This window comes from Fundulus heteroclitus, unplaced genomic scaffold (assembly GCF_011125445.2).
Source record: "Fundulus heteroclitus isolate FHET01 unplaced genomic scaffold, MU-UCD_Fhet_4.1 scaffold_70, whole genome shotgun sequence".
Lineage (NCBI taxonomy): Eukaryota > Metazoa > Chordata > Actinopteri > Cyprinodontiformes > Fundulidae > Fundulus > Fundulus heteroclitus.
This window is the reverse complement of record NW_023397143.1, coordinates 1,375,837-1,520,015: the sequence shown is the minus strand read 5'-3', so window position 1 is coordinate 1,520,015 and position 144,179 is coordinate 1,375,837. Positions and strand designations below refer to the sequence as shown.

The 144,179-nt window shown below is 39.2% G+C and overlaps 7 protein-coding genes across 12 annotated transcripts in view; 4 read left to right on the top strand and 3 right to left on the bottom strand.

The window, feature by feature from the left end:
• Window positions 1-2,544, bottom strand: part of plgrkt (plasminogen receptor, C-terminal lysine transmembrane protein) — a 21,914-nt gene extending 19,370 nt beyond the window's left edge. Inside the window, exons 1-2 of the mRNA XM_012871152.3 lie at window positions 2,428-2,544; window positions 1,943-2,031 (exon numbers count right to left, since the gene is read on the bottom strand). Of these exons, the coding sequence (XP_012726606.2) occupies window positions 1,943-2,023 (81 nt within the window). The 5' untranslated portion in view covers window positions 2,024-2,031; window positions 2,428-2,544. The remainder of the gene's footprint in view (window positions 1-1,942; window positions 2,032-2,427) is intronic.
• A 7,035-nt stretch (window positions 2,545-9,579) lies between these two features.
• On the top strand, window positions 9,580-20,201 carry LOC105932087 (programmed cell death 1 ligand 1). Of its 3 annotated transcripts, none has more exons than XM_012871077.3 (10): window positions 9,580-9,861; window positions 11,481-11,553; window positions 11,732-11,988; window positions 12,260-12,356; window positions 13,541-13,807; window positions 14,677-14,787; window positions 17,725-17,793; window positions 18,035-18,085; window positions 18,401-18,518; window positions 19,561-20,201. In XM_012871077.3, the coding sequence occupies exons 2-10, from the start codon at window positions 11,487-11,489 to the stop codon at window positions 20,033-20,035; spliced, it is 1,512 nt and encodes a 503-aa protein (XP_012726531.2). In that variant the 5' UTR covers window positions 9,580-9,861; window positions 11,481-11,486; the 3' UTR covers window positions 20,036-20,201. The 3 variants fall into 3 exon arrangements, with proteins under 3 accessions (XP_012726531.2, XP_012726532.2, XP_021176430.2); XM_012871078.3 differs by lacking the exon at window positions 9,580-9,861 and adding an exon at window positions 9,988-10,214; XM_021320755.2 differs by lacking the exons at window positions 9,580-9,861; window positions 18,401-18,518 and adding an exon at window positions 9,988-10,214 and having other exon boundaries at window positions 19,561-19,703.
• Window positions 20,202-42,441: 22,240 nt separating this feature from the next.
• On the bottom strand, window positions 42,442-66,734 carry mrrf (mitochondrial ribosome recycling factor). The gene is made up of 7 exons (XM_012871142.3): window positions 66,597-66,734; window positions 61,632-61,811; window positions 61,352-61,504; window positions 54,677-54,795; window positions 47,464-47,555; window positions 42,977-43,136; window positions 42,442-42,890 (listed from the first exon to the last, which is right to left on the bottom strand). Exons 1-7 carry the CDS (start codon window positions 66,598-66,600, stop codon window positions 42,813-42,815), a joined length of 786 nt encoding a protein of 261 aa, XP_012726596.2. The 5' UTR covers window positions 66,601-66,734; the 3' UTR covers window positions 42,442-42,812.
• Window positions 66,735-66,830: 96 nt separating this feature from the next.
• rbm18 (RNA binding motif protein 18) lies at window positions 66,831-88,593 on the top strand. Of its 2 annotated transcripts, none has more exons than XM_012871128.3 (6): window positions 66,831-67,043; window positions 69,481-69,591; window positions 81,812-81,938; window positions 82,750-82,836; window positions 85,674-85,774; window positions 88,169-88,593. In XM_012871128.3, exons 2-6 carry the CDS (start codon window positions 69,488-69,490, stop codon window positions 88,350-88,352), a joined length of 603 nt encoding a protein of 200 aa, XP_012726582.1. In that variant the 5' UTR covers window positions 66,831-67,043; window positions 69,481-69,487; the 3' UTR covers window positions 88,353-88,593. The 2 variants fall into 2 exon arrangements, with proteins under 2 accessions (XP_012726582.1, XP_012726583.1); XM_012871129.3 differs by having other exon boundaries at window positions 66,832-67,043; window positions 82,750-82,830.
• Window positions 88,594-90,513: 1,920 nt separating this feature from the next.
• lhx6 (LIM homeobox 6) lies at window positions 90,514-105,157 on the top strand. 3 transcript variants are annotated; one of them, XM_036133934.1, is made up of 9 exons: window positions 90,514-91,046; window positions 91,920-91,991; window positions 92,119-92,301; window positions 94,168-94,289; window positions 100,681-100,898; window positions 103,057-103,157; window positions 103,259-103,354; window positions 103,544-103,718; window positions 103,816-105,157. In XM_036133934.1, the coding sequence occupies exons 1-9, from the start codon at window positions 90,969-90,971 to the stop codon at window positions 103,902-103,904; spliced, it is 1,134 nt and encodes a 377-aa protein (XP_035989827.1). In that variant the 5' UTR covers window positions 90,514-90,968; the 3' UTR covers window positions 103,905-105,157. The 3 variants fall into 3 exon arrangements, with proteins under 3 accessions (XP_035989827.1, XP_035989826.1, XP_035989828.1); XM_036133933.1 differs by having other exon boundaries at window positions 90,515-91,046; window positions 100,678-100,898; XM_036133935.1 differs by having other exon boundaries at window positions 90,516-91,046; window positions 100,678-100,898; window positions 103,825-105,157.
• Window positions 105,158-106,067: 910 nt separating this feature from the next.
• morn5 (MORN repeat containing 5) lies at window positions 106,068-127,203 on the bottom strand. The gene is made up of 6 exons (XM_036133936.1): window positions 127,166-127,203; window positions 126,957-127,032; window positions 126,689-126,836; window positions 124,061-124,172; window positions 121,855-121,986; window positions 106,068-106,281 (listed from the first exon to the last, which is right to left on the bottom strand). Exons 2-6 carry the CDS (start codon window positions 127,001-127,003, stop codon window positions 106,235-106,237), a joined length of 486 nt encoding a protein of 161 aa, XP_035989829.1. The 5' UTR covers window positions 127,004-127,032; window positions 127,166-127,203; the 3' UTR covers window positions 106,068-106,234.
• A 361-nt stretch (window positions 127,204-127,564) lies between these two features.
• ndufa8 (NADH:ubiquinone oxidoreductase subunit A8) lies at window positions 127,565-133,819 on the top strand. Its single transcript, XM_012871147.3, has 4 exons — window positions 127,565-127,753; window positions 129,976-130,139; window positions 131,503-131,668; window positions 133,308-133,819. The coding sequence occupies exons 1-4, from the start codon at window positions 127,703-127,705 to the stop codon at window positions 133,443-133,445; spliced, it is 519 nt and encodes a 172-aa protein (XP_012726601.2). The 5' UTR covers window positions 127,565-127,702; the 3' UTR covers window positions 133,446-133,819.
• Window positions 133,820-144,179: the final 10,360 nt, after the last annotated feature.

Below are 144,179 nucleotides of genomic sequence, written 5' to 3'. Positions count from 1 at the left end.
TATTTCATAATCCCAATTAAGTGCACTAAAGTCTGCGTTTGCAACAGGTTTCTGACTGACTGCAGGGAGCCTTCACACCCCTGCTGTTTCTTGCAGATTTTTCCATTTCCTGTAAATTGCCTATTGTTTGTTTTGTTTGTTTTGTTTTTTGTTGTTTTTTTGCACAAATATACATGCACATGTTTTACGTGTTTTAAAGTATTTCTTAATTTTGTTTCCATTCTTTTACCTTTGTGTGAATGCGTCCATTCACTTTGCTGCTGGTACTCTTGAATTTCACCACCGATAGACGACAAGGGATATTTCTATTATACTCTATTTCTATATCCACCAATAAGTCATACTCTCAGAATGACATGATAGACAGATGGCAAAGTTGATTCAAACGCCTTGAGCAGTTTGGCAAAAATATAAGTCAGAGGTTTAAAATAAAACTCCATGACTTTCATGGATCATGTCTTGTCACAGCCTTGAAAAGAAACTTACATAGCAGTAGGGCTGGGCAAAATGGCTTAAAAATAAAATCTCAGATTTTAGCGATTTTTCCTCCCCCTTTTATTTCACACAAATAAATTAAAGATATTTTTTTTAAACTGCTTTTATTTCCAGCACTTCATCTGGGAGTTGATCTGAATTCAAAGTGCAACTAAACACAAAGTTTGAAACATGCTTGTAAAACATGCCATCGTAAGCAATGAAAACGTAACTAAATGTTTGCTGCTAGTGGTATTACACAATTAGAACAGGCTCCACTTCACTTGTGTAAGTAACTTTTTTTTCAAAAGTGAATAAATTAAAGTGCCTCGTCATACGGTAAGAAAAAAAAAAAAACATTTCCTCCTTACAGTATTTTGACAATATATTTTCCTAAAAAATATTCAGCATTGCATGCTGTTCTCTTCATGGAAGCTCAATGAGTGCATTTTGCAAAATAAAAGCACGATTTTCAAAAAAATTTAATCTTAAAAAATTGTATACTCAAATCGATTAAATCGATTTATCACTCAGCCCTACATGGCAGCGACAGATCTGATTATGCCTGGGGTCCTGTACTGCCACACTATTAAAGTGCTCCACTCAATGATAAATCTGCTTCCTTGTGATTAAAATACATTTTTTACAGGTTTGATTATTTGTCTTCCTTCAGCGCAGGATCAATGTGACACATCCTGCTCAGCAGCAACTGGCACAAGAAGAACTGGAGGAAAAGTCCCAACATTCCTGGTTAGGAGGTAGCAGGTTATAAACGTATTAGCTCGTTAAAAGGTCTTAATATTTTCTGCCCCTCCAGTTTGTATTTCTTTGTTTTTTTTTTTTTTTTTTTACTATTGTTCATCTCCCTTCTGGGGTGGGTGAGGGTAGGGTTTTGTTTTGTGTCATTTGAGAACATAACATAATATAATATACAAACATAATTTTATGATTTTCACACAGAAGAATTGCAGCCTTTGAAAAATATAACCTCTGGGATTGCAGGCCTTTTGTTTTCTTAAATCGGTTAATTCTCCGGTGGATTTTTGAAACATGCGCCACTAGACTTTCACACAAGAGTGAAAATAGCACAGTGGAAAAGCAGGACACAAATGTGCCATTGGATCCGACTCAAGATACTTACATGCACTTTTCCGTAAACCTTTCAACGGTAATATAGAAAAGAGTTAAGTCTTTTTGTGGCCAACTGTCCTTTTAGTCAAACACTGCAAATATTTGCCATCTCTTACGCCTACTATCAAATACCTATCAGACAGACTGTTTCGTTTCTCAATGTTTAATCAAAGAAAATATAAGATGCAAAGCACTTCATAGATAATCAATTGAACTCATCACTAACCTGAAGCAGTGCACAGTGTTTTTAATGAATGAATGGATGCATTAAAACAACACGACTGTCCCTTCAGATGCAGTGCCAGCTCTTAATAGTGTTGTTGTCACCTTGACTTACCTGCAGCCTTGAATTGTGCAGCATGAATTCTTGCTGCTTCTGTAAGCTTGCATCCATGGATTTAGACATGAGAAAGCCCATGTTGGCAACTGGCAAAGAAAGCACACACACAGAGCGACAAAGTTATTCTGCAACTGAAACAAAATAAACACATATAACATCTTACACACAGGACTAACAGTTGTATTTGCACATGTTATAGTGACCTTGTCTGTGCTGCAGAGTAAATAAGTCTCTGCTTAGCATGTGGCTGAATAAATACACCTCTTTGTTTAAAAGAGGTGTATTTATTAAAAATAGTGGTTAACCTGCAACGTGTACTGTTACTTGCACACATTTTGTTGTTTTCAGTTAAAATAGCAAACAATTGAGAAGGCTAATATGGCTACCCTAATTAAACAGCTTCTTCAGCTCCTCCTGAGAAGATTTAGTTTGAAACTATCATGTGCAAATCTTGGCTAACTATAAAAGAAAGTTTTACATACCAGAAATTCCTTTGAGACGTGAAACTTAAGAGGAAACAGATAAACAGAGGGACATTTAAGGTCGTTTATCAAAATAAAAGCTAGGTGAGCTGCAGTAGCTAGTAACGGAAGTCCATTAGTGTCATACTTCCGGGGCAGACCTTCAAAATAAGGTACATGAACTGATTTTATTTTTTTATTCATTTAATTTAATTTAATTTATTTAGACTTTAATTTAGATGATTAAGCCTGTTTAGAGGCAGCAGAAAATAAACTTCTTAGTAGAATAACTCTGATTTGTTTGTCAATTGCTGTTCATATTTTGTTTTCCATGCTGAAAGCTCTGCTGCACTGAGCTAACAGAGAAATGGCTCCCCCTGTTGAGAAAAAAGATCAACGTCTATTTTTTTTTTTTTTAAAAAAGACAATTTAATTATAAGAGCAGAAATGAGAGAAAAATAAAATAATATATATTTTTAAAAAGAATAACACTTTCTTCCAAGTCTACAGAGGAACAAATGTAAGACAGAGAGTACACCCTCTGTTAGTTGTCTTTCAGTTCTAAGGATTTATGTATCAGGACATAGTAAAATTGTTCTCAGATGATCTCATCAAGAGTAGAAAAGCACACAAATGCTTCCACACTGTCAACATGTATTAAATAAAGATTAAGTCAAAAGTGTTGCGTAAAAGAAAAGAGGTGTTCTCCTTCAACCCTTCCAAACAAACTATAGTCTTCTTCTTGGTACATCTGTCTTCTCATGAGGTTTAAAACTTACCATGTTAAAGTGAGACATACAGGTGAGATAGACTTTTAGCCCTTTTTTACCATCGTTTTCTCTCACAATTTACTTACGAGGTAAACTTGTTGAAACATCTACCCCTAGGAAACATTTTGATTGTCTTGTTGTTTTTTCCACTTGTGAATAACCTTTTTCCACAGGGGCTTGCAAAAGTATTTGCCCCCCTCTGCATTTTTCATGTCTTGTCGTCTCACAACCGGGGAGTAAAATGGATTGTTTGCACATTCTCATTCGCAGAACATGCCTACAACTTTGATGTATGCCACCACCACGTTTCACTGTGGGACGGTGTTCCGGGGGTGATGGGATGTATTGAGTCTGTGCCAGACATAGCATTTTCTTTCATGGTCAAATAAAATTTCAGAGCACCAGAGACCAGAGCACCTATATATATATATATATATATATATATATATATATATATATATATATATATATATATATATATATATATATATATATATATATATATATAGATAGATAGATAGATAGATAGATAGATAGATAGATGTATTCTCATTTCCCTTGAACATATTAGATTATTTGGAGCAGATCACATCAAATAAAATCAAAACACTTTTAAATCACAGGATGGAATAGGGAAAAGGCCAGGCGGGTGAATACTTTTGCATGATAGACTTGATGTTGTTTCTAAATGCCATAATAACCCCTCTCTAAAGTCATTTCTGAAGTCTTTTTATCTTGACATTGTGTTTACACTAACCTCTGTTTTGTAAAAATGGCCTTATCTTTTGACAATCACTTAATTAGGTTCACTCAGCTGTTACCTTCCCACTTACATCCTGTGGAAACAGTCGAGGTAGACTTTGTTTTCCGACAAACATTCACAATTTTATGTTTCATTTTTGCTTAATGCAAACAGGCACATTAAAATATGCTATGTTTTATCTTTCCCAGTGTTCTGAGGTTCAAATACATTTCTAGAACCTGCTGAAGATCAGATATTTTTATTACATTTTGAGAGGGGTTGCATTTAAATTAAAATATCTAATTAGACTTTCATTGTATAACTTTAATACAATAACAGAAACTTGCCAGGACTTGTTAAAGGAAACGTGTTTACTGACTTCTTTGACTGGATTAGTCAACATGTTAGTCATTGCGATTCCTGCAGTTTTGCAGTGACTCATTTCTTTTTTCCTTGTTCACATTTTTTTCCCGGCAAGATAACTCTATGATTTTCCAATTTCTTAGTGACACAGTCTTAACATAAATCAATCACAGAATAAATAAGCCTACTAATAAGTCATGAAGAGTTCCATGTTTCTCACAACCTAATTTTTGTCTACCTTGCTTACACAGCCTTGGACAGGGTTGACTTTCCCTCTATCCAGGGCAGGAAAAGGGTCGCTAACATATCTCTGCAGACCCTGCAAATCCTGCACAAAAAAATTGGTTAGACTTTTACTTTCTGTTCAGCACCACAGAGCGCTGTGTCCAAAAAAAAAACAGACGGTTTCTTTCCACAGGCTGTCTCTCTGAGGAACACTACACAACTAAAGTGCCCAGATTGAAACATGCTTATTTGCATCAATATACAAGTTTAAATCCAATCATCTTGCTGGAGACAGGTACCAGCCCCCCTGTGACCCTGCATGAACTCAAGGGACATCCCAATCTTGATCCACGGGATTCACCTTTGCAGCTATTAAAAAGCCTCAACTCTTCTTGAAAGGCTGACAGCAAGGTCTGGAGTGTGTTTATGGGAAGTTTTGACCATTCTTCCAGAAGTGCATTTGTGAATTTACTGATTATGGACAAGGTCTAGCTCTCAGTCGCCGTTAAAATCCATCCCATAGGTGTTCTATTGGGTTAAGGTCAGGACTCTGGATATAGGCACCAGCCTATCCTTAACCTAAGTATCTTTAACTGTCTACGTTATGTATGTCTGTGGTAAAGTAGGCCCCCCAAATGTCCAGTGCCGGCCCTGGGAGCATGATGTTATCCAAAGATCTCTTGGTATGCTGTAGAATTACGAGCGTGAACCAAGGGGCTAAGCAGAGCTACTGAATAACAACCCCACACCAGAATCGCTCCTCTACTCAGCTTGGCAATTGGGACAATGCAGTCAGGCAAGTACTGTTCCTTTGGCAACCCTAGACTCATCCACAAGCTCAATTTGTCACTCCAGAGAACATCGCCTCCAGCTTTAGAGGCCACTCTCGTCGTACTTTACACCACAGCTTCCAACACTTTACATTTCACTTGGATGCAGGTCTGAACCCGAGCTCTCTCTCTACGCATTGTTCTTGAGCTAATCCGAAGGCCTCATGAAGTTCGGAGATCCGAAGCGCTGGACACTGCAGATATTTGGACTGTTCTCTTCAGCGCCCGACGGCCCAGTTAGTGTCGTTCCCAATCGCTTCCGCTTTGTTGTAACACCACTGATAGCTGACTGTGGAATATTTAGGAAAAAGGAAATCTCACCACTGGACTTGTAGCACAGGTAGCATCACTTTCACAGAACCACACTGGATTCCACTGAGCTCGTGCGAGCGACCCATTCTTTCACAAATGTTTGAAGGAACAGTCTGCATGCCTGATTTTATACTCCTGTGGCCATGGAAGTGAGCCAAATACCTGATTTTGATTATTATTATCAACTATTATCGCAAACTAAGGCTAAATTCCTTATTTTTTGTCAAAAACTTGCCAATTAAAGCTGATTTCGATTTATTTATTTATTTATTTATTTGGCTAGATAAAGGCTCCATAAACAACAAGAACATCTGGATTTTGCAAACTGAAAAAAGCAGTATTGAAGCGAAACAAATCTCACAAACCATTTCTGTTGTGACAGGTAATTTTGCTTTCAGTCACATGCGAGGTGAAATTCACAAGGGCTTTACCGTTAATAAGGAAGCACAAACAGTAATTATTTTTTTAAATTCTGAGCCAAACATCAGAACTGACAAGATCAGACATCGAGTACTAATAGCCCCAGATGGAAAGGAAGATTGCTGTGTCCCAGCATGCACAGGGAGATAAAGAAATCACTGGCAAGCCCACAAAATCTTTCCCAGTCACAATGTTAATATATTACGGTTACATGTGCCAGAAAAAATTGTTAAATTCTTACATGTCCTCCTTACAGTATGTGTGGGAATTCCACTTGGCTGGTACCAAGGGTGGGGATGGAAACTCAGAGTTTATTTTAGACGACATGTTGTAAATTTATCTCTGTCTCGTGTCGGGAATGTTGTTGTTATTTTGGACTGTACTTTTAAAAGGCATTTGCATACAGTGCCTGAAAAACTACAGTATTGTTAGTGATATGGCACAAAAACACAAACATGGAACAGCAAACGTGAATTCTTTATTCAAACGGTAGCCTGCAGTTTCCCTTTTATTTCTATAAACCATGGACCCTTATTATAACACATATCAAATATGCTTTGTCTCATTTCTCATTTATTTGAGGGTTCTGGTCATTTGGCCCATTTGCCTGTTTTTATTTTTGCAGTTCTTGTGACTTCATACCCAAGATTCTTACAGTCAGTGACTGTAGGAAAAAAAAAAAAAGATGGTTACTGGTTTTAAACGTAAACAAAGGTTTCACACCAATTCTATGGTTTCAAATTATTTTTTTGAGATGCCAGCATGACCAATTTGTTTGGACCACAACCCTGTGCCTCACATTGCTACTCTCTGCCGATAAACTGGCTGACCCTCGCTTATAAGAAAGACAATGGTGAACTGTTCAGAGACATTTCACACGGCAAAAAACAACAACAAAAAACAGAGGGCATCATGGAGTGAAAACAAAGGGACCACTGTGCATCCATACTTTTATTAAGTTAACAGTATTTAGAAACTACAATAGCAGTGTGTCTCTCAATGGCTGGCTGCCAGAGCAGATAGCTTCACTAATTAGCCAGACAACTTTTTAATGCTCCCTGCTTTACTCTATGAAGAGCAAAATAGTTAAAAAGGCCAAGAGGTAATGTTTTCTGCTCAAAAAAGGCATGTAAATATAAAGGCATGTGAGAATGACAACTAAAATCATCTGGTGTTGTTGGAATTTGTTATCAACTTTATGTATCAAAATCATCAAGATAAATGGAGGTTATCCATGGATAGCAACCTTTCTCATACATTTGAATTCAATTTTATTTTTAGTCAGGGCTGACATACAAGAGCCTCATATCCAGTGGTGATTTTCAAAATGGATCAGGAAGCTGATCCAAGCATTCTTTCTTTCTTTCTTTCCTTTTTTGTTTCTTTTTTTCTATGGTTGGGGAGTGGGAGGGGGGGTATTTTGTGTCAATAATTGCGGAAGCAGGAGAATGAGTAAGAGCTTCTGATTCCTTAGAATTCAGGGGATGCTGGACTGCCTTTAGGGATCTAGACTGCTTTGTTGAAGATCTATGAAGGCAAAATAATTTTGACTAGAACTAAGGTTCCTTAGACACAGGTTGGGACTGGCTGAGCCTTTACTCTGCTTTACAGTTTATTCTATTTCTTTGATGATGCAGAGAGAGGGGGGTTGCTGAGGTATGCGTCACAGGTTGGTGTTTTTGTTGCTGTTGTCTCTATACCTTTATCTATCTATCTATACCTTTATCAAGACTCCCAAATGTTATGTTTAACATTTTAAATTAAACCTAGCATCTAAACTGCAGAGTTTTACCACCTTTTTAATATCCAGTTTACTGTAAAGTGTAGTTTGTGTATTTATGTGTTTGATCTAATGAGGACTCGTTTCCAGTGAGAGTTGGACTACGCCAAGGTTGCCCTTTGTCGCCGATTCTGTTCAGAACTTTTATGGACAGGATTTCTAGGTGCAGCTAAGGTGTTGAGGGGATCAGTTTTGGTGGCCTTAGGATTGCGTCTCTGCTATTCACGTGGTTCTATTGGCTTCATCAGGTCGTGATCTACAGCTCTCACTGGAGCGGTTTGCAGCTGAGTGTGAAGTGGCCGGGATGAGGGTCTTGTTCGCGAATGAGGGGAAGATGGAGCGGGAGATCGACAGACGGATTAATGCGGCGTCTGCTGTGAAGCGGGCGCTGTACCGATCCGTTGTGGTGAAGAGAGAGCTGAGCCAAAAGGCGAAGCTCTCGATTTACCGGTCGATCTACGTTCCTGCCCTCATCTATGGTCATGAGCTTTGGGTCGTGACCAAAAGAACGAGATCCTGGATACAAGCGGCTGAAATGAGTTTTCTTCACAGCACTGCAAAAACTGATCTAAAAATAAGTAAAATGTTCTTAAAGTTAGTGTATTTGTCCTTGATTTGAGCAGGTAAATAAGATTATTTGCCAATGGAATGAGTATTTTGACCCCTAAAATAAGATAATTAGACATCCTGTACTTGGAATAAGATGATGAAGACGAGTTATTCCTATTTTAAGTGCAAAAATCTTGTTCCATTGGCAAATTATCTTATTTACCTGCTCAAATCAAGGACAAATACACAATTTTTAAGAACATTTTACTTATTTTAAGTTCTGTTTTTGCAGTGAGTGTGCCTGGGCTCTACCTTAGAGATAGGGTGAGGAGCTCAGTCATCCGGGGAGGACTCAGAGTAGAGCCGCTGCTCCTCCACGTCGAGAGGAACCAGTTGAGGTGGCTCGGGTAAATGGTTAGGATGCCTCCTGGACGCCTCCCTGGTGAGGTGTTCCAGGGACGTTCCACTGGGAGGAGACCCAGAGGGAGATCCAGAACACGCTGGATTTAGGCTTTGTTTCTAGGCTGGCCTGGGAACGCCTTGGGATTCCCTCAGAGGAGCTGGGCCAAGTGGCCGGGGAGAGGGACGTCTGGGTCTCCCTACTGAAGCTGCTACCCCCGCCACCCGACCCCGGATAAGAGGAAGAAGATGGATGGAATGTATATTGTTTTAATATTGGTGTTTCCTTTTGTTTTAATGTTTATACCAGGTTTTAAAATTGTATTGTTTTATTTCTTGTTTTACTATTTTTATCACCTAATGTTCACCACTTTGAATGAAAGCGCTTTATAGATAGTTAAATTATTATTATTATTCCTATTACAATATAGTAATTGGAATTTTTTTTAAATAATACTACCGTTTTTACTGTATAGTTATAGTATATTACCACTACCTTAATCCACATTGAAATGAATGTTAGTTTCTGCTTTGGTTTCGTGGATTCTTCGACATGCACGTTTATTGCCAAGTGTTTTCTGTTCTGTTGTGTCGGGAGTTATTACAGAGCCTCGTAGCTTCTGTGTTCTCAGGGAAATTATGTCAGACTATATTGTCTCGTCAAAAAAACAAAACAAAAAAAAAGAACGCTTTGTCACTTTTACGGTAATAAAATAGTGAAAAGATGCAACGATGACGTCACGTGAATCAGAAGAAAAAGCGGTAGGAGGAGAATCCCGAGTGTGATGTGAGCGACCAATTGAGAGTGCTGGAAAGCACAGAACATGTTCCGTTTCTTTTTGGATATAAAACCCGTAGCCAGTCAGCTGGGCTTCATTTACTCGAACCTTAACGACCCCCGGACATACAGGCGTTTACGCTGTTGCTGCCGTTCGCCTTGACGCACACAAACAGCGGACGGACGTCGTACGTCAAACGGATTGAGAGCTCGCGACCCCTGATTTTTTTTTTAGGGGTGGCTGTTGGCAGTTGCCGTGGAAACTGCGCACCCACTCTTTGTTTACGGTAAGTTTTCCGACGTCGAGAATACTCCGTTGGCTGTAAAGAAGTAGAAATATTTGTTTTAACAATCTACTTACAGCTCTAGCGTTTATATCAGAGTGAAAAACACACAGTTTGTGAGGCATCCCTGTGAAATAAGCTGTCGTTGTTTGTTTTGAGGTTGTTTAATTTTTGTTATTGCGAGTTAAGTTACCAAAAGCCATATGTTTAAGGGGCGGGGGCTTATTAGGAGGAAGGACTAAAACAGTTCTCAAAGCGCTCTACACAGCATTTAGCGTAAGGAAGAAGGAAACAGCAGATGAAAATTAAAAAAGGGGTTTTGTAGTGTCTGAATGTAGGACAGCATCTATCGACTTGTAAGTACAAACCTGTTTGCAGCGTTCACCAGCTGTGATAAATTGTTGGAATATCTACTATTGGTGACCACTCATAAATTAGTCATGCTATACAATAATACAAGAAGTAGATTTAGGGGAATATTTTTTTAAAGTTTTATAAACATTTTACCTGTCTGTTGTAATATTTCAGAATGTACATGTTGATGTGCCATTAAATGCCTCATGTCTTACAAAACAACAGTATTTTTAAAGCTCGGATTATGTGACTGATCTTTGTACCATAAACACCTTTTTAAAAATCCCCTTTTATTGAAACTAAAAGCATGTAAATCACTCTCTTCCAGTGTATCTGGATTTCTATCATGCCGTCTTAAAACATCTGTTAAAGGGTAGTATTTTATTTAACCAATTCACAGATTTGGATAGCTATGGGGAGAAATTGGAAAACTGCATATGGAGTGTAATGTGTGATCAGCTACATCCAAGCTTGAGTTTACTATTGCAGTATATATGTATAGAAAAAGGATATTTTATTGTTTGCATCTTATGGTAAAAATATACCAAAGTTTACAAGCTGTAGCCTACTTGAAAAAGTCAGCATGTTGTCTGATACTCCAGTTTTTATTTGACAAGTCACAGTTAGTAGTGAAATGACTCTATGCCTTAGTCCAGTAACCCAAAGCCAATTTCAGCCGTGTTTTTTTTTTCTCATGATTTGTAGAACCATTCATAATAAGACCTGAAAACTAGTCAAACGGTTTCGCTGTTAATGTATTGCACATGTTAATGCAAATATTCATAAAACTGATGTTTGCCAAAATCAGATATTATATCTTATAGCTTATTTGCATAACTGTTTTCACTGTTGCGCAGTTGCCACAGAAACAAAAACCTCCTTTTCGCAGTGGGCCATTTGACACGACTTTATAAGGAGATAAACAGATGTTTTTGGTTCTGAAACGTTCCTGTGGAGGTCCGGTGTCCAGACAGAGTTCCAGTGTTGAACACATTTTTTTTTTGTGTGTGTGTGTGTGTGCGTCTCCTGATGTTTGTCTATTAAAAACCTGCTGAGCCTAGTTTCTATTTTGTGACAGTAAGCGCTTAGTCATGCTTTGATCAGAATTCAAAATGTATCACTCAGCATCATGTGTTGTTGATGATCTCAGTGTCATGCTGTTCCCCAGAATCTTTTTTAGCTCACCGGTATTTTACAAAATGACTTGTGATCATCCATGTGCAAGAGATTTTAACATTTTGTTTACACCCTCCCCCCCCTTCCTTTAGATTTCAATGGACTGGGTCATTGCTGTAGTTGTTGTTGTAGTTCTGCAATCTTTCCTGCAGCCGTCTGTCGCAGGTGAGCGGTCCCTTTATACTTGCAAAACGTTAGCAAGGCTTTCTATTTTCAGTTTGACACGCAAGCTAACTTAAATCTGCAAAGCAAACCCGCATGCATGAGAGGCGAGGTTTAATGTATGTCGTCTGTGCAAGTTGAAGCAGGCTTAAAACTTCTACCGCATGTTGTTTTCTTGCAGCCTTGTTTACAGTGGAGGCAGAGCAAGCTACGTATATGTCGGAGTTTGGAGGAAACGTCGTGATGGGCTGCAAGTTTTCTTCCAACCCAGCAAATCCTCATCGTGACCTGAAGGTTAACTGGCACCGGAAGACCAACGGCATATACGAAGAAGTGATACGACTAGAAGACAACTTGGAGAACTCTGCGTCTCCAAAGTACCAGGGTCGAGTGGAGCTTCTCACCGGTGAACTGAAAAATGGCTGGGCGAAGTTAAAGGTACTTGATGGCGACGAATAAACACACTCAGACGCCGTTTACATAATTGTCAGTTGACTGTTTTCTAACGTGACAGAAGTGTCAGAGTCTCCCATCTGAGGGTGTTAGAGTTTATTGCTCAGTCATATTAGGGCAAACTGTATACAAAATATGCATCAAAACTTTGTGTTATTGTCTTGTTGCACTGCACTGATCCAATTGTGATTTGAGCTCATTTAATGCAGTTAAGCTTTAGGGCATAAAATCATTTATTCTCCCTCTCACTTCACAGATATCACATCTAAAGATGAATGACTCCGGGACGTATCAGTGTTTGGTTCAAACAGCCGAAGGGAACGACTATAAAGAAATAGCTTTGTCAGTTGAAGGTAAGTTCTTTGAATCTGTAACAGCGTTCTGCTTTTTTTTTTTTTTTCTTAGAATACCACAGGATTTTTGTTCTGGGAGCGGTCTTGCTCAACAGCCACTGCACATGGTCATTTCTGGGCAGTTAAAAGAAAAACTCATTTTGAAAATGAAACCAGTTTCACGCAGTTTGGAGAATAAAAACCTTAAGCCGTACATATACAGATACAGCTCCTTGCAGAAGTATTCACACCCCTTCGGACGTTTATGTCGCAGTTCTAAGGCGTTTTATTGTTTACATTTCAAGACAAAAGAGTACAAAATTAAAGTGAAAGAAAAAGCAGAGATGCATTTCTAATACTTTTACAAACAAAACACGCACGTTTGCACTCAGTGCTTCCTGAACCAGACAAGTTGAGCCGCCTTTAGCTGCAATTACTATTGCAGGTTATTAGGGGTATGTCCCTACCAGCTTTGTACGTCTACAGACCGGCATATTCGCCAAAGTTTCTGCAGTTCAGTCCAACTAGATTGAGAGCATCTGTTAACATTGATTTTAAACCCCTTTTTAGATTGATGTGCGGTATTAGGTTTATGCCACACAGCAACCAAGTTTAATTTTTGGTCTAATCTTATTGAGTTTCATGAGATTGAAGGAATGAAGTTATACTTTATTTCAGTTAGGGTGTTTCAGAGTAACGGGTACTGAGCACAGATTATACAGCAGATAGGTTTCACATTTGAATCTGTTAAAATAAAGGAATACAGTCCATACTTTTCCTTTCATTTCACAATTATGCACTCCCAATAATTATGCACTTCCTGTTTTGGAAAATGAAATTGCTCCTAATCCCAAACTGTGATTCCAAGGATCTGCATTTAATCCAGGATAATCCAGTCCAGAGTTCTCTAATCATCATATAGATTGACTAAAGTAAGTTTGTCCAGAAGCAAAAATGTTTGTGAAGGCCTTTTTAACAACACTGCTAAATCAGAAGCCAGTTACCCCATTGTGTTGTCTCATGATTTGTGGAAAAGACAAATCGCTAAAACTCAACTACACAAAGGGTTTGGATCCATGTGTCCATATTATCACAAGAAACTGCCAGAGAAATCTATTAAAAAATATTGAATTGTAAAATATTATTGTAATCAGAAATTTACTCTCATAACATTTTACTAATCCTAATTTGTTATTCTCTTCTAGCACCATATAAGTCAGTCTCAAAACGGATTGAGAGGCGAGCCGAGGGGGATAAGGTGGTGTTAACCTGCCATTCTCAGGGATACCCTAAGTCTTCAGTTGTGTGGCATGATGGGCATCTGCAGAAGCACAACTCCAGCACCACAGCTACAGCAACACCAGACGGTCTTTATAATGTCACCAGTCGGATAGAAGTCAGCTCTTCAGCGAAAAACAATTACACATGCAACTTTACACACGATGGCTACTCTGCAACGTTTCACATTCCAGGTACTTTTTCGGCATCTGTCTTCTTTTCAGATTGCGCTCAAAGTTTATAGTTAGATAGATGCACGGGGTCTCGTAGCCTTTCTTACTATCTGATTTCCTTCAGTAAAGTACTAAATGACAAAAATAATCTGAGCTCTGATAGGCTTAGAGGACATTTACTGGCTCTGAAAAGCTGGCAGGAAATCTAGAGTCACCTCCTCTGTGGTTCCCCATCTACTGCAGCTTCCTGTTATGTTCATACTTATGCGTTTATTCGCATTTTAATTGAAGTCTCAATGGCAAGTAAAAGCTAAGCGATTTCTTCACCTGCCTACAGTTTTTCCAGCGATGCATGCCTCCCCCCACCCCATCCACACCCCCACCTGTTTTCACTGAAACTGAAGGTGTTCCAAGTGCATCTAAAATGCACTCAGAAAAACTAATTTGAAGTTTAACTCTAGATTCATTTTTTTTTTTTTTGCTTTGATATGACCTATTGTTTTTATATCCTAAACGATTAAAGAATAAATCTTGTCCATAAGGGTGCAGAGCCTTATCAGCTTAAAGTACAAAGGGTCCAGTAGATGCTTACGAAAACAATGAAAACATCAACCAAAAACAGTAAAAGTAATCAGAAAAGTTGTTTCGATGCGCAGCAAAAAAGACTGTTGTTGCTTAAGACTCAACTGTTTCTTCTTTATGGCCACAATTAGTTTTGGACTTGACCACCACAGGGAAGTCTGCTGCACTTTGTCTAGATTTGGTTCTTTCCAAAGTGGTTGAAAACACGAGTGGACATAAACAAAAATGTTTGCAGCCCGTGGCTGTCTCAGCTGAATTTAGTGTATGATATTAAAAGCTATTCCTGTCTGTTTTTCTTCTTACTACAGATGATATAACCCTCCCCAAAGGAAAAAATGATGCTCTGATCACTGTGTTGTGTATAGGATTAATATTGACTGCCATTGGTCTTGGAGTGGTAACTTACAGACGTCGAAAAGGTAACTAATTCATTTTTCTTTTTTTTTAGGACACAATAAACACAGAACCAAAATTTCCATAAGTCGCATAGAACTTCAGTTATTTCCTGATGGATTTCCCTGCATTTAGAAAACAAGTATACTTAGAAATTGCCGCCAGTAAGACTTTCGAAATATCTTTAGCAACTGGTAAAGAGAGAATAGAGCCAGGTAGGGGCCCAGTCAAAGTTTTCTGTCCCTAATACCAACCCAAGTTCTTTAGGAAAGGACATTTCCTCACACTGAGCCCTGCTCAGATACTTCATTTAAGACAATGCAAGGTTTGAAAACTGGTGTGTGATCAGGGTTGTGCATTTAAATCACATCCAACAATGGGTTGGTCTTTTTAGCCAACAATGATCCATCCATCCATCCATCCATCCATCCATCCATCCATCCATCCATCCATCCATCCATCCATCCATCCATCCATCCATCCATCTGTACTCGATCTTGTTTTGGCCTCGGATTTGTTGCACTCTGGGGCTTTTTTTCAAGGTTGCAAAAAAAAAACCAAGCTTTTTATGTACTGCATATTTGTGGGAAATTCCCGGTTACCTTCACATAAAAGCTCTAAAGCTTCTTAAATTATTGGTTTGCATTGCTACCTCCTTTGCCTCAATGTTCTGAGGAGAAAAAGATCCCATTTTCTGCCTCTTGTTACTTACACTCACTCTGCCTGCAGCTAACGCGATGTCAGATAACGTATGCACTCTTCAGAGTTGTCTGGTCTGTTTAACTTATTAGAAGCTCATCAGATTAATTAGACAAGCGGTGTGAAGTTGAGGGTGTGGTTATATTAAAGTTTCATCAGTGCACCCAGTTGGTCTGGAGCCCTGTTTTAGGTTAGCCTGCTAATGAGCTGCAACAGGCAGATTTTCTTTGAATGTTTTCAGCAACAGTGACATTATTGTGATTGCAGCGATATTTTCTAAAACAGTTTTAGTCTCAGTCTCACCTCTGTCAAAGTCTTGGCTTTGGTACACTTTGGTCTTGACCCGGTCTCGGGTCCGGTGTTCTCGACTTCAACAGTAGTTGAATCAAAGGCATTTAAAGTGCAAACAAAGATACTCCCTTCAGGCAAGCATTGGGTCTCCTTCAAGTGGTACTTTATTTTCTTTTTACCAAACAAAAGAAAATCATTCCATTTGTACTTGTATTAAACATCTTATCACTTCTAAGTGTTAAATAAATGTTCAATTGCTGAATTATACTGTTTTAGATAATCTGAATATTCTCATGTTCAGTAACATCTATTTTTTTTAAAGTAATATCAGGATGCAAGAAAACCCTAGCCTTACAAATAGCATGTTATTCTTCCACAAATGGGTATTTTAAAATGACTTTGCAAACCTACATAGCTTGTGTAGGAAAGTAAAACAGAAAGTGATAGACAGGTAGATCTACACCTGTAAATACCCATAACATGTGAGTTTGAAAGGGAAGTATAACTAGAGTCAGACTTTCACTTTGTTTCTCCTGTATTTCCTTATTTCGGCCTTAATTTAGCTTCGTAACCTGCTGCATTGTCAAAGGAAATTCTAGATAATCTGAATCGTGTTTTTAGTACTTGGCCTATAATTGGACTTCAGTTTGAGCTCAGCCTCCTATTAATGTCAGTTCATCGCTCCGTGTTTTTTTTATGCCCTTCCTGTTTCAGAACCGTATCAACTAACTTTAGATTTTTCACCAAAGGGGAAGCAAAAGATGTCTGGTAAAAAAATAAAAAATAAAAAATAAAACATTATTTGAATGAGAAAGACAATGTAGAGCGTTCTATATGTCGTGATGCAAGCAAAGTCCCATTTCCTCCAGAAAGAGGAAGCTGCTCAAATGTTTTTACCATCCACATGTTTGATTTAGTGCTGTACCTTTTGTGGAGTTTCACCAGCATGTGACCTATTTGTTGGTTCTCATGTGAGAATGACTTAGCTTTTTTTTTTTTTTTTTTTTGTTGAAGTTGAGAACCTCATGAATCTGTCTGGAATCACCCAGCCTGGTCTGTGTTATACGTTGGGGAATTCACAGCTATTTGTGAATGCATGGGTGCTTTCTTGGTTCAGCCCAACCAAATAACCCCCCCCCCCCCCCCCATTTCACTTGTAAACTTATTACACAGACTTTCAGATAAATGAACGGGCAACTGTGATAAGCAATATTATGTCAATTACGGGTACGAAAATCTCTGGGTGACTGTGTTCAGGAAATGTCAGCCTACTTACGAGAGCATTTTTTTAAACAGTTTACCAAGAAAAGAGTGTAGAGAAAATGAATAATGATACATCATAACATCCTAACATTATATAATCTTACATTACCCTCCACATTTATTGGCAACCCTGTTAAAATATGTATAAATTCATATAAGTTAATGCTTTACAGTAGAATAAACTCACACATGAACATTTATAGAAAAATTCAACCTTTAATCTGATTACAACTATCGAGTGGGGGGGGGAAATCCCACTTTCTGATTTTTTATTTATTTTTTTATCAACATCACAGGTTCCACATGTATTGGTGTTCCTAAAAACTCCCATAAAATCAATGACCAACTGTGCTTATATTAAAGTTTTTAATATCAGGTTTATTACATCGCAACAAAAGCTGATAAAAAATATTTATAATTTGTAAACATATTTTCATGGCGGTGCCACTGAACTGTTGAAATGTGCTGCATTTTACCCCTAAACTCCAATGTGATTAAATGTGTTACTAGAGAAATAAATGGAAAGCAGACTGAAAAATATCGTTTTAAAACTAACATGTTTTATTTCAATGTAAATGACCTATTATACTCTCATTTAGTGGCAGACACGCCATCCACTGATTGTTATTTTTTTCTTTGTATTCATGCTGACATGGTTTATCTAACGTGTTGTGCCAACACACTAACTCAAAGGTTCCCTTGTTTCATAGGTGCCAGAACTCCCAGCACCAGGAACTGTCTGGTTAATGATGAAGAAAGGTCCCTGTCTGCAGCTGCCTGTAAGTCTGAACAGCTCCATTCTTCTTTGAGAGTACAGAACAATACCAGCACTCTTTCTGAAAGCACAGAGCAGCTACTACAAGAAAGTCCGTTGAAATCAAATCACTCATAAAGCTTCTCTCTTATACGTACACACTCGTAATGATTGAATTAATTGGTAATCATTAACTCTGGAACTGATTGGCTGTGTAGCAAAATAAGAACCTTCATTTTCTGATAATGTTGTTCCCTTTCCCTCAGGCCTAGGAATGGATAAAGAAAGTGCGGTTGAGGAAAAAGTTATTACCGAAGGTAAGAAATGCTATATTGCAAGATTGTGTATTATCATTATTGCCTTTGTGTTCCTCTAAAACCTTTAGCAGAGAAAACAGCTAACTTTAAAAAACAGATTTTAAAAAAGGTTAATTATCTATCATAAAATAAAGCAAACATATAAATCCAGGCAAAAATTTCAAAACTGTCTGGGGCAAATTTGACCATCATAGACACAGTTGTATGAAGTTATCTGTTCAAGAGGGAAGTAAAGCGAGACCAATACCCATTTCTTTTCACACTATGTCAATTCTCTTTCAACAAGGAGTTTGTTGTTCTCTCCGTGTCCCGCAGAGGAAAATCTGAGGTCGCATCTAAAAGCCCATTATTCCGAATTCTCCCTCACTACAAAGACGAAACACCACTGCGATAGTTTCGCTGCGGAGGAGCTGCCTCACAGGCTGCAAAACAAGTGAGTCATAGAGACAATTTTCCAAAGCCATCGACAGATTTGCGCGCTGCTCTGCATTTTTGATCTGACTTCCAAGAAGTCCAGCATTTTGATAGCGGCAAACATTTCCGAGGCCAATTCGTCCCTTTGCCGTTTTCTAATCCATATATTGCACCGACGCAATTACGCTTTAATGTCTTCCCCATAGACAGCGCCTCCCACCTCGTGCATGAAGCTCTTGCAGAGCTGAAGAGCCCCCCTCGGTGACAGATTACTGCATCTGAAATGCACAAAGGAGCGTTATCACAGATCCTTCCTCCCCGCAGCTGTTAGTCTTTATAAGCATCACTGCTTCTGACAAACTCAATAAATTGTTGTCCTCCCTCGAGTTATCTGCACAAATAAACTGCACAAAAAATATTTTATTGAGTCATAGAGATAAATAGTTATTAAAATCCAAAATTTTTGCTCATAAATTAAATGTTATTTTCTAAAAACTTTACATTACATCTTATCGCTATGGAATACGACAGATTATGACCGGGTTTAGATAACCTCACACAACCTGTTGTTGATAGATAATATTTGTGGAGCAGTAGATTAAGAGTAAATAAAAAAAATAAAAAAACAATGAAAAAAAACAACCTTTAAGTCGTTAGCAGTGAAAGCAAATATGAAAATAAGGTCAGTACAGAACAACTGAGAGTACAAGGACATTAAATGACAAAAGGCTGAAGTGACTGCACCAACATAAACTCTAATCGTTGTTAAATAGTTAAACTGTTGGTTTCAGTCAGTAACCGTCTGGTCTGGATTACTCTTGCAGGCCAGACAGTTAAAGCACTGCAAAGCCCTGCGATGCATATTTGCTTCCTGCAAGCTTATTGCTTTTGAGAAATATGTGGTGTCTCACATGGACCGGTGATTGGACCACCTTTTTTTGTTTTTCATTGCTGCCAGTATTTACAGTAATTATAAAAATTCTTAGCTGATGTTTTTATATTACTTCTTGTTTCCGGGGTTCAGAATTACAGAGCCGTTTGTGTTTTTTTTTTTTTTTCAGTGAAGGCCTGCCTGTGAGACTCCAAGATCTACTCCCAAACGCTGGAGAAATCCTGCTCCTGGAGGGACCCCCGAGAAGTGGGAAAACAACCGCAGCCCATATCCTGCTCTCATCCTGGACCGGAGCTGATTCAGGGTTCCTCGACGCCGGCTTCCTGGATCTTCTCGTGTATGTGAACTGTGACACGATGAAGGGTGACTTGTTCCAGGAAGCGACAGCTCAGCTGGCGCTTAGTGAGAAGATATCAGCAGAACAACTGAGGACCGTTCTGTCCCGGTCCAACAAGACTCTGCTGCTCTTGGACGGCTATAAAGAGGGGAACCACTTTTGTGATGAGACTTTGAGGAGGTTTCTAAGTGAAAGAGGATCTTGTAGAGTATTGGTCACATCCTGTCTAGGTGACTGTCCTGTACTTAAACAAACCCTGAAGACCGAAGGGACACTGACGCTTCAGATGCAATCTGCAAAATACTGAGAACACGTTGGTGGTGAACAGCAAACACCTGCGACCATTGTTACATTTTTTTTTTTGAAGAAATATTAGTATTTATAGTTTTTTTTAAAAAGCCCGAATATGCTGCAATAATAATCACAATGTTCAAAACCTGCATGTAATAAACATATATTTTGTATTTTTATAATTTCTTCTTGTTGTCTGTTTGATTAGAGAGATTGCATTTCACGAAGCAGTTTATTTAAAGACACTTCATCTTATCAAGTCTCGAAAACCTGCTCAGCAAAATCTGAACTCCATCCTGTGTGTGTGTGCAATAGTTGAAAATACCAGTGGATACTCTTAAACTCTTTCACTTTCAATAAATGTGATAACTCAAGCAGTATTTGAGACCTTCTACAGGTTTCAGTTCTTGGTAAAATGCTTGAGAAAGACAAAAAGGGTCTAGATTTACGGTCAGTTGCCGGACTGCAAGCGAAGCAGCAGCAGCTTCTCTAATATCAGCTGCAGATGAGGAAGTGTCTCAACATTCCTGGCAAGACATCTTTCTATATCAAATTAAAAAAAAAAAACTCTGAGAATGAGTAATTTAGGATGTTGTTAAACCACAAAGAAATACAGTAAACCCCCCTGGTTTAAAGTGCCTCGGTAAAGTGCTCATTCACATTGGACTTTTCCATATTTTGTCACATTACAACCACAAAGTTCAATATTTTCTTGCTACGATCTTATTGACTCAACTCAAACCCCAAAAAGTGGATTTTGCAATTGTGATTTAGCGATTAGAGTGAAAAGTTTTAGCTATTCCTCCAGGATTGACCTGTTTTTAGCTCCATCAGCTCTGACCACCTTTCCTCTCCCTGCTAAAAACAATGCAAGCCCACAGCATGACACTGCCACCAAAATGCTTCACCGTTGCAAAGATGTATTCAGGGTGATGTGCAATACTATTTTTCCACCACACGCACCACTTTGCACGCAGGCCAAAAATGCTGGCTTTCTTTCAAGGTTGTTTTCTTTATGCCACCTTTCAAATATTTTTTTACGAATAAAACTTTCAGAAATCAATGTGTCCTCTCTCTTCCACTTTGCATTTAAGCATTACATAATCACACGAAATCGCAATACAATACATAAAAGAAAGAAAGTTAAAGCAGCCTAAAGCCTCTTGCAAGGGCACTAGTGCTCTTCGTTAAGTGCTGCAGCTGCTTGAAAGGTTGCATGTGAGTTTTAGTGTTTCAGGGAGTGTCGGTGTGAACGCAGATGCCCTGCTGCGACCAGCGAATATCATCTTATGTTCTTTATGAGGCATAAATGGGGAAGTGAAATGCAAACTGAAGACAGCAAGTCCCTAGAAGTTACTTAGGTCGAGATATGGCGGCCACAAAAAGATGCAACCCTTGTTCCTTTTTCTTAAGAAATTAGATGCATCGGATGAAGAGCCCAGATGCAGGCGCTTACAGAATATGCATCTGGAGAGTCAGTGAAGCACACGCCTGGTTGCCAGAACTCTTTGGAAAAATTGCAATGGTTAAAGTCGCTACTGTGTTAGAGGCTTGCTATGTTGTTGTTTTTTTAACTAGTAAAGCTTTCACTTCATCCAAAGCAGGGGTGTCAAACTCATTTTGGTTTAGGAGCCGCATACAGCTTAATCTGATCTCAAGAGGGCCACACGAGTTAACTCATTGCAAGATTAAATAACTAATGAAAGTGCACTTGTTGTTGATTTTTATATTAAATGAATTTCACTTTTACACATCATATTATGAATAACCTCAGCGTTTTTAAGAAAAGTATGTGCAATTTCAACAATACTTTTACTCAGTTAAACATTTACTTGTGCATTATGCATAAGAACTGATCACAGTGATTGTACAATGTTGAAAAACATTTATTCATGTTTTTTGGAACTTAAAAACACCGTCCTGCATGATAAAACACACCAAACAGATAAAAATTAAGAAATGATTTAAAATCAATTTTCCACATCTGAAGCTCAGTGCTACCATCTGCTGATTAGAACACAGCGCCCCTTGTGGACAATATATGAACTGCAGATTTTCAATTAAACGAAGTTCATGCTTTTTTCAATAATTGTTTTCTCATTCTCTTCCTTTTATCTCCTCTTTCTTTCACCTTTTCTTTTTTTCTTCTTGTTCTTCCTTTCCTCTCCTACTTTCCCATCGTAGTGTCCATATCATTTGAGATATTCCCCGCATGAATCATAATAAAACTATTCACATTCATAAATCAAGCGGAGCACTATGGCAAAAGCTGCACTGCTCCACTTGTGAAAGTCAAATCTGATGAGCTCTTTTGGGCATTAAGACAACAATTCTTATTGACACATTGCCAGACAGGACACTGAAGAAAAAATATATATGTCTGTCTATATATATATATATATATATATATATATATATATATATATATATATATATATATATATATACACATATATATATGTTATTATTATTTTTTTTTAATAATGATAATGCATTTAGCCACCGGGCCGAACTAAACTAAATTGTTCGGCGGGTGACACCCTTGATCCAGAGCTTAGATAATCCGACATGTTCTCTCTGCAGAGCAGCACATAGTCAACCTGTAGAACGAATTCACAGCCTCTGATCTTTGTACGTTTGCCATCAGGCTTTTCAATTCGTTGATGTGACCTGAAACCACAACTTCGCCATAAATATTGGAACGTATGGAAACTTCATATATAAAACCTTTATGGTCAAATTGCCTTATTTATCCTTAGATCAGTCTGAAACTGGGTTGCAGTCCAGCAGCCTGAGTAAACTGGATCATGTGTTGTTGTGAGCTCTCAGAGTTCCTCGGTTCAACCCTGAGGATTTTGTAACATCCCTCCCCGGCGGTATCAGACTTGTCTTTCCTTACGCATTGTTTTTTTTTCCCTCTCTCTCTCTCTGCCTCTATATTGAATGAGGTACTCTGGCTTGTTGTCAACAAAGTTTCTTCCTATAATAATCTCCTCCTTTGTTGTCAGACTTCTTCAAATGACAGCTGGGAAATTTAACAGATAAGGAAACAGATCTACAGTAAAACAAAGAAATAAAAACAAAGAAAAAAAAACAAAGAAAAAAAAAACAAAACAGGGCCTACATGTTACATAACTGCGATACTGCTGTGTTTTTAACCTGTTAGTTGGAAAACCATTGCTCCTAGTTTGGATTTTATTCAGTTTGCCTGAAATAAAATGGTGAAAGAATCGTATTAAACCATATATGAATATGAATATTGGCCCTCATAATCTGTCCCTTGTTTGGTTGTTTTTCTTAATCAGATTTATATCTAGGAAGAGTTTTATCAGTCAGCTCCATGTGAACAGAGACGAGACATCATAAAGTAATCATCGCATTCTGTTTTAAAAACATCAAATCATAAATTTCACGACATTATATGGGGACTGCGGTAATTTACGGTGACATTAAAGTTTGTCTCTGCTTTGGTACTCTGTTTCCTAACCAGAAAACACCCAAATTTATCATCATGCATGGATACACCTACCTGGGTTTCACTGTATGTGTCATCCTTATTAAGAAATATGGCGTTAGGAGACAGCATGTCATTTGGAAACTCCCGTTATGATGTGTGCTACAGACCACAGATGGAGCTAAACAAAATCAATAAAAACTAAAATGTTTGATGAGTCTGAGCCACCCCATGCTTAGCCCACGGTGAGACACACGGACCCCTGTAGCAGCCCAAATTATACTGTACCCACAAGACACAGGAGAGGGGGAAGTACTCCTGCACTCTGCTGCTTATATATAATATTTTTTTTAACAATTATATAGAAAACATCTTGATATATATATATATATATATATATATATATATATATATATATACCCATTATATATATATATATATATATATATATATATATATATATATATATATATATATATATATATACTGAATATTAATTTGGATAAATCCATTAAAATACTTAATTGATTTGCATGAAACTGAGTGAGGTCAGTGTGTGACAGCCCAGTCAGCACTAAACAGGTTATCCATCCATGCTGCACACTAATAACAACCAATCAATCAATCAATCAATCAATCAATCAATCAATCAATCAATCAATCAATCAATCAATCAATCAATCAATCAATCAATCAATCAATCCATCCATCCATCCATCCATCCATCAATCAATCAACAAATACTCCTAGCTCTAACCAGTGTTTAAAGCACACTTGTCCACACAATCATTTTTCTATTTTAACCTCTCCACCGTCATTGGAAAAAAACAAAACTGTCAAAAGATATCAGGGACAGGATATTCGATCTCCAAAAGCCTGGAATGGGCTTCAGGACCATCAGCAAGAAGATTGGTGAGGAGATTGAAACACTTGTAGCGATTATCAGCCTCGATTCTGGATGTCCATGAAAGCCAATGTCTCATAGGGTGAGAAGGATCACTAGAATGTAATAAATCAGCCCATATTTACACTGGAGGAGCTTATTATGTTGGAATCACACATACAAAGAACTCAAATGATAACATGTGTTGCCCCCCGCTATGAAAGCCACTTATCCAGGCGTGTCTGAACTTTGCCAGAGAATATCTTTATCAATGAGTTCGATGCGTAGGTGTGGTCAGGCGGTCAGATGAAGCCCAAACCAAGTCCCGTAAAATGAACTCGACCCTCCACGTTTTGAAAAGGAGCATGCTGCCAGCCGATTAACCGGAGAACCCTTTCTCCACAGCAACCACAGAGCTGGAAACATCACGCCGTCCAGCTGTTTTTCCTCTAAAGGGACGGAACAACTTCACTGCCACGAGAGGTTCAATGCACAATGCAAAGCACAATGGAAATCTCAAATAACGACCTTCTTCCCTCATGCAGCAATGGAGACGGATCATGTTCCAGTATGACAATGACTTGAAACGTAGCATGAACAGCAGCCCAGAAGCCTCCTGAGGTGTGTGCAAACCTGGAGCTACAAGAAATATCCTAACGCTGTCCTTACCAGTAAAGTTTTCTCATCCCCTTGAAAGTTTTATATGTTTGTTTTTTAGCATTTTAGGTCATCATTTAATCACCCTGAATTATAAAGAAGCTTCTATAAAATTAGAGGCAAGGCAAGGCAAGGCAAATTTATTTATATAGCACAATTCAGTACAAAGACAATGCAAAGTGCTTTACATGATTAAAACATAGGGAAATAAAACAGAATAAAAGCAAGTAGGAATAAAATGTAGAAACAAAAATAGAACATTAAAAACAGTTGGACTAAAAAAGTTGAACTAATGATGTTTCAGTAAAAACAGTTTAACTAGAACAGTTGAAGACAATCCTAAACAAATGTGTTTGTAATCTTGATTTAAAGGAACTCAGGCTTTCCGCATTTTTACAGTTTTCTGGAAGTTTGTTCCAGATAAGTGGAGCATAGGAACTAAATGCTGCTTCTTTGTGTTTGGTTCTAGTTCTGGTTCTGCAGAGCAGACCATAGTGGTCTGGAGGGTTGATGCACTGATAACATCTGTGATGTATTTAGGTGCTAAGCCATTCAGAGATTTATAGACTAACAAAAGGATTTTAAAGTCTATTCTCTAGAGACGCTTCCTTTCTTTATAAGCAACCTAACAAAATCAGCAGATGATCAAATTGTTCTTTCCACCATTCTGTCTAAGCATTTTTTAAGTGCAGTTTACAGTAACATTGCTTAAGTAATATTATAATGTGGTTGCATTTTTTTTTTGTTGCAGTTAAGGGGAATCTCAATCATGTAAAGTCCCAGATGTGTTGCAGCAATCTTTAGAAAAATCTCTGGATTATGCAAGACAAAGGCTTCCTCTTCGTGTAAACTTTGCTTCCCATCATTAAAAAAACCTTCTGACCAAATGAAACCGGGTTTTGGTGGTAACCTCTGCTTCCTGCTTAATATGAAAAGTATTTACCCCCTTTGAGTTACTTAATATTTCATTATGGGGACATAGCGCCTTCAAGCCCTTCATGCGGCGGACTGTATAGAGCACATTCTGATTCTAAACCTACAAAACATCTGTGATTATACTATTTAAATAATGCTTGTTACTGACTTTATATGATGGTTTATACGATCCTATGAGAACAAAGAGTTGCCATCCATTCATCCATCCATCCATCCATCCATCCATCCATCCGTCGGGTCGCGGTGGGTAGCACCTTCAGTAGGGAGGCCCAGACGTCCCTCTCTGACATGAATGCACATCAGACAAAACAAAAACAAAGCCCTGAAACTCACAAAGAGAAGTACCAAATTCAAAACCATTAATTTATGTTCATCATAGCATAACAAAATTCCTGTCTGTAAAATTTTAACTCTTTCAGAAGGTAGTCTCACAGAACCGAATGTCCATCCATCCGGTCATGATTCAGGTTTTTGTTTGTTTTGCTTTGGACTTTTCTGGACTTTTCTTTATCAGCCTTCACCTCTAAGCCAATCGTCCAATCAGTTCAGTCTCCCTCCAGCCACCACTCACAGTCTACTCGGCTCACCTGTGCACCTGTCTACACATTAATGCCTCAGCCAACTCATCCAGAGCGCCTCACCTTGTCTTCTCTCGTCTAGTGTGATGTGCCCTGCCTTTACTAGTTCCTATGTGCTCAGCCAGCTGTACTCTTCTGATAAAAGTTGTCTGCGTGCTGCAGTTCTGCCTGTGAGTCCCAGCCGCTTGTTTTTCTGCCCGTTCTGGCGGTTCCCCGGTCCACATCATCTGTTCTGGTCTGTCACTACCTGCATCTTCTGGTCTCCTGCTCATCCCTGCCTGCCTGCACCTTCAGCCAATATTAAGCTGTCAAGTCTGGTTCTGCTTGCCATCCTAAGTTGCCACTATTCACTTCTTGCAATAAGCTTTCTTAAAACGAAGCTCTGTGTCCGGCTGAATATCGGGTTCTTCAGCCGTAAGCATTACACGTCCCATGTGTCCTCTGGTTAAAAAAAGGTGGCTCCTTACATTAGTTTTCTAGACAGTTTATGTTCAGTTAGTCATGGAGTCCATTGTAAGGGACCTAAATAAACAATAAAATTGACAAAAGTTTTCTTTGCTGAAAAGGAGAGAGAGGCGGTTTCATGAACATGAGGGCTGAAGTTTTTTTTTTTTTTTTTTGTTTTAAGGATAAAGACGTATTTATCAACTTTACTTTCGGTGGAAAAGAACATACAAGTATACAGTAACAGTGTATGCTCATTGTTCTTTTTCTTTTTTTCTTTTTCTTTTACTCCCCCCCCTCCACAAGCACAGGTTTTTCACGCAATCCAACAGTTGAGTTTTAATCTTACCCTAGATGTCCACTAGATGGCGCCGTCCTCCTTTTCATGCAGCTCCGCGGGTTCTGGCGTTCCTCGATAACAAAACAATATAGTTTACTTTAATTCTGCTTGCCATACAGAAATGAAAGACCCATTTGAAAGAAAGAAAAAAACACACACAAAAAAAAAAACTTACTATAGCGACATTGAATGGGATCTGATTCGAAAGGAGTGCATTTTCACTTTAGATGTTTTTCAGGTGTTTTTCAGTCAGATCCTGTGGTTTAGTCATTTGTTGTCTGAAGAGACTTTGCGTTTAAAACGTGCCATACCACGTCTCTGCACCAGCAGCTTTCTAGCTGGAATTAACAAGTCAGAAAGCTCTTCATTAAGGGGGAATTTACAAAAAGTAGCACACAAGCTGCAAGTTCTGTTGCTCAAATGTATTTTTCCTTCAAAATGTGATAAACATCCATTGCTATCGAGCTGCATTTAAACTTCTTATCATTTAAAACCAAGAAAAATGGCTGCCCCTGAAACTAAACCCCGCTGATGCTTTACTCCATTACCCATCACCCCCTCCTGCCTCCTAACAACAAACCACACACACACACACACACACACACACACACACACACACACACACACACACACACACACACACACACACACACACACCTTTCAAACAGCTTGATCCCCGCCTTCCCCCCCCCCCCCCCATTTCCTCCTTCAACATCAACCCCTCGGACCAACAAAGTTTCATCAATCGGTAATTAATATTCCAGGGGAAAGAAGGGGAGCATCAGGAAGCAATTATTCAATAATGTATGGATGTAAATGCACACTCAGTGCACACAAACACACGCACACAAGCACATATACATCACTGCGATCGACCCAGAGATCAGGTTACGCTCATGCATTCGATGCAACTGGAGGGAATGTAGGGAGTGTGTCTGGGACTGCGCACAAGCGTGGTGCTTTAAATCATTTACACAGATTACAATTTAGCGTTGTTGCCCATTCTTACAAATCCTTTGGCATGTATCGCGCCCTCTGGTTTACAGGCTACACGACTATGTTTTTAGCCTGAGCAGAAAAACTTTCACACCTGCAAAGAGATGCTTCACACAGGGACCATAGAGAAGGGCTGCAAAAACTAAATCGTAAAACATGAAAATGTACAATGAGTATGCAAAATGGTGCATTTTATTGGGATTTTATGTGTTAGTACCACATATTGCATATAGTTTCTGCCCAGTCCTCTTTGCTAAAGAGCTGAAGGCTGGTCAGATTGGACGGAGAGTGTCTGTGAGGAAACATGTTCTAATCTTTCCCCAGATTTAGGCCTGGAACTTTGATTGTGTCGTTCTTACACACAGGGCTGCTTTTCTCTTCAGCTCATTACCTTTGCAGCCTCTAACAGGTTGTTTACCAGGATTTCCCCCTTATTTACAACACAACATGATGCTGCCTGTGTTTCACTGTCGGGATTCAGGGTAGCGTACGGTTAGTTTTTCACCAAAACGTAGCACCAAAAAGGGTTGTTTCATCAGAAGATGTTTATGATTTCTTCCTTTTTTTTTAACAATGGCTTTTATTTTGACACTTTTTCATAAAAAGTGAAAGCTGTGTAGTTACCCTGGACCTCTTGGCTGCTTCTCTGATTAACACAATCCCTACCTGGCCATGTATCGGTATGTGTGCCATGCTGGTTCCACTTTAAGACCATGGGTTGAACAGAGACGTTCAAAGCTTGTTGACTGTAACCTAACTCTGCTTTAAACTTCTCCACAACTTTCTCCCGGACTGGTCCGCTGCTTAACTCGGTCTTAATATGCCGTTTGTTCACTGACGTGTTCTAACAAACCTCTAAGAGCTTCACAGAACAGCCGGATTTATACTAAGGTTAGATTACACACAGGGGTGCTTTATTCACTCGCTAGGCAATGTCTGAAGGATTTCATTTAGGGGCGTCAAAATTAAAAGGGGCTTAATGTAACTGAAACTGCACTTTTCAGACTTATAATTGAAAATAATTGTTGAAAACTATGCATACTTTTCTGTCCGCTGCCTAATCATCCACTGCTTCATTGGTTCCATGGCATACATTAAAGTTCAGGATTGCAACAAGACAAAAAGAAAATAACTCTAAAAAAACAAAACAATAAATACTTCAAGACACTACAACTGTATATTATGGCATTGAAATATTTCTTCTATATCTTCTTACGGACTTGCTGTGAAGAAAGAGAAGATAAAAATGAAGAAAGTCTCGGGTTTGATCGCCTACTAGCTTTGTGCCCCTAAAGTAAACACTTTGCCTGCTTACAGGCAAAAGCCATGCTAAATATATTGGTTATATTAAATTATATATTGCAGCCGAGTGTAACAAGCAGGCCCTAAAGATGCAACACTTCGGTGGTAGGGTTCATTTTGGAGTCCAACAGCTCCGGTTTATGTCCATAAACTCTTGGCTGGCATTGACCCCATGTGTCTGGTAATTGGGATCAGATGAGTGGCAGCAAAAGCGAGGCGACCGGGCTTCTCCAGGACCTGCGCTAACCTGGAAGCATTTATTTTATGGAAAAGATGTTTAGTTAAAGTGCAGCGCTGCAGCCTGCAGCCCAGCCCCTCTAATGACCCTCCAAGCCCCCCCCCCCCACCACCACCCCCCCCAGCTCCACCGCCCGGGCCTGGAGACAGAGCCCTGTGATGGATACGACTGGTGAAACAGGGACACATACACACAAGCACACACATGCTTCCATCACTGCGCACTGTGATGGATATGACTGGTGAAAGCTCTGAACGCTGCTTCCTGAGCCCTTCACTTCCTTCCTCGCAAGCCTCGGCCGGCCAAGCTGAGCCAGGTTTCACTAAACTACGGCTGGATTGGGTTGCAGATTAACAGGCTTCCTGCCCAGTTCATTGGCCGAGTTCATCTGCTTCTCTGACGGTCACTTTTGTTTATAAGCATGCAGGGACTTTACGGAGGATAAATGATTCTTATCAGGATGGAAGGGAGGCTCAGTAGTGCAGGGGTCGACAAAGATATAATAGAGAAGAAATTAAAGCGTTCGCTGATCAGTAGTCACATGACCAGGAACTGAATGAATAATATCAACACTGATAATCCATGTTTGCAAATGTAGATTCACAAAGCAGTATATATATATATATATATATATATATATATATATATATATATATATATATATATATATATATATATTATAATACAATATATATAAATATATATATATATATATATATATATATATAGATATATATATATAATATATATATATATATATATATATATCTATATATAATATATATATATATATATATATATATATATATATATATATATATATATATATAGTATTTATCCTTATAACTCCAGATGTATAATTTTTGATACAAATATCAAATAGCTTTTCAGTATTTTTATGAACATACCATTTACAACATACAAATGAATATATTTTACACACCTTATATAAAAATGCAGAAAACATGAACAAAATGTATATTTTTTTTTATCTAATGTATCAATTACGATACAAAGAAAGATTTTAAGCCTGAGATTTTTAATTTTTTAAAGCAGTCAAGAAGATTTTCTTTTTTTAAAAATGTTTATAATTCCTAGAAATTACCTGTATCAGGCTTTGTCAGGTATACAAATATATTACATATATGCATTTGAATCGATATTTTTGAAAAACAAAACAATATTTTGTTTGATAAATAACAAAATAAATCTATATATTGAGCATAATAAAGTTAAAATATGAATGAATATAATATGTTTAAAAAGATAAGAGAATTTTGGCAGACAAAGAAATTTGTCAGGTAATAACAAATAACAACTATAAAAAAAATATGTAAAAATAAAATAAAACAATTTGCAAAAGACATTGAGACAAAACTATATTTTTAATATAAAATATAAGTTTCTTCCAGGAAACAAAAAAGGGCAAAATTAGAAATTATAATAAAATATTTTATAATAAATATTTGAGTCACAGTGTCCATTAAATGTGTTTATGGGGAATTTACCTAATTCTTAAACATCAATAAACTTTTGACCTCTAAGAATTAGTTGATGTAATACATTACAGCTTCCTCCCCCTTTAACAAGCATTTACTTCCCAGCAACAGGTAAAAGCTTCTTAAAAACACGGAGGTTATTACACTTAATAAAAATGTTCACTTTTCTCAAAAAAAAAAAAAAAAAAAAAAACTTTGATAAAAATGGACCTGCTGAAGGAATTCAGACTGTAAGTTTTACTCCCAATATCTAATTGTACACAGACACCTATTAGACCATTAAAAAAGTAAGAAAAAAACAACACTATTTCTTAAACAAAGCCACATTTTCTACCCGTCATTGTCCGAAAAACACTGACGTTAAGATCGCTTTCTCATACGAGCTTCAGGGAAACAATTATATTTGCAAATCAAGTCCATTGTCATTCGCCTTGCCATCCCATCAGCAGCCACCCCTACACCTCTCATCCGCCTCCTCCTCCTCCTTCTCTCCTGCTGGCAGCCCTTGATTACTCCCGTCTCCTGGGGGAAGGTTTAAACCCCTCAGAGATAGTAATATCGAAAGCACTACTGGGCTAGTCACTTCAGATCAGGGTGGGGGGGAGGAAATGGCGATGGACATAAAGCTAAATATATAATTCCTCCCATGCCGGTAATCACGATGTCCAGACAATTTGAAGCGACAGTTTAACCACTTTGGACTGGGGGGGGGGGACGCTTTGTTCCCATTTGAGGACCGGGGTGGACCGTCTGCTGCGTCCCCCTCCGTGGAGGTTGGGGAGCTTCCTCATTGGGTGCGGAGGCCTTGCTGGGGTCCGGCGTGGTCCTCTCTAAATGCCGTGGAGGGGTTGGAGGGGAGCATGGCACACGCTCCATTAAATGGAAATGGCTCACAGACCAGACAGGAGCAATTCTGTGAATGACCGAAGGAAGGAAACTCACTCATTGCCTGCTATTTGCTTACCTGATTATTAGGATATCCAGCTTCCTCCTAAAACGCTCATTAATTTCCCCCGTTAGAGGAACTGAGAGCGCCCACCTGGGTTAACAGACAAAACTGAACCTGATACAACATAGGACACACACACATCTATATATATATATATATATATATATATATATATATATATATATATATATATATATATATATATATATATATATATATATAGATCTGTATATATAGATGTGCTCTCCTGAGGTAAAATGGAAATTAAATAAAAGGAACCAGCTAATGCTAATGGTTCGTGGGCATCTATATATCTATATATATATATATATATATATATATATAAATATATATATATATATATATATATATATATATATATATATATATATATATATATATGTGTGTGTGTGTGCATGATGAGAGATACTCCTACATTCATTTACATTTTCAGGCCCTATTTGCATATGCAGAGATTTTACTTCCAAACAGACCCTCTCAATGCGTCTTTTTCCCCCCATCATCACATCCCGAGAGGAGAGTGCATTTCATTTCCAAGCACTGATTGGATCCTTGATGAGATCTTCAGGGTGGCTTCTCGCACTGCGATGCTCTTCACTCTCCTGAGGTGATGAGAGGCGGGAGAGAGGAAGGAGGAAGGAGGAGGGGGTGGTGGGGGGGGATGAGAGGTGCGTATGTGGAATCAAACCCACTCCGTCTATGCTGAAGTGGTCAACGCTGTCGCTGCCCGAACCGCACGGCCTCCTCGTCGATGCATCTGCTGCTGGAGCTTTCGGCTCAGGGTGTAATCAGAGGCGACGCAAGCAAGGGGGACGGGCGGACAGCAAGCGAGCGTTCCTCTTCATCAGCGTTTTCAAAGGCTATACAGTAAAGAGAAAAGGTCTGACAGGCAAACGCTAAGATTCTCTTGGACCGTATGAATAATGCAGCTTTAAAGTGGAAACGTGCTGCGGACAGAGAAAGGGATGTCAAAAGTGATTTAAAAGAAAAAATATCATGTTTTTTTTTTCTTGCAATGCTTTGTGGCTCTAATTTGACTTTGAATTACACACAGTGGTGTCCCGAAGTCCATAAAGTGGTTCTGATAAACGGACTTTTCTTTGTACTGGACCATGAGGGCATAAGCGGAAGTCCTCCTGACCCAAGACCAGAGGAATGCATCATCCTTCCTCTAAGTTTGTATCTAAGAGCACTTTGGGGAAACACCTTGTAGGTGGTAACACACTCAACCTGTGTTATTCTGTTGTATTCTTTTTTTTTTTAAATGATATGTTTTGAGTTTTTTAAATGTTCAACATTCATTGCATCATACATATTGTTTTATGATTATATTTATAATTATTGGTAGCGGTGGTAGAAGAAGCAATAGTATAACCTTTAATTTTCTATTTATTTGCATTTATCTGTTATTCTATATTTAATTATTAAATAAACTGGATGAAAAAAGCCAAAACAAAACAACAACAATAACTAATCTCTGATCATCCTGTTGTTTTACACAAGTCTATTTATTGTTTATCTTCTTTCCTTTTTCCCCCCCACCATGGTTTTTATAGTCTCACAACTCTGTGCCCTTATATTCTGTAAAATGGAAATTAAATAAAAGGAACCAGCTAATGCTAATGGTTCGTGGGCTGATTTCAGATCTGCTCAGAAGAAACATTGGTACTAATTACTTGTACAGATGGAGAGCTTCGACAGAACGACAGTCAAAACGACAGCGTGGGAAAGCGCACCAATTGTTTCTTTATCAGAATCAGAAGACAAGTGCCGCAAATTTTCTTTTTTAAAATAAGTAAAAGTTTTTGAAACCTCCAGTATGAAACGAAGCAGCTCAAAGGGAACCAGAAACCAGTCCTGGTGGCTAATTGTGGTGTGTTGCATTTAGCTCTGAAGTAAGTCTGGTCTGGGAGAGAGATTAAACCCAACCAACGTGTTTCAGCACCAAATTAAAAAACAGGCTGGATTAGCCGTCTGACATGCTCAGTGACCATGGTAACTACTTTCAGCATCACAAGGTAACATTGCGAGGTGCTTACGTGTTCACCAAATAAACACCTTAGCTACTTTAGGATGGTGCTGCACTATCACGCACATTGCATATTATAGTATTGTGAATTTAAAGAGGATGGAGTCTTTTCCACTGTTAAAAAATCATGTTTCCACTATGCAATGTTTGTATTTATTTACTTTAGTATTTACTTTTTTATTTACTCTTAGTGTTAATTTAGAGCAAATTTTAAATTAGACTAGTTTGTTCATTTTCGTCTTTCATTGCTTATAATTGTGTGTGACTGTGTGTTTGCCACTGTCACGTCCAAATTTTCCCCACTGCGGGACAATAAAGGGATTCATGTCTAAACTTTATTAAGGTTAGAGTTAAGGTTCTGTAGTACTGTGCTTAAAAAGCTAGGTTTTAAACTCTTGGTGGCCATATTGGATATGGTGTCCAGTTTTGATGAACCTCCAAACTTTACCAAGAATTCAGACTTTTAGGGTCTTTTCTGTAGTATTTTCCAAATTTCAGACTTGGAAATTTAAACCTCATAGTAAAATGTAATCATACCATTCCAATGGATGCAGAGGCTCTTTGTTCAGTGTTTACAATGGAACAAATTGAAAAAAATAAATAAAAAATTGTACTCTGTTTGAGAACGTCGGGATGATACACTTAGTATTTACTCCTTCATGCAAAAAGCTTAAGAACCACACTGCAAAAAAGGAACTAAAAGTAAGTAAAATTTTCTTAAAATTATATTGTTCCTTAATTTGAGCATGTAAATAAGACTATTTGCCAGTGAAATGTATATATTTTACCACTAAAATAAGATCATTAGATACCCTGCACTTGAAATAAGACGATGGAGATGAAATGTTCTTATTTTAAGTGCAAAACTCTTATTCCATTGGCAAAGAGTCTTATTTACCTGCTCAAACCAAGGAAAAATACACTAATTTCAAGAAAATTGTACATACTTTTAGTTCTCTTTTTGCAGTGCAATGAACTAGACCAAGCATCTACACCTTTACAATCCAAGGAGAAATTTACTACTCTCAGTCCTGCTAAATAAAAATGTTGTGCCACAAATGTTACAATATCTTTTGGAAGAAGAAAATTGTTTTTTTTTTTTATAATTATCTAGTAGTAAATTTTATGTAATTTTTAAAGAACTAACAATCTATTTCTATGTTTAGGGTTTCAAGTAAGCAAAAGCCATGCATTTATAAGAAACAGTTCTTCTATGGCACATTAATATTTGTGGATAAATATGTTTCCAATCTAATGACAAGAAAAATAGATAAAAAAAAATGGTTACTGGTACTTTTAGGGTCATCGTGATGTAGAAATTCAATGCAATTATTCCACAAAAAAACAAAACAAAAAAAAAAAAAAAAACAGAAAAACTGCAAAAATGTGCATTCATTATTCAAAAATGTATTTTAAAATATTTGTTTTCTTTAACATTTTTAGCCACGGGTTATTCAGAGTCATTCTGGAAGGTCTAAAGAGCCACCTGCAGCTCTGGAGTGGCTGGTTGCAGAACCCTGAACTAGACAAATTGAAAAAAAAGCATCTATGTGACAGAGGGCCAGTTGGTAAAAAGTTTATATGGTTTTAATTAAAAAAGTGAATAATCCTTTTTACTTAAGAAGCATTTTTATGTCAGATTGAGATCAGAGTTTTGCTGCTTACCATAAAACATTCCTATGAGAATGAGAGAAAATTTGATCCAGACAAGAAAGTCTGAATCGCGTCTAGAATAGAGCAAGATAAGCAGGTATGAGAAATCATATCACAACAAGGGTTGATAGATTCCTGCAAAGTACTGGACGCTCAGTAGTTCTTTTTATTTAATCTACTGTGACCCACACTGCAAACTTAACTTAAAGTATTTTTCCTTGATTTGAACAGTTAAATAAGACTATTTGCCAATGGAATGAGCCCCTGAAATAAGACGATTAGATATTCTGCAATTCAAATAAGATGGTGGAGATTAATTGTTCTTATTTTAAGTGCAAAAATCTTATTCCATTGGCAAATTGTCTTATTTACCTGCTCAAATCACAGATAAATACACTAATTTCAAGAAACTTTTACTTCCCCTTTTGACTAAACACGTCCTTTAAAGGCACATGACTGTTTCAACATGCTACTTATAACGTGTGGATGTAATGTGTGGCAAACACAATACATTTCTGGTTAGTTTCTCTTTCTGTGGTCTCCCAGCTACTGACTGGCAGGGCTTCACTGACCTGTGAGTTTAGGTGCATCCATGCTGCCTCCTCAACTTTTCAGCCACTTCTGCAGAACAGACCCATTAGTTGAAATCAGTCAAGCTAACGCAGGGAAACATAAGATATCCAAGACAGCAGACCACTGCAAATACAATTTCTTATTAGTTTCACAAACTTTAAGACAGTTTAGGGACTCAACTCTTTTTCTTCAATAGACCCCCCCTCAGATTTTAACCTTCTGTAAACATCCACCTTTGAAGGAATCACCTTTGCTCAGCAGCTACCGCCAGCATGTACCCAGGTGTAATACCACTTTGCGCCTCCAGATGGGGTTGTTAATCATCGCTGCATCTACTCTGCCCTCAGTCAAACATGCCGAAACAAGTTGGTTTAGTCCCTTAGTGTAAAGTCCAAGCTCTTGCCATCCATTAAAGACAGTAGCTGTTAAAAAAGGAAATATTTATAAAACATTCATGAGTAGGGGGTCGTTACGCCTGAATTCTCCTATGGTGCTCACAGATTTAATTTCTGTTGCTTAACCATTCTCTTCCTGCTCTTTCCCATGAAGCCATAAAGTGGACTTTCCTGAAAGGCTAGATTACATAATTTATGATGACAGATCATGCAAACTTCTTGTTGGATGATTTGATTTCTCTGATGCTGCAGACACCGGGGACGGGTGACTTCAAGATCATGTGCTCCGATGTCCCTGACCTGTAAAAACGGCAAAGCTTGCCTCAAAAATACAGAAATACAAAAACTGTGACCTTGACACATAAAGACATCTATTTTTCCAAATGACTACTTAAAATATGTGATAGGAATACATACACATATGCTGGTCTTATATCCATACGTACAATAGTTAAGAATAATAATTGCCAAAATTATCTTTTTATCTTATATTATTGTTTTATCCTGTTTGAATTGAAAAATGGGAGTCTGAAGATAACCAGATACACAAGTTTTGAGAAAATCAAGCATTTTAATATAAAATAACAAAATAATCAACTTGGAACATCAAGACAGGAGACCTAATATATGAATAGCTCCAAGCATTGCCTGTCTGGGTTTTTATAAGAAAGTGCTCTTCAAGGAGCTGACTGGCCATATTTAATAGTAGCCCTGATGAAAATGTGTAAAAAGCTTTAACATAAATTCATCTTTTATTGCAGTAGCATAAACTCACACAGATGAATGTGGGGAAATATAACCTTTAATTTCTGTACATTTATTTAGTGGGAAAGAAAGCCCACTTTAGGAAATAATTGCTAAAGGAATCCAACAATGGCAACAATTACTGGTTCCCCTGCTGTCAATACTTTGTACAGCCCCCTGTTAGCAATACAACACACACAGTGCATTGTAGTAAAAGCCAGCCATTCATTTCAGTACATTTATTCAGCAGGAAAGGCAAAAATACAACTCAATCGCACAAAAGAGTGGCATCATGGGAGTAGCAAGGTAATAATAATGATTCTTGGAGATGCCATAGAGACCAGCAAAACAACTTTTTTAATGGAGCTTGGGTTGAACATTACCAGGTAAACGGCAAAATTATGTTTTACTTTATCGTATCATTTGAAGACACATGAAATACAGAACTTTTCATACTAACACCAATTATTCATAACAACCATTAGATGCCATCTACAGGCTAAACTGTTAGCTATGAGGCAGACCAGTAAAGTGCTCTAAAACGAATGGAAATGTCTGGAATTAGCGAACCTATAATGGGACTTTAATCAGAATTGTGCGCTTTTAGTCAGGTGGGACTTGTGCCCTTTTTCCACTCGCAGGGTTGCCAGATCTGACTGACAGTTTCCAGCCCAAACACGACATAAAAAAACAGGCTAAATCTCAACCTTTCTTGAACTCTTGTTAAAAGTGTAGCAGCGTACCATACAACTGCACTGAAGCAAAGAAAAGGAGCTGTACATACGGCTGTACAAAATGGGCAATCAGGCTACCAAACAGGCCTTCCACACACACAAAGATAACTTTCCCAGTCATGTCGTAGTAACCTCAAAGAAAGTTATCAATAGCCTACCAACATGAGTTGTAAATCTAACTTAAAGGTTATAGCTACAACATTTCCATCAAAACGTTTCTTTCTTCAAAAATAATACATTCACAGAAAGTCTAGAGTGGGGCAGATAAAAGTATAAATTTGACAAAAGAAAAATCAATATATAGTATATAAATAATTGTTTTATATATTTTGACGTGTCCAAAATGTATAAATACTTATTTCTGGTTATGATGCCAACGTCACCATATAAGGATTCTCCACCGGTTGGAATAATAGGTTGAAGTCACATGAGACAGTGCTCAGCGGCTGCCAGATCGATGTAACTCCAAGATAGCGGTGAGAAATGGCGTCTTTTCTGCGTTACATTTCTCAGATTCCAAAAAAGAAGCAAAATGAAGGTAAACATCGGTCAGATTTTAGAGCATTAGTGCTGATATAAGGTAGCAAAGGGGCCCAAAAGCCAGGTGGAGGTTGCCGCTTTCCTTTTGGACAGGTGAGTTAAATGTTTGCTAGTACTAACCTGGCATGGTAACAGACCTGGCAACCGGTTGGCAAAAAAAGTAATTGGCGAGCACACCACCTACTGGCCGTAAGGAGTTAAACCTATAGCTATCTCCTTTAATATAACATTTATTTATAAACCCACCCAATCTGGCAACACTGTCCACTAGTACCAACTCAGAGTTCTATTTTGCGGCCTTTCCATTTGTAACGCTTTTAGTACCTTTTTCAGAAGACGGGCACTGATTGGTTAGGGGGCGGCATCACCAGTCAGCATATTTTAATAACTAATTATCTTCAAGCATTAAATCATTTTACGCTAGGCTTAGTGTATAAATAGCATCAGGTAGCATTAGCTATAGGGAGTTTGAGCTAACAGTTTAGGCTGCTGTTGCCTGGGTGTACCTACAAATCACATCACTTTGAACTGTGGGGCAACCTTGCCATTAAAGATCTCGTCCCCATTGAGACGCTACTCAATTGTAATGGAAAATGTATCAAACCATGTAGAACTGACCCATCTGACCTGAATAGATTAGGTACTGATGGGGAAAATAAATTAGCAATGAGCTTTCCAGGCAACAAACCCCTTATGATTGTGGCATCAAACAATGGATGAATATGTGGAAACACACTTTATATCTACTCTTCTGTATTGTGGAGGAGCTGTGATGCTGTGGGCCTTCCTTTTCTTCCAAAAGCCACGAGAGCCGTTTAAGTGGTAATTAAGTTCTTGACAAACTAGGAAATTTTACATTAAATATCTGTTGGTCACTGCCAGGAAACTGCAAATGTTTCCTTAATGGGTTAAACATGATACAAAATACATAGTTAACATGCAAATGGTTTACCAGATCATAAAACTAACCATCTTCCATGTCCTTCCCAGAGCCAAATATGTAGGCTGCAACGTTGTGAAATGTTAGGACCAGAAAATGTGTTTTTTTACCCCTCAAAGAAGGGGTTGTACACAGTATAAAAAGCAGAAGAACAAATATTTGTGCCACTGCTAAATTACTTACACAGCAATTATTTAACTTATGTGGGATTTTTCCCCCTAATGAATAAAAAATGTACTCAAATAAAAGTTACTTTAAAAAAAAAAACATAAATAAATTCTGTGTGACATTATGCTACTGACATTTCTGGAAGACTTTTAACATATTTTTTACTGGCGGTGCAAAACATTGATCCTTTTTATACAAAGGGAAAAAAACAAAAACCTTTACAATAGCATGTTTGCTCCGTCCACCGGCTGCGAATAAAAGGCCTGCCCTATCCAGTCCAATATTTAGTGAACTAATTTGGCCTCATACGGTATGTTTTTTGAGCCGTCGCCAAAGGACACAGCTAAACCTCCGCGCAGACAAACCCGTACTGCTTTCATGTTCGCAAACAAGCAGGATCCCACACGCCAACGGCCGACGCTCGCAGACGTGTACGTCAAAAGGCGGCGCTGTAGCTGGTAGTAAACACTCGAAAGGAACAGGGGTAATTCAGTTGATAAATGTCAACCGAAATGAAGCTATCAGCTGAAAGCAATTTCCTTGTGCTTCGCCTGTGTTGTGCGCCAGGGACTTTGGGAGATTTTTTCACCCCTCCATCGATCATGAAGCCTCTGTTTTAGGCCAAGGTACACAATGCCCTCAAATTGCTGACATATGGACCAAGAATCACCACAAAAACCTGACATTTCCACCCCGCCCTCCTCTGTCCCAGCCCGTCCACTCCTCTGCTAAACTCTTGTTTATCCAGTGACTCTGGTCTGTTTGGACCATTAAAGAAAAGCCGTAGACGGAGACAGGGCTCTGGTGAGCACGCATTTAGAACCGCAACCTGGAGCTTGCAACACCGACCACGCACAATGAGACCGGAGAAAAATCTGTAACACACCTATTCCCTATTCCTAAATCCAATTTGGAGAAGTGAGACTGCATAGTAATAAAAAAAAAAAAATGTAATTAGCGGCTGCAGAGTTGTTGCAATCATCAAATGACAGTGTGGCTGCGAGATCAAGTGTGGGCAGACTGAAAATAAAGTCTGTCTGACTTGAGGGCTGGCTGTGACCAGTAGCAGGAGCAGCAAAACAAATCATGATAAAGATGATGACACCAGCCACATAATGGTACAGAAAGCCTCCAGCTGGTGTAAACAGCAGGCAGATGAAAGCAGAGCCGGACATAGCGTGTTTGCCACAGCGTAGTTTTTTTTTTCTTCACTGCAACATTTCTTGTTACTCCGTTTCAACAGGTCCTGCAAACCCACCATTCTTAAACTGCGAGTTTGAAAAGCGAAGCTATTTAAAGACAAAGGAGGCCCAAGTGCAGAACATTAAAAGCCTCTTTTCTTAATAGGCGATCGCGGTGCCAGCAGCCGGGGCCCCCAGAAGGTCCCTGCACAGGAAAAGTCCATTATCACTCCGGCTAATGGAGCAGGGGGGCCGGACTTTAAACCAAAAACTAAAGTCAATGAAAAGAAAACACGAGAGAACAAGATGACGCACACGGTTCAAAGCAGTGTTTCTTTAATGGGGTCCATCAATAATGTTTCTTTCCTGACTTTATTGTGTTTAAAATAGAGTAGCCATGTTATCAATCCTAGACATGGACAGAAATTAAAAGGCCCCCTTTTTTCCCTCCTTCCTGATGTGCATTTAAAACAGACTCAGAATCAATGCGAAACAAATGTCTGGCAACACGCTAATGGTATCTGCCTCGGTTTCAAGAACAAACTGCGTCTTACGCCTGCCACCAAGACAAACCCGCAGCCAGTTTACATTCGGATGAGCGCGCTTGCTTTGTATAAACAGACAGCCCCTGTGGCGAGGAGTTTGATTAGGAGGAGGCCCACAAATCCCATTAAAAGGCAATCCGTCCCCGTCCCCCCCCTCGTTGGATGTTTGTTTGAAGACGGGGAGAGTAACAAGGAAGAGGAGGGAGGTGACAGGCAGTCTGTCGCTGTTGTTGCCGTTTCCGTGCCAGTTTCTGTTTACGCCCTCCTTCTGCAGCTGGACGCAGATATCACACAGCAGCGACGGGTACCCGGCAGTGTGGCCCAGAACAAAAGCTTCAGCTTCTGTGTTAACAAACCGAAATGTGCTTCTGTGGATGATTCAGCTGCTGCCTCTCCTTCTGAGGTTCACGTTGGTCTCATCCAGGGGTCTGCAACCTGTGCAACCCAAAGAGCCACGTCCCTCTCAGTTCAGCTACATAAAACTCTATTAGAATTGTAAGTGTAGCATGAGCTTTTGAAAAAAATTAAATTTGATGTCATTTTTTTTTAAAAAAACAGCATTTTATTTCTTGCTGTTAATACGTTTCAAAATAAAGAAAAAAAATGTTTGCAAAAAAAAAAAGGATTTTCTACATTTTCTTTTATTGGATGTTGATATTTGTGGGAAATGATTTAAAACAAAACAAAAACATAGTTTCCACCTTAATGACGAGAATTTCATAAATATTTTTTACTGTAAAAGGTATTGCCGGTACCTGTAGTATCACTGTGAAGTGGAAATTCAAGGCAATTATTCCATGTAAAAACTGAAAACCTGCTAAAACATGCATTTGTTATCATGCATTTTGGTTCTTCATTATTTGCAAAAGTTATTAAGAGTAATGGTTGAAGGTCCAATGAGAGCAGCTCGGGGGCCGCTGGTTGCAGACCCCTGGTCTAATCGATGCAGAAATATGTAACTGAAGACTTCTTGACGTTTTTTCTTTTTTTACATTCATCCCAAAAGCTCCTTGGACTTGGCTGCAAGTTGTTTGTCGATGTCCGCTGCAATGTTGTCTGCCATCTGTTGAATCTATATATATAAAAAAAAGAAAATCTAGTAAGTTGAAAACATGGTTTTGACCTTCTTAGCTTTGAAGCGACTCGTAGGCCTTGCACCTGTTTTTCTACTAGTCGTATTGTGTCTTCAGAGTGTCCCTCTTTGGCCTTTTTCACCTGGCTGACAGCATTGGAGCGCACTCTCCTCAGAGAGTCTTTAGCCTTGTTGCTGAACTGCTTGGCCAACTTGGCAAGGTTCTCTCTGTGTTCCCGTGTCACCCTGCAGTTAAAAGAGGAGAGAACAAGAAAAAAAAAAAAGCAGTTTGACGATCAAGGTGGCGCCGTGGTCTGTTTCTGCAACTCTGCCATCAGTTTCTGTTGAGGAGGAGCATATATGTCTTTAGGACTGTCATCATTTTATTAGCATCCTGATAAAATGCAGTGTCTGAGGTTTCTCTGCATAATTTCAGCGCACTGAGCGTGACATCCTGCATAATAAAGTTTAACTGGTGCAGCTCTCTGTATGCATAGTGAGTACAGACAAAAGCAATCATATTGACACACAATCCAAAACGTGGGCCGATCATAGATTCTGACTTCTAAAGCTGTTTTTTATTATCTGCTGTAACAATATGATCGTAACACTGTCTGCTTCGTCTTCCTCCCACTTTAGAGTGAGACAGGTAGATTTTGCATTCAGTTTGTGGCCTGAAAACTTTAAAAAAGCTTTATTTAATCAATCAGCCCATGCACAATTTGGAGGTGTGGGCCCTTCCCCCTAAATGGGAGCCTTAACCACAGCGAGCACAGCACCTGATCGTTTTGGAGCGCAGATTGTGGTTGGTTGCTGTTTCAGGACCGAGAAAGGCCACCATGATAACAAACCGCGATAGTGATCTCACCACAGAGGTTTTGAGCTCCATTCATGGGGAAGGCACAGAACTCTTGAGGTACCCCAGAAGACCACACCCAGATGTGGCAGAGATCATCCACGTTCTGACTGATTTTTGATGTTGTGGTGCAGTCTTTGTCTCTTGTTAAGACTTTATTAACAAACCATATCTTGGAGGAAACCGACAGATCATGCTGTCCCCTCACAAAGTGTCCCAAACTGAGCCTGCACATGGGAACCTTGCTGCTGTGAAGCTCACCACTGCTCATCTGTCCTAGGATACCTTTGAGTCAACCTCATTTTGTTCTGCATCTAATAGAATATCTCATAGAAACAGCACCATTTCCTATTTTATCAATTCCAGGGTTAAATGTCTAGATCTTCCAACAGTTTGTAGAACATTTTTGGACCTCTGAGTACTGATGTTCACCCTGGAAGTGCTCCAGCATGCTGCCTTCATTATCTGTACGTTTCGCAAATCAAGAAACAAAGCAAGCTGAAGTTGGCTTCCAGTTCAGACTTCTTTTCTATTGACATAATTAGATCAACATATGTAACACTTAGACATCGAACGGTAAAAACAGAGTCTTTAATGCAGTTTGTGAGCTTCGATCCTCCTTTTAACCCTGCAGTGCCAAAACTACTTGCTAACCCGTCTAAACAATTAAATCCAGGGGTTTTAATCACTTACATGGCAAAGAGGAAGTGATTGGAAATGACAGCAACTCGGTCACAAAGTAGTAGGTCACGAAAAATCTCAGAGTGGGGTCAGTGGATGCCGAGGAGCATAGTGCACAGAGGTCACCAAGATTCCACACGGTCGACAGCTACAGACCTCCAAAATTCACGTGGACTTCAGATTAGTTCAAGAATGGAGAACGGAGAGCTTCATCGAATCGGTTTCCTTGGCTGAGGATCTGAATCAAAGATTTACCTAACCAAGTCCAATGTAAGGAGCCGGATAGAGTGGTGCGACGGACACTAGATCATGGGAGGCATTCTCTATAGTGATGAATCATGCTTCTCTTTCTATCCAGCGGATGGACAGGTCTGGGTTTGGGAACTTCCATAAGAACGGTACCGTGTCAAGTGTGAAGACTGGTGAGGAGATTATGACATGGCTCTGTTTCTCCAGAAGTTGGGCTCAACCTGTTAGCTCTAGTGAAATTAACTCTTATTATTTCAACATACCAAGATATTTGAACAAAATCATACTGTATGTGGAGACAGCTTGGGGCAGATTAACTAGACTGGCCTGCACACGGCCAGAGTTTAACACGAGATAACTCCTCTGAGATAAATTAGAGACTGTGAGCCAGGCCTCATCTTCCAGCATCAGTGTCTGACCTCATAAAATGTACTTCAGGAGGAATGGTCATAGATTTCCATAAACTTGCTCCTACACCTAGAGAGAAGCCTTACAGTTACAGTGGCGAAGGGGGAAAACTGACGTCGTATTAAACTCTAAGGATTAAGAATCTGATGGCAGAAAAGTTTATTTGTGGGTGAAGGCAGAAGAGTTTTGGCAAAATCACGTATTTAAAAAATAAATAAATAAAAAGCTTTGCTTGGGATCTTACACTGATTCAGGTTAAGAAACTACTGCTGCAGCGGCATCTGAAAAAGTGTCAAAATCAATGTTTTTGTTTTAAATATTTCAACGAGTTAGCATTTACGTGGGAGTTCTCACTGTAATATACCTGCTGAAATCAAAGATAAAAGTTTTCCTTCCAATATAAATCAGTATAAATTTTTTACTATACTTATTCAGAACTAGAGCAACAAGAAACACAAATTCAATACTTTTCCAAACAGCAAAGGAACATTGCAGTAAACTGTGACCTCCATGTTAAATCTGATTTAAAAAAAAATCCTAACCCTTGGTTCCAATAATTAACTTTAAAAATTATTTTATTTTAAAATATAAACAATCCGAACTTTTACAAAAGTAGAGTACTCAGTAAGTTTTAAACCATCTTGAAGACTTTTCTTTTTTGCTTTCAAACTTTCTTAAGGTTTCAATAATTTTGCTTCGATCAGTAGTTCTTGAAATCTACTGAGGTTCTTTCAAAATACAATTTTGACTGAATTTTAAGATGAATTCCTTTGTTCCATTTTTCCAGTTCAATCTTTGCCCTTGACAGAGACAGCAAATTGAAAAGTGAAGACGAAAACAAGTATAAGGTCCAAAAAACAAAACAATATCTGAAAGGATTTGACACAAAACTCGAGAACAACATTGTGATGTAGCTGATTATCACCTCCTCGTTGGTGCTAAAATATGTGATGTCTGATATTTAGTATCTATATAAGATTCAAATAAATAACTTGAATTCATTCTTAATTGTTCCTTTTCAACAAACGTTTACTACAGGGCAGATTTAAAACACGTTCTTTCCTAAGTGGCCGACAATTTAGTGACAACACAAGCTCGATACGTGAATTTAGGAGCTTTTGTTGTCTGAATGATTCATAATACGCAGTTAAATGGCTCAGTGGAAAATATGTGCAAAGTCCAAAAGAAAACTTTGGAAAATTGTCCAGAAAGCCTGAAGTACTAATGACAGAGACCAGATGAAAAGATCATAAAAAATACTTTTGTGGTTCTTTGCATACTACATAGTTACAACTTTATCTGATTATTTTGGTGAGCATGGAAAACCATTTTGAAATGTAAATGCACAAAATTAAATCCTCACTAGGGCAAATGGGTATACTTAAAGCTTGTTGGCCTTAAACACAAACCTTGTAGTTCTGACTCACATCTTTGAACTACAATCACTTGGCGGACGTAAAACAGAGTTGGAAAAACAGAAAAAAAAACAAACAAAAAAAAAAACGGATTTCCAACAAGTTTGCATCCACTTTGCATTTGTTACTCCGAAAAGTCCTGCTTTCTGCTACACTCTGCTATTCTTGCCCTTAATTGGCTTTTTCGCCTTGTTTTTGCTGCGGGAACAATTTGCAAACAATCCGAGTGCCGCGTCTATTTACTGCAAACAATGCGGCCTAATTACCGATCCCAGGGCCAATCAAGAAGCACCCTCTCTTTGGAAATGCAAATGGAGGCTCGGAGCGTGCGGAGACTGATTGCAGGGGGAAAAGCAGACCGACTCTTGTGTCCCTCCTCTGCCAGACTAACACCTGCTGCTCCACGTGCACACCGTCACACATGCACACAAACACAGGAGGCATGCAGACTCACATGCACAACGTGTATATGTAAAAACCGTAGTCTTTACACACAGAGAGCGGCTTGTTGAGTGAGTGACGGATTGTTTTGTGCGAGGTTGTTTGATTTGGCAGGGGACGGAATAGAAAGGGCGAGAGATATTTAGCCAGAATGGAGAGAGGGAGACTGACCTGACAATCATATTAACACACTGAGGTTCTCTAAAACTCCTTCAGAAAAGTCAATAAACCTGTCAGCGACGGCAAAGATGGTGGATTTATTTATTAATCAGGTGAAACAAAAACCACGAGAGAGACAATGTGTGAGATTTTGCTGGGATATTTGCATATCGGGGGTGATGTTGCATGGGACGAACGGGCAAACGGCGGCGTTAAAAAAAGAAGAGAAGTGGGGGAAAAGAAAACAGAGGAATGACAGAGGAAAAACAAAAGTGAACGGAAGATGGAAAAGAAGGAAAAGTGGTAAGTGGAGGAAAAGCCTTTCTTGCCTCCGGCGTATTTGTGTGTCAGAAGGGGGACTCACTTGGGAACGGGCACCTTGATGATGGTCCCGTCCGCCTCTGGGTTTAAGTTCATGCTGCTCTCTCTCAGGGCGCGGGTGGCCGCCGCTGTAGCCTGGGGCGGGAGGCAGAAACGCACACAGACACACACACACACACACACACACACACACAGAAACACAAAGTCAGCGCTGGTGCGACAGGAAAAGCAGAGCCGCGGCTGCAGGTAGTGACTGCACTCCAGCTGGCAATCATTAAGGTAGTGTGTGTGTGTGCGTGTGTGTGTGCCAGGGGATTCCCGTGCAGCGTGGAAGTGCCTTGGGCCACTGTCAGCGCCGGGCCTCATGGGACGGGACTGAGAGGTTGCAGGGGCACAGAGTTGACCTCTGACAACCCCACAGGAGAGTCTGCCTGTGATCGCGTTTGATACATGAACACAAACATGTGTTTCAGCTCGCTTGCATTCAATAAATAAGGCTCACAAGTTAGGACGTAAAGATAATTAGCTGATCCATAGGAAAACCCACATGGCTTCTGATAAGCTCAAACATTTAAAATGTGTTTGAGCTTTAAGAGAGCACCCAGTTGTATTACAGTTGTTCAATATTGTAATGACAATATTGACTGTAATTAACCCACAGTTTTCTCACTACTCTTCTTCTTTTCCATCATACCAATCTCTTCCCAACACTTCAGGCTCTTGATCACTAAGCTCTACATCAGGTGTGGGCATACAGAGCAGTGAAAGTCCATCTGAGTGGATAAATATATTACTAAATTATAGTATTAATACATGGCATTTCTAAATATTACGGCCTCCTAAATGTTAAATCTAAATAGTACTTTTGTTTTATAGCATACCGTATAAGACATTGTGATTCTATAAAAAGGCATAAAAGTAAAGGAAAATTAGCGTGGCTTATTAAAAAAATAGATACATTGAAACCTTTTCCAAATACTTTTTGATTAGGTTTACATAAATTAGTATTTATTTAGTTGTTTCTTTAAAACAAAAATATTTTGCACACTGTCCTGCATTGATGGTTTCAAGATCTATCTCCTCATTGCCTTCTTTAGAGTAATTTATTTACTCCCAGAAAAGAGATGCACATGATGATACAACACGCTTTTATTTAATTTTTTTTTTACATGTCAAAGTTTCAATTACAAATTTCTAACAGATCTCTGTACATTGGTCAGGCTTTAAATGTGCAACCTGCAAAAAACCCAACTCTAAGAAGGAGCATAAAAAAGCAGATGCTCTGCTAATTCATTTGTGGCTTAGAAATCAGAATGGTTTACCGTCTCAGTAACATATATATATGTATATATATATAAAAAACACAAAACTTTAGTTATTTGAATTGTGGTTTCTCCTTCAGTATCTCAAAAACACCCAAATAAGCAGGTAGTTCAGCATGTAAATTATGTGTGGTTAGAAATTATGAATGCACGCCTGCTAACAGATGAGGTTGCTTAGTCAATTTATAGTAACTGCTACAGATATAGAACTTAATGTCAAACAGGCCACAATTATGGCTGATGTAAACAATATATTTGGAAAGACTAGAATATAAAATTATCTGCAAGATGGCAGCAGAATTGAGAAAATAACTCCTCCAATAATCAATTGAGAGATCAGATTGGGTTAATTAAAAGACTCATATGCACCAGTAATATTGGCATATAATATTATTGATAATATTATTAATATTTAAAAGAAGTATGCTATGATTTTCTCAAAAAGGGTTTGATATGGCAACTTGGAAAATCTTATTTGTGATGAAATCTGGAACTTAAACAATTTTTTTTATAAGAACTTATTAAATAATGCAGGTGCCGTTATTAAAACAAATAATCAAAATTGCCCCAGCACAACCTAAAAAGAGGCACCAGACAAGGTTGGCCGCTCTCCATGTCAGTATTTGCTTTGATCATCGGACCACATGCAGCTGCAGAAAAACAAAACCTCTGACACTCTATGCTGATGACATGTTACTTTTCTACCAAAAAGGCTCAACCCTCTATCTCTGAGATAACAAAACAACAACTTTTCATAGGTTTCAGATTATTTCATTATCTGGAATAAAGTCATAGCCCTCCTTATCAAATCTAAAATTCAGATCAGCCCAATTATTACACGACAGAATGAAAACATTAAGTTTACCAGAGTGCAAGATATTACAGTTAGACTATTTCCCATTACTTAAAGGTGACATGACATCACTGTATAAACTATTTCTTGCAGTAGATATTGCTTCATATGTGAATTATCCATAGAATTTCATTAAAAAAATAGCGTCAGCTTGTTGTTTTGTCAGGCCAAATGTACTTCCTCAGGAAAAGGGTACGGTAATGATTTGTGACTCTACCTAGTTGACCTCACTCCGATTGGCTACAACCGTATTTGGCAAACCAGTCAAACGCGAGTGTTCATACGTTTATCAGATGAGACAGCATTTAGAAATAATAAGCTTACGGGTAATGACAGCATTGTGGTCACCACCCTCAGTGTTGGTACAGAACACCCAACTTGAAATTACTTCAGTAAAATGCGCTGAACAACATGAACACCACACAGTCTCGTATTGGGCCGCGGTAAAGCTGGTTTTAGGTTGGATATTGAATATTTACCATCAGCGGCTTTAGCAGCCAGCGAGGAGACTGAGAGCTGCGGCGCCAGATCAGCCTCCATGGAAAGGGTCGACTAAGAGGCAGTCACCGCGAAGCTGCGGTGCACGAATATCCAACACCCAACCTAAAACTAACTTCACCGCGGTTTGACTTGGGGTTAAAATTGTGCCGTACCTCCCCATAGATGAACCACAATCCAGCCACACTGATTCCTTCATCCATCTGCAGTAATTGGAAAGAGAGGGGAAGGGGGAAGGCTGTTTGCTTGATGGTGTGCTCTGATTGGATATAAATGACGTAGATAGATAACCTACGTAGAAAGATAAACTGTTTTCTAATCTGTATGTTTTTGAGCAAAGAAACAAAGCTGACTGTTCATGAGCAGGTCCTTTGGGACCCACTTTTGACATTCACATGGCCTGATGAGTGCACAACAGTCCATATTATACCCCCAAAATCACAGAAAAATGAAATTTGTTGTCATGGCCCCTTTAAGAGACTTAATGTGACGGACCTCTGCAAAATCAATTATGTATTTGAAATGGTCCCGAACAAGTTAATGAGCTCAATGATTTCCATTGTTATGGAAATCTAAGTCACCACGTCTAAGTTTATACAAAATGCCAGGAACTGCAGAGGCTTAGACCTCAAACTCTTTTATGTGTACTATCCAGCTAATCCACTAAAAACACATCTCAAAATGTTGTTTATTCTACAATTGGTGGGGACACTTTTACTGTCATATTCACAGAACCTCACTAACTACCCATTTACGGTCCAGTGCACCTGGGTTAGGCAGCAGGGCATAAATCTGAAACACACCAGCAAATTCAACAGTGAATTGCTCAAAAAATAAAATAAAAACACAAATTTTAAAGTGGCCTAGTCAAAGTGTGGACTTGGACTGACTGATATGCCTTTGGATGACCTTAAAAAGGCCATTTATGATTGAGAACCCTCCAACATGGCTGAATTAAAATAAGCTACAGTTATGGTATGTATATGTACAGCAGAAAGGAAGGTAATTCTTCGGCTGCATAATAATTCCCTTAACTGAGCTTCTTTAAGTATGCAAAAGAGTGATGCAGAGAAATTTAAGCCCTCCAATGTCCTCCTGTCCACCCCACCACCTTCCATCCCACTCTTTGCTTTTGACGGCTCCTTCTGGACTTTTCCACTGGGGGAAAGAAATGGCAGCTAGATTAAAGGAATTTGGTTGTATTAAATAAATTCATGAGGTTTCTTTTCCTTTGTTAAAGTCATCCGGAAAGCAGGCCTCCAGTTGCTTTCTGAGTGCCGAGTGATAGATTCATCTCATACTTAAGTTTGATAGTTCTCAGCGTCGAATTCATCACGGTTTCCTCTCTCAGATGAACGCCGCGGTGGTTAAAAAAAAAAAAAAAAAAAAAAATGAGAGCAATTCCTCTGAAAAAAAAAGAAAGAACAAAAAAATGCCGGGCAGGTTCTGGTTAATGCGCTGGGGAGAAAGAGAAATTACGGGGAAGTTTCGAATCAAACGCTCCCGGCCCAGTTCAAAGCAAGCAGGCAAGCGGAGAGGAATGTGATCGAGAGGCCTTTTAAAAAGACCTTTAAAAGAAGCTTAAGGAGCGTTTGGATGCCTAAACATGGGCATGCATGCACACAAAAACATGAAATGGCGGCTCCACTTGCACATGTCTGCTGCACTGTCTTTCCAGGGTGCTCTTGATGAATGAATAAAAAACAATGCCAGAGACCCTGCAGTGGCAGGTAATGGATAGGTGTCATTATAAGCCTATTCGGCCTTGGTACCGAGGAATCACCTCTGTGCCGGACATGGGTAACATGGGTCCTGACAGGGTGGCGTGTGAAAGAAAGAGCATGTGTCTGTCTGAGTATGTGTGGTCTGTGGTTACTGAGAAATGAGACAAAACAAAGAAAAAAAAAAAAAAACACTCAACCGAGAAACATTCAGCCAGATTCAGCACAAAAACTACTTTTGATAAAAACCTATTTTTTTGGTGGCTGGTATTAGTGTTTTAATGATGCCCCGTCCACCTGGAAAGAAATAAAGCCGGGTAAACCCGCAGCTCTAATGCGACCACATAACATAAGAGAACGTGAAAGAAAATACGAGAGAAATCTGTTGTTGCTCGACATGCTGCAGCTCAAAAGAGAAGAACCCTTTTTAGAAATCATTTATGTTTATTTCATCCACTTAATGTTCATAAATGCTTCTGAAACTGTCTGTGTACTGTAACCAGTAAAAGTTAAATCATTAGGTTTACAACCATAAAAGCACCATAATGGACTTATGACATCTTTATTAATTTCAATCTCCTGGTAATAGCACAGCAGGGCATGTGATACAAAATATATGTCAAACAAAGTTAAGTTCATATTTATAACAAAACCTTAAACTAGTCATGTACTACATTAAGCCGTATTGGCATAGTAAAGCATTTTGTCAAATTCAACTTCTCCACCTAATTTTGACCTGCTTCCCTTTTTATAATATGAAAAACACATTTGGCACAGGTATGGCACATTTGGTTAAATTGTGCCAAAATCACAGGTGTGCCTGGCACACTACTAAAACCTTTGTGTAACAAATGTGCTTCTACATTTGCTGCAGTTATAGTCAAGATGTGGATATAAAAAAGTCTAAAGCATCTCATATATTTTCAAAAGGGTTTTAATGTAGTTCTGCAGTGTTTTTTTAATAAAAATATTTAGGCGAGGGTCAGAAAACTATATTTTTCCTTTGTTTAATATAAATCAGACATGGTGACAGTGGTTCCACTTGAAAACTATTATTTAATGCATTAGTTTCACACAAATGCTTAATGTTTACATTTACACTTTATAACATTGGAGCTGTACTGGATGTCAGGTATGTAACTGTTCTTGAAACCCTCTGGGCATAAGGTGTTAAAAAAAATCACAGTAGAGTTTTTTTAATTGCAAAACAGCACTGATTGACAAATGAGGTCCTGATAAACTCATGAAGATGGGTTTCTTTTTCTTTAGGTTTCATCTTGTGTCTAAAAAATTATTGCATTACTTGGATTTAGGGCTTTAGTGAGACAACTAAAAGGTCTGCATGCAGAAAATTGCAGCACCATCAGCATTATAGTCAGTATTAAAATAAATATTTTATTCCAGTATTACAATCAAAGAAATCACTGGAGCCAAACTTATTGGCACCCATACTATTAACACTTTGTATTATCTGCTTTTGACAATGGAACTCTTAGTATTTTCCCACAGTATCTCTGGGTCCTCTTTTAAGCCATCCTTTCTTAAGATCCCTCCACTGGTTTTCTATAAGACTTAGGTTCAGGGACTAGGATCTCTGGCGGAGACCACCAAGATGTGTATTTAACATCCCCTTTTATTTCAAACAGTGTATGATCACACCCAACCCATACGGAGATCAATCTTCATCTGACCGAAGCGATCGGTTCATGTTAAAGTCGCCAACTCGGCATGTTTGCGTTTGTGACGGTAGGACAGAAATCAAGCATTTTCCCCTGGCATCAGATTCTAAACTGATTAGCAAGTTGATAACCTTTAATGGTTGTTATGATGAATTGGTTGGTTTAAGATGCTACTCTTTGCTTTGGTCTTGTCGTCATATCCTGACTTAGGAAGTTTCCATACTCATGCCCTATCCAAATGGCACGCTCTCTTGTTTTTCTAAGTTTGAAGAGTGGCTTAGAGAAAGAATTCTCCATGTCATTATATTTAAATGCTAGGGCAGTAGGAAGACATGGATTACTAATTTAAAGTTCCTAGACACTCATCATTTCTAAAGACTAAAGGCTTTTTTTTTTTTTTACAATTTTGCCAGAAATGATCTTCAACGACAACCACACTACATCTGGGATCTACAACCCTACACTTTGTGTGATAAATGCAACACGGTCTTGGCAACGAAGCATCTTGAACACAGTCACCATACATTTCTGTTAAATATTTTCTGTTACACAGTGTCATAAAATCATGCAAAAAAAAATGGCTTGAGCAGGAAGTAGAGCAGACATTGAAAAAAAACATTGTGAAATACAACACTCATATACATGATTTAATAATGTAGAGGCTAAATGCAAATTCTAGCATCAAAGAGTCAAGATACCTCTGACCCCTCAGAGAAAATCTACAAAGAAACTGAAGGAGTTTAAAAGATGTGGAAAGAAAAAAGAAAAATAATCCATTTCTTTCTAACCCAGGGGTAAAATGAGGTCATTTCCTATCTGGGACAACTCACACGCAGACATAAGCACACTACAGTGCACATATACCCTTCTTTGCTATCTTTCACCTTCAGAACAAAGGGCTCCTTGAGTGATCAATCAATTAGCATCTGAGACTCGGGGCGCAGAGAGAGGCTGGTCAGGTTTCATTTACACACAGAGTGATGTGGGGTTCCAGTTCTGGTCTGGCTCACTTCTCCCTCACCGAAGACCATCTATCTGTCTCTGCTTTGGCTTATTTTTACAAAGCTTATTTATTCAGTGCTTGTCCGGAATGAGACAAACACATACAGGTAGGAGGAAACTGCAACAAAAGTGTGTGTGTGTGTGTGTGTGTGTGTGAGTGTGTGCGCGTGATGGGCCTTACCTCAGGGAAGCTGCTCATGTTGACCATAATGAGCTGAGGTGACTTCATGGAGATCTGACCCAGCTGGTTCAGAGGAAACTTCCCATCTTGAGTCGTCACCACAATGTGATCCAGAGCCCCTAAATAAATACAGACCAGAGGAGGTGTTTCATTTCTTTATTTATCTGCCTCCACAGAAACTCAAGACGTCGCATCGGTTGCAGCGATGAACACAACGTGCACTCTTAAACTGTGGCAAATGCGTTTCTAAATATTTGGCAGAAATTTTAGAAGTCGAAATTTCCACACAACTTGCTTTCTTTTAACATCGTCTTAGGCAATGAAAAAAAAAGAACCTATCAAACTTGTGAAGCACTTACTTTTATTTACATTCATATGTTAGGCATTATATACTCAGATCATGTACTCCCATTGTTACTCTAATCGATGTGGCACCATTGTCTGGCTCGATATGACGGCTTTCATGCAGAAATGAAGCGAGGGAAAACAGAATCACTCTTTTAGTTGCTTAGTCTAACAAACCGAAAAAAAACAACAGCAAAGGAATCCACAGCAGAAGCCACAAGTTACAGATGTAAAAACTAAGCCTACTGTCAGAAGGTCATGGAAACTTTTAACATTTTGTTTTCTCCTACAGTCACCGGCGACAGAAACAAAAGTTTTGCCAACACAAGCTGCCTTCTGCCCCACCTTCTCCCCTCATCCCATTTTTTTTTTTTTTTGCTGCCTTGCTCCATCCATTCTTCCCCCTCCTCCATCAAGCTAACCTCAGACGCAGTTGTTTCCTTCTCCTCCACCTCTGACTTACATCATCCCCTCCCTTCTTTTTCCCCAGGGGGGCTGTGCTGGTGCTGTGTGGGGAGACGTGGGGTGACGGGGAGGTGAGCCAGTGGTGTAATTTTCTCTAAAGGGTCAATTTATATTTTGATTTCAACGGCAGAATAAAATACATACCAAACAGAGAGTTAATGTGGATGAAAAATATTATAGATTTGATCTAATAAATATTGGATAAATAACAATTATATAATATTTTATGCTGAAATAATGACCACCTACATATTTACCCGCAGTAGATAATTCTCTTAATGCCTTAATTCTGAGGAAATAAATATAGGTTTTGAAACTGGTAAAAGTCAGCCCAAGACAAAAGCAGATTTCTATCACCCAGCCTAAAAATGTTCCAATTAGGATGTTTTGTCTTGATTACAAGTCATTTAAGAATAGGTGTTTGGCAAGTATAAACATGGAAATTCGGTAGCTTCAAAGTATGGCAAAAAAAAAAAAAAAAACATAGCAGTATTACATCTTCTGCATTAATATTGCAACAGTTTTGTTACAACAGGAGCTGCTGCTGGACTGTCTTATGATTCTACACATACCCGACTTTAAATATTCAGCTTTATTCTGAAATAAACTCATTCTTTCTGCTAGCTGTGTTCATGCAGAACAGCTGCTAAAGTGGTATGCTAATGTTTAGCATGTGTTGATACAGGACTCCTTGATATTTTGGCTTGTAAAAATTTTTCAGGACACTTTTGCTTTTCTAAACACATATCTGAACTCTTTGCATGCAGCTATAGTCTTCAGTAAAATCACAACTTGCTACTGCTGATAATGTTTTCATTTGGAGTAGTTTGCTTACGTGCTAGGCTAACGTTAGCATGTTTTTCCTCTCAATTTTGATATGCCTTGTTAATAATTTGATTAAAAGCACATGACAATGCTGTTCAAAAATATGCTATTCTGCTTCATCAATTCAGCACTTTACTGTGAACGTTTAATGTATGTTTTTTATTTATCTAGTGTTTTTAACTGTGCTTTATCCTTCATTGACAGCTAATAGAAGACTCCATGCAGAGAGATAGACAGGAAGGTTTTTTTTTTTAAATCCCCAGGTAGTAATTTTTCCTAATTTCCTCTTAATTTTTTCCCCATGTAGTTAAACTTTACCAATCTATGAATAAGAAACAAATAAATTTATGATAACCTTTTAGTTGATCATCTACAATACTTTAATGGGAAGAGGAGTGAGAGAAAGAAAGTTATTGAAGGCCTTCAGGCACTCACAAAAAAAAAATTAGACTGTTCACAGAAGATTATACAAAATAAACTTACATTTTATTTAGAAACATATACTTGTAAAAAAATGTATTTAGAGATCAGTTTGGCTGAAGGTCACAGTTGTCTATGTAACCCTTTGGGAAAATACATGATGCCTCCCAATTGGGCTAAATGCTCCCATGTTTACATTACATCTCTATTTATATAGAAGGGTTATGGTAGTTTATAAAGTAGGCTATCTTTGAGAAAGAGAAGAGATAAACTCTCAATACTATAACCAAATCATAATGCTCCAAAAAGATGATCATAAACTATCTGAAAAATATTAAGCTTTCTTTTTTTTTTTACATATCCCACACTATTGAAACATTCTAAACCCATATTTTGTATTTTATTCATTGTTCATTCTTAATGGCTGCCCCATACAATAAACATCACTAAAAGGCATTTAAATGTAAAGTAATGCTTACAATGTTTTTAATATCTTAAGCCTAAATATCTAATAAAAGCACATATGTACAAATGTTTTAACTTTTGTGTATGCTTTAATTTAAACACTGTTTTGAACACATTAAAACCAGCCTGTGCTATAGCTACAGGTCTTAGTGTCTTGGGTCATCGCTCACTTCTTAATATTTTGCTCCTAGGGAGCAGTGGTTTCTATTAACATATTACAGGCTTTCTAAAAATCCTTCAGTATTTTCCTTTAATATTTAAATAAATATTCTAATTCCTGCCACTTTTGATGCATGTTTATTAAGCTGCTAAAATCTGATCCATGAATTATTCCGGCTCTAAAAGGAAATGAAAAAGAGCTCATAGAGATAACTCAGGAAATACTTTTTTTTTTTACTTCAATCTTATCAACCAGGCATTATAAAAGGTAGACATAGACAACAGTATTTAAAACAAAACATGATGGAAAAGAATAATTAAATTGATTTGTTTTGGAAGTGGACAGGGTTTGATCTGTAAAGAGACGAGAACTTGTAATTCAGCTTCCACTTGTGAAGCTAAGCTACCACTCTAGCGCTGCTGACTCCTGCAGCAACAATGCTATTCAGTATTTAGTCTCCAAACGGATGACCTATAGACTCTTTGTTTACATAGAAACAAAGCTAGTTTCCAAGCTGTAATACCCATACTTAATCAGCACAATATGGTGTTCACGTCCCTGATCTCCCTACGCGATCCGCATCTATCCGTGTGACTTCCTGTTATATGTCTGACACACAAACACATCCAGACAAGTACGGATTCATAGCAACACGCAGCAGAAGATCCAATGATATCCAAACACACTCTCCCACTTGTAGGATTAATAAGACCCAGATGAGGGTCTCGTAGAACAAACCCACATACAGTTGCATGAGACGCACACATAGCCGGACAACTGACGTCATTCGATTCCACCATCTCATCTCTGCTGTCAGATCCAAGTCCCGCTGCCTCCCTGGATTATTGTGCAGCTGGACAGAGGAGGGAGGGACGGACAATCAGAGGAGATCAGTGACGGGTAGACTGATGGAGGGAGTGGACAGAAAGGAATACAAAGAGAAGGGATTCGTCTAAAATAGATGAATAAAACAGCAGAGGGAAGGGAACTGCAGAGATAGCGGGATTAAGAGAGGTAATGTTGAAGCTAAATGGTAGAGCTTCTTTTGGAGAGAGAGTGAAATATTGAGAGATGTAGAGGTGCCACAAGGATCTGTTCCAGGCAAGTTTAGGAAAATCTTCACACAAGCAGCAACCGTATTTTTCAGGTGCTTAAAAAAAAAACGCAGGTGAGATGTTAACTAAAAAAAGATAATTGCCCGTGTTATTCTAAAAACCTATGTTTTTGTTCAAGGTGAGAATGTAACATGAGCTGAGACCAAAGATAGGAATACAATAGTATTAAACTAAAGTGCATAAATTTAATTTAATCAATTATTTAATAAATCCATCAAAACAAAGAACTCAAATTTTCAATCTATTAAAAAAAAAATCAGAAAAAATTAGATTCATGTTAAGGACCTAGGCATCAGGGGTTCATACACGGGGAAAACCTCCCCGACATGCTGCTTTGCACTGCTGGATAGCTAAAAGAAACCCACTGCATATTTGGCTCACTTAAAAGGTAAGACAAATTCAGTTTCCTAGAAATATTTTTGGTTACAAAAAACACAGTCGGTGTGAAGAATAAGGCACGCAGTGTTATTCAGGTGAGACAATTTTAAAACTACAGCTGGCAAGCTATGAGCGGCATGTCTCTAAAGCAGCTAAAATGTTTGTTTGGCTCTACGTATCAAAATTACAATAAATAATTGTTAGTGAAATATTTTTTATACTTGTAATATGCATGTGGTATGTTGCTTTGTCCACAGAAAGAATGATTATTGCTTGTAATTGTAATTACAGAGATACCACTGTATTTCCACTCAAGGTTTCCACACTGTGCGACCCGTATGCAGGCCCATACATAATCTCTAGCAGCCAAGTGATGAATCAGGGGAGAACAAAAAAATAAATATAAGGCAAGCCAGGAGACTAAGCGTACTGAAACAGATCAGTTACAGCAAATTATCTTTTCCTTTAACTATCCAAAACTCTTTTTTTCTTTGAATCCTGATTCTGGTGTAAAAATTTCCCAGTTGAGGTTTTGAATGTCCTAAGTGCTGACACTTTCGTTTTATAAGCAAATGTCACTTAATGGGACCCTTCCAAATTATGTTACAAAAATCTGCATGCAACGTCTCAACAATAAGGTTTCTCCAAGAAGTTGTATTCTTTTTAGTTGCTACTAACAGGCCTTCATTTACTATTAACTTATTTCCATCCTAAGTCTTTGGATTGCACTTGCGCCTGTCGATCTCATTCTAAGGGGCTAAAATGTCCTAAGAAAACATCAAAATGCCCCTGATGCAGGTTTATACCATGTACTTATCGGTACTATTATGTTTTTATCATTTTAAGTCACCATGCACATGAGGGAGAAAAAAAACAGATGTGTGTGTAACGTCAGCATTTGATAGAATGGTCGTTTAACTTAGGCTTTTGCTCTGCATCTAGTTTATTATTTGGTGTCTGTAACAAAACATAACAAAAGTCTCTTTGGTTATGGTGGGAATCACTGGTGTAAAAGACAACCAAGAATTTTCAGTTTTAAGACAGATTTTGGTTTGCAGTGTCCTTCTGTGGCAGCTACTATTACACACCCCACTCCCACAGTTTGTTAGAACCCAGAAACGAAGGGTCACGGCCCGGATGTAGTATGGGAAACAAAGGCCAAAGCCAGGTCAAACTAATGTCACACATGGATCTCCTCACATTAAGCCCTGCGGGGCGTTGTGAGGTAGATCACAACACCAAGCAGACTTTTATCTGAAAGAAAAAAACATGCATCAATGTCTCATGAATGTTCTATATAATGTAAAAACAGTAACGGTTGATATTAACCAAGCCAAAACTCAACATGAGAAGGTCTGGGGCAGCCCTGCTTCATATATAACAAACTAATGCGAGGTGTACTCGACTTTTCCATTAAAACAGTAGCTCACGCAACATTATCTAGTTATCTATATATACATATCTGTACATATCTGTAAAACTCTATAGTAATATTCACCTGTATATTATATTCGGTAAATATCCAGCTGTAAATTTAGTTCACAATACTAGTTATCTATATATTATACTCATAGGACAAATCTATCAGTAAAATTCTGTTTATAATAGTATTCATCTCTATATTTATTCAGTAATAACCCACGTCCTGTACTTATGGAGCCATTGTTTATCCTGCACTTGCTGCTTTTGCACTTCTGGTTAGACCTAAACTGCATTTCGTTGCCTTGTACCTGTACCTGTGTAATGACAATAAAGTTGAATCTAATCTAATCTAATCTAATCTAATTAAGAAACTTCATCTATCTTCATCAATCCAATGTGTTGATGACGACCTCTGCAAAAGCCTCCTGAAAGCCGCTGTTTTGGAAATGTTCTGACTCAGTTGTCTATTGATTAGATTTAAGCCCCTGTGGAGCATGCAAAAATATTTATGTTTGCCATTTTTTTTTCCTGCTTCTAAAACCTGAAATTTGAGTGCAAAATATCCACTTGCAGACAAATATATTTCAACCACTGACTTTAAAAAAAAAAGAAAAGAAACCAGTGTCAATCAGGTGAAACACGTAATCAGTCACTGGTCATAATGTTATGCCTATCAGTATAAAGCTGATACTGAAAAGAAAATGTTAAAAGAGAAAAATAAGATTCTGACTGTGATTTGTCTACACAAGAAAATTTCCTGTCTGAATTTTTCAGTAGTTGTGTAGTTTTAGAACCATGTCTATTTGAGACATAACACATGAACGTTATAGGCATTCAATCTTTTTCAAGATTTCTTGCATCTAAAATGTTTTATCATACGTAGAAAACCGTTTCGCAAAATCATTAAGAAATGTTAAATTCTGAAACTGGCTTTGCATACATCTACTGGTCTTCTGTGCAGAAAATCCTGCTTTATCTCATAATAAACTGCTTTCTTTCACACCTGGAGAAAAAAAAAAAAGCGAGCGAGGCGAAGAGGAAATGTGTGAGAAGGTCCAAGACACACGCAAGCCAACTAACCTGGCGAGGTTCGGATGCTGAGGCTGCGCGTGAACTCATCTTTGAGTGCGTCGACCACGGCGGTCATTTCCTCCTTCACTTCATCCAGACTGATGATGTCTTCCACCAAAGCTGAATTAATATTCACCTTCGCTGACTGGCCTTTTGCCTTGGCTTAGACGAAGAAAAAGGAGAAAATGAGACCCAAATATAAAGACAAATAACATCCAATCAACAAACTCGCATCTCAGCCAGAGAAACTGAAGATGTCACAGAACGCGTCTGTGCTCTCTTCACTGACCTTTCGCCTTCTTGGTGGCATAGAGCCTGATGCACGCAGGAGCAGAGTGGGGGGAGGTACCAGGACAAACCGGTGGTCTGCAACCGAGCCAGGAGGCGACTTTGAGGGGAGAGCTGGCATGCCGCGCCAGGGACTGAGACAGAAGGGGTCGCAGCAGGTTCAGGTGATTCAAAGCCATGACTGTAAACACGCCGAAGATGAAAAGTTTGGATCAAAAGACGCAAACGTGATACACGGGTTTCAAAAAGTCATACATAATTCAGAAATCATTTGATAGCCGCACTGAAAATATTTATCAAAATGAGGTAATAGCTCATGTTAGCCAGCAGGAGGTAGGCCAACTTCTTCCTCCAACATCACACAGTGTAGCACAGTTACAGTGGGCTTACCTGAAATATACCATGAAAGGCAAGAAACTGTCTTTAAGATGGGAACTTAGGTGATAAAACTGTCACCTTTAAACAGGTGATGTGGAGAAAACTGTCCTTCACAGCAAAATATCATTCCAGCTATATCCATAATTTTTTGGTTAAAAAAAAACTTTAACTAAGGAAACAACTAAATCAGATCAATATCATCCACCCAAACACATCAGGCAATGTAAATTGCTTTGCAACAAGGAAATTTGTTTGTTTCCAGATGAGCTGATTACCATCCATTAGAACGCCCAGATAAAACTCATGCACAATATATTTATTTACAGTTTCAACATGTTTAAATGGTTAGGAGGACACCACCCAGTGTCTGCCCCGAGATGCTTATATGGAGCTACATTTTCTTAAACATATATTGAATATTGCATGCCTTTACCAAAACAATTTCCCCTTTCAGGACTGATATTGTGCCGAGTTACACGGAGGCCCAAGAGGAGCATTGGCAAAGCAATAAATAAATGAAATAAATAAATAAATCTTGCTTTTCCAAAAATGTTATCTTCATGAATAGCAAATTTGATTCAATTCAATTCAATTCAATTTTCAATTAAATTTTATTTATATAGCGCCAATTCATGAAACATGTCATCTCGATGCACTTTACAAAGTCAAAATCAGTCAGATTATACAGATTGGTCAAAAATTTCCTATATAAGGAAACCAGTTGATTGCATCAAAGTCCCGACAAGCAGCATTCACTCCTGGAGAAGCGTAGAGCCACAGGAAGAGTCGTCTGCATTGTCCATGGCTTTGCAGCAATCCCTCATACTGAGCAAGCATGAAGCGACTGTGGAAAGTAAAACTCCCCATTAATGGGAAGGAAAAACCTCCAGCAGAACCAGAACCGGGCTCAGTATGAACGGTCATCTGCCTCGACCGACTGGGGTTACAGAAGACAGAGCAGAGACACAACAAGACAGACAAAAAAGCACAGAAGCACACATTGATCTAGTAATCTGTTCTACATTATATTTGAATTAAATCAATTTATCGCCCAGCCCTATTGCAGTATGTTCTTACTAAGAATAGAAAAGTAAAAAAAACAGAGCAGTCTCTCGCAATAATAACGATAAAGAGTACAAACCAAGCTTACATGCAGTTACGCAACTTTCTCCCCGTCTTCTTCTTCGTACGCTGACAAAACCGTACACATGTACTAGTCTCTTCATTCATGCTAACACACAGTCCTTTTAGGTATTCCTGAACAGGAACACAACAACGCTCTGCCTTTCCATAGACGGATCACCGCCGGCCCACCTCACACAACTGCCTACTGACTGTGAACTCTGTCGCTGACACTCTCTGTCTCCACATGCAAACAAAGACCATCTCTGCAATGTTTAAGCCCACACAGACCCAAGCACAGAGTAAAGCCAGTCTTTCAAAGTCAGTGGCTGTAAACGGGTCGCGGTGCGCTGCTCCCTGACTGGCATCCTCTTTTGTCCGGGCTGCACTCGCGGGCTTTTATCTCATAAGGAGGAACACACCAGCGGTCCTGCACTGAAATAAGTTCAGCCGCGGAAAGGTTTAACCAGTAGCTAATGCCGTATATTTCATTGGCCTTTTATGGGCAAAAAGATAAATAAAATCCATAACAGTCAACAAGAAAATTATGTTATGTAAATGAGAAAACAAAAATACAAGAAAAGTTAATTATTTCACCGCAAAAGTGTGTTTTCTGTTGTGTTTTCATTAAAAAACGAGTCTATAGTTCAGAATGTGTACTGGAGACCCCTTTTTGAATGTCACACTGTGTGAATCTTATGCATACCTGTAAGTGACAGTGAAATGATTTATTTCTTGGAAAAAATTTATGTTTATTTCAGATAATGTATTTTAAGTTGTTTAGTTCACATTTTGAGGTTTATGTAAAATTATTGTATTTTATTTCTTTTCAAACTATTTGTTGAAAGTTATTGCGAGATTTGCGTACATAAGAAAGGCAGCGAGATTTGCATATGAGAGAAGGAGCAGAAATCTGGAAAAGAGCTACAAGTAGCAGTCTCGTATTTCCTGTAGCTGTCAAGGTATTTGTATTTATGTTTGTAATATTTTGTAAATTTATTGGTTATGGTGTTTTAATTACTTAATATTTTAATTTAGAGTGGACAACGAAGAATTAATCTGTTAAAGACCTCCGAAGTGGCAGGCGGTCACAAGGTAACTTTTGTTAAAGTATGTGTCACCTGACTGTCTGTAAATGTATCTATTTCTAAAGCTTGTCTTTATTTCTGTAGTTTTCACGGCGTTTATTAAAGAGCCCGTTTGAAGGAAGCCGTGCCAGTGTTGTCACTTTGGAGCAACAGTACCTCTGCATCATAAAGTCATTGCATCACATAAAATAAAAGTTTTTATCCCAAACTCTCAGAGACAGTGCTGACGTTTCCTGCTGTGCGGCTACAACCATCCCTCTAATCTTTGCTGTCAGTTCAAGAAACTTTCTCTATTTAGGCTACGCTTCAGACCACCGCTTCCGCAACGAAACGTGCAACGGAGGCAGCTGAAACTGGGAGGTTTCCCCGACACGCCGACACGATTGGCCGCACGGTGGCAGAGCCGACAGGGCGGAGGTGTGGGAAGGTGACAGATCCCTTTACAGGGGAAGCCAAGCGGACGAGGTGCGGCCCAGGTGTTCGGTGGGATACTGTAGTCTCGCATCCTGCAGGTTTCAGAACCAGCTGCGGCCGCGCCCCTTTGCTTCTTCATCATCCAGCAGCAGGGAGAAGCCAGCTGGTCGGCCCGCATGCTCGCACTGTTTGCTTTGGAAAAGGAACACTGAAGAGTATCTGATAATGTTCTGCATCGCTCTGCCTCCTCAAACAGATTTGCCACTGGGAAAGGGAGGGGGGGGGGACAAAGTCAATAAAGTACCGGAGGAGAGTTTTAAAAAAAAAAATCTGTGATTTCAACACTGAAAAGTGACGTCCTTTTATCAGCTTTTCCGCCCAGCAAGCCCAAAATGTAAATATTTAGCTTCTAAATAACAAAACTAAATCAAATCACACTTTGACATTCTTTCAAATTTAGAAACGACTTTGCAACTGATAAAAACAGACATTAAGCTCTGCTTTCAATCACATATTGAAAATGTAAAAACAAGTTAAAGATAAAACCAGGGGGTTTTCTTCAGAAAAAAAAAAAAACATCTTGCTTTTCTTTCAGTGCAAGGAAGCATTCTGTTTTAATGACCTTCCTTGGTCTGTTAGATCACTGTGATGCGGTGTATATGAATGCACCTACCACCTCTCTGCATATGCTGGATGCTGTCAATCACGGTGCATTCAGGTTTATAACAGGGTATGAATCTCTTATTACTGTGATTTATATTCTGGAGTGAACTGGCCATTATTATTAACCTGCAGACTCGTGCATTGGTACATTTGCATCTATAAAGCAGTCCTTGGACTGTTGCCGCCTTACCTATCCTCATATATGTCAGCCATAAACGTCCCTCTCAGGACTTGCTCTCCTTCAGTGCTCCATTAGAATGATCAGAAGTTGGAGAAAAAAAATAGTTTTCTTAAATCATGGAATACTCTAAAGCAGGACCTGATAGTACCCACTTCGATTCCACTGGGAATGATTTCTTTTTTTTTTAAGAACAAAAAAGAGAAATCTTAAGCAACTTGCTCTTGTTTTTTAATCATACTGTATTAGCTTATTTAATTAAATCAACTGTTTCAATTACTTGTATTGTTGCAGTGTTTGTAAAATTAAGCAGGTCTCTCTTGAAAATTAAATCTTGGAAAGAATACCTGCATAAAAGGGTAAGTAAATAAATAAATAAATAAATAGGGAAAAGAAATTTGAAAATACTGCTGGGTACTTACATTTTTCTCACATTCATTCACCTTTTATGAATAATATAAATCTGAAAATTGTGGGATGCATTTGCATTGACCCCCTTTTAACCTGATACACAAACCTTCGACTTCAGTTCAGTTCCCTTTGTTTGCAGCAACAACAACAACCATGTCAGCACGCACTCATACCTAAAGTTGCAATTTTACAGTAACCAGCCAATCCAACCAGAACTCACGGACTGTGGGAAGAATCCACAATCATGCATTAAGTTTAAATATACTGAGCGGCAACACTTTTTGACAATGCAACCGACCAACCATTGCACTGCGTTGCTGATACTTGAATTGTTACTCTGTTAAAGCATTGCTTGAACATGCTTGTGAGCAGAATAAATAACACGATCCGACCAGACAGAACGCCACGAAATCGCGTTGTTTTTAGTGTTAGACAAAACTTCTCCACAAGTCACGGTTTATATCGACAATCATTTGTAGTGAAAATGCAACAATATCTCACGCATCCTAATTAGAGACTTGAGAAAAAAATGCACGCAAAAAAAAAAAAATGTCAGGCAAAAAATATATTTTTTTTCTTAAAGCCATGTGAAGGTCGGGGTAATGTCGTTGGGAATGAGCTAAATAAGCTCTTTAACAAATATGTGGTGTTACCGCTTGGAAAATGCAACGTATAACTTCGAAATTCTACAAAAGTCTTAGTTACTACTTACTCATTCAGGGTCAGTCTTTACAGGACAAGCATGTTAGCTAAAGAAGGAAGCCCTGCAGTTGACTACTTTTCGTCATCAACATGGGAGCTGTCACAGAGGAGTGTGCTCGAGATAAGTTCAGGTTTGTCCCGAGTGGGCGGAGTTACAGCGTTTTCGGAGTGGGTCCGGACATACGGGGGATGCCAGGGAGTAAACCGAGTGCTTCCACTCGACTTGTCCGTCAGTGGAAAAACACTACGTCATCATCCTGCGCCTTTGTTGTCAGGCTGGACGAGAGCGGATGTGTGTGTTCCCTCGGAGCTAACAAACTCTGGCGGTCATTTAGGTGGAAAATTGTCGTCTGAGATGATTGTGTTGAGGTTTTGACGTCACTGGATCGTCCCAAAAGTGGGATAGGTGTGAAATTTAAACCGTAGGACTCGTTGTTGAAGAGGAACTAAAACAAAGGTAACGTCCGAGCGGCTAGGAGCTATGTTCCACAACACGTTTGAAACTTGGTTTCTAGTCTTAGATTCGGTGTTTCCTACTAAAAGGTAACCTAGCACGGTTAAATATCAAGCTGTTTGATATGTCTGCTTAGCAAAAGATGAAAATTAACCCTTCGACTGGCCGAGTTAGCTACAAATGGGCATATTAGCTGCAATTCACTCCTAGTAAATCGTCAAGGAAGAAAAAAAAATACAATCACTCATTTATATTTTATTGAATAAAACGAAACGTTTTATTTTGTAGGTGGCCATGAGGCGATGAGCGTTTATTTTGTATTTGCATTGCTAGTTACTTTAAGCCGTTTATAGCACGTTTTCAGTGCTTTTTTAACACTTTTTATTTACCGTATATAACTGTCTCAGCCAGGACACACTCTTAAAAAGAGATGTTCGATCTCATCCGCAATGTACTGGATAAATAAAGGGTCAAATAAAATCAAATTAATGTCAAATTTAGTTGTATTTGTATGGAATATTTAAAAGTAAAAAAAGTTGATCCAAGTTCTTCACAATTTAGCCATCCAAGCTGCAAAGTAACAATAGAGTAAAACAAGTAAAAACAATAACATCTCTAATATAACCCCAAATAAATATAATAACACTAATAATATATCAATTTAGGGTCTGTTCCTCTACCCATGTCTATAGGTGGAAAAAAACAAACACGTTTTTACCAGATATTTACATAACTGTATTGCCTACAGTGCATGTAGGGGAAAGCTTTTCTACATGAGCAAAACTTGATTACGTCTATGTTTTATTTTTGATCTCATACCCAAAATCACCTGCTGGTTAAATAAGATATTTGTAGATCTGATAGAGATGCACCATTAAGACTTTTACTGGCTAATGTTGAGATCTGTTTTTCTTTAGTTTGACCTACCAATTTTAGATTTCTCCCTAAAACATGCAAATTCAGCTGTGTTCAGTTTACTTTAATTTAATTAGTTAAATTTAATAATCATTGGCCATTAAAGTAAAAAATAATAATGTTTTGAACCTGCCAGAAAATGAAGGACTTTCGAGATGATTCCCACTTCTGCAACAAGACATACATCCTTAACCTTTTTCTGGTTACTAAATTCACAAAAACATGACGTAACCTGTTTGTTGATGTGTTTGATGGGAGAAAAATGGGTGTTTTGAGATTTTGCACATTTGATAAACAGGATCAAATTCTGAACTTTCCGCATTCAATCTGCCAATTAAGTCACGAGTCATCAGGAGAAAAACTTTCAATTTTCATAACCAGTTAGTTCATTTATGCGTTCATAGTTTTTATAGTTTCAAAAGCTAAAAGTCCTTCCTTTGAGATTATTTGGTAGGTCTTTTTTGTCCTCTTTTGTTTGCTCGGCTTATCATATCAATATTTTTCAATCATTATTCCCATGGCGCTGAAGGAAATTCTCTGTGAACACGTTGTGTTTACAGTTTGCTTATGAGCTTCCCTTGTTTAATAAAAGTGAAGAAGAAGAAAAAAACATACCCACCCTTTTCGATAAAGCCGTTCTATCCAAGAGCCCCAAAAACTAGGTGTCATTTTATAATTGGCATTCTAGATTAACTGGCTTTAAAAAGGAACTTTTTATCTTGAGCTGCACAGTATATCTATTCAGTCATCACAATTTCAATGTGTGTAATATCACAATCGCAAAGCAGTGTGGATGCAATATTTCATTGACTGCCATATTTCTAAGCGCCATCCATTCATGCTGTGCAATAATATTTTAGAAGAGTTGGATTGACTAAAGCTAACAGGGGGACATGATGATGATGATGATGATGATGTAAAAGAGAGAGGTAGGTGAGGATGGTGTGCATATGATCACAGCCAGTATTTTCATTGGAATATCCAACAATAATATTGCAATAAATTTTTCCTTAATATGCACCCCTAGTAGAAATTGTTCATTTTTGGTCGGATTCTGCTTATTTGGTAGATTTAAGAGTCAGTCCTCATACCTAATATGTTTAAAAATTCCTGGAGCAATTTTTTTTTCATTCTAATATTGAGTTAAAATAAACGGCTTTACTATCCTTCATGACGTTATTTCTGCTTTACAGAAACAGTTGTGGTAGGAAGAAAGTATATTTTCCATTAGTTCAAGAGATTTAGTATAGAAATTATTTGGTCTTTACCTGCTTCTAAAGCTCTATCAATGTAAAAGAGTGTAAAACCTCACACAGTAGATTCCACTGTGGTCATTATTAACAAAAAAAAAAGAAAAAAGGATGGAACCTAACTGCAGAGGTTTGTGGAAAAACAAAATCCAGCCCAAAAACCTTTAGACGTAAGAGGTTCGGCACATTCTGTTCACCACGACCCTCCCTACATGTTTGTAAACGTCTTTGTTAAGGGCTTTTTACTAACCTTCCCTTTAATCTTATTTCCACAGGGTACACATGTCTGCAGCAGAGACAGTGGAAAACGCCTCCATTATTGCAGAGAGCGCGGCGCATGATGGAAACCGCCTGTGGATCGGCAACATCGATCCCAAAATCACAGAGTGAGTGAATCCACTGTAGTCTCAGCCGGGGCCACTTAGTTCACGCGTGATCAGAAACGCCTTCGATTCGCTTCCTGGGAGGCGCGCGTATGATTAATTAACCGTGGACGCTGTCTGTAGGCCGGTGTGTGTGCGTGTGTGTCACGGGCTGAGACAGAGCAGACGAGCCTGGGTGTGTGAAAGGGATGCAGTGAGGCGCGGAGACCTGCTCTGCTAAGGAGCAGCCGTCATTCCTCACTCACCTGCCCTGTTTACTCTCTCTGTGTCAACCTGGAGATGTGTGTGTGTGTGTCTGGGTTTAAGTCCACAGTAGTTTGGGTGGCAGCTTGTTGAGGTGCAGGCTCAACGCACACAAGAGCCCGTCTCACTTTCTAATGCTGCGCACATCCATTCCTGTTATCCATAGTCTGATTGAGAAACATATTCTGAGCATGCTATTTGGATGCGGGGGGCTTTAGTAAGCCTGTTTTCTTGTGAGGCTGCTGGAGAATGTACGGGCCCAGGTTCTGGTGGGCGTCTAGACAGGCGTTTCCTTCCCCCTTACCATGCTCTGCTCTGCTCTGCTTCTCCTTAAATTGTCCATTGCTTCACCATATGGAGGGAAAAACAAGAGAAATGCACGTGGCCCCTGTTACTGATTGGGAAGATTAATTGGCTCCAGGACAAAACCTGCCGGAGTTTCTCCGTTTGTCCTGCGAAACCAAACTTGGTGCAGAGGGGAGACCGGGAGCTGAGCCACTGAACACGCTGCTCTGAAAATCTGTTTTTTTTTTCAGCTAATTAATAAAAAAAATACCATCCGTGTTTTCTTCAAGGCTGTATTAAAATATCAAACCTGTGTGGAAGCTTACTTGGTTTGTATTGCAGATTGAATGACTTACATTTTCGTCCGTCTAAGCTGTAATTTGCCCACCTAATTTCTAAAGTAAATGATTTGTTGAAATAATTAATCCTTAATCACACTGTTAAACTTGTAATAAATGCTGAGTTCTGCTGAAAAAAACCCTCGGGTATTTACCAGGCCAGATACGTGGTCCCAAACCTCTGGTGCACTCCACAACAGTGTCAACCTTAATCTCAGGATAAATCCGGCTTTTCTGTGAAGGCCTCAGACAGTTAGTGAACATATATCGAGCAGACCAAAGAGAAGTGCAGATAGTTCAGGAATGAAGCCGCGGGGAAGTATTAAAACAGAGTTGGGTAATGAAACAATATCCCCAAGATGTGGACATCTCATGAAGCTCTGTTCAGTCTAGGGCTGAACGATTTTGGAAAAATAATCGTGATTTTTTTTTTTCTTAATATTGCAATTTAGTGGAATTTTTTTCCCCCAGTTTAATTTATCATGTCTTTTTAAACATATACAAACAACAAATGAATTTGTTTCCTCGCTCGCCGTGCGGATTAGTTGCTAAAAGGCCCACAGCATCTAAACTCGGTGCAGAAATGATTGCCCTCTGCCTACGATATATTTCAACCAAAATTGCAATTTTGACTTTTCTATGCATTAACCTCAAGCAACAAAAATGGCCTCTAAATAAAGATGTTTGTAAACAAGGACTATTTAAAACAAGAACTATTAATATTTCTATTGATCAGAATATTATTCAAGAGAACAGCTTTTAATTGATCAATCCTTGTTGAACATAAAGTGCAACCAACAAACAAGTCTACATAATAAACTGATTGACCTGTACTTAATGCCATGTATGATTGTATAAACTCTAAAACAAGTAATACAATTAGATTTTCTCACAGCTGCAACTCTCTTCCCTTCCATGTGGAGGCAAACCCACTTTAAGCATTTTACCGACACCTAAAGGACGCGTCTGATTCACTATTTGTTACATAGCCAAGAATTGCTGACCTCTGCGATTTGGAAATTCCGTTTTTTAAAATCGCGATTATATTGAAAATGCGATTAATTGTTCAGCCCTAGTTCAGTCCATCAAGAGTGTACTTATCTAGAAATGCCTGTCGCACTAAACTGACCGGCTCTGCAAGAGGAAGAACAATCAGAGATACCCATGGTAACTTTGGAGGAGCTGCAGAGATCCGTAGCACAGGTAATATCTGTCAATATGACAAATATTCGTTTTGCACAACACAAATCTGGCCTTTTTGTGTAAGGGCTTCAAACTGGGATAGCGTGGAGTTGGCTATTAAAAAAGAAGCCATAAATCCCATTTCTTTTGTATTTTTATTATTATTTATTTATTTACTTATTTATTTATTTTCTCATTTTCTTTTTGATCCACTGTATATAGGAAGATACACTGTATATAACTGATGCACCCTTTCCTACTCCTGACTATTGACTGACTATTGAGCCGATGTGACAAGTGAATTTCTCCAATGTGAGATCAATAAAGACTATCTTATTTTATCTTTTACAGTTTGCCACATGCCATCTAGCAAACGGGAGAAAAATTTGCTTTTCTCACACGAGACCAAAAATCGAGCTGTTTTTCCTACAAGCTGTTTTTTTTTTTTATGTCCTTTATTTAACCAGGTAAACCACCTGTTGAGATCTGGATCTCTTTTTCTAGGGGGACCTGGGCAGAAATCTGCAAAACACTACAACCTGGTTACAAAAATAGATGTTTGGTTTTTAAGCCCACACGTGCCACGCACTGTGCGTAGGGTGCCGTGTACCCGGGGAGGCACCAAACAAATTTACAAGTTAATGGATGGAAAACGGCTCGGTAATGCAACCGTTGAAATAACCTTGCTGTCAGAGTTAACACGATTTTCTTTCAACGTCCTCATTGTTTTAACGCACGTGCTTGTGTACTATTTTGGACCTCATCTGCGCTGTAGTTTGAAGGATACTTCCCCTTTCTTCCGCAGTCGGCATTTCACAATACGGTTCAACACGGCGAGCCGCGGTCAGGCAGAGACTACGGTGAATGTTTCTTTTAAAACAGAAGAAAGAGCACCAGCAAACGAACGCTCCGTAGCGGCGGCCATCTTGTTTGTTTTTTTGTTTATTTTGGCTTTCTCGGGCGCTGCACGTCACTCAACATATAAAGCCCGCTCACGCCTGTGATTGGTCAGTATCAGGAAAGAGGGCTCTATGGGAGCAGTTTCAGGCTTACTTCGCTGTATAGCAAAGCAAACTGTGTCTGGCTCGCCATGCTAGCTCCACGCTATCCCATCTCCTGTCTACTGAAGCAATACTAAACTCATTTGAATAAATTAAACAAGTAGCAAAAGTAAAAAAAGACATGATAAATGATCCCCTCTTCAGCCTGTTGCATCTGTCCTAATTCAAAAATGATTTACTCTGAACAGCAGCGTTAACGTCTGTTAGTCTAAAATAATTAATAGACTTTTGGTTTTGATGAACTCCTCTTAATGAATATTCCTCCGGAAAACATTTTTCATCATCATTCAGTCTCTAGGTGTGCAAAGGTGCTAGAGACACTCTGCAATATTTGTAGTGAAAGTTGATTCTGCAGAGCATTGGCTAAGGATGCTGAAAACGTATGCATGCCACACTTTTCAGATTTTTATCTGGTGGTAGTAACATTGAAATGCAGTTAATCAGCCCTGTGATGGACTGGCCACTTATCCAAGGTGTTATTCGCCTATGACCTCTGGAGATGGGCACCAGCCCCCCGTGGCCCTTTATATATAAGTGGATATAAACAATATTTCCTCCACTTGACAAATATAAACCACGTGTTTTTGTTTATCACCTAAAACTCCAGTATGATACATTGCTGTGTTTGTAACATGGTATGATTATTAACATATTGGATCGAAAAAGGACGTGATAACGGTTTGATAATTCCCATCAAACTGTGTGCAATTAAGGCGATTAATCTAAAATCCGACTTTTCCACTTTGTCTCACGCGCCCTAGAGAGCAGAGGCAAAGCAGGTGTTACTGAAGCCTTCAGCACACATTCGTGGTTTTGTTTTTTTGCCTGCTCTGTAGTGATCCATCACAGTCTTCCTCTTTGTTCGCTCTCTGAACCTCGTGTTACACGCAGTGTCGCGGGCCTGGCATTTGTCATCTGTTTTTATTAGCAAACTTGGACGATAACCATGAGCAATGATTCATTTTGCTGCAATAGGGTGAAAAAAAATACTGCAGAAAGCTGCCTTGCCAGAAAGTGTCAACTCAATGGCTGTTTTTTTGCACTTTTCCCACCTAAAGCCGATTATCTCTCTCTAGACTCAACTTGAATCCCCCCTTACCCTCGTTTCTGTCTCACCTGGTTTCTAACATCCTCTTATCGTCCCTCTCCCACACTTTTCTCCTCTCTGAACTTTACTCTCCCTTTGCCCACCTTTCCCTCCCTTGTCCTCTAGTTCCTCCCCTCCGTCTCTCCCCCTCTTCCTCTGGAGGTTTTTATAGCCCCCAGGAGGGGCGGCCCATTGTGGTTCAGCTCACCATTGCATCACAAAAAAAAAAGTTCTTGGAGTTCAATCTGTCCCATAAATACATCGAGAAACCAGTATAGGGTTTAATAGAATTATGGGGATATTGGATGCATTGAAAGTTGCTGGTTAATACGGCTGGTTGGGAAAGTCTTAAAATGTGTAAACTTGCTCCTGATCAAAGATTTCCCCCCAAACCAGAAGGTAATCCATGCACTATAACCATAATAGAAATATTTAATCAGGTGTGTTTCCATACATGCGTTTGCTTTGTACATTAGACCAGTGCAGGATGAGCTACCTCTGCATGGGAGACTCGCAGGGTGTTGTCTGGGAAAAGCAGGAATTCTCTGTCGCCTCTGGCCCACCAGGGACTCATAGAGAGAAAAAGGTGGAAGACATTAGTGCAACCTGTTGCTTAACCCCCCCACCACCAAACCCACCCTCTAGTTCAGGCTCAGCATCCAGCACTGAGTCCCTTTCTAACACACATCCCTGTACGCTCGCACGGTCACGTCACACAGTCATTTTTGTGGTCTCTCACACCCATACGCGCCACTTCAGGCCTTAAAAATAACAACTGCCTAAACAATAAAAGCCTCCAGCTTTAAGCTCCTCTGAGCTGTTATACAAAGCACCTGGGGGTCGCTCCCGGGCCTCAGCAGCTACACTTCGTAACGCCAACAAAAACACAGGAAGGTCTTTGGTGACTTTTTTTTGTTGTCGTCGTCGTTGATTTATTTTCAACAGGAGTTTATTTTTGTATTCTTTATGTTTTGTAAGGCATTTTGAAAGAACGACTGACTGGTAAAAGAAGAAGAAATCTTTGTCATTGCAATTGTACATTCCAATGAAATTAGTCTTCTGCATTTAAGCCATCCCTTAGGGAGCAGTCGGCAGCTCTTGCTCAGGGACCCGCAGTGGCAGTCTGTGGGGATCGAACCGGGTACCAAGAATTTGCAGCCATTAACAGCTGAGTGACTCCCATCAGATGTTTTGTTACAGTGAAAAAAATGGAGGCTGTTCCAAACCTTTTCTAATGTTTCTGTGTAAAATATGAACCCATATGCTGAGATGCATTTAAAAAAAAAAGAACACACTCTGTGACTCTAAGGTGAACTGTGTGGAGCAGAGACAGAGATGCAGGTGAAATGCCTCAATGAATGATGGGTAGTGATGTTTTTATACTAACAAGTTGCTTTTCTTTATGTGTCCGCATTGCTTCAGTTCCTTCTTCTCTTTGCTAAAGTGTGCCTTTTTTTTCTAGTTGGAGTGCTTTGTGTATGTCATAAAGTGATTTATGTGGAGAATATTTACTGAGTGTTGCAAAGCAGCAACCATAATATTTTTTCCAGAAGGCAAAGCAGCTTTTCTTCAACATTCATGTTTAATCACTAGGCTTCTGCGCAGAGCTTTGAAAAGTAGGCGTACGGGTTGTCCTTAAAAATGTCGCTCGCACTTATAATTTTATAGTCTGCAAAAAAAGGGGTGGGGTGTTAGAAACTGGCCTCTTCTTCAGTTTACGGGCTCTTTCCATCTGATCAGGAGCAACATTAAATTACCCTTAATCCAAAACATTAAGCGACAACTGTGTTCAGAAAGGATAGATGACAGACATGCTTTAACCAATCAGAGGACCAATGTGTCTTGTCATCAGAGCAGTCCTTTTTTACCCTTTACTCTGAGGACATGGAGGAAGTGGGAAACAAATAGATTAATAAATCGTTGTTTTATAGAAGAATCATCAATGCTTCAATTATTGGCATGCATAAAAATTTATATAGAATGAATGAAACTGAATTAGGACTCCATAATACTTCCAAAATATATTTTTGTCACAATATTGCCATGTGAAATATTAAATTAGGTGAGAAACAGCTACGATGCAGTGTTTGCTGAGTAATATGCAATATATATATTGCAATATATGTTCCAGCTGCCGGCTGACACCGTAACCAAGATGCTAAAGAACAGAGGGAGGTTTGAAAGCATACATTTATGAGAAAATTTAAGGATTTTAAATGCGTCTTATAGTCCAAAATATATGGTAATGAATTTCTCCAGTACTTTTTGAAGTTTGAGGCTCTCCAAGAACTTCGAATCAGTAATCCATGATTTGCTGTTTCCCCGGGTTATGAATATGGCATGACACAGAGGCCCAGTCTTTAAAAATGGGAAAGACAAGAGAACATGTCATTCAAGAAGTGCAGAGGCGGCGTTGGTCTGAAGTCAGGTAATGGCTGAATATTAAAATACGTTGTATTAAAAAGAAACGCATAACCTTTTTATTCTCACTGACATTAAATCAGTTTGGATGATCAAATTCAGAATTTTTGTACACATAGATATTTCCCCTCTATTTTTGACTGTTTTGCAGTACTTCTGTAATTGACTGGGGTCAGTGGGACTACTGGTAGTGTACTGGTTGCATGGAACCTACAGAGGTTTCACAGGCAGTCAAACTCCACCAGGATGGCACATTAATGCGTGCCATTGCCAGAAGGTTTGTTGTGTCTCCTAGTACAGTCTCAAAAGCTTAGTGGAGATTCCAGGAGACAGACAGTTACTCTAGGAGAGCTGGACGGGGCCATCAGAGGTCCCTAACCCATCAGCAGGACTGGTTTTTGCTCCTTTTGTGCAGGAAGGAACAGGATGAGTACTGCCAGAATTCTACAAAGTGACCTCTAGTGAGCCAAAGGTGGGAATGTCTCTGACCAAACTATTAGAAACAGACTTGAGGGCCCGACATCCTCTAGTAGACCATGTGTTCACTGCCATGTACCGTGGAGCTCATCTGGCATTTGCCAGAGAACAACTGGCTGGTTTGGTCAGGGGAGGCTTTTCTGACGGAGGGATGCACAGACCTGTATAGAATAAATGATGGAACACTGACTGCTATTAGATATCAGAATGAAACCCTTAGACCCATTGTCACACCCGTCGCTGGTTGATTGGGTCCGTGGTTCCTCCTGGTGCATGACAATGCCTGGCCTCATCCAGCAAGAGTTTGCCGGCAGATCCTGGAGGAGGAAGGACTTGATACCATTGACCAAGGCCTCCACGCTTCCCTCACATAAATCCAATAGAACATCTCTGAGACTTAATTTTTAGGTCCATATGATGCCACCAAGTTGCACCTGAGACGCCCCATCAGAAGCTCAGTGATGCCCTGATCAGGATCTACAGTAGCAGGGATTTTTGAGAATAGTGAACACACAAGTTTGGTTCATCTTTGGGTATATTTCAAAAAGCCGGAAGGTGCTTACATCCATTTATCCATTCGGGGCAACTTTGGGCGGTGGGTAGATCAGTCGCCTTGCAATCGGAGGATTGTGGGTCTGATTCCAGCTTCCTGTGCAAGGCACTTAACCCCCAGGTACACCCTGGACAGGTCACCAGGGTGTACTTATCTATCTATCTATCTATCTATCTATCTATCTATCTATCTATCTATCTATCTATCTATCTATCTATCTATCTATCTATCTATCTATCTATCTATCTATCTATCTATCTATCTATCTATCTATCTATCTATCTATCTATCTATCTATCTATCTATCTATCTATCTATCTATCTATCTATCTATCTATCTATCTATCTATCTATCTATCTATCTATCTATCTATCTATCTATCTATCTATCTATCTATCTATCTATCTATCTATCTATCTATCTATCTATCTATCTATCTATCTATCTATCTATCTATCTATCTATCTATCTATCTATCTATCTATCTATCTATCTATCTATCTATCTAATTTGTATGTGTGTATATATATATATATATATATATTCCTTCAATCATTTCACAAGTGTCATCACCATGGGAACATCCAGCCATCATACCATTCAGTAAGAGGCTTAAGTGCCCCAGACATGACCATGTTTTAGTGAGAAATCTGTGTATTGACGCATTTGGACAGAAAAAAAAAGGGCCTTGGAAAACCAATCCGATTGTAAAGTACAATGGTAAGAGCATCATGTTGTGGGCAGATTGGCCCTCGTTACAAAATAGATGGCATCATTAGGAAATGTCAAGACATCAGCCAGGAAGCTGGAGCTTAGGCACAACAGGGTGTTCTTCTTGTACAATGACCCTAAGCATTCCTCCAAATTATGTACAGGTTGGTTTAAAAACAACTAAGTCAAGGTTTTAGAATGGCTATCTTGTTGAGGGATACCCAAAATGTGTGACCCAAGTCCTACATCTTAGCAGGGCTATTCTACCAAACACTAAACAAGCATGTAACCTGCTGACTTAAAAAAAAATACTTATTGTATTCTGGCTATTAGGAAGTCAAAATAATTGTAGTGATCCCAACTAACCTAAAAGAGGAAAGCTTTTGTCTGATTTAATGCCAGACCGTACAGGGATAAAATTATTGTAAATACCTGTTTAACACTGGCCGCTCCACTATACTAATCTGTAGCTACCGTCGCAGTGGTGATACAGTTAAAACGACTTAAATCGTGACAATAGAAATACTAATTGTTTGCTGATCCAAAGCAGATGCTCTGATACGACTGGAGCCCGCTAACTCTCTCCTGGCTATTTACAGCATAAATAAATGCGTTCTTTGAGTGACCCTGAGCTTAAAGATCTCTTCAGTGCTGATGGAGAAACTATTTCTTCCCATGACTACTAAGGGACACACACACACACACACACACACATGCGAGCTCACACACACACATCTGTCGTCATTGTCAGTCCAGTGGTGCCCTGCAGCTTCTAGGCCGTCATCGGAGGTTGTTTGTGCCGAACTCCTGCGCTCATGGGGGAATTTGAGGCTTCCTCTGTTTTATTCCCTCATTGTCCTGCTACTGTATCCTCAGCATTGTCTCAATAAGAGATTTACTGTTAGTGGCCGGCCCCACCAGCTGGCCTGCTGCTAAAAAGGTGTCAAGGAGAGAAAGCTGTCATTCTCGTTAGCCCGACCTGACAGATTCACAGACCCAGTGGTGGCAAGAAGATCTCATATTGCACTAAAATGCAGTAGTGGTTGCTGATTATTTGTAGAATTTTAATACTTTTAGATGAGGTTTTAAAAGTCCTTTTTATGTTGGGTAATAATTGTGGAGAATGCATTTTATCTAACTGTTAATGCTTATGTATTGCTACATTTTGTTGTTCATTTGGTTGTTTTTCCACAAACTTGCAATGAATTTAGTGCTCATAATGTTTCCCCCCAATTTTTTTTTTTTTTTTTTTATCAAGCTCCTTATGCATTTATAACCTTAGCCTCGGCAGATGGATGTAGTTCCACCAAGCTCCACACGGCGTCAACACATCCATCTAAAATCGCTGCCATTGGGAGGGATTTCAGTTAGGGCTGGGCGATATGGATAAAAAAAATAAATCTCCGATTTTATCATACCAAATCCGATTAATCGATTTTTATTTTCCTCCTTTTTGTTTCATAAAAAGAAATTAAAGAAATAATTTTAAAACCTTGCTTTTTATGTCAAGCATTTTGTCAGGGAGTTGACCTGAATTCAAAGTGCAACTAAAAACAAGCTGTGAAACATGCAAAACAAGATGGCAGCCGTGCCATTATAAACAATGAAAATATAACAAAACATTTGCTGCTAGTGGTATTACACATTAAGCTAAGAACAGGCTTTACTGCACTTGTCAACTTTAAACTAAGTAAAAAAAAGTAAATAAGTAAATTAGGAACCTCGTATTATGGTAAAAAAAAGTTTCCACTTAACAATATTTTGACAATACATTTGCCTAAACATATATTCAGCATCACATGCTGTTCTCTTCATGGAAACCCAATGAGTGTATTGGCAAAGTAAAATCCAGATTTTCCAAAAATGAAATCTTAAAGAATTGTAAATTCAAATTAATCGATTAAATCGATTTATCGCCCAGCTCTAATTTCAGTACCACATAAAATGGACGAGCCAATCAGAATCACCGGGCGGGATTTTAGTAGATGTGACGTATCAGAGAAGCGACTGTTTAGATTCAGACAGCAATGGCGGCTCGTAGCGAGGAAGCAAGCGGTAACGTTGATGCTGCTGTTTCGTCAGTGTTGTCCAATCTACTGAATATTAATTGTTTAAATGAACACCAGAGAACGGCTTTGAAGGCTTTTTTTTTGTGGAAACAATGTTTTCGTTCTTCTACCGACCGGGTTTGGCAAGAGCTTGCAGCACGTCAGTAAAGATGACGGTGTTCTATCCAATCCTATGCAAGGATTTTTTATAGGGCCCCTTCTTCTGAAATACATCTCCAATGGAGGTTAATGCATTTATGCTATAGTTGGTAATCCTGTTCAGAAACACGTTTTGTAATTTTGGGTGAAATGGTCCTTCCATCCTGACGGTAGTCAATCCATCATTTTTTCAGACCAGAGTTTTGTTCCTGCTCTCACCCCCCCTCTGTCCCTGGATTTCCCGGGGTATCGCCTAATCTATTGGTTGTCCCACATGCCAATCATTCTGATGTGCTCACCTAACGCTAGTGTGTGTGCTCGTTCCTCGCTAGTTTCCGCTTGCTGGCTGCGCACGCATACTTCTAGTGTTTATGTATCCGGTTAGCTTAGCGGTTAGCCTCAGTGTTAGCTGTTCATTGTAGCTCTGCTGCCCTCACCGTATACTTTGAACTTGGCTGAGAGTCGCAAGAAGCAAACCGCGTACAAGCTTATCAGAAGAGGAAGGCCTCAGTAGAAAATAATACTATATTATTATAATTTTTTTCACGTGATCCGCTTGAGGAGCGGAAGAGCAGGTCAGACGGTCTTGCGCATGCGCAGTTATTCAAACAGGGATTTGGGGAAACTTCTGGAAAAATTGCTTCTACCTTTTCAAAGGAGCATAGTGCAAGTTCCAGAGTTTTTGCAGATGTCTGCCCCCTCTGGTGACAGATTGAAATTACACTACTTTTGTGCACGCACATGGGAGACGAGGGAATGCAACTGCGACTGCACAGGTCTTTGTTTAGAGACGTTGTCGCGGCCTTCCATGTTACAAAAAAAAACAAAATTCCAACATAGGCCGTGGGTGGTAACAGGTGGTTTGATTTGCACGCACTTCCGGCTTCATTGATTTGTAAAAATATGATTTATTTCTTGAAAAAATATAGACAAAATAATGACTCAAAAATGTCTTGCAACTTGTTGAAAACGAAAAATAATCTCAATTTGCTGTTTGAAGCTCTAAAAGTGGTCAAAAAAATAATTTACATAACCTCCCGTCAACACACCAGACATTTACCAAACAATAGCTCTGCACCAAGCACCGGTGTGTTCTTAATTAATGGGAGGGTCTAACAATTACCAAGGTAATCTAAACATTTTCAAATATAAAAATTATAAATGTTGGTTCTAAACTAACTTAAATATATTCCCACTACCCAAAGAAGAAAAACTAAATTGGTAGAAATTACAATCCAAAAAATATATCATAAGTGGCCACAACAGACGTAATGTCTTCTGAAGTAAGAAAGGTATAAATATTGAAGTTAGCCAGTATTATCTCGCTACTGTGTCAATGGCGGCAGAGACTCAACAAAGAAGGCAGGTGAATGAGAGCACGATGCGTGGCACACTCAAGCGCACGCTCAGAGGATTCAGCCCGAATCTCCCTCATGAACTGACTAATGGAGCCTGTAGAGGCAACTGCAGTAAATAGAGGAAATCTAATTTTAAGTCAGGCAATTGTAAGGGCACGATTGGCAAAGAAAAAAAATGCGCAATGCTCCTTTAATAAATTCTCTACTTCAAAAGTGGTGTTTCATCTTGTTTGTTTTTCTAATATCTTCTTTCCTTTGACAACTTTACTCCCCTGTTTTCTCCACCGTTCTCCTCACAGGTATCACCTGGTGAAGCTTTTGGAGAAGTTTGGCAAAGTGAAACAGTTCGACTTCCTGTTTCACAAGTCCGGGCCCATGGAGGGGCAGCCGCGCGGCTACTGCTTTGTCAATTTCAGCACCAGAGAGGTAGAAGAACCAGAAATGCATCCCTTTTGTTCTCCTCACATTTGCTGTAAATGTGTTGCGCAGATTATTTGTTTTTGTGGTGGGAAGGTGTATTTATTTTTTTTTTTGTGTTTTTTTTTGGTCAGAGAACCCATTTCGTTGTTTGTGCACATGTTCAGGGAGCAGAAGAAGGTCTTTCGCATGGACTCTCCCAGATGGAGTCTGTATATTTGATCAGAGAAGCTCCATTCCTTCAGTGTAAAATTTAAAGTGAAATTGTTCAACAAACTTTACGAGACGTCCACGAGCCGACAGGAACACGTTGTTTGTTTTGACTGAATCGGGCCCGTGTTTCTAAGGGAAAAGTCACCAAAAAACAAAAAAAACAACGTAAAACGGCTTAATAAGAGTGCGCTCAGCTTCAGAGGTTTCGTCGGGCTGTATTTGTTTTGGAGTGTGCCTGGGGATGGCGATAAGCATCTCGTTTCACAGCTAGTGTCTATCAGTGGGATATGAAGCTCTCCCAACAGGATTATACAGAGGAAGTGGCTGTTTATCTTACACACTCGCACTCGCTCGCATGTGGACACGGCCAGATAAAGAACTTCAGGAATATAGTTTTACCTAAAAGCCGTTTGATGGGACGAAACCAGATTCAGCGGCGTGTGATTTTTAGCTTTGGCCCTCGGTGAGCGGATTGGCTCTTTGTCATCCGTCATCATCTAATGATTTAATGACTTGGCTGTAATTACGCGCTGATTTTTTTTTAGCGACGTTTCTGAACAGTCCGTCTTTCCCTCTTTCCCCCCCCGTGTCTCTCTGCTGTGTACAGGAGGCAGAGAGGGCGATCCAGCGTTTAAATGGGAAGCTAGCTCTATCAAAGAAGCTGGTGGTGCGATGGGCGCACGCTCAGGTGAGGGTAAGTGTCACGTTCAGTCGTAACGGTTTATGATTTCTCTGATTATCCCTGATCAGTTCAACAATTAATAGTCAAAGTGAATTTGTTGCCCAGTCTGAAAACGCTGACTGTAGCTGTATGCCTGGCGTTAAATCAACGATATCGTTGAAGGATATGAAATATAAGATAAAGAGCGTTTATGATCGTAGTTATCATCCCATATTCTTTTAATATTACTGCTGTGGGTTTTTTTTTTTTTTTTTTTAGACAGCGGACAGATCCCTGCACATACCCAGGGCTCGCTCTTAACAATAGACAGCCGACTGACGAAGGGTGAAGGGATATCCTGCACAAAGGCGAATCCCGCCCTTCACACACACACACACACACACACACACACACACACACACACGCACAAAGACATGACAGAGGGAGGTGAAGGTCAACGCTGCAGCCGCTTTCACAACACGCCGTTAGATAAATCTGCTCACATGTTTATTGGAATTGGGCTAAATTTTCTTAATGGATTAAAAATAGTAGCGATCCGTGCTGATAAAATCACAGATATAAAGAGACTAATGTATCAGTGAGGGGAATTCAGGAGGTGAGTTATAGCTTGCAGGGAGCCACTCTTTGCTTTTTGTTTTTTTTTTACTGGGCTTTCTGAATTTAAGGGAAATTGATCTTAACTCGCTTTATAATAAAAAAAAGGGTTCCTATTATTCTTAAATTAATTGTTTACACCTTTTCACCGTGTTTTTCCAAGACCTGGATAAGTTTGAAAAAAGTATAGTGGTAAAAACTGTTTGTGTCCATCTGTCCGTCCATCCATCGAAATTCATATGCATACCCTTAATCCATCCAGCCTGCAAAAATACCTGCCATGATTTCTCAGTCAAGTATTGTAACTTTTTTTTTTAAACACGTCTAAGATTACATGTCTAAGAGTCTGGAGAAGAATGTCAGTTGTTTGACCGTGGAAGAGTTTAACAGTGTCGTGTTTCCAGATGATGGCGTCGGCTAAGTTCAGGATGACCCCCATATTTTTTGGCCCAATCAGAAACCAAACAAGACCTCAGCGCTGCGCAGACTCTCCTGTTGGTGGAGATAATTCAAAGGGGGCTTTTTCTTCTTGGGATTTACACCCTTGAAGCTGTCCACCAACATCAAAATAAGTGACTCATTAAGGCCCTCATTCAAATATTTAGATACACGTAATCCGAGGATAGTTATAAATGTCCTGAGATGGAAGAAACACCCACAATATTTGGTAGAGTATTATTTTTAGGTTATTTATAATGATCAAGTAGGCTGTGCGATATGGACCAAAAATAATTCATCCATATTTTTAGGGTGAATGCCGATATATGATATTTATCTCAATATGTTTCACTTTTCATGAAGTTATTATAAAAAGGCATCTCTGAATCAAAGCTTTATCCCAAATGTCCCACAACTATATTTTTTTAACAATCAGCTGTAGATAAATATGAGAAACAACTGAAAAATAACCTACTTGAATACAAAAATAATAATTATAACATAACATAGACCATCTTAATATAAACTATATAGTCTCATCGCGTATCTCTTTTTAAAGTAATCTCGATATTTTTAAAATCTTGATATATTGTCCAGCCCTATTATCAAGACATGGGTAAAACCCTCTTGTAAGAAATTTTGAGACCGATTTTGAAACAAAAAATGTTGTTCTCATTATAATTAGCTAAAGTACAAGTTAAGTTAAACATAATTAAGTAGACAGTTAGAAATAGTTGTAGCTAAAGTTGCCCGATAGTGTGTCCTTTTAAGTTCTAGCGAAGGTTTTAACTAAATAGCTGTTTGAGTTTTGTTTTCTCCTGCATACATACATCCGATTACACGTGATATATTTGTTTAAAAAAAAAACATTGTGTTATGCGGTCTGTGCATGCAGGGCCTTCTAAATATCGTCAGACAGCGTGTTAAGCTTCATGTAAAATATTTAAAACCAAAGCTTGATTTTTAATCAGCAGCAGATGCAACTTCTGCAGTACGTTCACTTAAACATTACTGAATCTTTTGTGATCATGATCTAAAATAACGTAGCGGTGCGGAGGGTTTAGCCAAGCCACCTGAACCATTTTGCCTGAACTCCTCCGGGTTGTTTACGGATTACTCCAGCCTCACTGGCTCTATGCAAATCTCCTGCCATTCCGGCTCGGAGGAATAGGTGGAAGGGAAGGGTCCTGGCTGGGGGGAAAGTCATTGTTTCACCCTCTATGCCTTACTTATGTCACTGAACAGTGTTCAGTTTGTAGCTGTATAGCTTATACCGTCCATGTTCCATATGTGTACATAGAAGCTCCTGCAGGAAGGACCATATTCTGTCATGTGATCATCCTTTTTCGTTTTTGTTTTTTTTGTTTCCTTTTTTCTTTTCTCTGCAGGTTACGCGGTGCTTGGAGGGTGGTTTTGAGAGGAATGAGTGCAGATGTTTGTTGTTGCTCATCAGATGGTCCGACATTGTCCCCACTCATCCCTTAGGGTGTGACTGATTCTGGATGCACAGCCCCCGATTGGTTGATATTTTCCTGACTGGACATGAAACAGTTCGATTCAAAGATGTAATGTCGATCGTATACGTGGAAGTGAGCCAATGTTGGACTGCTGTCTATGGTGTTTAATCTGCTCCGATTAGTACTAATAGGATTCCTCCTTCCTCTTCTGTCTATTCAACAGAAAAGACTTGATCTGTTTTATTTTGAATATTTCTTAACTGTCCTTATGTTTGTTTCTTGCTTTCTTGTTATTTTTCTCCATTTGTCTGTCCCCCGGCATTTTTTTTTTTTTTCTCTCCCGCCACTTATTCTTTACAGAGGTTTGAGGGTTTTCGTAATGAGAAGACGATGCCTGCGAGCCTGGAACCGTCATGCAGTGGCTCAACAGAGGCAGGATCCATTACAACAAGCAACCTCAGGTTGGTATCAAGTTTCCTTTAGCACGTCTGGATCAGACGGAAAAAGAGGTTTTAGTATGAAAAACAAAAATCTTCACAGTTGAGATGATGTTATCAAGCAAGCTTCCCTCGTTTTTTTTTTTTTTTTCTCCAGATGATCATTGGGTTCAAATGTTTCTAGTTTTATTAGATCATAGTACATAATAGTCTTTCTGGCTGGCTGCATTTGCAGTAGGACTGCACGATTTTGCCAAAAATCTAAATTGCGATATATTTCAACCATAATTTCGATTTTTTTTAATTTTGACTTTTCTTTGAATTAACCACAAGGAACAAAATGGCCTGTAGATAAAGGTGCTTGTAAACAAGAACTATTTAAAGCAAGAAATTTGACTTTTTGTTAATCATATTATTATTCAAGAGAATAGCTTGTTGAGTTGGACATAAATCCTTGTTGAACATAACGTGCAAGCAGCAAACAAGGCAAGGCAAATTTATTTATAGAGCACAATTCAGTACAGAGACAATGCAAAGTGCTTTACATGATTAAAATATATGAAAATAAAACAGAATAAAAGCAAGAAGGAATAGAATGTAGAAACAAAAAAGAACATTAAAAACAGTAAAACAGTTTTACTAGAACAGTCAAGTCTATGTGTTAAACTGTTTAATGCTATAGTGAGATTCTTGCACGTTAGTTTATATAATCAACGAAGTGTTGATTATATAAACTAAAACAAATAAAAGATTATCTCACTGCTGCAACTCTCTTCCCTTCCATGTGGAGGCAAACCCACTTTAAACACATTACCGACACCTAAAGGGCACGCCTGATCCATTAATTGTCACATAACCAAAAACTGCAGACCTCTGCGATTTGGAAATTGCGTGTTTTAAAAAAAAAAAAAATTGCGATTATATTGCAAATGCGATTAATTGTCCAGCCCTAATTTGCAAAACTGTAATCTGTGTTGTTTTGTTGCTTTTGGAGTAATGCCTTCTTCCTTGCTGAGTGGCCTTTCAGTACAATATGGTCCAGTTTAGGTCTTTCGCCTGTAACCTTTGGCAGATATGCACATTTTGCACTGAAACTCATTAATCTCTGAGGCACAGATTTTGTCTCCTTCCTGAACGATAATAATGGCTGGTCATCATTATGGCGTTAATATTTGGATATAAATGTTTGGACAGATGAGCATGGCACTTTCTGGTTCATCTTGACATCGTACCTAAAGACGAAACCAGCCTTGTGAAGGTCAACAATTCTCGTCTAGAAAACTTGGCAGATTTTTTATTTTATTTTTTCGTATTTATTTATTATGATGTCACACAAGGACTCTGTGTGTTAATAGTGATGCCTCAAAAACATCAGCATGCGTGTCTCCACTTAACTCAAAGGTTGGGAATCAGAAGCTTACGAAGCCGTGACGTCGTCGTCGTCTGGGCTTTCCCACACTGTTAAAAGGCAAAGACGTTTTTCTGAATTTGAAGAAAGTAATAAAGAAATGCCCTGAAAGAGTTCTCTTGGATTATTTTGGCATTTAACAAATGGAAACAGGTGGTACTCATAGTTGACCTAAAACAGGAAACCCTTCGTTTTTTTTTTGTTGTTTTTTTTCATGAATCAGATGCAAATATTTAGTTTCAACTGGATGTCCTCATGATACCTGACTAAACCATGTGAGAAAATACAAGGACTGCATATTTTCCATAGCTTTGCTCACATATCATTGGCTTGATTTCAGTTTTTTTTTCTCCTCCTTTCGATTTAAGCAGCCAAGCTCTGCATGGACTGGGCTAGTCAGTTTAACTCGTAAACAGGTCAAAAGTATCATTCAGTTTGTACTCGACATTTAGATCCGAAGTCGGTGCCTTCTTAACGCCGGTGTGACTGATCACATCACGAGGCGTGTGAATGTGCGGTTACACGCAGCCCTGTCCATACAAACACACGGCAGCCAAACGGAGGAGTCGGGTCCTTCGCATGGAGCTTAAACGTCGGCTCCAATAAACACGGCCCTGTTTAGAATGCTATAGTCCGTCAGGGTTTTTCTGTGCTGCATAATAGCACACTTTGCCTCCGTAGTGTCTCTAACATTGTAAAACAGCCCCCACCTGATGCTCACACTTTTCCTTTTCTCTCCTTTTTTTAAGGACACTTGTCCAACCCTCACCCATCCCTCCTCTACACTCTCTCTCACACACGAGCCCCACAATTTTCCCTGCAGTCCTGTCTCTTTCGCTCCTCCACATCCCATCTCCACATTTGAATACAAGCTTTTCAGTGCAGCACGGTTGTCGATCGCAGTTTTTTTTTTCTTGTTTTCTGCGTAATCCGCCCCCACCTGTCAGTAAGGCTGATATTATCTCTTTTTTTTTTTTGGCCCCCCCCTCCGACTTTTCTTCCCTCTCCAGCACGAGCGCCAAGATACGTGCCATTGAGGCCAAGCTCCAGATGATGGAGGAGAATCCAGATGATAGCTTCTCAGGCCCGTCGGCCTATGTTTACAACAAACCGCCTGAGAGGAAGCGCTGGGAGCCCTACTCTAAATCGCACCACAGCAACCAGAGCAGGCCCTTCCGCAAGTTCAGGAGATGACCCGTCCTCCTCCCTCCTCTCTCCTCTGAAGACCCCCATCTTCCCCTTCTCCTCCATGTTCTGATCTCCCCCTCCCCCCTTCCCCCCAATCTCTACACAGACTCTTAAATCTGAGAACAGAAGCAAATGAACAGCACAAGGACTGTATGGGTGCTGAAAGTTTATTTTTACTGCTGTGCCAGTGACCTGACTGGCTCAAACTATTAAACTCTGTCACTCGTGCTCATTTTGATGCAGCTCAGATCTTCTCCAGATGTCTACTTTTTTTTTTTGTTTGTTTGTTTGTTTTTTAACAAGTTTTCTTGTTTTCACATCGTGTTATTTAATTAATAAACTTTTGGATTTGTGTCAGACTTCTCTCTTTACCATGATCTGCCGCTCCTTTAGGCTAGATTGAAGCAATAAAGGGCAAATTGCTGGTGGGTCTTGGGTTTCTTACCTCTGTAGGACCTTCTCTGGGTCTTCTTGGCTTTAACTGGTGCAGAAAGCCCAGCCCAGATGGGTTGGAATGTAATTTTGGGTTAGGAGGAGGGTTATACAGCATATTCTCTAGATGCCCCCCCCCCCCCCCCCCCCAGTTTACTCCACAAGTCGGATACGAAATCAAAGGAAGCGCACTCCCCACAGTCTCAAACATCTACCTTCAAGCTGTTTCCCTAAGTAAAGGTTAAGAACATATCTGCAAGGAGTATTAACCAAAATAGATGCAGGATTTCATAAATGTCGTGTATATATTTGTTTAAACAAGGATGTTGGGGACTAAAATAAATTGCCTTTAAGCAGCAATGTCACTGTATTAATAATGCAATCAGAACTGAGGAGAATATGAGACTGAGTTAAAGTGACCTTGAAAGAAGACTGGAGAGTGGATGGTTTAGTTAATAGTTAAGGTTTGGCATGTCCTGAAAATGACTGGATTAATGTTTTAAAGGAATGCAGCGTCCTGTTAAAATGAACTCCTCTTTATTTCCATCTGAATTTGTTGTTTATCTTACATGTGTGGGTTTTTTCTTCTTCTCTTTTTTTTTTTTTTTTTTACAGTGTACATTTATTTTGGTTTTTGGGATGAACAAAAATCAGGAAGTGCAAACTTCCTGTTTTGTTTTTGTGTTTTTTCTCCCCCCCTAAACCAGCTTGGGCATATTGGATTTGATGCGTTCAGGTCTCGAGTATTAAACAGATTTCTGACCTCTGCCTAAGGATCCTGTTTATAAAAGTGTGGAAATTTGGGAGTTTTTTCTTGTTTAAAAAAAAAAACAGTCCAGCAGCAGCACCAGTGTCGCGCTCTCATTTTAACCAGCTAAATGGCACCACTAATCCTCCAGGATTCCTGCAGGAACGGAAGGCGGCAGACTAACGGCGCTCCTGGATTCAAAACCACGATTAGATCATCCAGACGCTTGGTGAATTTATTTATCTTCATGTTTGTAATATCCAAAATTAAAAACAAGTTAGTGAGAGGTTTCTTAGTCATTTTTATGGATTTCCACTACTCCTCAACAAAAGGCCCCGTTTTCATTGTAGCTATATGATTCGACCTTAAAAAAATAATAGACTATATATATTTGTATTATTTGGGAGGTAATTTCAAGTAAGATTTGCATGATATCCCAATGATAATAGGTTTCAATAGATCCCTTCTTTTTTTAATCTTTTTTTTTTTAAGAGTCAGCTAGGCCTGGAAATCGAAAAATAAGTTCATGATCATGGGAAATAAAGGTGAACCATTCTGACCTAAACTTGCAATTTCAGGAAGACACGAGTTATTCTTACATTCCTCTGCGGTTTCGAGTTTTATATTTACTTCGTTGTTTTAATGAACCAGACATGACGGAAGCCCCATTTGAAAACGCTGGGAGGACATTATTAAAATCGAAATTAATAGGATAGAAACATTTAAGGTCTTATGTGACACATTTTGTATTGTCAAATTTTTGCATTCCCAAATAACCGCGTTTTAATTGGGTTCTATTACTTTTCATTCACAAAACCATTAATACATTATTACACTTTTTTTTTTGTATTATTCCTCCAGAGAAATCCAACCTGCAGCTGCATAGCTCGAGTAAGTTTGTGTCACAGCTGTTAAAGAAGTGTGTCCACCCTTCTGAAACTCTTTCCTCTCCCTCCCCCTCATTTAACTACGAGGCAGGCCTGCAGAGCCGCGCAAACTTTCCCTGCAGCTCTGCGCAGACACTTCGGGTCTGTTCTCCTTGCGCTCTGGTCGCCTCTGCAGCCCGGCCGGCCTCTCCTGAAGACGCGGAGTAAATAAGCTGCCAACCCCTCCGTTTGATTCCCTTGCGGGCAGACGGGCTTCTGCTCAAAGGTGGAGAGAGAGAGAGAGAGAAGACAAAAAAAAAGGAAAGCGGAGAGAAGAAGTCTAAATCGAATACGGGAGTCATCGCATCTGCGAAGCTTCTGTCTGGTTTGCGCAGATCACAGCGCGCTGAGGGGTTCCGTACGGAGAAAAACGCATTGTGTGTTAAAAAAAAAAACAACTGTGCGCCAGATATCCCACGGATGGTGCAAGCCTTGACGCCGAGCGCAGATTGGAGCCCCCCCTTGGTATTAGACGCAGAGTGTGGAGACCCTGAACGCTGAGACTTCAGGGGGTTCATGTACTGGAAAAATGAAGTTTTGCCCCCTCTCTCAGAGGGAAACAAGATTCTGTCTGAAGGAATTCCAACAAAGCAGGTACAGACACTTTGGGACACCGGTATAAGTTGTGCGCAACGATATTGGACTTGTGCGCAGTTTGGCACCTGGGTTTAGATACTTTTCTCCCCCCTTCATGCGTAAACTCTATGCGTAAAAAACCCTGCTGATCTGATGTGAACTAATTTCCATTGGCCGGATCCACCGTTGCATGCCCGCTCCGACCGGACTCCATCCCGCAGCCTCGCGTTTTTTTTTTGGTCTCTCTGTGATGTCACAGGAATCACGGCTTGTGTACTGAGATCAGCCGCACGCGCCAGCCGCCGTGAGGAGGCACGCTCCCTCTCTGTTATGAATAGCGTGATTTGCGGTCCGCCAGGCTCTCTCTCCCTCTCTCTCTTTCTCTCTCTCTCTCCCCCTGTCTCTCCGTCTGTGTCGAGCGCATGCAGCCAGTTCGCCCTGAAGAGAATTAGATTTTAATTACAGCCATTAAAAATCAAATTTGCAATTCTTTGGGTGACCCGTTGCCTTCTGCTGATTGACAGTTGAAATTGACACTCCGGGTCCCTCTTATCCGCAGCTATTTGTAATTACAGGTAGTTGTCCCCCCCTCCACTCTTGCTGTCCTGGATTGCGCAGAAAATACTATTATTCTCGGAGGCATGGGTTAAGGGCATGGGGAAAAATCAATCCAAATTGAAATAGCTTCATTAAAATGTGCCTTTTGTTGCGGGGGCCCCGTCTGCTGATTTAAGCGCGGTTTATTTGTCGGGACTGCTTTATAAAAAGGAGCAGCCCCCCGAAGAGGTGCTCCTGCAAACGTCTCCCGGGGATTTTTTTTTTCTTCTCGCGGCTGAAGATGAGATCTGGGAACCGATGAAGATCAGCAGCTCACTGGAGGTTTTCTTGTAGGTGATCTGCGCCGAGCACCAGAGCACGCCGGGAACCCCGCGCAGCACCGTGGGCTCCAGACACACGCCGATGGTGAGCGCCTTTCTATGGTTTAACGCGCAAGGATGACTCCGCACATGTTCATTATAGTATGCGCCATTAAAAAAAATGGCGACATAGATCTGCGAAACATGACCTTCTTGTTTGCCTCTGTTTTCAGTCTCACTCGGACGGAGAGTCCCAGCGCTCCAACATGGAGCGGGAGGACATCCGCTCTCCTCCCAGCACTCCGTCCACCCCGTCCGTGTGCTCGCCGACCTCCAGCGCCAGCTCCGTGCCGTCCACCGGGAAGAACGTGTGCGCCAGCTGCGGGCTGGAGATCCTGGACAGATACTTGCTGAAGGTGAGCCGGAGGGAGACCTCGCTCCTCCACTTCAAATTTGCCCTCGTTTGAGACCGTTTGTCAGATCTGGCACGGACCACGGACAGAAAGCAGGCTGGCTGCGCAGCGCAAACAGAAGCAGAGCGCGCGTGTTTACTGTGGTCTTAACTGGGAATAAAACGGTGTTTGCTCTGGTGTGTTGGAGTGAAAAGAAAGTCTCAACATCTTAATGCGCCTTTTGTGCCGGACGATGGCACTTAAAAAAAAAAAAAAACAACAACACAGAAATGCGGAACGAATAAAATCAAAAGCATTTATGAAACAAGTCTAAGAAGGTTATTATCATTATTTGAAAGGATCGTGAATGTTAACAGATGCGGCTGATGTTATCTCCACCGTGAAATGTTCGTAAACTTGTGCTTTTAAAGGGGCCCATTATCTCACAACACTTTGTTCTCATGCTGACAGCCAGCGCCGAGGAAACAAAAGGAATAATTAAAGATTTAAACTTTTATGACAGTTAATATATATATCCTGTTAAACATCGTCATTAATGAAACGTTTACATCAAAAGAAAAAAATCGTCCGTGTCCTCAAGTTATTACGTTTATTCAGTCTGGTTTCTGATTTTATTTTAAACAGATATATAGGAAAAATTTCCTTACAAATAAAAATTATTTTCTTCTGCAAACGAAGTATCTAAATAGATAAACAATTACGTCTTACTGTGGTTTGTTTTTAAATTCTAATATTTGAAATATCTCTTTTGATTAAAAAAAAAATATATATATAAATTGCGGTTGTTTTTTTTTTTTTACGTAAAATTCTCCTTATTGTAAGACTTTCTTTGTCAACTCAGCTCTGCATATTTTGATGCACACACTCGTGATTTAGTGGTTTAGGAAACGCTTAACAGACCACATGAATAATTATCCTGATTCAGAATTTTTTTTATAGCTGCTCCTTAAGTTGCGGCTGTAAGGGCAACGAAAAAAAAAACTCAAGCAGACATTTCACAAGCTTCAAAATGATTGTGATGAAATTATTATTATTAATATTATTATTATTATTATTATTATTATTATTATTATTATTATTATTATTAGTAGTAGTAGTAGTAGTAGTAGTAGTAGTAGTAGTTATTAGTTTTATTATTATGATTTATTATTAGTATTATGTAATTTTTGTTGTGATATTTATGCTTTATGATTTTATACAATAAAAGAAAATTATTTCCCATTTATTCTATTTAGGTGGCTTAATTAAAAAGTTCAGCCTAAAAGGAATAACAACAAAAAGCTATGTTTATATCGCAAAATTGGATCTTAATTAGATGAAAATAACGTGTTTTTTGTATAAACATAAAACATAGACTGATTACAAACCTGGAAAAATAAACAGGAACAAAACAAATTGGGGGACAAAAATCTTCCTTTTGACTGTGACACGGATATTAAACGCAAATCCTTAGTAGTAAGCTTGTAGTGCTTCTTCTCCGGGGGAAAGTGGCGATAATCTCGTTAAGTGAGCCGATATCAGACTTTGTGTTCAGCGCTTATCACTCGGAAAAGTGAACGAGGGTAGTTGTCCCACTTTGTGTTAACGTCTCATTTCCAGTTTTTTTTTTTTTTTTTTTTTTTTTTTTTTTACTGGTAAACACTTAACATAATTGCTTGTTTTCAACCCAACAAACACATGTTTTATGTGTTCACTGGAAATGTTAACTTGTTCACGTTTGCAGCGAATTTAAAATGAGCTCTGCAGGTTTTCCCACCGACAAGCTCACTCCCTGGTGTGTGTGTGTGTGTGTGTGTTTTTTTTTTTTTTTTTTTGGAGGGGTGTGGGGGGTAGTTTCGTGCATTTGACACGGCTGGTGTCTTTTCGCAGGTGAACAACCTGATTTGGCACGTGCGCTGCCTGGAGTGCTCGGTGTGCAGGACGTCGCTGCGTCAGCACAGCAGCTGCTACATCAAGAACAAGGAGATCTTCTGCAAAATGGATTATTTCAGGTAGGGGTAAGTTTATGGTCGCGTTTTCATAACACCACGTCTGCCCCCCCCCCCCCCCCCCCCCTTTCCCCGCTCGTCCACACGCACACGTGCTCAGAGACGTGTGTGTGCGCGCGCACCGTGCGTCCTACATGTCTTTTGAGATGCATGCGGGCTGCTTCATGTAATTGTGAAAGGCTCTTTGAAAAGCTGAAAGTGTGTATCAAAATAAAAGCCTCTGCTCACACTGAAGAGCTGAAAGATCCGCGCTGTTGTTATGGCTACACGACACAGAATTTCTAAGAGCCACATAAAGGAAAGCACCACTGTCTGGGTAAATTTCCTATAGGCATTGAATATTATTTAGTTTTGAGAGTTCAAATCTTTATATTTAGCCTATTTGTGGGGGGGGGGGGGGGGGAATGCACGTTTGACCAGTTTTTTTTTAAATTATTATTATCTTGGAGTTGACTAAATTGTTTTAAAAAAATGCGTTTATTAGAGGTCCTTTGGTGTATTTGATGTATTATTTTTCCAACTCAGCCTGGAAGTTTTGCTGTTATTTCATGGTTAACGACATATTTTCCCATTCATCAAACCTTGTCACACACACAGTAGTCAGAATTCAGCTGCTGTCATCATGATCGGTCCCGAGCCCAAAATTCACTTTGGTTCAATTTCTCTACACAGCACAAGCAAACTCACCAGAAATCTCAAAGTCCTTTTCAGGACTGACAAGTACAAATCATATATATATATATATATATATATATATATATATATATATATATATATAATTTGTTGATGATTGGAGTGGCCCAGCCGGAGTCCCAACTTGAATCCTATCATGAAAATGACCAGGCAGTCTAAGATTTGGGTGATCATAAGGAGGAGACAGTTATGCCCAAATGTATTATTCCAGCATAGGCAGTCTGAATGGCTTGCAAAATTTGATGGCTTCATTATTGGATCTGCTTTTTAATTTAAAAAAAATCATACTTTATGTATCTATGCCTGTATGCATACGTGTGTGTGTGTGTGGTACGTGGGGTTAAATTGGGTTCACACCAGCAACAGCATAGTAATATAGTCAGTAAAATGTTCAGTAGCTTGGTTAGGGTATGCAGACCCAGATGCATATTTATGCCTAACTCTGCAGGTTGTATGTATGTTTGTGTGTGTGCGTGCGTGCTAAACAAGAGTAGAGGAGGAGAGTGCACAGAACCGCGCGTAAACTTGGGTGTTTGTCTGATCAGAACCTGACACCAGGCCAGGCCAGTGCTCTGAGGTTTATAATCACCCGCAATTAGCTGTCCTCCAACCCCAGACCCACAGGCCTCCAGACCGGCAATTAGACCGCCCCGAGAGTCTGGTCCAGCATGTTCCTGACATAAATATGACTCTTATCCAAACTGAAACTCAGATGCAAAGAGACATGAAGCTGCACACTTCAGCAGGGACACATTTTTTTAAAAAAATGTATAGAATACAAAAATAATAATCTGTTAATTTATGATCCCGTCAGTCATTTTGCAACTGCTTCGACATTTTTAGGCTTTCATTTTGAAGGTGTGTCGACTCAGTAACAGATTATTTGATTTAACAATATCTGGATTTATTTTAATAGTCAGTGCTAAGGTCGATGGGAAAATAAAGAAAGCAGCTCTGTGTCCCCCCCCCCCCCCTCAAAGTCAACACAGGTAAAGCAGCACCTTTTTTTCTGCCTTTGAAACACAGGATTTGTTGCTATTTTTGCAGCGAGAATAACGAGCCGATTCATTTTCACCAGATCGTTGGGGTTCTTGATGAAGAAATTGAGTGGGTGTGTGCAGTGCCTGTGTTAAAAGAGGCCTCCAGTGAGTGATATACCTGCAGTTGGAGCTTTTAGTAATTTATTTTACAGACAAAGCTCCAGCAAGGCGAAAATTTAACCCTCTGGCAGATTTTCTCAGGATTTTTTACAAAAAAAACGATGGGTAGTTTTTTTTTTTTTTTTTGTTTTTTTGTACATAAGATACTCACATTTTGATTTGCTGTCTCTCTTGAGCAGAACCATTGCCGTAAACAGCCTGGTCCTGCTGCAGGGCCCGTTGCGGCTCGGCCCGTTCTGTAAACACAAACTGCAGTCTGGGCTCAGGCCATGAAGTCAGCTAAACACCGCTGGAGTCCTGATCCTCCAGGCGGCTTTCAGACCTCTGGAGATGTTTCCTCATCTGTGTCAGCCTCTCATCTGGCTTTGGACTGACAGCTCCTTTAATGGGGGGTAATAGCAGGAAATCAGAGTGGCTTTCCCTCTGTGTGTGTGTGTGTGTGTGTGTGTGTGTGTGTGTGTGTGTGTGTGTGTGTGTGTGTGTGTGTGTGTGTGTGTGTGTGTGTGTGTGTGTGTGTGTGTGTGCAGGGATGGAGTTGAAAGGGGTTCTTGAGGGAGATAGAGCCCCTGCTGTGCCTCCCAAACCAATGTCAGACCTTGGGGAGGTTTATCTCTCACACACTCGTGTATAAAATGTCTCTTTATCAGCCCCACTCGGCAGAAACCTCGTCCGTGAACGTCCACGAGCTGCAGGCAACACGGGAAGTTGCTCTGCGGGGCTAATCAGGAGCTCCCTAGGACATCGATGCTGCAACCATGTGTGTGTGTGTGTGTGTGTGTGTTGCACGCATAAACGCTCGTGCACCTCTTTATGCGTGTGCACTCCTTTTTGTTATTTTTGGAACAGTAATTATTCCTCGCCTCACCACGTTTTGGTTAACTGATTAGGTCTCCATAGCTGCAAAAGAAAAAAAAGAAGAAAGAAAGAAATGGACGCAGAGAGAATGGCTGGAATTAGAAAACGAAGCAAGTAAATAAAATACTAATTTTAACAAGACATGTCATACAGATCATATATTTGAATAAAAACTCTCTTAATCAAAGCAGTTCAACAATTATAGTCTCAAAGGGTAAAGCACAAAAACTTTCTATTTTGTGCTTTAGTTTAGTTACTTTGAGTCTAGTAAAAATGACAAATTCGAGAAGAATCTGTGAATTATGGGAATAACTTCCTCTTTTTTTGTTCTTGCCTTATTTGATTCCTCGGCTGCAAACCTGGCACAGACCGTAAAACCACACAGCCAGCCATGTTCTGTTTGAACAAATCTAATAATAGCCTGGTGGATTTCTCAAAGCTCATAAGAAACAATAACAAAATCAGGAGCTTCCCTCGTAGCAGCAGGTAGATTACTGTAAAAATGATGTGAAAATTAGACAACAGAGGGGCAGGTAATGAAAACGAGTTTAGTGGTGTAGGATGTTGTAGAGGTGGCGAGGAAGGACAATTTCCCAACGTAAGTATGTTTTTCTAAAATGGAAAAAAAAAAAAAAGGGTAGACAGGGGAAACTGATGAAGATAGAGGAGGTTGAAAGATGGTGTGCAGCTTTTCTGGGTTCTGTCTCTTAGCATGAAACTGACAAGCTGTCATGCTGGATTAGTCAAAATGTTTCCCAACGTTTTCCTCCTTACTGTAGAACAGGGGGGGTTGAAATCCTTTGAAACAACGCGCACGGCGAGCCACAGGGTCAATTTGTTCTTGGCAAGGCTCTGCGCTGGCTCGCGAGCACGGTCCGCGCCGTGGCGAGTTTTATTCCTCTGTGGCTAGTAACAATTTATCGGATCTATTTATTACTCGCCGATCCGCTCCGAAACGATAGAACCCAGAAGGGAACGCCGAGTCAGTGACTTTCCCCCCCCCCTCTGCGACGCTACATGCGTGAAAGCGAACCCTCTCGCTCTTGTAGCAGAAGAGGAGCTCGTAACCTTGTGATGTCGGGGCTGTAGTGCGCTTTCATCCCAGACAGAGTGGACTTGAGTGCACTGAAACGCTGCCAAACCCACTCACTTGGCAACGTACCCTTGTCCTCCTGCTCTCTCTCTCTCTCCCTCTGACGTCCCTCTCCACTGCAACCCTTTGCTTGGGCCTTCCTGCTGGATATCCATAACCTGCCTTACCCCAACCTTACCCCCATTTCTCTAAATTCTTTTAAGATACGGCTTTAAATTTGTGCTTTACTTCTGGTTTCTTCGCATATCTAAAAGAACGTCTCCCTAGCAAGCATTAATCGCCAAAAATCCGGCTGTACACTTCAGTACACTCTTTCTTTCCAGGCTGCCTCCTTCACCAGAATCGCCAGCTGCTGACCTCAACAATGGCTCTTAACCTGACCCCAACCATCTTGAACCAGAAGCATTTAACATGTATTAAAGTCCATAATGGACACTTCAGAACAGTGCTTAATCCCCCCCCCCCATCCATTCTTGTGTAAAGCAGAGAATCTTTATAACATTTTAGGTCCCTTTTACAGCATCTATTAGACCTGATATCATGCAGAATTGTTCTAAATTTGGACACATCTGAAAAAGTTAGGCATCTGATTTATTCCTGTTTGAGATACATGGTTTAAAACTACAATCAGCAACTTTAAGAATGGAAAAAAAAAATGGTAAAAAGACAAAGTGGTAAAAAATAAAATACAGACGACATCATTGATGGATTTTGTATTTTATCTGGAAAATAACTGAAAACATTTTTACTGTCCTAAGTCTAATATTTCTAAAACAAATTTGGAAGGGGGGGTTAAATACAGACCAGAGGTCTTTAATTCCTGTCCTGGAGCTTTTTGATGTCTCCCTGGTCCAAAACACCTGAATCAAATGGTTGAATTAGCTCCTCGGTATGCAGTCAAGATGAAGATGAAGAGGAAGAGTCCTGCTATAGACTGTACAGCTGGCCTTATGTTTCTGTGTTTAGTTGTCCACTTCCTGGTTAGTGCTAATGTTGGAAAGTATACCTGGCTCAGTGCTTCTGTGTTTAATGGAAAGGAGCCATTGATAAGAACTAGTTAACGTTGACTCTGCGTTCTGTTCTCGTTTCCTTTTTCAGAGAAATCAGACTTGATCCTTTATTCCTGTCTGCTTCTTGTCGTCTTAATATCCAGCTGCTTGAGGGCAGATGGCCACTAATCTTGAGCCTGAATCTGCTGGATGTTTCTTCCTGTTTAAAAGGGCGTTGTTCCTTCGCACTGTCACCGCATGCTTGCTCTGTATGAGGAGATGCTGACTGAGTTAATGACTTGATGAAATCGACCGGCTTGCCTAGATTGCTAACTGTTCTGCCAACAGGCAACTTGTGATCAACTGACTTTGACCGTATAGTGTATTATATCTGGACTGTACGCAATCTGATCTCAGTCTGGCTGAATGACTGCGTTGGTCTGGTATGAAGTGGACTGATTCAAACTGAATTTGGACCAAAGAGGTTTCTATGTAATCAGATATGACACCAGCTTATCATGCAAAGCGCCTTGAGATGATATTTGTTGATGATTAGTGCTGTATGTTAAAACACAGGGGACTAGTTTAGTTTGTTGATATCAGTTCTGATCAACATACCTTTTGCTCACACTTCCCTTTTTGCTCTATCACCACAATATCTCCTCCAGTCTTGATCAGCATCAGCACAGCAGTCACTAATATCCACAACAGGGGTCGGCATCAAGGGGACGCAGAGGCTGAGCAATCTTTTGCGCTCGCAGCGTTGCACATGTCTGTATTCTGATGACGGCTGTGATTTGGTGCATTGAGCAGCTCAAAATGAAAGTATTAGATTTGCAGCAAAATAATTTATATCTACAAATATGTTCTATTTCCCTCAGCTGTCCCATCTACAGCTTCTAAAAATGTAGCTATATCTTTGTTTTTCTGGATTTTTCAAGCGTCATTTGTTGTTTTGACAACATATTGTCCACTTCCTCACTTACAGCTATCCCCTTTCTCTTATAGTAACTCCTCGGCTAATAATCTCCTACCCATGCCCATCAACTCCCCAAACCGCCCACCCAGAGCAGTAAATAACAGACCGACGAGCTCACAGCTACTATCAGTTACAGTTTTTGTGACCTGTAATGATGTCATCCTCTTTCCTCCTCCACTGTGTGCAACTCCCTACCCCTCCACCTAATTTATAATGTGTGTTTACGTGTGTGTGTGTGTGTGTGTGTGTGTGTGTGTGTGTGTGTCAGGGACCTCATGGTTCAACCAGGAAATTGCAGGTGTTGGTTTGTTTGTATTCTAGGCTCAGCTTGCAGGTTTTTTCTTTTTTTCTGAAAGCTTCCTCCTCCTCCAAGGTTTCTTCCCTCTAAGGCTTAGGAAAATGCCACAAGTTTAAAAACACATTCACACACACACAGAGTTCATCATGGTAAAAAAGAAAGAAAGAAAGAAATGCATAAGAATCCCAAAGAAAAGGATGTGACCATGCATTTAGCATTTTTCAGATCTGTCTCCAAGCCAACACTGCCCTCATTTATCTCTTTGCGTTTCCTTCTCCTTCTCCTTCCCTGCCCCGTGCCGTCCTCTTCTTCTCTCCTTCACAGTAGGTTTGGTACTAAGTGTGCCCGCTGCGGGCGGCAGATATACGCCAGCGACTGGGTGCGTCGAGCGAGGGGGAACGCGTACCACTTGGCGTGTTTCGCGTGCTACTCGTGTAAGAGGCAGCTGTCGACGGGAGAGGAGTTTGGCTTGGTGGAGGAGAAGGTTTTGTGCCGGATCCACTACGACACCATGGTGGAGAACCTCAAGCGGGCAGCCGAGAGTGGTGAGGGGCAAAGATGTTCACCAAAACTGCATACAAAGCAAATTTCTGCATACTGCAAGAATATAAAGCAGTGTCTTGTGACCAAAAACTATTATTTAGATCAGGGGTTCCCAAAGTGGTGGTCACGAGACGCCTCTTATGATGATTTGATGCTGATGTGCTAAAAAGATTTTGTGTTTCTTTACTTGTGAAACCGATACCAAGATGCTCAACATTCCTCATTCTTATAAAAATACTACTTTATTCATAATTTTCAAAATATTCTGACTTTATTTTCATAATTTCCTCTCAAAGAGTAAAATAAATCAATCCCACACTGCAAAAACGGAACTTAAAATAAGTAAAATGTTCTTAAAATGAGTGTATTTGTCCTTGAATTGAGCAGGTAAATAAGATTATTTGCCAGTGGAATAAGATTTTTGCACTTAAAATAGGAACAACTCATCTCCATCACCTTATTTCAAGTGCAGGATGTCTAATTATCTTATTTTGGGGGTCAAAATACTCATCCCATTGGCAAATAATCTTTTTTACCTGCTCAAATCAAGGACAAATACACTAACTTTAAGAACATTTTACTTATTTTTAGACCCGTTTTTTCAGTGCACCTGCCACCAATCTGTGGCACAGTATTTTGGGGGTTGCATGCTGAAAAGTTTGGGAATCCCTGAATTAGATCAATTAAATATGATATGTCTTGCCTTATTTGGTTAAATCCTCAGGGATTTGATGTCGGTGAGATTAATAATAATCAGAATAATCTTTAGTGACTTTATGTTGAAGTCCTGTCGGTGTAAATAAAACCAGAGATTGACCATAGTGGAGAAATCCTTTATACTTTGTCTTGAACTTTTTCACGTTTTGAAATGTAATAACCACAAAGGTAATATCTTTTTATTTTGGATTTTTTGTTACAGAGCAATAAAACTATTTTGGAAGTAGAACAAAAAGCAAAGTTAAGCTTTCAAAATCCCTTACAATTAAAAATCTGAAGTGCATTCACTCTCTTTACTCTGGTCACCTGAGTAGTAAAAAGAGTCCCCCTGTGTGTAAATTATTCTCAGTATGAATTCAGCTGTTTTATGAAGTCCTCAGATGTTTGTCAGAGAACATTAAAGCACAATCATCATGAAGACAAAGGGACACAGCAGACAGCTCGGCATAAAGTTGAGGAGGGTTTGGGTTGGGTAATAAAAAAACAAACAGTTTTGAGGATCTCACAGAGAACTATATCTGAAAATAGTATGGGAAAACTGAAAACCAACCAACATAATAGGGACCACCAAAGCTGATAGGACAACTTGGCCCGCTCTCCACAAATATAGCCTCTGTAAAGGAGTTGCAAGAATAAACATATTGTTGAAAAATGGCAAAAAGAAGACCTTCTGCAATTTTCCACAAGCCATTTAGAGCACACAGCAATCTCTCCAATCAATGAGTCTAAAAGGTTTTGACCTACATGCAAAACGCTGTGTCTGGAGGGAAACTAAAATCCCCTACGCACCAAATTGACCATGAAAACCTGTGGTGGTTGTATCTTGCCGTGTCATTTTCTTCAGTAGAGACATGGAAGTTGGTCAGAGTTGATCGAAAGGTAGATGGGGCTAAATACAGAACGATTCCGGTAGAAAAGCTGTAAGAGGCTGTAAATGACGTGGGACCCCTTTCAGGCATTATGTCTTAGTATTAGAATGGCCCAGTCAAAAATTCAGTTGAGCTCTTAATCTTAAACTATGTTGCAAAGAGGAATGGACAAAAGTTTCAGTTTCTAGAGGAGTAAATCTGGTAGCGGCGTACCATACAAGACCTGCTGTGGTAATTGCAATGAAGACTAGTTCTGTAAGCATTAGCAGAAATGAGAGGCGCACTTCTCAGATTGTTTTTGCAAAAAGTAAAAAAAAAAATCCAAACTTTAAGAACCAGGTAATCTTTTCGGTCCACTATGCACTACTGTGAGTTTGTTTGTCATATGAAATTCCTTTAAATTTAAACACGTTTGAGGTCGTAACATGATAGAGTGTGAGGAAGTTCAAAAGGTAATAATAAGGTGACTGTGTGGGACGTGCTGCAGAAGAAATAGAAAATCAGATATCTGTGACACTCCTCTGCTGTGAATATGCATCGGCTTTCGTCCCTGAACCGTCAGTGTCTCTTTCAGGTAACGGTATTACATTAGAGGGCGCCGTCCCGACAGAACAAGACAGTCAGCCCAAACCTGCCAAAAGGGCACGGACGTCGTTCACGGCAGAGCAGCTACAGGTGCGTCAGCCTCTCCCTTTTAACCTTTTTAACAAATTGTGCATCTTTTTTTTTAGCAGATCTCGTGCTTTCCTCTACTTATAAACTGTCTTCACATGCAGATCATGCAGGCGCAGTTTGCTCAGGACAACAATCCCGATGCCCAGACGCTACAGAAGCTGGCCGACATGACGGGCCTGAGCAGAAGAGTTATACAGGTCAGAAAGGTCACGACATAGAAATAACTAAATTATATAACTCTTCGTCTTGATCCAAGCTGATATGTAGAATATTTAGGGTGTTTCTTTACACCTCTTTCTTTTAAGAACGACGTTGAAAGACACATTCCTCAGCATACAGCGGTGTAAGTAAAAAAGTGTGACTACATGATGTTTGTGTCTTCATAGGTGTGGTTCCAGAACTGCAGAGCGAGGCATAAAAAGCACACGCCGCAGCACAGCGGTGCTCCGCAGGGCCATCCTCAGTCCAGGATACCCTCGTCGCTGCCCGATGAGCTGCATTACTCCCCCTTCGGCAGTCCCGAGCGCGCGCGCATGGTGGCTCTTCACGGGTACATCGATAGTGAGTCTCCATTTTTGTTTTCCCAGCCCTAAAATGTCTACAAAGCTTTCTCAAAGACCAAATATTCATTTGGGTGTGTACTTTTTTCCAAATACATGTTTTCCAGGTCATCCGTTTTCCATCCTCACCTCTCAGAGCCTCCCTCACCAGGCCATGTCGCTGCCTCAGCTCCCCCTCAGCCGCTAGCTCTCCCCCCCCTGACCTCTGGATCTTTACTCCGGATCTGCCGTCAGTGACGCCGCCTGACCTCACTTGGAAGATCCTGCAAGAGTCCTGGAGAAAAGACTAATCCTCCGAAACGTGAACAGAAGGAGAAAAGGGACAAATCTGCCATCTTCTTCTGTTCTTTTCCAACGGACGGGAACATTCAGCCTGCGGCCAGTGTGCCGAAGCCAATCACCTTCCAGCTTTTATTATCAGCAGAAACTCTGTCTGTGATTTTTACATCAGCTGACGGACCCATCGTGCTTCTCTTGTATAGCATCTTCCGCCCCCGTTTCACCCACCTTCAAACTTGTGGGATTTTAAATGGATGCAATTGATAAAAGAAGCAGGACTGCAGCCTCTCGAAGGTTGTCAGATTATTGAAGACAAAATTTAAAATGTCACTGTGGCCCATTGGACAGGGCTCATACATTAGAGGTAAGACTCCTCCCTTTTTTTTCTCTCAAAGCAGCCATGAAGGAAAGCTAAACGTAAACAATTAATTGTTTGCATCTGAAATGACAATTTACTTAATATCTTGAAGAAAAAAAAAATCCAAGTTTTCAATTAGATTCTGGGTAAATTTTACAGCTTCATAATTAGTATTTGGGTAAAAGATAAATAAATCAAAAATAAAACAAGGTGTGCCTTATCCATTTCAATGAAAAAAGGTATTCTTCATTAGTAAATAAAAAAAGACATTGCTTTATAAAGGTTTATACTAAAAAAAAAAAAAACTCCAGAATACGTTCACATTTTTTCTCCTAAATTAAAACAAAAGGCATAAAATCGGACAAGATTTTATTTTGAATAAAAGGCTTTGGCATCTTTACTAAATCATACAATCCTAATAAAGGAAAATCTCAGTTTAGCAGCTATTCAAACCATAGGACATGTTTGGATTTTCAGTAATTTATATTTCGAAGGTTGCTTGGTTTGCCTGTGTGTGTGTGTGTGTGTGTGTGTGTGGTTTTTTTTACACAATGAGGGAATTTGAGAACTTTGGTACAATATAACCCAATAAAACCGAGTGGGTTTGTACATAATGAGAAGTGTGCATGTGTGTCTGTATCCTAGTGCCATGGCCGTTATGTGAAAACAGAATCCAACGACACCTCAAAGTCCTTGTATTTATTGACATGCTAAAAATCCCTGTAAAAAAAAAAAAAGCACTTTTTCTTCCTTTCTGAAACGGTTTTGTTTTGTCAAAAAATATTAACAAAGAAAAAGGGGGGGGGAAAAAGAAAGTAAACAAAGGTTTTATTTGAGGGACTGTGCATCATAAATGTTTTGTGTAATAAAATGCAATAAATCACAATGTGATAATTTGGTCTGCTTGTGCTTTTTTGAGATAATTCCTGACAATACATTTGACCATTTTATTAAAAATATGATCAAACCGATAGATTCGCACAAGAAACGTTTGTGCGATAGTTAAATTAATCTTGAGTGAAATGAAACCAGCCATTCAGATAATAAACAAAGCCTATTTGTTTATTACATCAGCTTCCATGAGTTTTTGTGTTTGGCTGTTTTGATGAAGGATGAAGTTTCTGCCTCTCGTTGCCGTTGTGCTTGTTTTTATCATTCTGGGATGGGTAGACAGTAAGAGAGCTGCATCAAAGGCGGCATTTCTAATTTATTTTAAAATTACTATTAAAAGGTTAAGTGACTGTGATGCATCACATTTTGTCTGTGAAGAAAGTTTATGAAAATTATGTTAAAAAGATGCTGCATCATTGAGTTGATCAACAAAACGGTGTGGTAATGTTGCTAGTTTCTGGAGTCTTTATTAATTAACTTTGGATTAAACATTATATATATATATATATATATATATATAATATTATAATTTTGCCTTCAGTGCCTATATAGGCCTAAAAAAATATTATATAGGGACTGATAATTTCAGCTTTTAGCTGCTACTGTAAAGAAAATGGTTAAGAGACAAAAAATGATTCCCCAAATTGAATATTTAAGTGAACTGGTTTCATTGATATGAGCTATCCTGAAAAGATTTGTACTGAAACACCAAATCCTGCGGGTGTAAAGAGACGTAGTCTTTTAAAGGAAAACAGCTTTATGCTAATAAAAATGACTCAAAGGAAAAAAAAAAAAACTTTTTCATTCATTAGGCTGCCTTATGTGCAATCAAAAAGGGAGAAAACACATGCTGACATTTATTGAACACATTTTTAATATGTGAATTGCCAGAATAATAATAATAATTTGAAACAATCGTATAAGACAATCTTGCTGTTCTCCTCAGATCTGGTTGGAAAAAGCTTAGGATCATCACCTCCAGGCTAATCTCAGGGCTTCCGACATGTGCGCACAATCCACTCATGTTCTGAATCATCTGTTAAAAAGATTTGATAGGAAATTCATAAATTCATGTCAGTATCAGAAACAAAGATATAGTAAAAGTAGCTTGTAGCTGTTTTCAGGGCTCCAACAGATTTCATTATAACATGCCATGCCTTCTGGATCAAATCATTAGATTTTGTTCTGGCTGATTTATTTTGCTTATGGATATTTGAATACAAAATATTAATGTTGAACCTGCTTGAATAGTAATTGGAGCTTATTATGTACATTCCACTAATAATAAAACAAGGCAATGCAGAAATCGGCTTTTGGAGTGCCCTATATGTTCGTTGTAGTGCTTTTGCAGCATCTTGACTAATTTAGATCAACTCTATAGGGAAAATCTATTGCCCAAAGATATTCCAGATAAAGAAATGAAGTATGATTGAATTAATTCATCACAGTTTGTGAAGTTTGGTACTTAAATTATTTAATTCACAAAAATGCGTTAGCAGATATGGTGTCTTTTAAACATTATAGATCCAGATTAAGAACCACTGGTCCAGTTCAACCTGAATTAAAAGTTGCCTATCAATCAAAAAAAAAAAAAAAAAAAAAAAAAAAGAGGTAAAATTGCCTTCTAAAAAAAGTCAAATGTCTTTTTAGTGAGTGTACATGTAGTCATGTCAAAAACTAAATATGCATGGCAAAAAAGTTAAAATACAAGTTGTGATGTGGCAAATAAAAAATAAAGAGTGTCAATTTAACACAAGTTGATGTGAAATCCACTAGATTTATTAAGCATTACTAGACCTTAGTCCTTTATGCAAGAATAAAAATGTTAAAATTTTCTACAAAACTTTCCAAAAGGAAATTCCATGCCTTTCTAGGTTTTTGAAGGCAATCATACAATTAAAAAAAAAAAACAAACAAAAGAAAGAACTGCCTTCATATTCTGCCACAAAGGGTGCGCACTAAGAACTGGTTGTGCTTATTTTATTGAGAATTTGCACAGGCATTTTATTCAGCTCATTTTAAGTGTAACAATCAGCAGCTTGCATATTTAACCGCAGGCTGTTTGTGCGCTAGACTGCTGCACTGAAGTGCCATTCAAGTCTTGGATAAATTTGTCAAAGCAAGATAAGCCTGACAATTAGAGGAAAATAACTTCTTAGAGCCACTTCAGACACCAACAAATAATAACCCACCAAAAATGGACTCCAATCTTTTTTTTTTTTTTCTTTTTTTAAAAACCAAATGACCACCAGAGGAGCTGATAATAAACCAGTTTCTCCTTGTTATACCCTGAAACGAGAAGCTAATTGCAGGGGAAGTGAGCTTTCTCTGGAGCGCGCGCAGCTGCACGCACTTGAGCCGCTCGCGGGCCTCACCCCGAGGATCCACGGAGCGCGCGGGGCCCCTATTGTACCTACAGAGGAGCAGGTCTGCGGCTCGCGCGCTGATTGTGTGTAATTGGCGGCGGTGGGCGGGGACGCCTCCAGCCACTTCAACACATAACAGCCCGGCTCTCCTCTCTACCTGCGCCGATCGCGAGGGCAATTGGACGCTCTATCGGCCACGCGACAGCTGTCACAGCACACATTTGCGTCGTCTTTGTGACGTAGTTGAAAATGGGACAGGTAATTACCGGAGGCAATATATTCTCCGCGGTACCATGAGACTGACCTCAATTAGCCACAACCCACAACTTAATGATGATTAGATTGAGACATTTTTTTTTATATATTTGCTGTAATTCTGCCCTCTTCAAATTGTATAGCACCGTTTATCTGAGGATTTAAGTCACACGTAATTGGTAGCTTAGGTTAACTGAGGGCACAGGTGGCTGGAATATTTTAGGCTTCACCGCGCACTGTATTAAAGCAGGGCATTTTCTGTTCATAAATTTAAATATAGATAGAATTGGTTATTTTGCTTGTTTAGTATCACATCTTTAAAGGCTTTTACTCATTTTTCATGTCCAAACAGATTACTTACTTTTCCAGACTGAGCAGAGTTCTCAGTCCCAATAATATAAATGTATTTATTTTACTTAATTACCTTTATTTAACCAGCAGGTCCCATTAAGATTAAAATCTCTTTTACAAAGGAGATCCAGCCAAGGCAGCAACCATAAAAATAACAATGTAAAATAGACATATAATCATAAACAGTCACACAATACAAATGGATTAAAACAATAGAATAAAACATTTAAATTGAACAAACTCTCCACAAGAACAATGACATTAAAATGATAGCGATTATGCACCAAACATCAGTCAGTGGTTGGAATCAGACAGTTTACCATTAATAGGCTCTTACCAGCGATCAGCAGGTCAAATATTGAATAATCCAATTTATGAACCTAATTGATTTGTTACATAAAAACTAAGAACTCCCATTATTTTCAGCATACAGATGTGTCAACTAACAGCATGTACCTTTATGTGCCTTTAGTTTATTTAAAATCAGATAAAGGTTAGGGATCTATATGCTGCGATGCAGAATTGGGGGTAATCTTGTTATTCCTTCTTTTTCAATTGGATTCATGACTATCTCTATCGTGTTTTTTCCCCCCTCTCATTTATGTATCATAAGTCATTAGCAAAATAATCAGAATGGGAATTAGCCCGCCAGAACCACAGAAAACCATAAATCAGAGGAAACGTCTGATCAATGCATCTAATAAGTACAGAAGTTCTAAATTAGTTCACTGATGACTTTTCCTTTGAGGTCAGTATTTACTTTTGAAATCTACAGAAACTGCTGTTTGGACGGCTGGACGGAAGAACAAAAAAAAATGTGAAGGAAGAATGGATGTGCAAACAGGTGGAACAAATGGATTGATAAAAGAATGTATGGCTGGATGATGAAAGAAAGGATCAAACCACGACAAATGGATGGACGGGTGGATGGATGGAAGCAAACGTTGGCCTATTGGCCCAGGAATAAAGTCATGAAATACAAATATTTTCCCCCTACTTATACAGAACAGGAAAACACTGAAATCAAATTCTGTATGTTTGGTATATTTAACCTAATACACATGTAGAATTTATTTTTACACGCATTCGGCTGTTTATGTGGTTGATACCAATCTGGACTGACAAACACACATGGATGATCTTCATTCAGGGCGCACAGGAGTGAGTGTGGAAGCGATAATGGCACCTAGTTAAAGCCTGTTTATCTTAACTCTCAAAACACATTTGGAGGGAAAAGTGTTTCCTTCCAGCCTGATCGCTGTGATTTAACACTTGCACATGTACACAAAGACTTACACCCGCCCTTGCTCAGTTAGAAAAAACCCAACAACAACAACAGTTTTCTTCATTTGTGGTGATTTGCATAAGTTATGATGGGGTTCTGCGGGATGAGGAAGCGAAACTGAGACAGAAAGGAGAAAGTTTTGACCGCTGTTTTGGATCATTATGTATCATTATCCTGTATGTACAGTTTGTAGAGGCACTACGGCGAAATCTCACAATATGTAAGCGGCAAAGCAAGCATTCAAACATTAGTCAATCGTCTCCTGCTCGCCGTCAACAAATCCGCTAGTGGCTTTCATATCAGATGAAAACTTTTGAAAAAAAAAAAATTAATTTATCAGCCAGAGATCAGGGGATTAAGCTATAATTCTTGTTTTAGGGTGAAAGTCTGAAAGATGTTGAGTGGGGAGATTTTCCAAAGAATTTTCTGTTCCACTCCCCAGAGGCCAGGCTGATTTTATCTGTCTGTGAAACACCTCGACTGGACTAGGACAAAGGGAGCATGCCACGGTTCGGTCGCTGGAGGTGTTTTCCTTGGCAGTGGAATGTTTTCTGTCCACAGTTTCAGCTGGAAGCGGTCGTTCCAGCAACAGGAAAGCAAGACGAAATCATACGGCAAAACACGGTCCATTCTGCTAGGCGGGAATACGGCAAAAACGAACCGGGAGCGTGTTTGTTTTGAAAATAACTCAACTCGTTCAATCAGATGCTGCTGGAGGTTTGATTGTGCAGATGTGACCTTTGTATCTGTTCTCATTCGTTTTAATTACACGAATCTCATCGCACCTCAAAACCTAATGAGCTGTGACAAATTAAAATACAATTAACTATGCCAAGAAGTCTCATTGAAACTAGATAAAAGTAACATTTCTATTTTTTTATTTAAAATATTAATTTTGTTCAATGAGTGGGTTTAAACCTGAATTTATAGATAATGTACGCATGCTTTTTACATTCCTTGGATCTTTATCATCAGTGTATTTCAGGACAGCTAGTTATAAATGAAAAGTGAGGGTAATGAGTTTAAAGCAATTTGATTTAACATTGCTTAGGATTACTTTGAATGTTCAAGACATTTTAATTGACTTTGGTTTTCAGGGTCATATTCAGTGCTAGAGCTGGATGTTGATGGCAGTATTTAGAAATCAGGGCATCCTGCAGCAATTAATAGTGCAATAACGACCAATAACTTAATACCTGCCAATAACCTAATCATTTTGGACATACTGAATGCAATAAATAGCAGAAAAACTTGCCAATTTAAAGTTTTTGAGACAAGATTTTGGCAACAATACTGTCATTGACATTTTATTGCGTTATTGGGATAGTATAGGTTTTCCAAAGCGGGGGTAGGGACCCCAAGGGGGGTTGCAAGACACCATGTGGGGGTCGTAAGATGAGATGTTAGAAATTATAGCTTTAATATAGCAGATGTATACTTTTAATTGTTGAAAATTATAAAAAGTTTTTTCAAATATTTACGACTTTTCGACATCAGAGAACATCCAAGTTTTTTCTCACAAATATGTGAAATGAATGTCTTAATATCTATAAACAGATTTTTCTTACGGAAATGTACACCTACGTGGAGTGGCCGATCATTTATTTATTCTATGATGGCCACAACACAATTTTTTTGCATGAATTATGAGAAAAGAATCATGATGTTGGGTGTGCAAGAATAACATTGCAAAAATAAGGTTGTGATATTAGGAGAATAAAGTCATAATATCACCAGAACAAAATAGAAATACCATGAGAACCCTGAGACATGAGTCCTGATACTACTAATAATTTGATGCTGATGTGCTAAAAACATTTAATATTTTCACATTTGTAAAACCATTTCCAAAATATTACTTTACAAGATGCACAACATTACTTACAATTTTTTTTTGTCAGGGATACGTACTATGCAGCCCTCCCTCTCCTTGAATATAAGATTAAGCCCAAGTTTGAGAATAATTTATAGCACAAAATCTCTTTAGACTATTGTGCATTAGCTAGATATGTCATAATTTTATGTATGGATAAATATTACATAAATAATTATTGGAAAGGACGTTTTGTTGGTAGATTACACAGCATAATGTGTTGAAATTCCGCAACAGAACAGTGGTCAGGTAGCATACCATTTGGACAGATTTAAAATTTTTAGAGCTTTTTTAAAATTACTTTGCCAATAATATAATAACGATCGAATAACTTTGCAACTTATTAAACATTCAGAAACATATTATTATGTATTTGGTTCAAAAACGTTATCCTACTATTTCCATTTTTTTTTATTTTGATGGCCATTGTTGCATTATGGGTTGCTACACAGCCACATTATTTTTATTTCACCAGTTTTTATGCTGCAATATTAAAATGCAAGGATATTTCTTGTGAAAGTGAAGTGTGTCTTGAAAAGCGTCATGCAGTGGCATGTAGCTTTTTTTTTTTTTGGCAAAGTAAGTGTAAGCTATGCGCTGAAAGTGAGTGCTTTAAGTTTGACACCTCGTGCTGACGTTTGAGAGGCTATTTTTAAAGTAAGAAAGGCTTCAAGACCCCATTAGGGCTAAACCAAACGGCTATTATCATCACTGTTTTTGAACGAGGCAGGCTCCATTTGATTATCTCTAGCTCAAAGTCTGGACAATCAAAACTGAACTGTATTATACATCACTGATTTTTTTTCTTCTGAAATGCATTTTGTGATTTGTGGAACCTTTACATGTGAAAAAAAAATGTTTTTGTTTTATTGTCTTTTAACTATCGTTTTTTTAACTTGAGACAAAAAAAATCTATCGTTATGGTCCCAGTTTTTTTTTCCATGTGTCATTTCTTTCAACCTGGGATAATAAGTTTAATAATTTCTTTTGGTATGAAATTTAAACGTACTATAGTGAGGTAGCCAAAGCAGGAGCATTTTTCTCCATTCTAGGTGACTCCCATACATCATGCTCACAGATGTGGTCTCCTCACATTTAGCTGCCAAGAAAAGAGCAAAAGCTCTACAGATGCTAACATACCAGCTTTAAAGCAGCCATTCTGAAGTGGTCAGAACTAATGAAGCTACTGTAGCTGATTTAAGGCTTATTTTTATTCCAGCAGGATGCTGAGAGACTGGAGCCCCACTGACTGTCCTCTGGTGTGTGCTAGAATAGTCCAGACTTCAAAAACTGCAAATATGAGACCAATGTTTCAGCTGTGTTGTGACTCATACCATGATAGCAAAACATCCGGAAATGCACAAGCAAACAAAAGAGACTGGTGAAAACTCTAAATCCCAGCATATACAGTATTAACCTATTTTTCACTGCCCAGAAAGGAGGAATTTCACAGCTAGAATCCCTCTGAGGTCAAAAAGCTACAAATGTCCAGCGCCAAACAGCAACGTCTCTTTTTCCCCACAGATCTGCAAGACTGCATGGGAGGGAGACAGACGTGACCGCTTGATCTCGCTGGTCAAAAAAAAGACTGCATCTTCGAAGATACCTTAGATCTGCCGTCTGAATAACGGCTAACTGGATCAAAAATAAGACTAGCCGCCAAATCTGGCAAGTCTTGAACTCCTGCAGGAAGAAAAAAATCTGAAACAATTACAGATTGCCAAGAAGACACAGTGTCCCTAATTATGTGATGAAACAGATTCCCTTCCACTAGCCAGGGAGAATACAGCAATGAACCGCAGGCCCGCATGCCTGCCGCGTGCGCCAATCAGATGCTCGCCCTAGAGGCTAAACCAAGAGCTACTGGGTTCTTACTCTCCCCATTGGACATCGTCCTCTGTTCTTCAGGACGAAAGTACAGTAAGAGGTTGTGTCTGGGCAGAAAATAGTAGCTTAAGATAAAATAATATACATATTCAATTCAATTCAATTTTATTTATATAGCGCCAAATCATGAAACATGTCATCTCAAGGCACTTTACAAAATCAAGTTCAATCATATTATACAGATTGGGTCAGATAATACAGATTGATCAAAAATGTCCTATATAAGGAAACCAGTTGATTGCATCAAAGTCCCGACAAGCAGCATTCACTCCTGAAGAAGCGTAGAGCCACAGGGAGAGTCGTCTGCATTGTACATGGCTTTGCTGCAATCCCTCATACTGAGCAAGCATGAAGCGACAGTGGGAAGAAAAACTCCCCATTAACGGGAAGGAATGGTTTATATGACTGGTTTATATATATGGTTTATTTGGTTGTGTTTTACTTTGTTCGTGGTGCCTAACTGATGGAGTGCAACAGGTCACTGAGCCCTGATGCCGCAAAATTTGTTTTGGGTTTTGCTTTTTGAATTGCAAAAAACTTTCTTTAGTCTTTAAACACTGAAGCTCCGGTAATGGGAGCTTGCTCTGTTTTATTTGGGTTTTGTTTTACAAACTTTTCATCTCATCAATGAGATGCATAAATATGTGTCCTTAAAGCCGTGCTAAACTGTGCCTCCGCTAATATCTTGTTTGTTAACTGAACCGCTCACCGGTATGGTAAATGGTAAATGGCTTGTACTTGTTTAGCGCTTTATCAAGTCCGACTACCCCAAAGTCCTTTACACTACAGTTATTCGCCCATTCACACACATTCACACCCTGACGGTGGTGAGCTATGTTTGTAACCACAGCTGCCCTGGGGCAGACTGACAGAAGAAAGGCTGCCATACATCGGTGCCACCGGGCCCTCTGACCCTCTCCAGCACCGGTATGACATCATCACGCATGCTTTCAGGACGCCATCTTGTGAGTCCAAAAATGTTTCTAGGCAACGTAACCCCATTCAGTAATCATTCACTGAGGGCTAATCAACACATTAAGAGTCAATTGTCCAAAAAGTTAGCGATTTCTAATTCAGCCAATTATTAACAAAACATAATTTTATAAAAATAATATTTTACTTTCCGTTCTCTTTTGTATTGTGATCTGGTTGTTTCAACCAATTGTTGTTCCTATTTAATTTTAAAGCTATTTTGACCTAATTCCAAACAACCCATGGTTCTTAAACATATATAATCAGGCTGAACTGTGATCATACTGCATCATTTTATTACTATGAGTTGTATTATCTGTTAATATTTTCCATAGTTTAGTTCTGCTTATTCTTTGCATTTTATTCTTAGTAATTTAGTTGACAGTTGCTAGCTTAGTGAAATAGTTTCTTGACTAAAATAATTTAACTGGGTTGCAATATTTAGCTAATAAATTCTTGTATTTGGAGAGGTTGTTTATGTTTATTCTGAGAGCAGGACTTGCTGTTGTTCTATGATACAGCAAGAACCTCACAGGTATTCATGAAACAATAATAAAACAGAGACTGATAACATTTTGGCAATTATTTCCTGATAATCAGGCGGTGCCCCAACATTTGTCATTTTGGTCAAAATCACTAACTTTTGTTAATAATTGCCTTTTGTAGTTAAGAACTATTCATAGTCAACACTATTGTTGTCATTTCTGCTTGATTTTTTCATGGTTTTGTGTTTGATTCCCTATGATTTTTTTCCTTTCTGGTTTTATTGTTCCTTTTTTTTTTTTATTTTTTTTTTTACTTTTTTGTGCTGTACTCATTGAAACTTAATTATTTCTTTGTTTAGGTGAGCTTGGTTTGGCTATACTACATCCAACATGTATCCTGTGTAGCATAATAATTTTTTGGTTTCAGGATTATCCTCAGCAACACCTTTTTTGTAATCTGAATAAAAACTCCACTTTATTTGTTTTATCCTTTTAAAAGCTCTCTTGCATTTTGAAAGCTCTCAAACAGGCTCTTGACAATGAAGCCCACTGAAAACCTATACAGGTTCATACACAGCTTTCTTTTTTTTGGGTGGGGGGGGGGGGGGGGGGATTTCTCTAATCCTAATCCTAAAAAGATCATCCATGCTCATAGACATTCGCGGCTTTCACGTCTTCTGCCGGGTCCGAGCACCAAAGAGCTTTTCTAATTTGTAAATATATATCTCTAATTGGCTCTTTTTGTCTGTGTCAGTCTGTCCAGACTGAGTTATGCTGGGCCTGAGATTAATGAGTAAATTAACTTCTACCAAAGTCTATATCACAACCATGAATGTTGTGATAAAGACTGGCTGTGATAAAAAGTCTACATCACAACCAGTGCTAGAAGCACTGGGAAATGCTTTCCCAGTGCTTCTAGCTTTGCCAAATTAAACATCACTTATTTATTTTCTAGTGGAACAAGAGATCATGGTTGGCTCTTGTTCCAATGAATGATAATTACTTAGTTCTTAGTAATTTACCTACTTACTAAACATTAGAAATTATTTTTGAAAACATAGCTAACATTTTGATGAGTTCAGAGAAAAATTATAAGAAAAATATATCTTCTCAATTGTATTTAGAGCTAGATATTCAAAACTATGATCTCAAACACATATGGAAAATTATGCTGTAAGATGGCAAAACCTACTTTGCTAGTGCCAAAGGGTGTGTGGGGTTGAGTTATAATTTTTCCATTAGCTTCCACCGTGTTTTTTGCTTGGACAATTGTTTTTTTTTTGTTTTCTGAGATACATGAAAAAATTGTGCTGCTGAGTTTTGTGGGGACACTTAAAGCTATAGTTGGTAATCCTGTTCAGAAATACTTTTCGTTATACTGGGTAAAATCGTCCTCTTATCCTGAAAGTAGTTAATACATTATGTATGGACAAAAAGGAGGTTAGAAAATCGTTCTCTGTGGGAGCTGCAGGCCTGTAAAAACTCTAACCAGTCTGCCATTCAGTCCGAAGGGCATGAGGTTGTCAGAGTTTTGTTCCTGCTCTCACCCGTAGACATTATATACTCACCCCCCTCTGTCCCTCAGGTTCCGGGGAAATCGCCTTATCTATTGGTTGTCCCACATGGCAATCATTCTGACACGCTCACGTTACTTCAGTGTGCATGCTCGTTCCATCCTAGTTTCCGCTTGCTGGCAGCGCATGCACACTTCTTGTTTTAATCTATCCAGTTAGCTCGGCGGCTAGGTTAGCGGTTAGCTGTTTATTGTAGCTCTGCTGCTCTCATCGTGGACTTTGAACATGGCTGAGAGTCGCAAGAAGCAAACCGCGTTCAAGTTTATGAGAAGAAGAGGAAGGCCTCAGTAGAAATAAATAAGACCAGAGTGGATTTGGGAGATTTTTTTTTCCATGCAATCCCCCTGAAGAGCGGAAGAGCTGGTAAGATGGTCTTGTACATGTGCAGTTGTTCAAATCGTCAACCCTAACTTCAAATGTCGTGCATGTACACAGTGTCCTCTGTTTCCAATATCGATTCTGGTTTAGCTCAGAGATGCACCACAAACCCATGTTACACAGATAAACACACTGTGAGCTTCTTTTCTAGAGTAAACAATCCATTGTTATTCACAGAACGAACAGGAAGAGACAAATGGGTGAATTGACCTAAATCTGCAATACCAGGAAAAGGCTCAAAGCTGCACATGGCAAGTGGCCGTTATCCTTTAGCTTATCAACAGGATAACAAGGTTGCTGTCCTTAGTTGTAGACTGAGGACATCATTCTCAGCACCTTTCTATCAAATTTGCAGGTATAAAATAGAGTGCTGTAAATGTCGCTGGTTTTTGGGGGTACTCACGCTAGTTGTCTACATAAGCTTGTGTCAGTAAATTACCAATTAATATTATAAAGAAGTCCTCAAACATAGAGTCTCCACAGAAGATTAACTTCTCTGTTTAAAAGCCACAAAGCTAGCATCTCATCTCATACAACCAAAATTGCACCAAAACAACCACAGTACACCGATCTTGGTTGCCCAGGACCTCCTTCTGCTGCTTAATCAGCAGATCTTTTTTTTTTTTCAAAGCCTGTGCACTAATTCTTCAACTGGTGTCATAATCTTATTCTAAGATCAAAAATACACAAAGCACTGAAAAACGTGCAGCCCTGTAGTGAGATAAGGCCTTCAAGTTTATAAAGACGCGGATGAAACTAAGGATGCCCGAGGTTGATTTATATGTTTGAACCTACATCATAAATCCAATGAAGTATTCGTGTCCACTCACTACTTTCAATTTCCTCCAGATTCTGCATTCTTGTGCAGCAAGATGCTTTGTAAAAATGGCTTCTACAGTGCTCCAAAATAATCTGTATCCACTTGGGAGATATTAGCAAAAGATCCTATTGTTTTGTAGCTTGGCACCTGTCCAAGATGGATTGTTTGTCCGTGTTAATGTCAGTAACCAAGGAGGCCAGGTTCGTTCGGTAAATTAAGCTTGGTCTCATGTTTCCTAGAAACGACATGTATCCAACTTAACGGAGTGAGATGAATAGGAAATGTGCAGAAAACAAGCTGTATCTATGCAACTTAAAAAAAAAAATGTTTGTCTCCACTGGCTGTGCTTTCGACTCCCATCCACAGCTGCATGGGGATCTCCTTCCTCTCTCTTGCCACAGCGAGCACCCCCACTGGGAGGGCGGTTCTTCACAGTGTCCCATCTCCTTCGCAGTCCTCATCCTGGGCGGAAGCCGCCGGGCAATAAATTCACTCTTCACACCCACCCTGACAAATATGCCTTCACCTCCCAGGGTTGAAAAATAAATTCTTACAGGATACAGAAGCATTCCTTTCAAGAGCTGTATATCAAGACAAAAGGGGGAGCATACACAGGCATAAATAGCGTTTGTCACCAGCCGCCACATATGGAGCACATCCCTCCGAAGGCACAAACACGACTAAAAACAGGCAGACATCACTTCCACAGTTCCTGTTTTTCCCTCTAGTTTTGTTAAAAGTTGTTCTGACTCTTGTCTTTTCAGTCTAAGTCTCCTTTTTTTTTTTTACATCTTGTCTTTCTGCTACCCTCTTTCTCCTTATTTAACTTTTCTATTCATCCCTGCCAGAGCTTTAACAGTAAAGAACAACTTGCATCAGGAAGAAAGATAAGAAGCACATTTTTCTGATCCAAAACATCTGAGATTTATACGTCTTCTGCTTTTACGTGTATGTAAATGAGATCTGAGTGCTTGTGGAACTAATCTGTTTTACATTGCAAATAACTCATCTGAATAAAAACCCTGCATAAAAAACCATTTACGCTGTTTTTGAGTCATAGATAAAACGTCTTTCAGGATTTCTATCTGAGTGCATATTTGCATTTTCTTTAGCAAACAGCCAGTAAATCTCAAGTTAGGAGTAAATCAGATAAACATGAGATCCATGACATAATGCTTAACCTTTGCCACGCTGGAAAATTAGATGTTTCGATGTCAGTCTTTAATTTCTCAGTGCTGCACAAAACAGGTCCAGTTAGGAGACGTAAAAATTGCAGAGTCCTCGCAATGCAAGCACTCAAACTCCGTACTTTTACAGATTGTTTCACATTACAATCACAATTGTTGGGGTTTTATAGATAGGTAGACTAACACACACTGCTTTTACTTCCTTGCCTGTCCTGGTTTAGCTGTTTCCTTAATTTTTCCCTCCTGTGCCAAGTAAGCTTGTCGCCTTTTCGTTTCTTAAATAAGTCACCTATAATAGTATCCTGCCCTCCTCCTGTCTTCATTTGGGTTTGACCTCCCCCTTAAAACATAACATGAGCTGTGAACTCCACAAATCGAGCCATTACATAAGGGCAGCAAGAAAAAAGCGACAGTTGAAAAAAAAACATAATAATAAGACCTTTTCTGATCAGATGAGACCAAAATTACACTTTCTGACCTACATGCTAATCGCTTTGTGTGGAGGAAAACTAATGAAATGTGGTGATGGCAGCATCATGTGGTGGGGATACTTTTTCTATTGTAGGGAGAGGGTAACTGGTCAGGGTTGATGGGAAAATGGATGGAGTTAAACAGAGAGAAATAGAAAGCTGAAAATGGCCGCAAAAGACTTTAGATTAAGGTTCAATTAACAGAGGATGACAACCCAAAATATTTACCTGTAGTTAGCCTCTTTACCTGCATTGTTTTCAGCTGTCACTGCCTATTTATACCTGCCTCTTTCAGCCAGTCTCCACCGGATCATCATTTCCCCCAGTATGAGTTGCTGTCCAGCGTCCCCGGTAGCGTGGCGCGTTTCCTGACCTTTTGCCTGTTTCTGGATTCTTCTGTCTCGCCTCACCCATGCTTGGACACCTTGTCGGCCATCTGACTCCGGGCATGACTTCAGACAGTGTTTGTTGGTTTTGAGCTTTGCCTAGCTCCTTGGACTTGTCTGCTTCTTGCTACCGGTCTCTTCGTGAATGACCCCTGCCCGCCTCATAGATCTGCCCTCTGTCTCCAGTCCATTCAGCCATCAGCTCTGCCTGTCTCCTGTTCCCCCTGGACTCTAACCTGCCTGTACCGCATTTTTTGTTTGCTTACTTAATTTTTAATAAACACTCAGCATTACACTCATGCCTATCTCCAGGGGTAATTTGGCAAGAGGCATAACTGACCCGGGACAGGTTGCTATCCAAAGAATGTTTTAAAACATTCAAAAACATAAAATGAGTTTATGCTCTTCACAAATGTGCACCACTTGATAAATCCCCATGAAATACATTGAAGTTTAAGGGAAATAAATACTTTTGCGAGACACTGTGAAAGCGGTTGCAGAGTCGTTCGGTCACATTGGGAAGACTGACAGACTTTTCTTTATTCTGGATCAAAATGTTGAAATGATCAGTCCCTGCAAACACTGCCTCAGCATTGCAATCTCCTGTAGGATCCCGTAAGATGAGCAATGCTATGATTTTCTGTAACATGTCACAACGTCTCTGGGACACTGGATGAACAGAGGATGACAGAATTAGGAAGTATCTTTCTGGACACCTGACAGATTGCATTTACTTTAAATGCTGGGCATTGATTCAGTCATAAAATGTGCTTCCAATGTTTCCCTTTGGACAAAAAAAAAAAAAAAAAAAAGCCCGTAAAAGCCTGACTGTCAGACAACGTTACTCAGAAATCTCAAATCAGATAACGCAGGGACTTATTTTACATCACTCCATAGGATCATTGTGATCCAAATGTTCCTAGACCAAGGCAGCTTTTAGAGTATAGGCAATGACAAAAATATATACTTAAACCTCATTTAATAAAACAAGTTTACTAAATATGAATCTACTGTAAGACTCCACTTTCCCATAAAATGAGCTTCTTAGCCAACATTTGTCAGTGTTTCCACTTTAGAATATTATTTCTGTAATCCTGTTGGTTGTACTTTTAGAACCAGAGCTATAAAGCTGGACTTTTCACTCCGGGCTTTCATCTTAGTAGAACTCCTCTGATGTTTCAGTCACCACCTGCTCCTCTGCCACCAGTCATGCACATCAGTCATGCAACTGAGGATATAATTATTAATCATAAAATGAATGTTCCTTCTTGTGTTACGTAAATTAATAAAGTAAACTGAACTTTTTAATTCATTTTTTCCTTTCATGACTGCATTTCTTGGGTTCGCTCTTTAAACTTAAGTTGAGCCCCATAAAAATAAAAAAAGTTAAATAAAAACAGTCTAATTTATCCATCTATCTTCTATATCCATTTTGCCTTTGCAGGGGGCGGTGGCTGGTGCCTATCTCCAGTGATCATTGGCTGAGATTTGGGGGTATCCTCTGGACTGGTCACCTGTCCTTCTAAACAAGCATACACACCCCCACTCACAATAAAGGGAGACCGATTAACCTAACATGCATGTTTTTTTGACAGTAGGAGGAAGTTGGAATATTCAAAGAGAGCCCACTATAGGAAGAACATGCAAACTCCTTGCAGGAAGTCCCCAACAAGGATATGAAACTTCTTTCTTACACAATCATAAGAAAAAAAAAAACTTGTTTCCCAGACAAAAAGTAATAAAATGACTATGCACTAAAAGATCCTGCAAAGCAAAATAGTCCCATTGTCTCTGTTTTTCACAGTATAAATAACTAAAACCATGTTCATGTTGGAAATAGTGGGATTCATTGAACAATAACACCGTTACTGTTATAACAGCATTTTTTTCCCTAGGTCACTAAATAATATGAATTAACATGCATCAGTGTTTCACTGCAAGATGCTTCACCGGACAAAAAAGTCTATGTACATAATTTGAAATGGAAATTTGTGTTTGCTCTTGACTTTCATCTTTCAAATTTATTTTGGCACCACAGGCCTCGACGCTTGGATGTTCCTCACTCAGACCGAGCCAATTTGGCATCAGGCTAGTGGAAGAAAAATGCATAAACTAAAAGGATGTGAGCTCAGTTTCACTTTAAAGTAAAAGTAAAGTAAGTAAAAAACAACACAGCTCTTTTGTTCCCAGGGACATGCATTTCATAAAATATGTGACTGTCGTATAATAATGTGGATATCCCTCCAACAGGAGAGTGATTTCACTACAAAAGTAATGAAACCACATTTTTTTATTTCTATAAATCAAATGTTTGTTTTACCTGTGTTCCTCAGAAATCTGCCAGTGTAGGAAGTGATGACTCTGGTATTTGGGTCATAGAAACCATCTGCACAATCGTAGCAGCCCTCAGGAATAGATGGTGGTGGATGTACATTAGTCAGCTGAGGTTCTCCTGTATAAACAGAAAGCTCGTTGACCACTAAATAAAACATTCCCCATCTTTTTTCATAATCAGAATGTTAGCCGGAGGGAGAAATTAATTGATGCTATTGCGCACTCACAGGGTTACACCTTACTCAGCTCTTTTTAAAGTGTCCCACCTGATATTTTTCATGTAAGAGATGAAAAAGCCCCCCAACTTTTAAAGCAGTTATATATAATTGTTAATGAAAAAACAGATGGTGGAGTGTCTTACAAAAAAAAAAAAAAAAAAAAATAGGGTCTCATTTCATCATAGACTGGAAGTAAATGGTCCAAGAAATTGCAAATGACATTTTTTCAATGTGTTAAACACAGATGATTTTGAGTTTTCATTGTCTGTAATAACAAGTGTAGCTGAAACATTCCATAAAAATCAGGGACTGAGAATAAAGCCGTTTCTTGCAAACAAAAACTATAATACTATATCTGGTTTTTGAACCACATATGTCATATTTATAGCTATCTACTAGTGCTGTGCGATATATAAAAGCCCATGAATCACTGCAATATCCAAGTTTGCGATATAAAAATGGGCTGCTTGCAATATTTAGTAGGATAATTTATTTCTAGTATATTTGGCCTGGTGGATGGATGTTCCCTTCCCTTGGGGCCCATAACAGATTTTTTTAGTGACTATGATGCTAAAGCTCATAAAGACTGGTGGGGACATCGTTGTGAAAGAAAAGAAAGAAGCAAGAAAATTCTGTTTTCTTGTTATTGTGCAGCCCTAACAGCTAGCCTTCTGATTTTCCAGCTAAAATATTGTATTTTTTTCCAGCAAGATGATAATTTGTGGTATTTTGCACATCAAAGTCCTGGTTGGAATGTCGTTAAACCATTTGTAACGTAATAAAACAAAACCTATTAAAAAAGAGGCTCAACCATCCCAAAAATGTGAAAACATTTCATCTCCAGAGCCATAATTTCAGCCTAATGTCCTGTTTATGTGTAGTAAAATACACAGAGGTGGGCAGTAACCAGTTACATTTACTCTGTTACTTTTATTTGAGTAACTTTTTGAACAAAATAGACTTCTGGGAGTAGTTTTACTGCACTGTACTTCTTACTTTTACTTGAGTAAGTTAAATATTATGAAGAAGTATCGCTACTTTTACTTGAGTAAAATGTCTGACTACTCTAACCACTGTGTGTAACTTCCCTGAATAAAGAACAAACTTGTTTCAACCAAAAATGCAACAGAGAGACACATCTACAGTTTATAATAAGGTGCGACTTCTTGTTTGCACACAAGCTTTGTTGTTTTAATGGTATTTTCAATCTGCTGACCTCCATATACAGGTCAGGTAATCATACAGTAAACAGTAGAAATTGTCATTGGAAGTACTTCGCACTCTCCTACTTTACTGTACATAAATTAACTGCTTGGTTTTCAAGTTTTATGTTATCAAGTGTGTTAGAAGTGTTTCTTTGGCCTGAATTTTTGTAATTGTTGTTGTTTGTAATTTTTTTCTTTTTGCGTCAGTCATTAAAATACTAGCATTTGCACATAATTTAATTTTTTTGCCTGATCAATTACATAATTTTTTTAAATATTAAATCAGTTGTTATAAATATTTACTCAGTACTTGAGTAGCTTTCTTACCAAATATACCAAATACCTTTTTACTCATACTTGAGTAATTTCTTGGTTGGGTACTTTTTACTTTGACTTGAGTCAAAATATGTTGAAGTAGTGCTAATCTTACTTGAGTAGCTACTCTAACCACCTCTGAAAATACATATCAAGTGATATACTATGCCTTTTTTATCTAAATAAAAATATTTTCTATTTCGTTTCACCACTGTTTATAGTCAAATGTAGTATTAGTATTAGTATCTTCATGGGTGAATTTATTTAATTAGCTTTGTAATTAGTTGGACTTTGGTATGCTGATTTAGATTAAAGTATTTAAACCTCTCAGTCCTCTTGTTTTCCCCTTACTACAGTGTACATTATTTTGTTGCTAAATGATGTGTTTGTAAGGAAGCTGAAAAGAGAGAGAGAGAATATCAACTGCAATCAGAGCAGATTGATAAACTCCAACCTTGTGGTCTGAACCCATAGTATCTTTCGCTGTAGAAACGCCTGTCATAAGCATTGCAGTAGTCCCAGTTCTGGTCCTGGTACTGCAGACCATCGGCAAAAGTTAACGACCCCTTGGGAAAGAGAACATCAAAAACATAAATTCTAATTTTTCCCTCATTAGTAGTTATATTTTGTAACAACAGTCTGTTAAATGATGAGAGGCAGAGACAACGTCTGCGCCAGTCAAGACAATGCCCAGGCAACTGTTGAAAACTTTCCATGTGAAGACTCTTTTTGACAGAAAATAGTTCCAGTACAAACAGTTGTATGTAAGGTCTAGGGGGGTTATCCTGCATACCTCAGACATGTCTTCTGAAGAGATAAATAGTTGCTGAGGTTTTCAAATGTCAGTTTTCAGGGCTTAAAGGACCACAAAAGAATTTATATTTCCCCCTATTGTCTCTAGCTTGAGACGGGCCTCTCAGAGATGGATATCTCAAACCTTCCGTGCACAAAACCAGCCACATATGAAGAGTAATAAACATATAAGGCCTTGCAAAAAGGACTCATTCCCTTTCAATGTTTTCACATTTTATCCCCTTACGACCACAAACTTGAATGTTTTCCAGTGGGTTTTTATTGGATGGACCAACACATGTGAAATTATAATTATTGCTGTCATATGTTTTGACAGCTAGAAATCTGAAAAGTGTGTTGTGCGAAATTACTCACCCACCCTTGGTGAATACTTTATGGAACCCCAGCTACAAGCCTTTTAGGTTAGAAGCAGACATTAATGCCCATTCTTTGCTAAATTGCCCAAAGTCAGTCAGATTGGATTGAGAGTGTCTGTAAAAATCAATTTTCAATTTCTGCCATATATTCTAAGTTGTATTTAGGTTTGAAATTTGGCAAGGTCATTCTAACCCATCTATGAGATTTGACATAAGATGTTCCATTTTACCTGTGGCTGAAGGTTTAGGGTCGCTATCCTCCCTGAGGATAAACCTCCCCCCAAATCGCCAGTGTTTTGTGTAGCCTCTAAAATAGTTGGTTCTATTATTGGCCAACAGTAAATAGCTCCATCCATTTTCCAATCTACTCTGACCAGTGTCTGATGAAGAAAGGCATCCCCTTAGGATGTTCCACCACTGTGTTCCAATGTTGGGTATGGTGTAGTCAGGGTTAAATGCAGTGGCAGTTTTTCTCTACACTTATCTTTTTGCATGTAGGGCAGAAGGTTCATTGTTGGTTTTAATCTGAGCAGAGCACTTTCCTTCATAAATGTTGGCTATGTCCCTTACATGGATTGTGGCAAACTGTTGGAGGGACTTGTTATGGCGCTTGGTCAGCAATGGCTTTTTTCTTACAACTTTTCCATAAAAGTCAAATTTGCAGAGTTCATGACTAATGAATCTGTCCTGTATACAGAGTTTCCCAACTGAGCTGTGTATCTCTGCATGTCCTCCACGGGCCTCTTAGTTGCTTCTCTGATTGCTTTGCTCCTTGTCTCACCTGTTATCTTAAGTGGATGGACATTTCTTGCTGTGTCCTCTCCTACATGGTGTGTGCTAGTGGTACCAAACTGTTGATTTTCAAATTACTGATTGAACAGTGCTCCATGAGTTGTTTAAAGCTTTAGATGTTTTTCTCGTACTCAATCCTGCGTTAAACTTCTCTGTAACTTTGCAGACCAGTCTGCTGTGTTCTTTGGTCTTCATTGTGTTGTTTTTTTCACTAACATTTCCTAACAAACATGTAAGGCTTTCACATTACATAGGTGTATTTATACTGAGATTTAAGATCCCAGTTCAACTCTTTAGTAATTGGTTGACGTTTGAATGCAATTTTGGCACATCATCTTTAAGGGATGAAACCCTGTTTGTTTACCAGATTAAATGACTGAATACAAATACTTTCCCCTTTTCACTGTTTAACGCTATTTATAAGAAAATGTGAAAACCAGGTATCTTTTTCTTCTACTTTGCAATTTTGTGCTACTTTGTGTTGGACTAGCTCATAAAACCCCTTTACATTTATTTTAAAATCTGGGTCGGGTAATGCAATAAAATGTGAAATATTTTAAGCGGTATGTAGATACTATAGTGCACACTTTGGATTGATTGAATCGAATAATTGAAAAATACATTTCCAATAAGTAATAGGGGAAATAACCTTTATTTAAAACTTGAAGTTTGTTTTAGTAAAATACTAAAGGAGATTGACATAAAGAACAAAAACAAGACTTTCGTAAATTGTGCTAAATATCTTCTTCAAAAACTTTTTAAAAGACTAAGGTTTTTGGGTTGCCACAGAATGCAGGTGCAAGGCAGTATGAGCCAAGATTTACCATGGTTCAGAGCTGCCAGCATTTAAAATAGAGCACAACTGCAGCAATGACGAAAAAGTGGAATGATCGCTTTGGTTGCAAAGCTCATGAAAGATCATATCAGAGCAGAGAAGAACAAAGCGTGATCCTAGGGAAATAATTGGAGCAACATAATTACCCCAACAATAATGGTGAGTGATTGCTAAAAGGGAACAGATGTAGTATTAAGTATAGCCAATGTGAAACACACTCTCGCATCTGGATGCATGCAATCGGAAATTAAAGCAAGAAACACACACAGACTCGGAGAGAACTCACCTGTTTAGCTATGCCGTTCTCCCAGGTGGCTTCATATTTACTTCCATTCGGAAAGAACAGCACACCTTTGCCATGAAACATCCCATCTTTCATCTCACCCACATACTTAGTGCCTGTGGGAAACGTGTACTCACCTTCACCATCCATCCTAGTGGTATGAAATGACAGTGAAAATACAGATTATGTTGTCAACTTCTTTGTTTATATTCGACAACAAACTTTCTATAATTACTAACACAGTCTTGCTTTTGTTTTGCATTATATTTACCTTCCATTTTTTGTACTTCCTTTGTAACGGCTTCCAATAAACTCCATTGGCGGACTTTCACCTGTTTTTGTCTTTTCTGCAGAAACCAAAATACGAGAAAAAGCAAGAAAGAAAGTATGTATCTAAGTGTTGAAAAGACAACGCAACTGCTACTTAAGGGTTTAGAGAAGAGAAGGGACCACTGAGCAAAAACTATAAATTGATATTACCCTGGATACCGTACAGTACAGAAAACAAGACCAAAGAAAAAAAGATGGCGCGTCGGTTGTGTCGCGTTACCATGACAACAGTACATTAGCGGACGGCTTAGAGAGGAACAACATTACGTTTCAGTCTACATATTTTACTGTTAATAAATACATCTTGAAGTTAGAACTAAAAATGGCATTGTTAAGATTTTTTTTCCTCGAAAAAAAATTATAATAATTAATTAATAATTACAATAATAATTATAAATAATTTATTATTATTATTATTATTATTATTATTATTATTATTATTATTATTATTATTATTATTATTATTATTATATTTTACTTAGTAAAGTATTTCAAACAATTCGTTTGAGATGTCCACGTATTTTGTACGTGACTGCGTCATCAGGACGTTCCATACGACGTAAATTGACCTTCTCCACGGCCTCATAGTTGCTCGTCGTCCTAGAGCCACACGGGGAGGACGTTTGATGGTTTCTCTCAGCCTTGTTTGATTTTTGCTCGCTTGTTGTAGAAAACAAGCAGTCAGCCATGCCGACAACGCTGGAAGTTCCGACGCAGCAGGAGCTGAAAGTGGATGAGGTGAGCAGCGGTTGTTGTTGCTCAGAGAATATATGCTAGCTAGCCAGCAAGCTAACCGGCTAGCTGCTAGAGCTGTCCCATTGAAGTTATTACAGCGGTGAAAGTCAGTTATGAGCAGTGCTAGATTCAATATGCATGAATGGCGTAACTGTGCGCAAGTCCACCGTGGATAAACCACCGGAAAGTTATGTTTGTCCTTCGGAACTACGCGGAAGATAACGTTAAGTTGTGTTAAGTTGTGGCACTGCAAATGGGTCACATTCCAAGTTGTACTTCCTGTTTTAAAGACAATATTTTCACAACAACTACTTTCAAACTTTAGTTTATCAGGTTTTCGTATTCGGGTGGTTTCGTTTTGAATAAAAATATGTCCTTGAAAGACAGGTCATCGCTGTCAGTAGTTTGGGTCATTGTGAACACTCAATAATGTGTACGAGATAATGTGGGATCTTTTTCACTTTTCTATATTTCAGTAGTAAAAAAAAAAATACTCATTTGTTTTACTTCGACACATGAGTGTCTTAAACTTATCATCATTATGTTTTTGCAGATGACCCAGGCCTTAAATAACAATGAAAATGTATTTAATAATATACAGAACAATCAGTTTTCCAGTTTGTCACTCTGAAAAAAATGTGCTGGACAAATATTCTGTGCAGTGTTATGAATAGTTATTAGTGTAACGTGTCAGCATTTACTTATCTGTAAATGTTGTATAACAAAGTGGAAATGAAATGGTTCCCTTAACATACTTTTGAAATCGACTGTCAGATCATCTGAAAAGACATAAAGACACGTATTAAAAGATCTACTCAAGACGTCTCATTTTCCTCCTCCCAAAAGTCTGGGGCAAACAAACCAGTGCACAGTCTGGTTAAGCTACGATGTGATCAGCACCTTAAAAAATTATAAAGCAGTGTTATATTTTTGTGCCAATAAATATAGGGCAGCATAACAAATCAGGGGGAAATAAAGAAAAAAGACAGGATTGATTTAAAATTTAAGATTAGCAAGCAAAGAAAAAAAAAATACATGCTGTTTATATCCTAAATTGATCTTTCATGTTTGCAGCAAGTACAACACATAATAACAATATTTTTGGTTGTTGTATGTTCTACACGACATCTAATCCAGCACTACAATAAAATGTTTTATTTTAGAGACGATAATTCAATAACACTATATGTCGATGGATGGATGTATATCGATGATAGAAAAAAAGAATACAATAAAAGTTTTCCTTCCTATTGAATTCTAGTCATGTAGGTTAATACTACAGTCATTACATCGTCCCAGCCAATCACAATCGCAGACCCAGGATAGCTCTGTCACCAAGCCCCGCCCCCTTCAAAGAGTTCACAGAGCGTGTGTTCTTTCTTCTTTTTAAAAACTTGGAGTTTTGGTAAAAAGTTGGTTGAATAAAAGGTTTGAGTTTGAATTCAGTGTTTCTTTGTGTTCTGTATCTAAAAATAGGTTGCCAAGCAACAGCATAAAATGGTCAGGGTGTCACTTAAAATATATGTTTTGATTTTGTTGATAACTATCAATCTAGATCCAATATGATTTGTATTTTATTGATATGCTTTTTTTTTTATCACCCAGCCCTACCTTTATTTGTCATTATACATACAACAAAATGTCGTAGATCAGATGGATGGTTAGCCTGAGCAAGCAATCGCAAGTGGCCAACCTGACCAGCATGTCTCCAGTGGTAGTGGAAGCCGGAGCGCCTGGAAGGAACCTACGCAGACATGGGGAGAACATGCAAAATCCACACAGAAAGGCCCTGACTCGAACCGTTTTTGCTGTGAGGCAAGAGCGCTCACCATTGTGTCACCGTGCCGCCCTGGTATCAAATAGTGGACTGTTGAATCCACGGTTTTACAGTTCTGTTAGTTAAAATTTTGGTTGTGGGAAAGATACTATTTTCTTGAAACGAATACTGCGTATCATTTTGACAATGTGGTTCTTTCTCCCAGAACCTGCTGCTATGTATTGGGCAATAATATGAAGCTACAACAAATTAAAAAAAAAATCAAATAATAGCAGACATATTATAAATATTTCCTACATTCTATTACAGCAATGTGCTGATGCATCTCTGCTTGTACTGTCTTTGATATCCTGCATGAATAGTCCCCAAAAAAAGTTTTTCTTTTGTCCTTCACTTGTTGCTGTTTTTTTTTAACTCTGCCATATTTTGTTGTTCTCTTTTGCTTTAGATAAACGTGTCATCTGCCGTTCTAAAGGCTGCCGCCCACCATTATGGCTCCCAGTGTGACAAAGCCAACAAGGAGTTTATGCTCTGTCGCTGGGAGGAGAAGGACCCAAGAAAGTGTGTAGAAGAAGGGAGGAAGGTCAACGAATGTGCACTAAACTTTTTCAGGTAACCAAATCCATAAGGACATAAACTGGCTGGTGTTTTTTTTGCCTAAGATCTTTTAATATTTAATAGCTTCAGTCAAAGTAGACATTCAGAAAAGGGAATATACAGGGATTACTTGACTGACAAAATTATGGCTCAGATTTAAGGTTAAAAAATAAATTGTTCTATAAAGTAGCAGTCTTTCTCATTGCCTGCAGAGGTGTCATTTTAACTGTTTACTTTGGCTTAAAGAAGAAATATTCTCATGATATTTAGAAGAATCCAGAACTCTGTTGTATTATGCGGAATAATGACATTTTCAGATTTAAAATTGCTTGCCTGTTGTCATCTGCAAAGTTGAACCTTGATGATTAAAGATGTGGCTGATCGCTGGTGCCAGCGGAGTACAGACTATAAGAGTCCATGTGTAACTCTGGCCATAAGAGGTTTGTGGTCAGAATCTGTGTGTTTCTCACCCGGTGATGGACATGTGGGAAGAAAATGTGGTCTGATGTTGCAAATGTTGCTGCTAGATAGTTGTTCTTGTGAACTTTGAAGCTGTTCTGTAGACACAGAAGATTTAAAAAGTTTTGAGGTTTTGTGTCTTGTTCTGCAATTAGGGTTTTCAGTTTATCATAGGATGTAGAGGTTTGTAACTGAAAACTAGTGCTGAAAGACTGCAGGAGAAAAAGCTGATGAGGTTTTAAGTAGAACGTAGGATTGATGGAAGTAAGCAGATTTTGTGAACGAGACTGGACAGAGACTCGCAATATTGTAACAGAAGTGTCCAAAATCGGACGGAGCGTTTGCCAGATGGGAACTTTCATACACCGATTATCCAGGATGGTCCGACAAATACAAATATGCAGTTTGATGAAACATTTTCTGACTGTCTATGAGGTATTCTAGAAAGTCAACCTAAAAATTTTTCTAATTATTGGCAGATTGAGTTGTTGAGAAAGGCTTAGTTTAAATAGTGTTTATACAGTAGCTCTCTTTAATTTTGAAAGTAGACCCACATTTCTGTATAAAAAATGTGATAAAGGACATTTTACATGTTGATAATGAATTTTTGCTTCAGGTGGTGAAGAAGCATGATTTCTCTAAAGGCAAATAAGGGAAAGGTTACCTGGGATGTGTGTTCTAGTCATAAAACGTTCTGATTACTTTTTTGTTTTAAATGTTGTTGAATGAACTTGTTTCATACCCATTGAGAAAATCTTTACTAATTTAATATTTAAACAAGATAAAAAATAAAAAAAACACGGAACAGATACATGCAACAGAAGTTGTAAGAATAGAAAAAAAAGAATCTTTGCTTGACAGTTGTGAGCCACATATAGCAGTAGATAGTAATATAATTGTATGTCCGGATTCATTTCAGGCAAATCAAGGGAAACTGCGCCGAGTCCTTCACGGAGTATTGGACCTGCTTGGATTACACCAACCTGGCAGAACTACGCCACTGCCGCAAACAGCAGCAGGCGTTTGACAGCTGCGTCCTAGATAAACTGGGCTGGGAGAGACCTCAGCTGGGAGATCTATCTAAGGTGAGACGGGTCGGGTGGGCCACGTACCGCGGCTTTCTGTATGTGCTGATTATGCACAGCCCAACAGGAGGTTTTCACCATGGGAAAAATAAAAAGTTTTAAAGTCCTAACAGTATTAGGAAATTTACCTCAAAAATTTATAAAAGTTTTTGATCAATTTTCAGTCGTGTTCATGTTATCTCTGACATAAATATTTACTTTGAGTTTCCTTAAAAATGTAATAAACACCAGTTAAATTAGGTTGTATGCTTAAGTACGTTTGGTAATTGTGAACTATATTAAACATTTATTGCCATTCAGCTCTTTATATAGTAGCACTGAAGTATTATTCAAGCTGCATACAGACAGTATGGGCTGCTTGTAGATTAACTGGAGTTTATAAACCATGCGTATATTTAAAAAAAAGACAAATTAGCTTATCTTGTAAGCGATAGAGAAATCTTATATGCTTCTTCCAGCAAGTTGACTCCAGCAGAAGTTGCGGAGGATCAGAGTTGTGTTACTCGTCATCACGTTGGCACTTTCTCTTGTATCTCATTAAATGGATTTCAAACTTTATGCATAGGTGCCTGAACAGTGGAGTTATTGGAGTAACTGCTCCCCCATTTTTAAAGGTTAGGGAGCAAAAACTTAAGTCTGTCTACTAATTCTTATTATCCCTTTTAAACTCGCATCCTAAAAATAGATATTTGAAAGAACTGCTAAATTTGTTCTCTTCCTTCACTTATAGGGTGGTTCAGTCCAATTTTCCCCAATCTTGGTCTGACTTGGAAAGTGATTAATCTCAGTGTGATCTGTCCAGTACGGCAGCCATCAGGAGGATAAGCCATTGACTTGTTTTATACGTGTTATAACAGACCTGCATCTCTCTCATTCACTGTGGATTAGCTAAAAAAACACAGATATCGCATAGGCTTGCATCATTAAACTGAAGGCTGATTAGGCGTATTAGTGTACAGCCTGTGTCTCTTGCTCCAAATCATAGAAACAGCATCTTAGTGACTTCTTTTTGGTGAAACCTAAGTGTAAACTCTAAGTGGTGTGATTAAATCATTATTTATTTTAGTCAGCATAAACTAATTAAAAAATAGAACAAATTGTTTTGTTGACTGAACTCAGGATCTTCCTGGGGTCAATGAAAAGTTCAGTAAGAAAAGTTTTCCTTCCTTTTGCATTCAATCCAATCATGTAGGTTATATACTAGTTATTACACCTTCCCAACCAATCACAAACGCAGACTCAGGAAAGCTCCTTCACCAAGCTTCAAAGAGTTCAGAGAGAAAGTTTTCTTCTTTTAAGACTTACAGTTTTGGTAAAACGTTGGTTGAATTAAGGATTGTTCTTTATTTAAAGATCGACCATTAAGCAACAGCATAAAATGGCCAGGGCTGCACTTAAAATAAACGTTTACAATGTTTTGATAATTATTCATATCGATAAATATGATTTCCATTTTATCGATATCCTTTTTTTTCTATATCGACTGCCCTATTCTACTGAATGAAAAACCGTGGTATACCTTCATACTAATGATGGAGTGACTGCTAATAGTAGACTGTGCAGTAGGATGAAGTTGGATCTGGCTTCAACGTCTAACAAATCATTTAATTTTTTTAAATTTGTTTATTTGTTTTGACAGGTTACCAAAGTGTCAACCTCGCGGCCTCTCCCAGAGAACCCTTACCACTCTAGACCTCGTCCTGAGCCCAACCCGGTCATCGAAGGCAAATTGGAGCCTTCCAAATATGGCAGCAGGTTATTCTTCTGGAACTGGTAAAAACGGCTCCAGAGGGACAAAAAAAAAAAAAATCAGTCACCCTCCAAAGTTATGGGTTCTGTCCAAAAACAGCAAGACTATTTATGAGTATCCATACGATGGTGATCATGTCAAGTGGTTAAATCTCTCAGGTGTGAACACACGTGTTTGTGATGGTACTCTTTGCTCCCTTTTCTGTGGAAACGGTTGGATTTGGACAGGACTCATGTCTTTACAGCTGTACCCCAGCAGCTTTTGTCAGTTTCACGAAGGAAAGAACAAACTAAATCAGTTCCTGCAGCTTTCCTAACCATTTCTGTACGTGTGTTGATTGAACAAAACCAACAAGTTGTTATTGTTGGCAGATAATAAAGAAATAAATTATAAATCTGGAATTTTTGTCAGTTATTTTTGTTGTGGTTTGCTTATTACTAATTAGTCACATGGCCCAAATTAGACCTCCTCTAAGCGTAAAAATATCAGGTATTTCAGAGTTGCGGTTGCAGAGCTGTGTTTTGTCAGAAAGATCCAGGCTGAAGTTAAATGTCAAGGTTCAGGGTTAGTACCTGCAGCCAGCGAGAGCGGCTTCTGCTTCCTCCCTTTCTCTTGCCGCTCTTCCTGCCTCCTGACCTGGACTGGAAGAAGACCAGAAGGGGCCAGTGTGCACAGATTCACAGGCTAAGGTATGTTATTGCTGCTGGGCACGTGTGCACAGACGCGCTTCGGTGACCTCGGATCTGAGGAGAAGCGAGGCCAAGTCAAGAGACGCGCCGGGCTGTGGAAACGTGTGGGACTGGGCCAACTCAGGCACTCACGTATGACAGGGACTTTGTCCAAACAAAGGAACATCTACGCCGTCATGTGTAAAAATGTTTAAAAGTAGGAAGTGTAAGTGCCGCATTAGTGTCGCCGCACCTCTTGTTTATTAAAATCCACACTAGTATTAATAGAAATAATAATGCTTTAACCCTGAGAATGGGCCTAATGTATTCAGTCTGGAACACTTGAAAGGAAAAGGATACAAAGTTAAAAATTAAAATTTTGGCACGCGAATGCAGCCCCCCTTTGCGTTGATGCTCCTGGTTGCAAACAATCGTCGTTGGAGGTCGCCTGGTTAGTAAATTTTGTCCGGATTTGTGTAATTTATTCTCAAACACAGCAGATAAGTGGCCCCCTAGTAACTGGAGGAGCTGCATGGATCCACAGCTCAGGTGGGGAAAATCTGTTGTCCACCTAACCAACTTGGCCTTTATGGACCAGGCAGGGATTATTTTGCTTAAAAGAAAGGGTAAAAAGATCAGTCTCCAGATATTCAAAGCTGGCAGAGACATGCCCCACGAGCCTTGCAGCTGTAGTAGCAGTGATGGTATGGGGGGCACCACATGACACATGCTTTAAAAATATATTTTTCATAAATTGTTTTATTATTTACTTGAAATTGTTGAAAGACCATGCATTATTCGTTTTGTGAACACTGATGTCACAATAATAATAAATGATAAATAAATCAAGATTTTTTTGATTTCAACATTTTAAAATGAGATATTTGAATATTGCTCATATGCCTACATGTAGTTGTGTAAGTTAGTAAATAGTGAATTACATTACAGAAATCCCCTTGATTATGTCTGATGTTTTTGACCGGAGGACAGCACGGGTAAGGGGGGGGGGTTGGGGGGGCTTTGAGGTATAGTGCCCAGGGGCACCACATTGTCTTAATACGGGCCTGTGTGGGTTGTGGTTGTCAAGTGACAAGGTCCAAGGAGCAAAGGAGTGGGGGACAACATGCAATGTTGTCTAATACTCAATTCAGAAATGTGGCCCTATAGGCTTTTCTCCACAATTTGTTACATTTTACGGGGAGTTATTTGTTAGCTATTTGACCGTTTCTTTGGCTTAACAGAACGCTTTAAAAAAATTACATGCTTCTGCGGCAGAGAAAGGTTTGGGGAAAAAACACAGCTAAGTAGGTGCTGTGTTTACTATGCAGGTAGCATTTCGTCAAGTTTGCTACGAGGTGTTGGTGACTACAGTTTCAGAAATCCCCTCACAAGGTGTGGTCTAAATCCGCAGTTTGCACAGGAAATGTCTGACAGACCCTCTTCTGACCTGGACAGACAGACAAAGAGAGGAGGGAAGAAATGATGCAGTGGGGAGCAGAGGTGTGGACAGAGGGAAGGCGGTAAGGAGAAAGGGGGCGTCGCAGGCAAGAGCTGTCAAGAAAGGAGGAAAAAGAGGGGAAGATACTGTTGGAAGAACGATTGAAAATAAAGAAACTGGTAGGGGGAGGAGTGAAAGCAGAGGCTGAAAATCAGGGCCGATTTAAAAGCGGATTGTCAGACACACAAAGAGAAGCGGCTCTGGGGTTGTTTGGTGGCTGGTGACGAGGCCCGGGGCTCGTGGCAGACCCCGTCTCCATGCGTCTTGCAGGAAGCAGAGGGTCATCGGTGTTTGACACGGCACCGCCACAGGAAGGGGGCTCTGGCACAGGAAAGAAATACAATACAAGGCTCTTTTTAAAGCTACAACCCACCTGGGAGCGCCGACGCGTTAAAACACTGAAACAACCTGGCTCGTCCGTGTATTGATATTCCTGTTGTTTAGCGCAGTGAGTGTTTGAAATGGTGTCGAGTGTCAGCGATATTCTCTGGAGGAGGCTCAACTATTAAACCAAAACCAAGGAAAGATTCCAAATAATTTTTGTTTAATCTTTCCAACAATTTGGCGATTATAAATCTGCTCAGAAACGTTTTCAAAAAGAAAAAGAAAAAAACAACTCCTTTTGCATGTTGTTTATGTGCCTGAAACACGCTACTCTGAAATGTCCACATCTGTCGCATCAGTGCCTTTAAGAGGCCCTGGCATGTGGGTATATTTCACCAGACAAACTCTAAAATGTAGGTGTGTTTGATTTGTTTATGTTGGCGCTCCCTCCTTCCTACTGGGCTCTGATCTTTAGACACCACACAATGTTGAGTGTTACTTTCATGTGTCCTATCACCCCCCCCCCCCCCCCCTCATGTTGCACGGATTGGCTTTGAACTACTATGCAGGTTGGAGCGTACAGCACATGCCCACCGAGTCACAAGTACCACCACTGCGTTCCTCAACCAGCACTCATGGGCATTGCTAATCTGAGAACTTCAAAAGCTTGTGTTTCTACAGGAAAGCAGAGTGCAAGAGCGTGCTTACACGGCTCAACCTGGTCTGTGATCTCCGTCTTCTGGGGGAAGCTGCATATTAACGGACAATCGGAGCTACCAGGTTTGCTGGGCCAACCTCACGCTGATATCAGCGAAACAAGCATTCATTTAGCAGTTCCTCTTGTCTCTTTGCAGTTTATTAAGCGTTTCAAACGCCCAAGTGATTCCTGGAAAAGAGATTTCTGATTTCTGAGAAATTGAAGAGACTATAATGCTGCGGTCTGCATGCCTTGTTGATGCTGTTAACACCATTTCCATGCACCGAGAAGATCCAGGGTTCAAATCCTGACTGTCAGCCTTTCCACTTGTCCTACTCGTGCCTGCGTGGGTGGTCTCTCTTGGTACTCCGGCTTCCTCCCCACAGTACAGAAACATGACATGTTAGGTTATTCATCCTGCCTACATGGATTAAATATGAACTGATGGATAGATGGATGAATATTGAAAGGTTCCTCATGAAGAATGGGACTGGTATAAATAATGTTCCAGACTGAAGCAATGCCAATGACCGTCGCAGATTGCATTTTAATAGATGGCTCTCCTGGCATAGACAAACATTTTAAGCACATAGGAACATTTTAAATGGGGTTTAGGTGAGGGCTTTGATAATGTGATTTCACAGTGGACTAAAAAAGCTTAAAGCTCTGCAGAAAGTTGGTGCTGCTCACATGAACTGGTTGAATTATACGTTCACGGGGACAAGAAGAAGTACAGTGTGTTTGAAGGAGTCAGAAGGACTCTGTCACAAAATAGCTCAAGACGGGACAAAGCAATTCTTTATCTTCGCCTTTAATCAACAAATTTATACCCAACTGTGTTGGTAAGAAGACTAGGAAGTGTCCCATCAGAACAATGCAAGGGTCTTTGGTGACTACAACAAGGATGTGCTCCAGGGGGCCACGTCCTAGTGGCTGATTACCAATACATATTTGGTTCTTTATTTTACCCTGGAAATTAAAGTGATTTAATTAAAAAATAACCTTGTTTTACTTTTTAAAGAATAGATCTTAACACATTAGAGTTTTTTTTCCGGGTTAAAGGTCTGGACACCCTACCCCCCCAATAGCTGGTCTTACTTCCCTTGGCTGAAATAATTTCAGTCAGATGCTTCTTGCAGCCATCTGCCAATCTCTGACATCTATCTGAGGAAAATGTTCCCTAATTTGAGCGGTGAGACGTGTAAGGGGTTTGTTTCATGTCCAGACCATTTTAAAATATCCCTCCAACATACTGAATTAATGAAGATCGATATCTGGGCTTCAACTCGGCCCAGGGCTTCCCATTTTTTTGAATTCTCAGCAAATCCTTGGTGGATCTACTGTTTACATTTTGGGTCATTGTCATGTTGTCGGGTCCGGTTCTTATTTTCTTTACAGATGGTCTCACACTTCCTTCTGATGCATGGTAGAAATCAAGGTGATGGGGAGTTAGCCAGATCCTGCAACAGCCAATCACCTCCCCTACCATGTAGCTTGTAACGCCATGTTTCAAAGGTAGCGTGATTATTTATTTATTTATTTATTGGCTTGGAATGCTGTGTTTGATTCATACCCAACATAACATCTCTTCTATGGTCCAGTTCATATATTTTTTTTAACTCAAGTGTCATGAACTTGCTCTATGTTTGGCCTTCACATTTTTTCTTGGACAGATTTTCCTCCTTGCACACCTCCCATGGAGGTAACATTTGTGTAATCTCTTTCTGATTGCGCCCGAATCCACTTTCATTTCAAGAGCTGCAAGCACCGGCTACTGGTCCTGTCATGACATTTTTGGAGACTTCTTCTTAGACTTAGACAACTTTATTTGTCATTTTGTATGCACAGAGTGCGTACAAAACGAAACTTCGTTGCATACACCTTGTAAATTGCAGTGAAATTTAATTACAGTATGAGGTGCAGCAGTGATTCAAAAGTAAACAATTGAAATGTAGACAATGCAGGAGAAAGTCATAGAACAAAAAACATATATATGTACAGAATTTGATTTGCAGTTTTGATTTCTTGCAGTCATACTTGGGACGATTTGATCTGGGCATGAGGGCAGTTGTCTTAGATGTCCTCCACCTGTAGACAATTTTGTCTACTGTTGGATTGGTGGATTTCAAATTCTTACGAAATGTATTTAAATCCCTTTCCAGGCTCACGCTGCAGCAGTGTTCTCTCTGAAGGTCTCAGACAGCTCTTTCGATCTCACCGTGGTGCTCCCTCTCACCTCAACGATCATGTGCACACCAAGGCTACATGTCTGAGGTTTTAAAAGGAAACAAAAGTTTTAAAAGGTGAGGAGAAACAATGTCGTAATCACGTTCACCTCATGCGATATGCCAATGTCTAATTTTAACCATTTTAAGTGGGTGTCCTAGTTCATTCCTCTCTTATAATTGCTTTTCTTTAAATCACATGTTACAAAAGCTGCAAAGTTTTTTTTTCTTCTGTTTTATTTTTTTTATTGGTATAAGATTTTTCAGTAGGCCTACTGTTAAAACTGATAATATCCACATATCTACAGCAAGTAAGGCTGAACGCACCCAGGCTGTTGTGGGGTGTCATAATGTTTTCACATGACTGCATATATTTGAGTCTGTGTGTGTGTAAATGTTTTGACCCTGTGTGGATTAGAGAAAATCCTCCCTAAATTCGAACTTCAAGGCCCACTTCTTGCATCTAATTGCGGTTGTTTGCGTAAATATCTTAATCCAGACAAAGAACAGATCAAATGCTAAATCATCAAAACCACAAAGACTGCGTGTAGCCTAAGCCCAGTTGTTGTAAGAAGAAACTGTAGCCCCTGACAAATCAATGAGAATAATTGGAGGCGTTCTCCTAAGCAGTCCTCACGGTTTGCTTTAAGCAATCTTAGCTTTTTACAAGGCGTCTCTGCTTCACGACAATAACACCAACCCAATTTTAGCAGAAACGAAGCTGATCCACACCGGTTCTTCAAATCAGCGTGGTGACAGAGTGATGACCACGGCTTGTGTTTTGCATTCCAGCTCGGCACGCTTCACAGACGCTCTTTCACGCTGCAGTTTTGCCTCTGAATGCCACCCTTAAGATAACATTTGGCAACTTTTAAGGTCTCAGTCGGGGTGTGTGTATGTCGACCGAAGGCAAGACGGAGCAGGAGGGGCCCTCGCTCCACGGCTCACCAATGAAGCTCAGCCACACGCAAGCGACGCATCTCGACGCAGGCGAGCACTCGTGCGCAAAACCGGGACTCGTCTGCTTTCTCGTGTTGAGGATTTTTGACAATTACAAACTTTTGGAATGACCCTGCCCAAGAGGGATTTTCAGAGGGCTCGGCTTTTGTGTATTTTTATGTTTAAAAATAAAACTCCAACCATTTCTTTTCTCTACATGTTTATTCTGCGGTATCTGAGCAAATGGACTAATGTAGCATGTGATGAAAAGAGATGTCAAAATGACAAGCCGGCCTGTTGTCACACAGCTTAACACTCAAGAAGCTGTGGTTGGTGATCCATATAGAACACTGTTTATTTTTCTGCAGGTGTGTGTGTGTGTGTGTGTGTTTGAGCCCATGTAGGTGTATGATGGATATAAAGTGCTTGCAGACCTATATGTTGCATTTGTATGTGTAGTGAAGTTCTGAAATGTATGTCTGTGTGTGTGTGTGTGTGTGTGTTGCTGCTGCTCCTTCTGGGCTAGTGTGTGTTTATCTTGGCCAGATCCCAGACCTTCATCACTTCTCCGCTGATAGCTCTATTCCTCCATCCCTCTGTCCCTCCGGCTATTTACAAGTCTACCGCAGACTGCCTCTCCTTGCATGCCAACACCCTATACCCCCCCCCCCCCCCGCCCATTCATCTCTCTTTCCAAAAAAAAAAAAAAAAAACTCCTCCCCTGTCTTGCTCTTCCTGCTTTCAGCCAAACAGATTAAATCACGACTAAGTGTATATCCATATCCACCCTTGACTCATTCTTTCCTTTGTATTATCGATTGTTTATATGCAAATTGTCCCTTCCTGTTCTCCATGTGGAGACCAAAACACTCCTGAAGTAAACTTTCTGTTGACCTGCACTAGAGGAAAAGTCAAGACTCTTCCCATAGTCATTGCAACATATTTGTTAGGGAATCATCTTTCTTTGCTTTCAGAAGAAAATGCATTCAATGACTGCATTTTATCATCATTTTCAGTTGAAAGCAGATCTGTACATGCGCTACATGCTTTTTTTCCTCTCATTGTTTGATATTAAATCTGACATTTTATGATGGTTTAGATCAGTTAAAATGACCAAAATTACTTCATTTGATAGATGTCAGGATTATGGGAAATTGTATCTTGAGAATTTTCTTTTTTTTGATCTCCTCAAAGTCACATATTTACATTACTTACAGTTTCTATCATGAGGTGATGGCTTTACAGGGCGACGCCCCAAACACGACTGCCTCTTTGTATGTATTCATGCTATGAATGAACGAAACGAGCCAGGATATCAGGAGATTTGGTTGATTTGGTCTTGGGCACGATTCCCAGACACCCGAAGGTGCCACATTCATCTGTCCAAAGAATTATACAAGTATAAACACCTTGATAATATCCAGCCGTTCAGGAAGTGGATGGGTTCTGTGCCTCAGACATGTTATGGTGCAAAGAATGTCGATCAACCCCGGACACAAAAGAAAAAGACCTATTAAGGACGCTGCATGAAGCTGAGAGTGTCATTGCCCACAGTGACACAAATCCTGTATCAAGTGAACTGAAAAGTCACTCAGCGAGGAAGAGGCCATTTTTCTGAAAGACACACAAAAAAATCCAGATAAACGTTTAATGCATTCAGGGACAAATTCTTTTTTTCTCTAGATGTGTCATGTGGTGCTGCTGTAATTAATACAATTGAAATGTTTGACAACAATGATCACTGTTACATTTCTGATCAACAAGATAGAAGCGTGCAAGCCTGAGAACGCCGTCCCAACTGTGAAGCAGCCAGTCTTCCAAATAGACTTTGGCCCAAATTATACTGCCAGATTCATTACAAAATAGCTTAAAGACTGAAAAATCAGTTTTGGAGTGGCCCACACAAAGCCTCATTATTAGTCCTATAGATAACATTTTGGGCAGAGCTAAACGAAGTGTATACAGGCAAGGGACCGCCTACAAAGCAGACTCAGCTGCACACGGTGCACAAATCGTGAAAAGGAAAGCCAAAACCTTCGACCCAAGTCCGACAGTTTAAAAGGCAATTCTACCAAACGATAATGAAATAGGTATAAAATTGGAAGAAAGTATGAACAATCTCAATATTCTGGCATATAGCACATAAAACTTGTAGTATTCCTGACCAAAAGCAGGAAAACACTGTTCATTTTTAATCTCGGACAGTAAGGGTAAAAAGTCTTTCTGTTTTTATAAAGTGTATACAGACATCTAGTTTCAAGTGTTTATCCCATCTCCTGGAATTCTTTTTTGTCTTCTAAAAGTTTTTGGTATATTTCTCTTATTCCAGGGTTTGTTTGTCAATACCGTTAAAAGACAGTGTGATCAGATATGGTGTTAATATGCTCGGTGCGTAGACTAATTCAGCAACGGTTGGATTTGCCAGAACAAGTCTGATTTACGCTGCAGCGGCACCAGTACACCAACGATAATCTCCAAATTACTACGTTGAACTGCCAGGAGAAACAGATCTCCCCCATTTGCATGGTGGGTTTAATTGTTGAGACTTGATAATGTGGAACAAAGTTTCTTCAGGCGTTATTCAGCTACTTGTATTTAGCTACGTTTTTCTGTGTATTTTTGCACATCCCCGCTCATAAACTTTATTGCTGGCAGGCGATGAGATGGATCCTGCCTCCTTTGAACCACAGGAACAAAAACAAAGGGGGAAACAGTCCATGAAGTGTGTTTTGTCTTTGGCACATGTAGAGGAGTGTTTATGGATTTTTTGCTGTTAGAGGGAAAAGCAACTCTACTTTGTGAGTTAACACTTGAGAGAGAGTCTTTGTCAGGCAGTAGGGGATAAGCAGGGGGGCAGAAATCTCTAAGGTTTTGTTCAAACACACACAAAATAGCTTGCAGGAGCAAATGCAGCAAATTGCTTAAAGAAATCCTTCTTTGCCACCTGCTGGCGGAGGTCAGAGGGTCCGGTGGCGCAGATTGTATGGCAGCCTCGCTTCTGTCAGGGCAGCTGTGAGCTACAAATGTAGCTCACCACCGTGAATGATTGCAGCGTAAAGCACTTTGGGGTCCTCGTGACTTGATAAAGCGTTATACGAGTACAGTACATTTGTGAAGACATAACTTTTTATGGCTTTCATTTGCTTATTACTGTGCGATTTTACGTAGCTACGCCTTTCAATGCCTGATGGGGCTTTTTCACCAACGCCGCTTGCAGATCATTATGGTTCCTGAACGTGTTTTCGAACCGCAGTCGCGTTTTTCACTGGAAAAAAATAGTGGCTACAGTGCGAATAGTGGTTAAACTTCGCTGCAGCCTGTTTATTTCCATTTGAATGGTTTTACATTTGTAAAGAAAACTCATTTGTGGGTTAAGTAGCAGATGTTAGTATGATACTTGCACCTATGAGGTGACATGATTGTGTGGGACAGCATCTCCCTGATTTGTCAACCAATCATCTCCACTTCTAGAGAGGAGCTTTTATCCTCCAAAATGTCAACGCTTACCCCCAAAAGGGTAGGATTTATCAGAGAATGCCTCCAGAATTTGATAGAGGACAGGATGCCATGTTATGTCCGCAGTCTTTACCTCGACCCAATTGACAACGTTGAGGATCACCTTGGGTCTTCTGTTTTTTTATTAGATTGACCAACACAACCAAAGTGGCTGACCTGCGACAAATGCCATCATATCATTAGAGTTAAAGAGCAATTTATAAATATTCCACCCTTCCCGACCTTGAGCTTTTTTATTTCTGTCAACAACAGCCATGCTTTGACTGGAGGGCCAAACCATGTATTTCCCTCATTGTAATGGTTGCTTGTAAAGTCCATCCTTACCAATAGCCATAAACCCATCTCTCCTGGCTCAAAAATATTTTTTTTCATGTATATATATTTTAATAAATTGTTAGGAGATGAATGATTTCTACTGCGATACCCATAATCCCAACCTAAAGCCAAAACCACTTTGGCGAAACTTCCCCCTCGTCAACTCTTATTATTGACTGTTTTCTGACAGCATCCCGGCATCAAAGTGACGAGACAGGGATAAATGCTGTGTGCACTCAGACACACAGAGATACCCATCAGCTGACGTACAGCACTTATAACGCTGCTGGCTGTCTTATTCCCACGGAATTCCCTGGGAAGTTCACATCGCCCCTTATCCTGTTGTGCTTGTGGTTTCTGCTAGGTATACTGCAGCATTCTTCCACTGTGTGTTCATCTAAACAGAGCTAGTTAGAAAGGACGCACAGCGGCTCGGCCTGCACGGCTGTGGCAGGTCTCCTCTGGGTGGTTCCTAGGAGACACGGGGCTCAGAAAGTTTTAGGTTTCCTACGCATGTCAAGGTAAATTAGCTGCTTCCAGCGCCGGGTCTGCTCTGATGCCCTGGTGGGCTATCACTCA

Excerpts from the sequence above, each read along its gene's own strand:
- mrrf (XM_012871142.3), bottom strand. Across the intron at positions 54,796-61,351 it reads CAGCATCCGAACCTCGCCAG|GGGCTCTGGATCACATTGTG; the intron begins GTTAGTTGGCTT and ends GTATTTATTTAG. Across the intron at positions 42,891-42,976 it reads TACGACTAGTAGAAAAACAG|ATTCAACAGATGGCAGACAA; the intron begins GTGCAAGGCCTA and ends TTATATATATAG.
- lhx6 (XM_036133933.1), top strand. The coding sequence starts at position 90,969 with ATGTACTGGAAAAATGAAGTTTTGCCCCCTCTCTCAGAGGGAAACAAG. Across the intron at positions 103,355-103,543 it reads TGAGCAGAAGAGTTATACAG|GTGTGGTTCCAGAACTGCAG; the intron begins GTCAGAAAGGTC and ends GTGTCTTCATAG. Across the intron at positions 103,719-103,815 it reads TCTTCACGGGTACATCGATA|GTTTTCCAGGTCATCCGTTT; the intron begins GTGAGTCTCCAT and ends TTCCAAATACAT.
- LOC105932087 (XM_012871077.3), top strand. The coding sequence starts at position 11,487 with ATGGACTGGGTCATTGCTGTAGTTGTTGTTGTAGTTCTGCAATCTTTC. Across the intron at positions 18,086-18,400 it reads GGAAAAAGTTATTACCGAAG|AGGAAAATCTGAGGTCGCAT; the intron begins GTAAGAAATGCT and ends CGTGTCCCGCAG. Across the intron at positions 18,519-19,560 it reads CCTCACAGGCTGCAAAACAA|TGAAGGCCTGCCTGTGAGAC; the intron begins GTGAGTCATAGA and ends TTTTTTTTTCAG.
- rbm18 (XM_012871128.3), top strand. The coding sequence starts at position 69,488 with ATGTCTGCAGCAGAGACAGTGGAAAACGCCTCCATTATTGCAGAGAGC. Across the intron at positions 69,592-81,811 it reads ATCGATCCCAAAATCACAGA|GTATCACCTGGTGAAGCTTT; the intron begins GTGAGTGAATCC and ends TTCTCCTCACAG. Across the intron at positions 82,837-85,673 it reads GGGCGCACGCTCAGGTGAGG|AGGTTTGAGGGTTTTCGTAA; the intron begins GTAAGTGTCACG and ends TATTCTTTACAG.
- ndufa8 (XM_012871147.3), top strand. The coding sequence starts at position 127,703 with ATGCCGACAACGCTGGAAGTTCCGACGCAGCAGGAGCTGAAAGTGGAT. Across the intron at positions 127,754-129,975 it reads AGGAGCTGAAAGTGGATGAG|ATAAACGTGTCATCTGCCGT; the intron begins GTGAGCAGCGGT and ends CTTTTGCTTTAG. Across the intron at positions 131,669-133,307 it reads AGCTGGGAGATCTATCTAAG|GTTACCAAAGTGTCAACCTC; the intron begins GTGAGACGGGTC and ends TTGTTTTGACAG.
- morn5 (XM_036133936.1), bottom strand. The coding sequence starts at position 127,003 with ATGGAGTTTATTGGAAGCCGTTACAAAGGAAGTACAAAAAATGGAAG. Across the intron at positions 121,987-124,060 it reads CTATGGGTTCAGACCACAAG|GAGAACCTCAGCTGACTAAT; the intron begins GTTGGAGTTTAT and ends CTGTTTATACAG. Across the intron at positions 106,282-121,854 it reads CAGATTTCTGAGGAACACAG|ATGATTCAGAACATGAGTGG; the intron begins GTAAAACAAACA and ends TCTTTTTAACAG.